Source organism: Mya arenaria, chromosome 13 (genome assembly GCF_026914265.1).
Source record: "Mya arenaria isolate MELC-2E11 chromosome 13, ASM2691426v1".
Classification (NCBI taxonomy): domain Eukaryota; kingdom Metazoa; phylum Mollusca; class Bivalvia; order Myida; family Myidae; genus Mya; species Mya arenaria.
Genome location: NC_069134.1, coordinates 47,776,990 through 47,921,168, shown reverse-complemented (window position 1 = coordinate 47,921,168; position 144,179 = coordinate 47,776,990). Strand labels below are relative to the sequence as shown.

The 144,179-nt window shown below is 36.7% G+C and overlaps 9 protein-coding genes across 20 annotated transcripts in view; 4 read left to right on the top strand and 5 right to left on the bottom strand.

Moving 5' to 3' along the window:
* LOC128213883 (putative Polycomb group protein ASXL2) overlaps nucleotides 1-12,604 on the bottom strand; it is a 27,152-nt gene extending 14,548 nt beyond the window's left edge. Inside the window, exons 1-6 of the mRNA XM_052919964.1 lie at nucleotides 12,438-12,604; nucleotides 8,346-8,428; nucleotides 7,960-8,065; nucleotides 7,636-7,750; nucleotides 2,763-3,026; nucleotides 2,217-2,416 (exon numbers count right to left, since the gene is read on the bottom strand). Of these exons, the coding sequence (XP_052775924.1) occupies nucleotides 2,217-2,416; nucleotides 2,763-3,026; nucleotides 7,636-7,750; nucleotides 7,960-8,065; nucleotides 8,346-8,428; nucleotides 12,438-12,509 (840 nt within the window). The 5' untranslated portion in view covers nucleotides 12,510-12,604. The remainder of the gene's footprint in view (nucleotides 1-2,216; nucleotides 2,417-2,762; nucleotides 3,027-7,635; nucleotides 7,751-7,959; nucleotides 8,066-8,345; nucleotides 8,429-12,437) is intronic.
* Nucleotides 12,605-12,749: 145 nt separating this feature from the next.
* Nucleotides 12,750-31,835, top strand: LOC128214785 (coiled-coil domain-containing protein 178-like). The gene is made up of 21 exons (XM_052921426.1): nucleotides 12,750-12,870; nucleotides 15,700-15,865; nucleotides 15,994-16,041; nucleotides 16,280-16,474; nucleotides 16,722-16,835; nucleotides 17,149-17,355; nucleotides 17,610-17,760; nucleotides 18,061-18,130; nucleotides 18,614-18,756; nucleotides 19,039-19,192; nucleotides 19,377-19,472; nucleotides 19,659-19,795; nucleotides 22,284-22,467; nucleotides 22,751-22,882; nucleotides 27,059-27,151; nucleotides 27,519-27,632; nucleotides 28,439-28,584; nucleotides 28,867-28,952; nucleotides 29,202-29,275; nucleotides 29,656-29,805; nucleotides 30,316-31,835. The coding sequence occupies exons 2-21, from the start codon at nucleotides 15,706-15,708 to the stop codon at nucleotides 30,637-30,639; spliced, it is 2,778 nt and encodes a 925-aa protein (XP_052777386.1). The 5' UTR covers nucleotides 12,750-12,870; nucleotides 15,700-15,705; the 3' UTR covers nucleotides 30,640-31,835.
* Nucleotides 31,836-38,698: 6,863 nt separating this feature from the next.
* Nucleotides 38,699-40,036, bottom strand: LOC128215322 (homeobox-like protein HDP1). The gene has a single exon (XM_052922021.1). It carries the CDS (start codon nucleotides 40,034-40,036, stop codon nucleotides 38,699-38,701), a length of 1,338 nt encoding a protein of 445 aa, XP_052777981.1.
* A 28-nt stretch (nucleotides 40,037-40,064) lies between these two features.
* Nucleotides 40,065-41,153, bottom strand: LOC128215321 (homeobox-like protein HDP1). The gene has a single exon (XM_052922020.1). It carries the CDS (start codon nucleotides 41,151-41,153, stop codon nucleotides 40,065-40,067), a length of 1,089 nt encoding a protein of 362 aa, XP_052777980.1.
* Nucleotides 41,154-50,367: 9,214 nt separating this feature from the next.
* Nucleotides 50,368-71,996, top strand: LOC128213594 (uncharacterized). Of its 6 annotated transcripts, XM_052919486.1 has the most exons (9): nucleotides 50,368-51,623; nucleotides 55,937-56,001; nucleotides 60,900-60,947; nucleotides 62,021-62,053; nucleotides 63,169-64,709; nucleotides 67,733-67,798; nucleotides 69,943-70,053; nucleotides 70,725-70,774; nucleotides 71,268-71,996. In XM_052919486.1, exons 1-9 carry the CDS (start codon nucleotides 51,427-51,429, stop codon nucleotides 71,401-71,403), a joined length of 2,247 nt encoding a protein of 748 aa, XP_052775446.1. In that variant the 5' UTR covers nucleotides 50,368-51,426; the 3' UTR covers nucleotides 71,404-71,996. The 6 variants fall into 6 exon arrangements, with proteins under 6 accessions (XP_052775446.1, XP_052775447.1, XP_052775442.1 ...); XM_052919487.1 differs by lacking the exon at nucleotides 62,021-62,053; XM_052919482.1 differs by lacking the exon at nucleotides 50,368-51,623 and having other exon boundaries at nucleotides 55,317-56,001.
* Nucleotides 71,997-72,937: 941 nt separating this feature from the next.
* LOC128213596 (probable proline--tRNA ligase, mitochondrial) lies at nucleotides 72,938-91,212 on the bottom strand. Its single transcript, XM_052919489.1, has 13 exons — nucleotides 91,002-91,212; nucleotides 87,122-87,299; nucleotides 86,497-86,564; nucleotides 85,901-85,981; nucleotides 85,537-85,609; nucleotides 84,818-84,925; nucleotides 83,900-83,993; nucleotides 83,049-83,080; nucleotides 82,272-82,345; nucleotides 76,676-76,755; nucleotides 75,038-75,170; nucleotides 74,448-74,627; nucleotides 72,938-73,945 (listed from the first exon to the last, which is right to left on the bottom strand). Exons 1-13 carry the CDS (start codon nucleotides 91,170-91,172, stop codon nucleotides 73,835-73,837), a joined length of 1,383 nt encoding a protein of 460 aa, XP_052775449.1. The 5' UTR covers nucleotides 91,173-91,212; the 3' UTR covers nucleotides 72,938-73,834.
* On the top strand, nucleotides 91,188-111,434 carry LOC128213597 (NADH-cytochrome b5 reductase-like). Of its 7 annotated transcripts, none has more exons than XM_052919493.1 (7): nucleotides 91,188-91,254; nucleotides 93,762-94,011; nucleotides 95,192-95,340; nucleotides 99,506-99,593; nucleotides 101,290-101,394; nucleotides 106,187-106,390; nucleotides 111,160-111,434. In XM_052919493.1, exons 2-7 carry the CDS (start codon nucleotides 93,829-93,831, stop codon nucleotides 111,352-111,354), a joined length of 924 nt encoding a protein of 307 aa, XP_052775453.1. In that variant the 5' UTR covers nucleotides 91,188-91,254; nucleotides 93,762-93,828; the 3' UTR covers nucleotides 111,355-111,434. The 7 variants fall into 7 exon arrangements, with proteins under 7 accessions (XP_052775453.1, XP_052775451.1, XP_052775455.1 ...); XM_052919491.1 differs by having other exon boundaries at nucleotides 91,201-91,320; XM_052919495.1 differs by lacking the exon at nucleotides 91,188-91,254 and adding an exon at nucleotides 91,474-91,530.
* Nucleotides 111,435-112,156: 722 nt separating this feature from the next.
* LOC128212916 (ribosome biogenesis protein BRX1 homolog) lies at nucleotides 112,157-127,938 on the bottom strand. Its single transcript, XM_052918309.1, has 10 exons — nucleotides 127,775-127,938; nucleotides 119,285-119,396; nucleotides 119,077-119,120; nucleotides 117,562-117,632; nucleotides 117,131-117,180; nucleotides 116,739-116,812; nucleotides 113,940-113,990; nucleotides 113,430-113,565; nucleotides 112,888-112,982; nucleotides 112,157-112,420 (listed from the first exon to the last, which is right to left on the bottom strand). Exons 1-10 carry the CDS (start codon nucleotides 127,907-127,909, stop codon nucleotides 112,259-112,261), a joined length of 930 nt encoding a protein of 309 aa, XP_052774269.1. The 5' UTR covers nucleotides 127,910-127,938; the 3' UTR covers nucleotides 112,157-112,258.
* A 2,138-nt stretch (nucleotides 127,939-130,076) lies between these two features.
* LOC128215531 (polyadenylate-binding protein-interacting protein 1-like) lies at nucleotides 130,077-143,680 on the top strand. Its single transcript, XM_052922215.1, has 10 exons — nucleotides 130,077-130,253; nucleotides 136,970-137,070; nucleotides 137,223-137,276; nucleotides 137,711-137,929; nucleotides 138,536-138,648; nucleotides 139,244-139,352; nucleotides 139,973-140,095; nucleotides 140,416-140,516; nucleotides 141,909-142,017; nucleotides 142,409-143,680. Exons 1-9 carry the CDS (start codon nucleotides 130,199-130,201, stop codon nucleotides 141,973-141,975), a joined length of 942 nt encoding a protein of 313 aa, XP_052778175.1. The 5' UTR covers nucleotides 130,077-130,198; the 3' UTR covers nucleotides 141,976-142,017; nucleotides 142,409-143,680.
* The last annotated feature ends 499 nt before the right edge of the window (nucleotides 143,681-144,179 follow it).

The following is a 144,179-nucleotide window of genomic DNA, read 5'->3' as shown; positions in this document are numbered from 1 at the left end:
ACTGATTGTGGTGTGAGGTGGTGGTTAAGATACATACTCCATCTCTGAATATAGCTTAAGTGGCGGAAATGTCAAACCTGGATTAAGTGGCCACCTGTCTTAAGCAGCCACTTTGATCATTTCCCATGGGTGGCCACTTAATACAGGTTTGATTGTATCAAGTTTGATGATCATAGGTCTAGGCATTGTTGAGTCATCACTCGGACAAGGTTTAAAATTCTTTTACCATTAAAGGTCACTTTGACCTTGACCTTTGACCCGATGGTCCCTTAAATCAATAGGGGACATCAACTGATCAGGCCAAACCTTCATGTCAAGTTTGATGACCATACGTCAAGGAATTGTTGAGTTATCACTCAGACAAGCTTTGGTCTACTGACGGACTGACCGAACGACCTACCGACAGACATGTGCAAAGCAATATACCCCTATTCTTCCAAGGGGGGCATAATAATCAAATACTATAACTTGCATTCAATGTTTTTGTATGAAACTGCAGGAACATTAACATGAGCTGATTATAACCTTGTGTGTTTAAGTGTCAGCACAGATTTTGTTTTTTCAATAAAACATTTAATAATTATTTCTGAGCTGTAACAGCACCTTTTCACAAAAACATTAACATTCAATGGCTTCACTATTTTATATCCTTGATCAGGGTAAATGATCTGTGCTAATTTTTATATATATATTGTCCCACTGCAGCTTTTGATTTTTTTTATTCAAAATAGGAAAATCGACTATTAAATTCAAGCGCCCATGAAATTGTCCTTTTTTTTGAAAATCAATGAAATTTCATGCCAAGGAATATAAATCATTTACAGTATGTAAGAAATTTTGCATAAAAAGCTTATACCAATCTGCAAAGAATGTTTAGTAAAGCACTGTGAAAAATTCCTACTTATAGGCTTTTCTATAGGATCAAAAGAGATTTTACAAGTGAAGCAAGTAGTTTTCAGGCATGGCATTTTGCAAACACCATTAAAAAATATTTATACTTCTGTTTTAGCTCGACTGTGGGAAAAGCAGAGGCTGACAGCTACAAGAATCACTTCTAATTTTGTGTTTCAATTGAAACGCAGTACTGATGCAAATTGAGATAGGCTTGAAAAAGCGCACCAGCCAGAGATCAAACTCTGTACCTCTTCTATGGAATGCAAATGCAACAACTAGAACACCTTACATACATATTAGGAATTTAGAAAATAGGCTTGATATGAATTCACATTTTATATAAATTCCCCAGAATTGAATGTTGCCAGTTTGCAGCACACATCAAAGTCAAACTAATTATAATACAAATTTCAATATAAGAGAAGCATATCTTTGTAGCAAATGAGTGACTGAGGTGGTTTATCACAGAATCACTTAACCAGGATATTATGCCTACTTACACTGTCAATCAGTTTCATCATGATTGGGAAAGACAAACAGAATTTATCGTCTGCAAAAACATAAACAAAAGACATAAACTTACCATTTTTTTAATGATGAAGGGTAATAACTCTGGGAGTTACTGAGTCCATTCACCTTGTGATCAAACATGATCAAGACATACATGTAATGCCCACAAATTTTGTCATCAACTTTCCTCATTTTCTTTTAAAGTAAAGGGGCATAACTCTAAAGTTACTAACTGATGCGTTTTACCCATGATCAAACATGACAGAGACATCATGCCCACAAACACTCAGTGACTGTCAAGTTTCATCAATACTGGATAATAAATACTCAAGTTGCTGTTTGCACAAGACAATAAAACAACTATTTTTTTAACATAAAAGGTGCATTTATCTGGCATTACCACTGCGATTTTTCCCAGGATGGAACTTGACCAAGACATTATGTCGAAAAACACTGTCACCAAGTTTCATCATAATCAGATAATAAATACTCAAATAATTAGTAAAAAGTAATAACCACAATATCTCTCTATATATATAGATATGTATAATTATTTTCCAACATAAGAGGAGCATAACTCTAAGACTTTCTAGACTTACTAGTGCAATTCACCCAACGATCCAACTTGACCATAAAGCCCACAAACACCGTCACAAAGTCTCATTATGATTGAATAATAAATACTTGTTATTGATTGCTCATGGTTTTGCTGGGGCAACTGACTCTAGAAGTTAAACCCATATATAAATAGCCTTTCCATGCGACACAAAATCAAACATTTACTTGTATTTCATGCTGCTTGTTATATATACCTTCATACTGAAGCCGGGAATGCCGGCCAACATTTCTCTTAGCGTCTTTTTCCTCGGCACATCCCCATTGGTGAACTTCGATCTATTGATCCCCTCTCGACTCACTGTCGTCACATTGGGGTCAGTGGTGGTGTGGTGATTGTTGACCTTGTCATCCGGCTTACAGGTGGTGGCCACATACTTAACTGTGCCACCTGGGCCTATTATTTCAGAAAATAAACTTGATAAAAAAAGCAGATATTATATTCAATAGAGTGTAGATGTGCATAGGTTCTACAATAGTTTAAGTTTCTCAGACATTGTGAGAGAATCAAACCTATCCTATTCAGTCTTTGCCATACGAATATTCATGCATCTTCAAAAAGGTGTAATAATAATAATTCATAATTGTTCATAAAAAATACATAAGCATTCTTCTCTCAGATATTCACATTAAGATTCATCAAACCCATGTAAACAACTATTTTTTTAAATGCTTACAATCTACAGAACACCTGTGCGCTAAGGTATTTTTTAAATCAGACAACAAGGGTGATCAATACCTACCCTCTGATTTAGGGGGAACAATAGGCTTGATCGTGATCTTTGGTATGAAGCCATGTTTCCTTTTCTTCCTCTGGGCCTGTCGCAAGCTTCGCCGGGTTGGAAAATCTGTATGTCTCTGTGCCAACCGGATCTGTTCTGAACTGACCGGCTTGATCACACTGGTCAACTGTTTGTTGAGGATATCAATGACATCAATGTTTTGTCCTGGGTCACCATTACTTTGTGCAAGCACTTTGACACTCTCAGGCAGCTTTGCATATATCACTGAAAATAGTTTTGATAAAACTAAATTTCTTCCCATCTTTTTGAAATTGGTGAGTCATACTGCTGGATTGCGTTACTAATGTCAAGATGTAAATTTGTGTAAACAAAGTAGGTTTATACTACATCCTGGGACAAAACCATAAACAAGAGGGCCCTGTATCGCTCACCTGATCCAATTCAATAATCATGAGGTATGGAATCAAAACATTTATACATGCTGGAATTAAAAAATATATTACTTAGATCCTTCTTAGTGACCTAGTTTTTTTTAATATGACGGATGATTTTTTTAATATCACGGATGACCCAGTTGCAAACCTTACCTTGCTGTAATAAGTACATTCTGACCAGGTTTCATATAGATAAAGTAGAAAATATGGCCTCAACAGTGTTTTAACAATGTTTTCTATGATTTGACTTCGTGACCTAGTTTTTGAACTCAGGTTAGCCAGTTTCAAACTTGACTTAGACTTCATAAACACAAACATTCTGACATAGTTTCATGGTGATCAAAGAGAGAATGTAACCTCTAAAGTGTTTCCAATGTTTTTCTATGATTTGACCTAGTGTCCTAGTTTTTGACCTCTGATTACCCAGTTTCAAACTCGACCTAAAGATCATCAAGAATAACATTCTGATCAAGTTCCATGGTCATAAATGTGGCCTCTAAGAGTGTTAACATGCTTTTCCTATTATTTGACCTGGTGACCTAGTTTTTGATCGCACATGACCCAGATTTGAACTTGGCCTAGAGCTAATCTAAATCAATATAAACATTCTGACTAAGTTTCATGAACATACAGTCATAAATGTGACCTCTAGAGTGCTTACAAGCTTCTCCTATGATTTGACCTAATGACCTAGTTTTTGACCACACATGACCCGTATTCAAACTTGAATTAGAGATTATTAATTTAAACATTCTGACCAAATTCCATGAAGATACAGTTATAAATGTGACCTCTAGAGTGTTAACAAGCTTTTCCTTAAATTTGACCTGGTAACCTAGTTTTTGACCACACATATCCCAGATTCGAACTTGGCCTAGAGTTTATCAATATAAACATTCTGACTAGGTTTCATGAACATACAGTCATAAATGTGACCTCTGGAGTGCTAACAAGCTTTTCCTTTAATTTGACCTGGTGACCTAGTTTTTAATCCCAGACGACCCAATATAGAACTCGTCCAAGATGTTATTGAGGGTAACATTCTGACCAAGTTTCATTAAGATTGTGCCCAAATTGTGACCTCTAGATGCCGGACGACGACGGACACAGGGCGATCACAATAGCTCACTTTGAGCACTTCGTGCTCAGGTGAGCTAAAAACAAGAGATTGCTTTTTTGAAAAAGGGCTTGTCTCACCTATTGTGTGGTCATAACTGAGAAAAAAATAAATGATGGACATGAAATTTGTAATGTTGGACTGGAGATGAACCAACAGTGAAGTTTGGTTTATTCACCCGTATTAAATAGTGAAGAGAAAAAAGTTGTTAATTAATCTTGGAAAATGTAAACGAAGTTTGCAATGTATGAAGTTCCTGGGTGCAAGCGTTATTCAATTTTTGATCGGAAACCATGTGTCAGCTCAAGGTCATCGTGACCTTGACCTAGAAGACACAAATATGGCAAATGAAAACAATTTATTTGAGGTATACCAGCAATAGATTATATGAAAAATACAGAACACACAACAATGTTATAAACAGTTTCAAATATTTCATAAGACAGACAATCTAGTCGCCAATGAAACAAGAGCTGTCACAGAGACAGTGCGCTCGACTATTCCGCCACTTTTCAGTGTAAGGATTGAAAAGTTTTGGCGAAACATACATGGATCACTGTTAGATTAGATTTCAATGCAATACATGATGTGCGGAGATATTAACATAAATGTGGTAACATGCAAAATTTTAACCAGAATTTTTAAGTGTAATAATAAAGGGCCATTATTTGCAAAACACACTTGATTATTCAATTAGGTTGGGTGGTTGAATACCATTGTATAAAGTCTCAATGCAATTCATCCAGTAGTTGCTGAGATATTAATCTATGTGTGCTAACATGCAAAACCTTAACCAGAATTTCTGAGTCAAAAAATAAAGGCAAGTATTTGCATTAAATGCAAACTAGAATTATCTAACTTGGAAAATTAAGTAGGTTGGATGGTTGAGTACCATTGTATCAAGTCTCAATGCAATACCTCAAGTAGTTGCTGAGATATTAACCTATGTGTGCTTGCATGAAAAACCTTAACCAGAATTTCTAAGTCAAATAAGAAAGGCCTATTATTTGCATTAAATACAAACTAGAGTTATCTTACTTGGTTAAATAAGTAGATTGGATGGTTGAGTACCATTGTATCAAGTCTCAATGCAATACCTCAAGTAGTTGCTGAGATATTAACCTATGTTTGCTTGCACGCAAAACCTTAACCAAGGGGTGACGCCGACGCAGACGCTTGGGCGAGTAGTGTAGCTCTCCTTATTCTATGAATAGTCGAGCTAAAAAGTATTGCCAGATGAAAGAAATATTGAGCATATTTGGTCAAAGGCTTGCATTTGATAATAAACAAGAGATGTTTGTCAAACATTATGCCCCCCCTGAGCGCCATGTTGTCAGGATTATATGGACAATTGAATGAAATATGCATGGACCGAAATGACAGCTGATTTGTCGCTGACATTGGATGCCGTTAAAGCAGTTTTAAGATTATGACCATTCAAAGTTTGAGGATAGAGTGTGTTATGACCATGACCTTTGACTCTATGACCTCAAAATCCATAGGAGTCATCAGCTGGTCACCAAAAATCTAAATGTTAAGTTTGAGGGCCATGGGTGCAGGCATTGACAAGTTATCACACAGACAAGCTTTTTTGTTCAAGGTCACTGTAACCTTTACCTTTGACCCAATGACCCTTAAATCATAAGGGGTCATCTACAGGTCAGACACAACTACAAGTCAAGTTTGAGGGCCATGGGTGCAGGCATTGTCCAATTATCACTTGAAACATTTTCGCATTCAAGGTCACGGTGAACCTGACCTTTGACCCAATGACTCCTAAAATCAATAAGGGTCATCTCCTGGTCAGGCCCAACTTACATGTCAAGTTTGATGATCATAGATTCAGGCATTGTTGAGATATCACTGGGAGAAGATTTGTTAACTTTTTTGCATTAAAGGTTACTGTGACCTTGACCTTTGGCCTGATGACCCCCAAAGTCAAGAGGGGTCATCTACTGGTTAGGCCCAACCGTCATGTCAAGTTTGATGACCATAGGTCCAGGAATTGCCGAGTTTGCTTTCAAGGTCACTGTGACCTTGACCTTTGACCCCTTAAATCAATAGGGGTCATCTACTGGTCAGGCCCAACCTCCAAGTCAAGTTTGAGGGCCATGGGCGCAGGCATTGTTGAGTTATCACTCGGGCAACCTTTTATCATTCAAAGTCACTGTTACCTTGACCTTTGGCACTATGACCCCTAAAACCAATAGGGGCCATCTACTGGTCAGGCCCAACCTCCAAGTCAAGTTTGATGGCCATGGGTGCAGGCATTGTTGAGTTATCACTCGGACAACCTTTTACCATTCAAGGTCACTGTGACATTGACCTTTGGCCCGATGACTCCCCAAAACAATAGGGGTCATCTACTGGTCAGGCCCAACCTCCATGTCAATTATGAGGGCCATGGGTGCAGGCATTGTTGAGTTATCACTCGGACAACCTTTTACCATTCAAGGTCACTGTGACCTTGATCTTTGACCCGATGAGCCCCAAAAACAATAGGGGTCAGCTACTGGTCAGCCCAAACCTCCAAGTCAAGAATGAGGGCCATGGGTGCAGGCATTGTTGAGTTATCACTCGGACAACCTTTTACCATTCAAGGTCACTCTGACCTTGAGCTTTGGCCTGATGACCCCAAAACAATAGGGGTCATCTACTGGTCAGGCCCAACTTCCATATCAAGTTTGATGACCATAGGTCTAAGCATTGTTGAGTTATCACTCAGACAAGCTTTAAAATTATTTTACCATTAAAGGTCACTGTGACCTTGACCTTTGACCTGATGAGCCCTAAAATCAAGGGTTCATCTACTGGTCAAGCCCAACCTTCATGTCAAGTTTGATGACCATACGTCCAGGAATTGTTGAGTTATCACTCGGACAAGCTTTGGTCTACCGACGGACCGACCGACCGACATACAGACATGCCTGTGCAAAGCAATATACCCCTCTTTTTCGAAGGGGGGCATAAAAATCACAGTTGTATACTGCTGCATTAACTTAAAGTTATGTAAAGGGTGCTGCACCCTGTTGTTTTTTGTTAGCACCCTCGTGTCCTCATGGTGACCAGCATTGGCACCCTTTTGCCTTCCCTTCATAGAATTAAATACTTAAGACAGTCAAAAATGTCTTTTGTTTTGATAATTATGATAACTCAGTGGTATAAATAAATACTTTTCATATTTGACATTTGAAACCTAACATTTCTTCAATTAAACACAATCCCTTTTCCACTTATAAACCCTGTCTTTTTTCTGCTGCACCCTTTCCTTTAGGAAACGTGGCTAAAACTCTATGTTCACCAACATAACTTCTGTACCAACCTTTCTGTTTGTAGACAGGCTGGTCCCCTACTATCACCCGAGCCACACCCCCGATGGAGGGAACAGTCGTCTCCTCCTCGATTTCGATAATTTGACTTCCAACCGGCAACTCACTCTATATATAATAACAGGGTATTACAAGATTTCTATTAGTTCTTTTTATTCTCCTTTACTCACCGCCACCAGAGACTTATATTAAAGTACAAAATGTGTTAAGCATGATGTAAGTCTAACAAAATATCTTTAATATATCTTAATTGTTATGTGGCAAAAAAAAACACCACTGTAGAGTCACAGTCACTTCAAAAAAGATAAATATCTTACCATGAGTCCATAGACACCAATCTGGCCAGCAACTTTGTAGAACGCATTGTTTGGGGCTTTTGCATTTGCATGTAGACAGGAATTCAGACTAGCACCATGTGTGGAACTAAACAGGAAAATGACAATATTTTTTAACAAATGAATGAATGAATTTTAACAATGAATAAAATAAACAAATGTCCAAAATCCCAAGCTTGTAGAGCTCATTCAAAATATTTGTGTCACATTTTTCATGACTTCCTACATTTTCTTTTTAAATACTTTGATGTATACGACATAGATATTAAATTGAACTAGTGAGGATTCTGACTTATTGATTTAATTTCTAATTTTAATTTTATTCATTGTCTATTGATTTTCTTTGAATATAAACAAAACTAACATACTTTACTTCCTTGATTTTGTCACACTGTATTTCCTTCAGAATGTCTTTGTAGCTCATTGGTGTGTTTGAATGCTTTGCCAGCACCTGTGTTAAAACAAAAGTAGGTCATAAGTACAAATATATTTTACAAACAAGACATCAAAAGGTGACATGTCTAGTCAATTGAAAGAGCCTTTGACACAGACATAATGCTCTTCCATACACAACCTCAATTGTGACAACTTAACTTTAAACAAGAGCCGTCGTAAGACTATGGCGCTTTGACTTAGAATACAAAAACGATGTAATAATACCAAGTTTGGTCTATTTATGTCAAACCTAACTAAATTTATTCGATACATAAGGTGACTTTGATGGTGCCCTCCCACCAGCCTGCCCCAACAATGACGCAAGTCATTCAAATAACTTGATTTCCCATTATGAAAATGTGGTTAAGAATATACAAATATGACTTTCAAAAGGAAATTTAAAAAAAATAAAATAAATAAAGGGCCATAATTTGTATTTAGGCTTAAAACGGAGTTATGTATCTTGTTGTAAGATGGTCGTAAATAATTTTGAATTTTATTAAGTGCATTTAATGTACGGTATAGAAGTTCTTTTTTTATTAAAATCCCAACTTGCCCTTAACTTTTACTTGCCTAAAACTTTAACCTAAGTCAATCAGGGGCCATAACTTGCATTAAGGATATGGAGTTATGTAACCTCATTGGGTGATGGTCCTGAACAATTGTGTGAAGTATTAAGTCAATTGAATGAAGGGTATAGAAGTTATTAAACAATATCGCAACCTACCCTAAAACTTTAACCTAAGTTCCATAGTCAATCAGGGGCCATAATTTGTATAAAAGATAATATGGAGTTATCTAACCTCATTATGCGATGGCTCTGAACATCTGTGTGAAGTATTAAGTCAATTGAATGAATGGTATTGGAGTTTTAAGTGAAAATCCCAACTTGCCCTTAAACTTTAACCTGCCCTAAAACTTTAACCTTAGTCAATCAGGGGCCATAACTTGTATTTATGATAATATGGAGTTATGTAACCTCATTGTGTGATGGTCCTGAACAACTGTGTGAAGTATTAAGTCAATTGAACAAAGGATATAGAAGTTATTAATAAATTTTCCAACTTGCCCTAAAACTTTAACCCAAGTTCCATAGTCAATCAGGGGCCATAATCTGTGTAAAGAATAATATGGAGTTATCTAACCTCATCATGTGATGGCCCTGAACAACTGTGTGAAGTATTAAGTCAATTGAATGTAGGGTATTGGACTTATAAGTGAAAATCCCAACTTGCCCTAAAACTTTTACCAGACGCCGACGCCGGGGCGAGTAGTATAGCCCACCTATTCTTCGAATAGTCGAGCTAAAACCATGGCCATTTTATTACCATTGATGATAATTGTGTCATTTGGTGAAAAGGCCCACACATGGACGGACTCATTTCTTTGTAAATGCAGGCAAGGTCCTAGCTATAGAGTTATGGAAGGTCACTTCACGCTGTCAATTTTGGGAAGCACCTTTCTTTTCTCATTGAACACAGAATGTGCACACTTCGCCTTCATAGAAGTCTGAATAACATGCTTAAGGTAATCAAATTTTTCTTCTCCAGTGTTTCCACCATGCCTCTATGACTTGTCAGGCCCGATGTTCCTTCCCGCAGCGTGGCTTATTACCAACATGTGTTAATTGCACGGTCATCGTAAAGGTTGGTTGATTGCAAGAGAAGTGTCGGGAATAATCCACTTGACGTATCCTCCAATTGCGTTTGTGGATCTCCCAACTTCTCCCATAATAAATTGGCATTAGGTGTGAAATTCAATAGACCTTCATCTTTCCAATCAATAATATTATTGGCCTTTGATTTCAAATAAAACAATGATGCGTTAATTGATGGGGGTTCTCAATTTGTAATGCGAAAATTTCTTACCGCACTCAGCATTACAAAACTCATTCAAGTTTAAATTTTGGCAAGGATTGCATCTTTTAATTAATTTGCTTGCAGGAAATACAGGCAAATCTAAATATTTCACACTGCTTTATTAGAAGCAAAGTCAATTATAGACTGGGAAATATTTTGATATCCTTTCTGTCAAAAAAATCATTCAGAAATTAATGTCATTTTCTTGTTTTTTCATTGGTTTTGAGTCAAGAATGGCAAGTTAAGTTGAAGTTTTGATTGTAGGTTTACATGAACAAATAATTCTATCTAAGAATTTCAAAATGTGCAATGGTGATCTCCTTGTGCCATCTATGAGTCCAGCGATCTCGTCGTTCCTTAAGCAAATACATGCACCCACATGCAGGTGAAGTCAGCTGTTGTGATGTCGAAGCTCGCACTATCGCCGCCCTAATATAATTGAATATAGAAGTCTTTTTTTCCTAATTGATAGTTTCCTATCTGAATGAATGAGTGTTCGAAATATAACTTCACTGCACTTAATAAGGTTTTACGATCGCATGATTCATGTGATCCCTGCTTTTTATGAACAAGGACAGAAGATTACAGGGAGGCCATATTTACACATGTCATTGGGTACGTCACCAGTGTCAAAATAAACATTACTACTCACTTTCATGTGAAATTGTTTTTAATCCTTCAAGGAATACAAAAAAGATGAAAAACAACAATTTTATAGTTGGACTATATAGCAGATTTGTTAAGCTAAGAATGCAGGAAATCGCACAATTTGCACTACAATTAAAAAAAAAAACATGACAAAGGGAGGGGACACCCCTCCAATACCCACAACATAAGTCCGTCCTGACAAATCTTCGGAAAATCCTGGCAGAAATCTGCCCCTCTTATGATTAAAGTTTAAATATAAATATAATTTCATGCAAATTTGACAGATTTGGCAGTTTAAACCTTAAATAACTTCAATTAAGCACAACTTCTAAAATTTTCAGTGACATCCTTAAATGAACAAACTCTTTACAAACCGACACAATGTAGCCTTTTGTCCATTTAAGCACCCTGTCGCTTTTCTGCAGTAAACCCTTTTTAAAACCTGGCTCAAACTTATATATAAGACAACAATATTTTTCATATAAAACTTTACTAAATATCTAAAGATAATAAATAACAAAGAGTTGAATGAGTGAGCGACTTCTTAATGCAGTATATTTTTGGTCCCTGTATAGAACTGTACTATACATTTTCCACAGAAATTATTGCAAGAACGCTACTACCATGCCCTGCAAACTTTGAACCCATGTTTGAGTCACTTTCAATCGTGATTTTCTGAAATTATTCAATTCCATCATTGCTTTTTTCTGGTGTAATGTTTTTATCAATGTTTATACTCATATCAGAATAAAATGCCAATTGGCAATTCACTGTAATACAAACAAAAATATTTTTTTACATCGATTCTTATTGAGTTGCTTAAGTTCCACTCTCCTTTAAGAATGCCATGATCATAATTCTTTGGTAGACTTTTCAGCTGCTGAGGGCTGTAAATCCAAAACCCTGCAGTAAGCAGAGTTTTAATTACTTTGGTCACTAAAGCGAAAATCAGTGGGGGTAATACACCAGTCAATTGTACCCCCCCCCCCCTCCGGGTCAGGGGATTACCATGGACTTCGACTAACATTCCAGCCAATCTCAGGTAAAAAACTTGGCCCATTTCCCCTGCTATTCCCAGTATCCTCCTGGACCTTGGGTGCTGTGGTTACAATTGGCTGGTGCATAAACGGAAAGTTGGTTTTACTTGACCAATGTAAACAAACTATTAAAATACTAGTGAAAACCAATTTTAAGTCTGCAGGTGTCAAGTTTCAAAGAGCATATGAGTCGTACTTAGACTCAACTTGAGCCTTATGAGCAAAGAAGTGCCTAAGAAGCTTGGAATACTTCCAAAGCAGTAAATACTTGAAATAAGTTGATACTGACTGAGCTAACCAGGCTGCTTATTAACCACACACATTACACTAGAAATTAAAGATCCAAAAAATCATCTATCAGCCGAATATTTGGTTGAGTATCTGCTTAAAATTCAGGACATAACGTCATAAAAGACGAAGACTTAAAACTTGACAAAGTAAAACAAAATGGAAGTTTTCGGATTTCCAATGAAACACTCACTAATTTCGCAGCATCTACCCATGATCGTGTGACAGCTGGCTCTCCTCGATAATTTGGATCATTATTCAACATCTCTGTTTTCAGATATAAGAAAATATATGAAGAAAAGTCTAGAAATCGAAATATAATAGAAGCTTTTGTGAAAACAACTCGCCAACATGCGCCATTTTGAAAATATTGTCACGTGATAACCTGTCGGCACCTCCGGATTTATTTTTATCCAATCAGATGAAAGGAATTCGAAATCGTAAACATTCGCAAACCTTATTGACGGAAAAATACGGAATTAACCGATTGATTTTCGTTAATCTCCGCGCATGGTGACGAAATGGCATCAACATGGCGGACAAGGTGCTTTTCCCTATAAAATGGAAGTTGAAGTAATTTTACCATAAAAAGTGCAAGCAATAACTTTGATTTTTTTTATTTCACAGTAAGTATTGTTATTATGTTTCGACTATCATTTCAAATAGCTGAATGATAGATACATCTGCGAATAACTTCGTTGACTAAAGTATAAAACCTAGGAGGAAAAGATCGCTTGGTATGTAGTCCACCTAAATGGCCGTCAACGAGTCTTTTGACGATTTTCTTAATATGGCAGACTCGTGACGTCCACCATCCCAGCAAAAAGTAGCAAGCGGTCCTTGCGCAGAGAATCCTCGCGGCCACAATTTTGAAATTATCTCCGTTATAAATTCAAATTTCTACGAAAATATTATTGCCTACTATTAAACACGTATTAAGTTATGTCAGTATGCCCAAAAAACATGTTAAGTTATCATAAAACACTTACAAGTGTCGATTGTTTATCGAGTATCCCGATATCGGTAAATCTGGGACAAATCTGACTGGTTGTGTACATGTATGACTGTATTCGTGACCCATAATATATTAATGTGAAAATAACAACTCTAATGACAGATTAAATCCAGTTCAGATCACTGTTGGATAAAAATTGAACAACTTTGTCATTATTATTCAACATCAATGCATATTATTACAGTATATCATTTCGCCCGTTGTTAAATGGTAGAGAGTTGTAGCGTTACAGGGATACATAAGAAATGTCAAAATAAAAATAAAAAAGTATCCCTGATCGCTCATTATTGTAGCTAGCTTGGTATGGGGCTCAAATCCATGTACACTAGCACATTGCCATAACCAACTTAGCTTATCGGCTGGTTCATACACTACAATACTCTAGTAAATTCAGGAACGTGTGTGTGTTGGGGGTGGGGGTGGGGAGTGGAGTATGACTTCCAGTGTAACCACAGTGGCTTGATGACAAAGGCTCATTAAAGTCACAATAAATAATTTCAACTAGCCAAAATTATATTTTATACATACTTGAACAATTATATCACCAAAATGATACATTGCCATAAACATAAAACGAGATTCGACAAAATTCAAAAATACCCTATACTGTAATATGAAACAAGTGAAGAATGTTCGCCCGGCGAAAATGTAAACAAAGACCAATTCTCGTCAAAAATTATAACTTCTTCGTAAGCTACAAACAAAATACCTGGCTCATATATGCAGTGGCCCGTTATATACACGTTAAAACCGGTATTCTTGTCGAGAGAAACGGTATACAACGAAAATGCTTCAAAATGCGAATTATCACAAGCGCTAGCCAGACATTGTTCTGTCAAAATGACGTAGTACCCGGTTCGCCTTAATCGATTAGCGAAAGCGGTCGAAGGACGGGAACCATCGGAAAAGCGTTGAGTGTTCCGGTGGTTCCGCCCTTCGGCCGCTTTCGCTAATCGATGAAGTAGTTGTAGCGTTACAGGGATACATAAGAAATGTCAAAATAATAAAAAAAGTATCCATGATTGCTCATTATTGTAGCTAGGTTGAAGGCCTTCTTGTCTTGTGTTCTGTGGAAAATATCCCAAAATGTCATACGTAACTATAGCTTTTAAACCACTAATAAAATTATCATAATTATATGCTACATTGTATTGATCAGGCACATGATGTCAGAGGTTCAGAATGGTGTTAAATGTTGGCTGTTTTACCATGAAATACAGAGAGAGTATATTATTAACAAGACAAGACAATATTTATTTGGCGTTTATACACACATAAACAAATAAATTGCTGGTTAGAATTTTCTGTGACAAGGTACAAAGGATAAAATGAATAACTTCTGAACAAGAAATAATTATTTTTTGCTTATCTAATCAGATGTGGAGTATAAATGTATATTCTATAAAAAAATGGGTGCAGGACTACGGTATGTGAACCACTGCCTAAGTGTACCATTTTAGGACCAAGTGAACCACATACATGTAGCACTTTGAACTTGAAGAATCATGAAAACATAAGACTTTTAAAAATTCATGCCAAACAAGAAAGTAGTGATACAATGTATTCATATTACCTTAAATCATTTATAATCAAGAGAATAAACTCTGAAAAATTATATAACATTCAGACAATATTCCCTATATAACCATATAGTTGGCTCACTAAGTCTGACCAAGTAGTTCACTGAGTCCTGGTTCACTTGGGAAGTGGTTCACTTAGTCTTACTTCAAAGAAATTATATGCAGTAGCTGGAGATGAACACAGTGGTACGCATACCACTGCAGAATATATAACCGCGATTAAACGTGATGATGCAATCTCTCATGAGGGGGCAACACCTCTTTTGCCAAAAATATGTTTGGTAGTGTAGGTAAACAGTGCTTTTTCTTTCGACATTCCAAACCTTACTTTTTATTGGGAATATCATATTACTGGAGAAATACAATTAGAGTTACATGTTACTGGATATAGACTTGAACCGGGTAAATAGTGGTATTAGGCATAACAGGTAGAATTCAATTTTTAAAAGGATTTTGTTAAAAGCGAACCAGTAAACCCAATTATAATTTATCAAAATTAACTTTATAATTCCTAAGAGGAACAGTATGTGATGTGTCTAGATTTGAACCTTAGGTCCTCTTACACCTCAAACCTCTCTTTGCTGAAAGAGCTAGTCATTATCATAATTCATCTATGAGATATACTGCATTAGACATGTATGTTTATTAACATGTTCTGGACACAATAAATTCTCAAATGTCCTTGTGTGTTGTCTGACATAGGATGGATAATAATATATCATATTTTAGAATTCATCATATTTTTTGAAACACTTGAAAATATATGTGGGTAAACAGAAACACATCTTTATTGGTTATATTGTAACATGCAGGTTATTAAAGGTTAATTATATTTTACTATTCTACACTTGTTATTTTAGATAAAGATGGCATCATCTAAAGTTGTGAAGGTTGACGATGTGCATGGTCCACCACAAAATGCAGCTTTCATGGGATTTGAGCGCTCTCGTACAAACCAGTCACTCTCAACAGACTTTCTTGCTTTTGGAACCGACTCATCATATCTGCCAACAACCAGCAGAATAGGTTTGTTTTTGCAACCTACTGTACATTTGAATTATGATCATAACTATTGTTTAAATAGTTTGTTTCTATTTTAATATATTGAAATGTTAACTTTTATCATTTTGATTATTATTCCCATTATTCTCTAGATGATGGTTCTGGACTGTATGATGAAGAAACTACAGAGGAAGCTCATGGTAATATTAACATCTTACTTCCTCTTGTTTTGATCATAACGAAATGTAAAATGTTCTATAATGGTTAATGGTTATAGTAGTAATATTTAAACTATATGTACATAGAACTTTCAGTAACTTAGTCATATAAGAGTGGGATAGTCATAAGGACAGCCTATCTTACAAAACAGTGTACAGATAAATGTTGAAGTGTTAATTTGAAATGTTATTAAATGTTAATCTTTTTTATCTGTAATAGATAAGGTGTTCCCTCTCCCTGAGAACTGGCCAAAGATTCCCCAGATATTTCGCCGTCGTAGTTGTGAGCTGACAATGGCCACCTCTCCATGTGTAAATAAGGCAGTCTCCCACCTTGAGCTTCTTCAGAATGTCATTGAAGACTGGAGCAAGGAGAAAGTGTATGAAATCCAGAGCCGGCAAGCATCAGCAAGAGGTGAGACTCAGATCACGTGTAAATACTTTTTTGGAACTTAGTGCTTTCCTTGTTGGCATACATCCTCAATGGCTTATACTAAAATCTGATAAACTATATCATCTAAAATCTTCCTCTGAATTTTTTTTCTCTTGCATTAAGTTATACAACTTCATTAAATCATGAATATTTGTTAATTGAACTGAATTATGAAGACTAATTCCATCAAATTATGAAAGTCAATGTCTTGCTGTCTTTCATATTTCAGCATCTGCCAAAGATGTGCGGTTTGAGGGCAAGGGTTTGAGAAGTGCCAGTACGAGAGCCTCCTCAGCATCAGCCCTGTCAGTCACAGGCCAGGGGCTCACAGCCCCACAGAAAGGTATAATAGAGTTTGATGATCTTAATGATATTAATTTGTATCTATCAGTTAAATGATAATAATTTGTATCAGTCATTCAATTTTAAACTGTATGTATCTAAATTCCACATAGACTGTTATGCTTTGTTTCTTTTCATATGTTATGTGTAAAGAGGTTGCTACATTCAGCTTTATTAAATAATATTGAATGTTTGCTGTCCTTGTAAATATTTTTGTTAACATCTTTTATGCATTGTTTTATTTACTTAAAGCTTTACAAAACTATCTTAGAGTGTTAACTGATTCATGTTTTACCAGATTTTAATCTTCCCAGTTGAGATAGTAGAGCCAGCTATGCCGTACCTTGGAGCAGAGGACGCTGTAGATGAGGTGATGACTTTGCTGGCAAGGCTCGAGAACGACCGACAGGAGACAGAGAATGCCCTGGAACGTGAGAAGGACCGGGTCATACGTCTCAGTAACAAGATTGACCATCATCGGCAGAGGAGGATGAAGGAACTGCCTGAAGTTGTGCAGAGGGGTACAACTGTTACATTTATATACAAGATGTTATTATTAGCTTGTCTGTTTTTCAAATAAAAATTCTAGTCATGTCCTTAGCATTACAATTGTCATGCTCATTGTCAGCACCACTTGGTTATTCCTGTAATAGTTTTTGAAACATTTCCTTGGTTCACTGAGAAAAACAGACAACTTAATTCTTATAAGGAATGGGATTTGTCCACTTCAGTTTCAAGATAAAACCTTGTTCTTTCAATATTTTTATCCTTGCAGAGCATGAGGAGAGTATAGTTGACCTAAACGAGATGCAGTGGCACGTTGCATATAGCAGTCGGAATGAGTCACGTATAAAGGAGAGGGTGGAAATAGCCGAGGTGCTCAATAACAGACTCAAAGAAGATATTGACTTTGTCAAGAAACACATGTGAGTTTCTTTGCTGAAGTGTGTGCATGCTATCGGTCACTTTTTAAACATTCCAGATGAAGAGAGTTTTTCACACTTGTTTATAGGGAAGAGTCTGTATCTGGTGGTGATAAAGAAGCTAGTTGCCACAAGAGTTTTCTTGCCTACTTTGGTTCCTTATACACACAAACTGAGTACACCACACTAACTGAACTAAAGAGAAGATAAGCATGCATCATGTTTCCGTTATATCCCTTTGTGAACGTTTCACCATTCTGTCTTCATGGATTATATAACCTTATTTGACTTGTCTTTTTCCAGCCCTCTAGTTGAAGAGAAGTTAGAACTGGAATTGGAAGCAATGTCAAAGATCAGAAATGCTCAGAACGAGGTAAGTTACAATGCTTATAAAGGAATTAGTATTGTGAGTTTGAAGCTTAAATACATTTTCATCATGAACTTACAATGTTAGGTGACCACAAATATAGCCAAAGCAGTGTTTTGGTGTCTTCTACCCTCGCTATTAGTCAATTGAGCGACTTATATACGTAATCAGTAATGTCAAGGATCATGGAAGTTTAAACAAACCCCCTTACAATTCTACTTCAATGTAAATCAAATGCAATGGTGATCAATCTAAGCATAAAAAAGTATATTTAAAGTTTTTATGTCGAGTCATACATGATAACCTTGTTTACTTTGTTCTTTCTCACCTAAGTGATGATAGGTGTGATACACTAATTTTCATAGCTTCTAAAAGATTGACAGCAGTATTTTTTCTACAAGGAAATGGACTCAACAGTGATTCCATGAGGTTTTGTCAGATTTGAACTTAAGTCAGTAGTATAAATGTATCCTTCTCTCATCCAAACAGACGAACCAGGAGCTTGACAACACACGTAATCGGCAGGAGAAAACGGAGGCGAAGAGTGGCGAGGCCTACCAGAAGGCAGAAAAGGAGCGTGGTCATATTAAGAAAGAGCTTGACACTGTCAGGGAGGCGCTTGCTTCCATTAAGTTAGTGGATATACATCCCAAGATAATAATCATTCTCATAATGTAAATGCATGCATTTTACCATAGAATTTAATCCCCGCATACTAGATTATTAGTACACCCATAAGAATACCTTGCACATAAATGGGATATATTTCCTAAGTCACCCTACAAAGACAAACATGCAACATCATATCATTTGTATGGCAAAGCCCTCGGGCAATAATTTCTTCACTTTAGTTGTGAGTTTAAACAATTGTGTTATCTTAATTTTGAAACAATCATTACAATCCTCTACCCTAGTGAAGACTTGTCTGAATCCAAGATGACGTACAACGCATACATCCACCAGATCAACGACATTACACAGCAGCTCAAGGACAATGAACAGGAACTCAAGGTCCTTGAGGTCAAGGTTGAGAATGCCAAGGTCGCCGAAGAAATGCAGGCTGCAAAGGTAGGAATATTTGACTCTTGTACACAAACTGGGTATAATAAATAAATGGGTCAGTGTTTATTTATTTTTTATGAAATTCTTGCATAAGGTGTGTCAGATATATTTTGATAGAAAAACTATTTTGCTAAAAGCAAAATCAATATTGTATGTTCTGATTTTAGAATTGTTAATGTGTACATTTCAGGTTGCAGAAATTAACACGAAGATTGTGGATGCAGAGTTTGAGAATGCCAGACTGGACTCAGAGAATACCCAGCTTCAGGCACAGCTTAATACGAAGGTAAGGGTTAAAATCATCATAGCTGATTGAAGGGGAATTAGAAATTTGCCCACACAGTTATTCAATCTTCAAAAAAATGAAAGAAATTGAGATATGGAACACTGGAATTATTTCAGTGTAAAGCAGTTTCAGCAGAACATTTAAGCCTTAAAAAACTAAATATTATATTTAGAATATGTTTTTCAGAAACGTCAGTACAGCAACACCATTAACGAGCTAGAGCAGATTATGCGTGCCCGTGACAGCAAGCTGCGACAGGTGGAACTCAAGAACAAAGAAGTTGAGATGGAGGTCCAGGATTTCGAAGACAAGAAAAAAGAGTGGTACGGGTTTTATTAAGGATTGTATTTCACTACCATGGTGAGACAAGTTTTTTATAAAAACAAAATTTCTAATGATGTCTGTGATGTCTGAAAAGGAGTGCAAGTGTCAGCTTTTTAACTGGCACTTATTATGAAAAATATGATATTTTTGGATTTGTTGAATCATATTAACATTTAGATGTAGTTTCCAGTTTTAAATGAAACTTGCAGTTGATATTACAGCTTCATTGTTATTTTCATTGTATAAACCTGTCTCCTACAGATATATCATTTATTCCAAAGCCAAATACATAGAGGATGATATTTATTTTCAGTGTGGTTCAAGAGGTTAAATTTATTGCTATCTTACACTAAATCAAGCAATTTTTAATGATGAACGTCGTTGTTCGGGCGGGCGGGCGGGCAGCATCAAACTCACCTATGAAACTGAATAACTTTAGTAAGGGTTGACATATCCTGACCAAACTTAGTCTATAGAAAGAGTTTATGGGTACCTTTCATGGGATTGCATTTGGGGTCCCTAGGATCAAGGTCAAGGTCACTGTTACTAAAAATAGAAAAACGGTTGAAACTGAATAACTTTAGTTAGGGATGACATATCTTGACTAAATTTGGTCTATAGGAAGAGTTTATGGAGACCTTTCATGGGATTGCGTTTGGGGTCCCTAGGGTCAAGGTCAAGGTCACTGTTACTAAAAAAAGAAAAACGGTTGAAACTGATTAACTTCAGTTAGGGATAACATATCTTGACTAAACTTGGTCTATAGAAAGAGTTTATGGATACCTTTCATGGGATCTTGTATGGGGTCCCTAGGGTCAAGGTCAAGGTCACTGTTACTAAAAAAAACGGTTCAAACTGAATAACTTTAGTTAGGGATGACATATCGTGACCAAACTTGGTCTATAGGAAGAGTTTATAGATACCTTTCATGGGATTGCGTTTGGGGTCCCTAGGGTTAAGGTCAAGGTCACTGTTACTAAAAATAGAAAAATGGTTGAAACTGAATAACTTTAGTTACGGTTGACATATCTTGACCAAACTTGGTCTATAGGAAGAGTTTATAGATACCTTTCATGGGATTGCGTTTGATGTCCCTAGGGTTAAGGTCAAGGTCACTGTTACTAAAAATAGAAAAATGGTTGAAACTGAATAACTTTAGTTACGGTTGACATATCTTGACCAAACTTGGTCTATAGGAAGAGTTTATGGATACCATTCATGGGATTGCACTTGAGGTCCCTAGGTTCAAGGTCAAGGTCACTGTTACTAAAAATAGAAAAACGGTTGAAACTGAATAACTTTAGTTAGGGATGACAGATCTTGACTAAATTTGGTCTATAGGAAGGGTTTTTGGAGACCTTTCATGGGATTGCGTTTGGGGTCCCTAGGGTCAAGGTCAAGGTCACTGTTACTAAAAATAGAAAAACGGTTGAAACTGGATAACTATAGTTAGGGATGACATATCTTGACTAAACTTGGTCTAAAGGAAGAGTTTATGGAGACCTTTCATGGGATTGTGTTTGGGGTCCCTAGGGTCAAGGTCAAGGTCACTGTTTCTAAAAAAAGAAAAACGGTTGAAACTAAATAACTTCAGTTAGGGATAACATATCTTGACTAAATTTGGTCTATAGGAAGGGTTTTTGAATACCTTTCATGGGATCGTGTTTGGGGTCCCTAGTTTCAAGGTCAAGGTCACTGTTACTAAAAAAACAAACGGTTCAAACTGAATAACTTTAGTTAGGGATGACATATCTTGACCAAACTTGGTCTATAGGAAGGGTTTTTGGATACCTTTCATGGGATTGCGTTTGGGGTCCCTAGGGTCAAGGTCAAGGTCACTATTACTAAAAAAAACCTGGTTCAAACTGAATAACTTTAGTTAGGGATGACATATCTTGACCAAACTTGGTCTATAGGATGAGTTTATAGATACCTTTCATGGGATTGCGTTTGATGTCCCTAGGGTCATGGTCAAGGTCGCTGTTACTAGAAATAGAAAAATGGTTGAAACTGAATAACTTAAGTTAGGGTTGACATATCTTGACCCACCTTAGTATAAAGGAAGAGTTTATGGATACTTTTCAATGGATTGCATTTGGGGTCCCTAGGTTCAAGGTCACTGTTACTTAAAATAGAAAAATAGACACAGGCTGAAGTTCTTCTATCAATCATTAAAAACCTGGTTTCGCTGCATTGCGGAGTTTCTTGTTCTTTTTATCATATGCCTTAAATAGGAATTAAAGGAATTGAATAACATTTTATTAGAAAAACATGCCAATTGGTATGGGCACGTAACATCATTTCAGATATACATCGGTGATATTGTGTTCTATTTGAATAAGGGAACGCGCTAAAATTTCAAAACAGTGAAATATAATTTATATTTAACTGATAAATCTCTATAAACTATGGGAAAGCAATTAATAGATTTTCATCCGGAACAGTTTTGGCATCAATATTACAATATCATAGATGAATTATTTGCAGCAAACGTCAAAAAGACATGGACGAAAAGAATGTCAAGCGAATCTACAAGGAGATGCAGAAAATTCAGATGCAGTTATCTGTCACAATTGATGAGTTTAACCGTGTCGCTGCCATCAACTCTACCATTCGCGACCAGCTCATCTCTGAGCAGGAAAAGACACACAAGATGGAGGAAAGCCTCAAGGTTGGAGGCAAATTACATATTTCATTGAACAAAGATAAAATAATGTTTTTTATTTGATTAATTAATAAATGTTGAATATTCAGATACTGAATATACAAAGCATCTGAAAGAAACAGTTTTAAATAATGTAGATTTCTTCCTATAGAATTTTAAATGCACACAAATTGTTCACCACAATAAGTTTTGTGTTCTTGTACACGCTTTAATTGATGGCACACTTGATTTTAAAGGCTAAAGTTATTATTAAAGTACTCTGTCCAAGCAAATGTTATCTTATTTCCAGATGACTGCTGACAGCCTGAAGCGCCAGGTGAAGGATGAAGTCCACACCAAATCTGTCATGACGGCCCGTATATCATCTGATAAACAGGAAATACAGAAATCACGTGGTGATATCAGGCAGAAGAAAAATAAGGTATGTCAAGTGCTTAATATTTTCAATCTTAAATATTCCTATGTTATTTTTTTGTCTGAATTAATTTTATTTTTTGCCCTGTTTGGTTGGCTCCTTATTATGCTTCAGTGATGCTATGACTGATATTTTTAAATACTTTTTTATTGTAGAATGCTTTCATTTATTATGTGTGGCATTAACATGATAGTGATTTCCTTTCTGCCCAACAGTGAACGAAGTAATCACTATACAATACTTGATCTAATAAATGAAACGCTTAGATTGAACACATTAAAAACACACAATTCTTCCTGGAATATGGTTGATGGGTCATGGGGATTAGATTAGACATTGCCAATGTTCTGGTTAGTATCATTTGTGGACTATTCCGGTCTAAAAGAAACAAGGTTGTCAGGCATTGGAGAAATGTTTTATAGGATTGTGAGTATAAAGTAGAATTTTCACAATAAAATTAAAACTGGACATGTTTCTGCCAGAGACTCTTTGTTTCCTTCTGGAATAGTCCATTCTAGATGTACATGTTGATGTTTCCATTGAGTTTATAGCGTTAGATGTATTCATAATTACAATTTGTCTTTCAAGGGTTTTAAATACACAGACAATGGCTATGGCTAGCTATTCTTTATTCAATTGAATGCTTAGTTTTTAGCTCGACTATTCGAAGAATAAGGAGAGCTATACTACTCACCCAAGCGTTGGCGTCTGCGTCGGCATCACCCCTTGGTTAAGGTTTTGAGTGCAAGCACACATAGGTTGATATCTCAGCAACTGCTTGAGGTATTGCTTTGAGACTTTGGTACTCAACCATCCAACCTACTTAATTAACCAAGTTAGATAACTCTAGTTTGCTTTTAATGCCAATAATAGGCCTTTATTATTTGACTTAGAAATTCTGGTTAAGGTTTTGCGTGCAAGCACACATAGGTTAATATCTCATCAACTACTTGAGCTATTGCATTGAGACTTGATGCAATGGTACTCAACCATCCAACCTACTTAATTAACCAAGTTAAATAACTATAGTTTGCATTTAATGCAAATAATAGGCCTTTATTATTTGACTTAGAAATTCTTGTTACGGTTTTGCGTGCAAGCACACATTGGTTAATATCTCATTAACTACTTGAGGTATTGCATTGAGACTTGATACAATGGTGTTCAACCATCCAACCTATTTTAATAACCAAGTTAGATAACTATAGTATGCATTTAATGCAAATAATTGCCCTTTATTATTCGACTTAGAAATTCTGGTTAAGGTTTTGTGTGTAAGCACACATAGGTTAATATCTCAGCAACTACTGGATGTATTGCATTGAGACTTTATAAAATGGTACTCAACCATCCAATCTACTTAAATAACCAAGTAAGATAACTCTAGTTTGCATTAAATTCAAATAATGGCCCCTTTTTTATTTGACATAGAAATTCTGGTTAAGGTTTTGCATGTAACCACTTTTAAGTAAATACCTCAGCGAATACATCATGTATTGCATTGAAACTTAACACACAGGCTCCCAACCATTTGACCTTCTTATTTAATCAAGTAAGATAACTCTATCTTTGATATTATATAATTTTTTGCCCCTTTATTATGCGACTTAGAAATTCTGGTTAAGGTCTTGCATGTTAGCACACATAGGATAATATCTCAGCAACTACTTGATTTATTGTATTGAGACTTTATTTAATGGTATTCAACCACCCAACCTAATTGAATAACCAAGTAAGATAACTGTATTTTGCAAATAATGGCCCTTTATTATTACACTTAAAAATTCTGGTTAAATTTTTGCATGTAACCACATTTATGTTAATATTTCAGCACATCATGTATTGCATTGAAATCTAATCTCACAGTGATCCATGCATGTTTCGCCAAAACTTTTCAATCCTTACACTGAAAAGTGGCGGAATAGTCGAGCGCGCTGTCTCTGTGACAGCTCTTGTTTTAAAGTTATATTGGAGCTATACTTTTATTTACAAAATGGACCGTTCCGAAAAATAAACTTAAACTATTTTTGGACATCACATGATATAAGGTTGATTTGCTTTATATCAGTCATTGAAGTTAGACTTTTGGATGAGCAAGCCCAAATTCATATACTATAGCTTGGCAGCAAATTTTTTAACAAGCCCTGCTATATTAAATTCAGAATTTGAGCAAGCCTGGAAGATATTTTACCAGTGCAGGGCTTGGGGGCTTGTGTTAATTTCGACCACTGTTATACACAAGAGAACAATGTCATGGATTTGTTTGTGTGAGCTGTCTACAGGGAAGGAAGATAATCCATAAGTCCGGGCATGGTTTGACAGTGGCAAATGAGACTGAAACTGTCCTCAATAAACAATGCTATCTTTCTGTTTGTCTGACCGGTGTATCTGTTTTATTTGGTGCCAGTACTTAGACTATCACTACGGTAGAGACTTTGCCGGTGATCATGATCACCCTTCGGTAACCACAACTAAGATTTGCTCATTCATTTCTGCAATATTTTGGCCCAATATAGGAAATGCATCAATATTTATATAATTCAATGTTAGAAAATCCTTAAGAAATTGTATGTACACAACAAGAAGTCTAAAATGTTGTCACAACAATTTTGATTGAATACTATACTACCGGTAATACTAATGTCATTTTGTACTGCTCGATCAAATGTTTTTGCTATTTTGTCCAGTATTTTGTCAAATTGGTCATTATTTTGAAATGATATGCTGCAAATCTTTGTTGTATTGATGTTGTCTTTGGTGACCCTGGAATGAGATTGGTAGATGAATGATATTGTGTAATCAGAAAAATCCAGTGTGTTTAAGATATCTGATACACAAATATGTGAAATCTTGATGCCTGGTGACCTCATGGTATCGTTTGAAAGGGCTCTATGTGTAGAGAAAGTATTTTTTAAAATGAAAGAAAATAGTGCTGACAAATTGCAAGATTATTTTCATTTCATGTTCAATTTCAATTTAAAAAAATAGCAAAAATAAAAACTACAAAAATAATGTACTCTGTAGTTTTGGTCATTTGTAGTATTCAGCAAGAAATTAGCTTTCAAGAAATGTGAGGTGAGCAGGTATCATGGTTAACTGAGCTATCAGAGAGCCACTAGCTTATTTGTGGCTGGGATTTCTTAAATGTTGTTTATGTCTCTTGGTCTATGTTGTTAATTTTTATTTGTCATACCAAGGATATACATTGTAATAACATTTTGGTTTAAAACATCATGTAGAGGATAAATGTTTGTTTCAGTGCAAGATCTCAATATATTTCAATGAGTAGGTGCACGGTTGGCAGAAGCTATATTTCATGAGTGGTGAAGCCATGAGTGAAACATTAACTGTAAATGGTGTATACAGAAGTTAAAATATGTTGCCATCTTACACTTAAACCACATTTTGTTTTCTTATATGCTTAAAAAGGATATAATATGACATTTAATTGTAATTTTTCAGAAAGACGTTATCAGAATTGTATGCCAACGTAACATTATTTTGTTGAAATTGTGTCCCAGCCCTGTGCTCCCTGATGTTTGATTTTGAATTTAGATTGGGCTAAAATTTTGAAACTGTGAAAAGTATCAAAATGTTATTTCCCTGTTTGAAACATTGAAATATCATTTTTATTTCACTGAAAAATCTATATCAATCACGAAAAAGCATATAATGAAAAACCTGATATATCTTATATTGATATTTTATGTATATTTGGTATATTTCAAATGTGTGTTCACTAACAGACTTTGATAGTAGACACAAATGAGCATGTTGAATGTCACAACATCTGTGTAGACTCATGTAGGAACAGTTTTAACACCACTATTGAATGTATAGTTGGAAATGGTTATGGGAAAAAGTGCAATATCAATGTTGCATGGAGTGGTTTACATGTTTGTAGTTTTCAAGTTGTAAAATTTTTAAATTATAAATCAAAATCTTGTTTAAGTCTATCCGTTTTCTCATTATAATTCATATTTAACTTTATACTGTATCAAATAAACAAAAGCAGAGTCTTAAAAGTACATTTCAATTAATTCATAGTGTATTCTAAACTTTTGGCATTGTTTTCCTTAAGAATGAGAAGCCAATTTGATATACCGGTAGTTACACATCATTGACTGAAATATATGAATTCTTCTTATAACCATTTATAACTCTGTGTTAATTGTGTACCAGGCAGCAAAGGTGGCTGACGAGGTGGTGACAGCTGTCAACACTGTCCGCGAGAAGGTGGAGAAACTTCGCTCTGCCAAGGAGAACAAGAACAGGGTTCGTTTTCATACTGCCTCAAACTTTTTACTTGATTATTTAAATCTTGTCAAACCTTTGTAGTTGCATTTTGTTTTAATGTCATGCATGCAAATTTAACTTTGAATGAGCCTAAAAATGACTGCTATTATATGATATAATACATGTATACCCCGGTACATTGTTTTTGTTAAACTGTGTCCGTGTACAAATTTTAATGTAAATTCTGATTATTTTTGTCATCAATCAGTATTGATCATCCTTACACACATAGAGTTATTGGCAAATAATGAAATAAATATAATTTTGTTACATTAATCCAAATATTTCAAAATAAGCATCTAATTTGATTGAATGCTAAAAATTTACTTTAAACTCTGTTTTTCAGAAAAAGAGCAACTTGTCTGCCCAGAGAGAAGAGACAGTGAAGCAGATGGAGGAGTCAGAGAGGAAGTTTGATGAGCGCAAGAACCAGCTTGAGCCCCACCATAAACATCTCAGTGTGAGTTCGGACAACACATGATGTTATACACAATGTAGTTTTAACCAGCGTTTCAGTTTGTGTTGTCTGAAATGCTATTTATACAAAGTGTAGACTGCAAACATTATTGCCGCCATATAATACCAATCAATATAATCACTACATATAACATCAATCTATAAAGTTTAAACTCACGACGCCTTGATTACTCTGATGATTTTGCTGTTCAAGGTATAAGTCATACAGTTTTAAATTCATATGCGAAGATTCAGTAATACACCGCAGTCTTAACCAAGATTTTAGGTTAAGCTTTTGTTGATCATCTTAAATATTGTTTGAGTTCTCTGGGTTGTAAAAAGTTGTCGCCACTTAAGGGTCCAGGGCAGCGCCCTTGTGGGGGTCAGAGCGGGCGAAGCCCCCTAAAGCTCATGGGTTTAAGTATTTTAAGAACCTTAAATTGCATTTAATTAGCACATTGTAGTGCAAAAACATGATATTTTGTTCTACATGAAGCACAAGATATTAGCAAATTGTTATTCTAATGACAAAATATATGGTATATAAACTATATGAATAAAAAAAAATAATGAGAATATTGAAAAAATGTGACATTTACATCAATATGTTGATTTCAGTCTAATGCCTGCATTTAGAACTTCTAAAGCATGAAGTTGTGGTGTTTGCTCAGTTGTTATAATGGTAACTTTCATGAAGTTCAAAGACTCCCTTAATCACTTTAAGATGCTTTGCTCTCGTACAATAGTCATGTCACCCATGTTATTGTTGGTCTTTCTTATTGTTCCTAAATTTCTGCATCCAATTTTCAGGATGACCTGTTGAATGTGAGTCGTCGCATGGACCACATCGAGTGGAAGTCAGAAATGATGAACAACAAGATGGGGGACATGGACAAGTCTCAGGGTATGATAGACCGTCTCCTGGTGAACACGAAGATTGCGCTAGAGACCATAGGGTAGGAAACAGCCCATGTCTTCTTTATTCTCAGTAGGATGCTTATTTAGTAAGAATCATCATTATGTCAAGGTTAAAATTTTCTCTTTTTCAGGACAGCTTGTTTATTGCTCAAGGCCATGTCTCAAAATAAGATTAAACTGTGTATATTTTATGATTATTTTGACATGTGATTTTTATGACTCTAATTTGTAATGCCTAAAACCGCAGGCCTATATTCAAAGGTCAAGGTCTCACATAAAGGTCATGGTACATTTTACTGACCTGTTCCTGTATATTCCAGAGGCCAGTTAGTTGAGTTGGACCTGCAGATACAAGCTGCCCAGAAGATTGAAGATGACCTGAAGATGCAGCTCAATGGTGTACAGTGTAAGTTCCAAATTTAAGCTAAATTTAGGAACACAAGATAATAAATATTTTTGCTATACATTTTGGACAGAAACTCTTTTTTGCAGTTTAGCAAATTTCCAAAGAAGCACTAGTAGGCTTCATGAATTTGCAAGGTCGTGCCCAGATTTCTTTTGGCATGAAAAATAGAATTCAAACCTTAAATTACTGCATATTAAAATGAACTTAATATATTGTGTGATGGAATCACAAATGTACTGTGTATTGCAGCGCGTATTCGAGACAGTCAGCAGGGCCACAGAAAACTGATGGACGAGAGGAAGATCAAACTGAGGGAACTCGAGGTAGTACCTGGAGGGGTATTAGTCTACCAGTCATTAGGGCACTTGGTTTAGTCTTCATTAGAAATCATAACCAATTTGTATAGTTAGTTAAGTGGTACAGGAGAGTTTAATTAAAATAATTTCATAATGTATGCGAGGATGACAAAGTTTATCTAGAAAAACATGTCAGTTATTATGTAATACAGGTCAACATATATATGATTTCACTGTTGATGTTCATCGCTCTTAATAATTATGTTAAAGCTACAAAAGCTGTCATACTATTGTTCTGTACCAACGCCATTTTTATTTTCAGTTTCTTAATATCCCTGCAGCATTATACATGCAAAATGGTATGTATGGTAATGTTTTCCTTTCAATATAAACTTGTGTGGTTATAGGAGCAGAAAGTTAGCAGTATGAAGATGAACAAGGAGCTGGCATCAATGTACCGCACCCTGCAGAACAACCAGATGGTCGTCAAGGACAAATACATCAACAACTTTGGGGATCGTGTAAAGATGGAAAATTCCATTAAAGATGTCAGAGAGGTAAGAAAAAATGAGCATTTGTTTTAAGAACAAAATGGGACATACTGAGAATATTAAATGAACACTTATCTTGCACTTTAGGAAGGATTTGGTCTTGGTACATATGTCAAGACTAGCTGCTGCTGTTTGTTAGTTAAAAGTTAAAAACTATAAATTGATATGGACAACCTTAAACACACTTTTCATTTTAAAATATGGCCTGGAATTAATTGTAAGGATCATTGACTTTATATACATAGATTACATTATTATTAAACAATGTACACTAATTTAGATGTAGACAAAAGAAAAAGACATTGCCATTTTAAAGCAGGTACATTTGTAATTTATTTTAACAATCAATTAATCATTAATATAGTATTAATTACTAATATAAGATTTAACAGCATTGACTCGTGCATGTTATACTTACTTTATCAGGGGTCGAATTCAGCAAAAGTCTGCACTGGTAAAATGGTAAAGTTGAACATAGATGACTGCTTCATCATGTAAATGTTGTTATATTTTCAGTTGCAAGCCCTACAACTCCGCATGCAAGGTGCTATGACTGAGTATTACAAATTGAGAGGACTTTATAACACTTCCGAGCTTTCACGCATGGAAGATATGTCAATTAAAAACAGTGAAAAAGTCAGCGAGCTACAGGGCAACATGGACACAGCCTTGAAAAACATAACAGAGTTCTTACAAACTCAGATGACTGGAGAAGCAATAAAGAAAACGGCGTGGGATAATTTACAGAAAAACGAACAGCGAAGGGCCGCACGTGAGATGAGACGAGAAGCACGAGCAATGAAACTGAAATCCACCAGCACGGTGACTGTGGCATCGTAAATATTTGGATAGTATTCATATATGTAAGCATTAGTTAAGAATTTAACTGTGATATTTATATTTCATTGTTTTCAATATGGATGTTTTTTTTGTTTAATGGTGTTTGTTAATGATACATGCATTTGTCAACGAAACGTCGGTGTTATGTGCATTTTTTGTTTCTATATGCATCAAACTATCAGTAATATGTACATGCATAGTATTAAGCTTTTTTGATACAAAGTGTTCTTGTTGATTGTATAGATGATTTTTGGAATTTAAACAATTTTAAAGTTCTGTTCAAAGAAAACAAGTTAAGATATACATGTAGTGACAGCTTGATAAAGTGAGGTAAAGAGGTGAGCAGTGACACCTGTTTGCGGTGCTCTTATTTTATAGTATAAATAGTATGTTACTTTGAAAACTTGAATTTTACATACTTAGTTTTTACATTTTATCAAATATTTGCCAAAATTTGTTATAGTGCTTTAAAAACGTTTTAATTATGACCAATTGTGTTGTGTGTTCGGAGCCAGAGTTATATGGCAGTAAATTTCTGTGACCAATTTAAATAATGAAACGTATTTGTAAGTTGAAATGATCTTAGTGTCTCTTTTGCTTTCATTGATTTTCTACATATTTGTGTAAAGTGAACGTTAGTAAGTATCAAGTTGCTGTCATGTGAAAAAATCATCTTGATGTCATCCTTAACTTTCCAACAGATTTAAGACGTCTAAATCAACAACTGAAATCCTTTAAAGAACCAGGCGCTAGGTGCCTTAACAAAAAGGACTGACTCACAAATGAGCTGTTATTGTCAAGAAGAAGAAAGTTTCATATATTTAATACTTACTACACAAATAGATTTAAAAAGCAAACATGCTGTTTTTGTTATTTTGAGCCTTTCTTAAAGTCTCTTTAAACAAGTACCAGAAGATAATTGTGGACCACATCATTTCAAAGAAACAATTAAATTAACACGATTGTCATGCAGACGACAAACTGAATATATTTATTTACCTGTATTGTTATGAAATTTAGATTCTCTGTTATAAATGGTTATCAGTTAAATTTTGATACATTAAACTGTATGAAAGTGATGAAATTTCCTTTAAAGAGTTCATTATTTTATGGAAGCATTCTTAATTGCATCCCAGTTGGATGTTGATTCATATGTTGCATCTTACTGTATACAAATCATTAAACAAAAAGTATCAGATGGCTTTTGTTTTCTTTTATACTTGTAAAATAACTGCATACATGTAACGGGCAGGGTTTGTTCTATATTTAGTACAATTATCGTGTTCAAGCAGATGTTTTGGTTTTACATGTAGATGTTAAAACAAACGTTTGCGCAGGAAGCCCTGGGACAAATATCATAACGTATCTCAGATCATTTCAATTTCCATCGTCATAGGAATCAGACATAACGTCACCGGCTATGACGTCTAAGGCGCCATTTACAGACGTCGACACTAAGCACTTAAGGGTCGATTGTTCAGAACTTGGTTAAAGTAAACAACGTGATAATATACATCTTTGTTAACTTTTGAACAGGAATTATTTGATGAAATGATCACATATTGAAATATAAGCATGTACAGCCTAATAAGCAGAACAAAGTTTTGTTAGAAAATACAGCACAAAAAAATCCATTAACGTTCTACATCAGTGAAGATTTGAAATTTAACAACGATGATGTTTTACAACATTGTTAACTTAAAAAAATCTACAATCGCTGTTAATCACCTATATTTTTACTGGTAAATAATTCTTTGCCGTTTAAAAGGGCGTGCATATTTATAGATAACGATTCCAATTTCCACTAAGCAAACAAAATATAGAAAAGGAGAAGTCTGCCAGGTTCTGTTTTTTGCTCACCTGTAATGCTCACGGTGGGTTTTTCCACCATCCGTCCATTTGATGTCCGTCCGTCCGTCATCTCCTAAACCGCCAAGCCAATTATATTGAACTTCACTGGGATGTTCTTCGGATAATGCCCTTTCGAAAGTGTTCAAAGCAATAAATTCCACGCAGAACTTCGGGTTGCCATGCCAACCGAAAGGAAAAAAGTTGTTCACAAAAATCAAAGTATCGATCGAGGTAAGGTTCCAATATTTAATATTAGAGGTAACTATATATTTTTGTTGCGCATAGACAATGAGGATAGACGGGCCACCAGCTGCCCCTCCCCGCTCTCCCGAATCCGATAGTGATTTTGAAACCTAATTAATTTCATCGTTCGTATGTTATTACTATCACACGCGATATGCATGTTCCTAAACGTTATAAGCTTATAAGGTACGATCTACAAGAATACAACTATATTATTTTTGTTAATTCCCATTAAAATATCAATGATAGTGAACGGTCATGTTGTCTCACACGCGCAACTACATGGTGGACAAACGGTCTATAAAATATGCTTAATTGTTTATGTTTGTAACAGTTTAAAAACAAGTAGTAAAGCTATTTTGATGATGAAGATACAACAACCATAGGTGGCAGTATCAGCCCGAGTAGTAAACGGTGTGGAATAAAGGTATTTCACTTTGGGGGTGAATGATAATCATTGGGAATTATAATACAGATTATAAAAAAGATGGTTGTTCTCGAAGGTGTATGTCGGCTCTTTAAGGCAAATGCAGATATATGGCCATTTATTTTGTTTGATTTCATGAAATTAATTTGCTTATAAAGCCATTCATGCATTTTAATTCTATTTGTTTCACACTGAAGTTATTATCAATACGGAGATAATGTATCATAATTGCTATAATATGTTATCTTTTTTTTAAAGCGCGTGCATTTTTACATCGAAGAACTTGTCAGGTGCGATAGTAGGCCGTATTCCACTTTTGCAGACTTATGATGGCCGTCATTTATATTTTATATATTTTAAAATAATAATAATTTAGATATATTTGGAAATAAACAACTTACCGTTTACTAGAAAAGGGATACTCCAGTTTTTCAAACGTTTTTGAACTTTGAAGCTGAATGTTCGAACATTTTCTTTCATACAAAACAAAATACAGACAGAAACAACTGCTCGAACATAAATACGATGTTATATCATCGTTCAAATATCTTTTTGAACTGTTTGTCGTTGTAATACGTAATACGAACTTCCCGGAAACTTCACACAACAATTAACGGATTTACCCCAACCACGCCTCAAAGGACGACACGTCTTCAAGCGAATCAGACTTGTCTCTGACAGTGGTCGGTGACTGAATACCCATGTATCATGAAACAAAGAAACTTTGAAAATGTTTTTATCCAATGATGTTTTGCTAGTTAAAACGTTCGACCTTTCGCCACTCAAATATCTTTTTCTATGACACTCCACTTTCTCGTGAAATAAAATACGACCTTACAATGAAATAAACAAATATCCTCTATGTCTTTTATATATTCACTGCCTCTTTTTCAATTCAACCCACATTTTTTTCTTTCTAAACGGCACGAGTCGACACACTTTATAAATAAATGACGTCATGTGTCATTTCACTCCAATGACGTGAACTATGCTGTATCTTGGAAGCAACGTTATTTGAACAGATTTCCTAAAATCATTGCTTAACACAACTGTTTATAAACACCACTATTAAGACCTCAGACAAACGCGCCTAGTGTTTTCTCCGTCGTTCCTGCATCAGCGGGCAATGGACGTCACAGGCGCCAAAAAGACACAGTTTAAGCCAGTCGTCCTTTGTATGCCGGGTGATGAGCGACCGCACGAGAGAAGGAGCAATGAAATCACAAAACTGTACAAGGAGGTAGGCGTTGTTCAGATATTGTGTAATATCAGATGTATACTTGTCGGTTTGCATTTGTAAGCGTATATACCAGCTTTCTAGTAAATCTGTGGACTGGTCTTAACGGCCGAAGCTTAAACTTAAATATATATACTAGTATGTTGTTTTGACTTTGAGGTGCATTCCTGTCAGGAGTTAAAAATACATTTTCAACATGTTTTAATAATAAAAGCTTTATTTACCTAAGCTTACACATTTAGACACGTATATGAGAACATATATTCTAATTTTCATTATGGCCAACAAAGTAAAGAAACCAAAGAAAAAGCATTATTCTTGAAAATAAGTCACCTGTCAATGTTAAAACTAGAAAGTAAATACAGCTTATAATTTTCTTTGAACGTTTTACGTGTTTTCAAGGTACGTATATATGTTAAGGAATGTCATTCCATATATTTTTGCTATAATTTGTAAATGATGTTTCCATGTATTTAGTACGAGGTGTTATCTGTAAGACAAGATCCTTGTATGCTACTGATCTTAACTGGTATGGGTTTTTTTGTCAGAGAACGTTACAGTATCTGCCAAATATAATGGGGCCTTGTTATTCTCATTATTTTTTTATTTCATTTTTTTATTTTAGGTGTTGAGCAATCTTGACGATGGAACAAATGCTCAGAAAATTGTTGAAAATCATTGTGTTATGTGCATGTGTTATAAGAAAGTTGAATTTACCCCGTTGGTATTTGTGTTTATATGCACAATTTAACCCCTGATAGACTGAACCTTAAAAAGGCAAAACACTTGATTTGTTAAATATTTCGTGTTTTTGTCCTTCAACCCCGATTCCTTAACTTTATTTTTCTTAGTCGGATATATTGTGATTTTATTAGACGCCAAAGAGCGGATTTGTTGTGGTAAGGACATTGTCCTATATCCAAAGCCCCAAGTCCAAACACAGAGGTCACCGTCAACTCTACAACGCAACAGCGGACATACGTGCTCCGTTCAACACATTCAGAAACATTATTTTCGCGTCTTTCATGTAAACTTAGAATACGATAATATGCTGGTATATTTACCTGCCATTGATATAAGCGGTCATGTTCTTCAGGAACCGGGACTGTGGAACGTATTTAAGCGCGTTTCCGACTTACAGCCAGGCGATCTTCGGCCTAGATCCATGTGCGGCCTCGGTAATATTCAACGATTACATTACTATTGAATTTTACGTGGGAGGACAAGTGCGGGACTCGAACCAACGACTGCTGACACACTAGCACGGCACTGAATTAACAAAGCTATATGGGCGGCTTAATTTTTGCTCACGAACACATTATAATTTACCGTTCTCAATTTTGAAATCACTGTCATTATTTGGAAAAAAATGAATATCTTTTGTTATAATTCTTGTAACGACTTGTGGTTTAGATCTGGTAGAGTATACTTTTTACAAAAAACAACATCGACTGGTATCGTTTCGGCAAAAGCTAGCTAGCTCATTCAGTACACATTTTGAATTGATTTACAGTCGGACCATCCCGAGTGAATTTTCCAGAAGCAGGCGGGTTCCGTTGCATGTGTTACGAAAACCTGATGCGAATGATCCGTCAGCAGGCATACATCCGGCCGCCCCAGGTGTTTCACAGCCCGAAAGACAAAGCCCGCGTCCAGGTTGATGAGTGAGTTTGGTGCTTAGTTAATTCTCGATTGCGAAGACTATGTGTGTCATACAAGTACAACTTATAATACCATCGTTGGCAACCATGGTACTTTATTCTATTACACTTCATGACAAACAACGCAGCATAATGCGGTAGTGTATCGGGGATATCCGACGACGAATGTATACGAATATGATTTAATTCTATTCTGGTCTCTATTTTTGTCGGAAGCCTGCAGTTCTCATGTTTCATGATTATGAGATACTTTGAAAGGCACGTTGTTGGAGATCGAAACCCCAACATCCCTAAAAGTGTAGGTAGGAGGTGGACACCCATACCACTGGAAGTTTCTTTGATCTTGTATCAGTTTGACTACTACATTCATTTTATATGGTATGCTTGTCACATTAAACAATGGGTTATTTAATACTCCTACTCCTTATCTAAGTTAAGATGCATACGTCTACTGCATGGTAGTATTTAATCCATTGCAGGATTAAACCCAGCTGGACAAAGCGCGCGATGATGGGTTTCCATGGTAACGAGGCTGTGCAGTTTCCAATGTCAACCATTGTCGTCAGGTGGCAGATGAAGAGGAAGTTGAGGAACTATGACCTTATAAGCCTCAAGGCGATGATGGAAAAGTTTGGAAAAGTCACAGAAATGAAACCTCTAGCTCCAAATATTTGTATTGTGACGTTTGAAAATTTGAATTCTGCTTGTGACGTCATCGAGTCTCAACATATTGGGGAGCCTAACCATAAGCTGCACTGCACGTGGTGGCACAAATCCATGACGAACAAGAACATTTTGCACCGAAAGAAAGGGATTGAGGTGAAAACAGATCATTTCGTGGTGTAGGTGTGAGCAAACAAAGCAGGTGCATGTAGTAGAAAACGGAAGAACGATTTTGACGAGAATGGTGCTTGTACAAATATCATTTAAAAAGTTTAAAAAGAAAAAAATCGTCCTGACTGCTACAATATTACTGAAATTAGAAACTACATTATGTATTTCCATTTTTCTTGAACTTCTGTATTATTTCGTTCGAAAGCGATCTACTTCTTACAGTATTAATGAGTACTGCAAACATACATTTTACATATGATTTTTAATGTAATAGAAGTAAACTATTCATTTCACAAGACCTAACTTACCTTGGTATTCGTTTTTGTGAGGGTTTTCTCTTCAATAGCTTTACGAAGATGGTTTCTGTCGAGTGCAACAAAAATAGTTTCATAGTCTAGTGCATATTTCAGTCAGTGTGTTTCTCCACGAAAGCTTTCATGTGAAGCTAATGTCTGCACATCACCAATATCACGGATTTATAGGTCCATGCTAATATTGGTAACAGCAATGTCTTCTTACCAAGGGTTCTGTCAACAGCTGTTGTAGCTCTTGCAAAATTAGAGAATGAGTCGGTAAATTATTATTTGTGTCCGTATTATTCCATAATGATTTGCATTGTTAAATAATTTACAATAACCAATAAAAGTGTGCATGTGTTCGGTCGTCCGTGCGTGTTTCTGCGTGAGTTCGTCCGTGCGTGTGTGCGTCCGTGTGCGTGCGAGCGTATGCGTGTGTGAGCGTGCGTGCGTGTGCGTGCGTGCGTGCGTGTGTGTGTGTGTTCTTTTTGCCACAATACATACCTGTGTAGCAAGGCTCTGTTGTCTTTATAATGCAATCTTATCAATCATGAAAACTAGTTTTGCGGTCTGAAACTTATAAGATTTAAGATGTAATTTTGCTTACGTTTGCGACTTGTTAGCTTGCTCGCTGTGTATGCGCTGCGATGTATGATACGAAACAAAGCGGTTTGTTAATGTTATCTTATGTGAGCGAATATAAGCCTTAAACTCATGGCTGCTGTCGACGAATTTGTTTTCTTTCTTTTCTTTCTTTCTTTCTTTCTTTCTTTCTTTCTTTCTTTCTTTCTTTCTTTCTTTCTTTCTTTCTTTCTTTCTTTCTTTCTTTCTTTCTTTCTTTCTTTCTTTCTTTCTTTCTTTCTTTCTTTCTTTCTTTCTTTCTTTTTTTCTTTCTTTCTTTTTTTCTTTTTTTTCTTTCTTAATATTCATGAACTCATGGACATTAACAACATTCGCATTATTCACGACATTCACTCACGACATTCACAACAGTCACGAAATTTACTACATTGACGCCATTCCAATTCACACCAGTCACAACATTAGCGACACTCGCAGCATCCACGACATTCACAACATTCATGAACTTAACGATATTCAGAACATTTGCAACATTGACGGCATTCACAACATTCGCGACAATTATGTCATTGATACCGTTAATTCACCATAAACGATGAAAACGACTTTCACGGTAGTCACAAAATTCACGATTTCACGACATTTCAAGTATTAAAATCATTCACAAAATTAATGACATTTGCGACATTCAGATTTTAGATAATTCTCTAAAATCACGACTTTCCCAACAGTCAAACTATTCGCGTTCTTAACAACATTGGCGACATTTACGAACTTCAGTAAATTCGAAATTTCGGCGACAATCGCCGCAGCAATCACGACATTGACAACACAGCGAAATTCACGGCATTCACTACATTTGAGACATTCACGAAATCCACGATATTCACTACATTCAATACATTTGCGACAGTCAAAACACTCACAATCACAACATTTGTGACAATTCTCGAGAAGCACAACCTTTGCTACAAACACAACATTTACGACAACCAAAACATTCACGACAATTTGCTACACTCACAACATTTGCGCCAATCACATCATTCTCGACATTTGCGACAATCACAACAAACACAACATTTGCTACACTCACAACATTTGCGCCAATCACATCATTCAAGACATTTCCGACAATCACATCATTCACGACATTTGCGACAATCACAATATTCACATCATTTGCGACAATCACATCATTCAAGACATTTGCGACAATCACATCATTCACGATATTTGCGACAATCACATTATTTGCTACAAACACAACTTTTGCGACAATCACATCCTTCACAACATTTGCGAAAATCACATCATTCACGACATTTGCGACAATCACATCATTCACGACATTTGCGACAATCACATCATTCACGACATTTGCAACAATCACATCAATCACGACATTTGCGACAATCACATCATTCACGACATTTGCGACAATCACATAATACACGACATTTGCAACAATCACATTATTCACGACATTTGCGACAATCACATCCTTCACAACATTTGCGACAATCACATCATTCACAACCTTTGCGAAAATCACATCATTCACGACATTTGCGACAATCGCATCATTCACGAAATTTGCTACAATCACATTATTTGCTACAAACACAACATTTGCGACAATCACATCCTCCACAACATTTGCGAAAATCACATCATTCACAACATTTGCGACAATCACATCATTCACGACATTTGCAACAATCACATTATTTGCTACAAACACGACATTTGCGACAATCATATCATCCACGACATTTGCGACAATCACATCATTCCCGACATTTGCGACAATCACATCCTTCACAACATTTGCGACAATCACATCATTCCCGACATTTGCGACAATCACATCATTCCCGACATTTGCGACAATCACATCATTCACGACATTTGCGACAATCACATCATTTACGACATTTGCGACAATCACATCATTCCCGACATTTGCGATAATCACATCATTCACGACATTTGCGACAATCACATCATTTACAACATTTGCGACAATCACATCCTTCACAACATTTGCGAAAATCACATCATTCACGACATTTGCGACAATCGCATCATTCACGACATTTGCAACAATCACATTATTTGCTACAAACACAACATTTGCGACAATCACATCCTCCACAACATTTGCGAAAATTACATCATTCACAACATTTGCGACAATCACATAATTCACGACATTTGCAACAATCACATTATTTGCTACAAACACAACATTTGCGACAATCATATCATCCACGGCATTTGCGACAATCACATCATTCCCGACATTTGCGACAATCACATCCTTCACAACATTTTTCGACAATCACATCATTCACGACATTTGCGACAATCACACCATTCAAGACATTTGCGACAATCACATCATTCCCGACATTTGCGACAATCACAACCTTCACAACATTTGCGAAAATCACATCATTAACGACATTTGCGACAATCACATCATTCACGACATTTGCAACAATCACATTATTTGCTACAAACACAACATTTGCGACAATCACATCAATCCCGACATTTGCGACAATCACATCAATCCCGATATTTGCGACAATCACATCAATCACGACATTTGCAACAATCACATTATTCACAACATTTGCGACAATCACATCATTTACGACATTTGCAACAATCACATCATTCCCGACATTTGCGACAATCACATCATTCTCGACATTTGCGACAATCACAACATTCACAACATTTGCGACAATCACATCATTTGCAACAATCACATCTTTCACGACATTTGCGACAATCACAACATTCACAACATTTGCGATAATCACATCCTTCACAACATTTGCGAAAATCACATCATTCACGACATTTGCGACAATCGCATCATTCACGACATTTGCAACAATCACATTATTTGCTACAAACACAACATTTGAAACAATCACATCATTCACGACATTTGCGACAATCACATCATTCACAACATTTGCGAGAATCACATCATTTACAACATTTGCGACAATCACATCATTCACAACATTTGCGACAATTATAACATTCACATCATTTGCAACAATCACATTATTCACGACATTTGCGACAATCCCAACATTCACAACATTTGCGACAGTCACATCATTTACGACATTTGCAACAATCACATCATTCACGACATTTGCGACAATCACATCATTCACAACATTTGCGACAATCACATCATTCACAACATTTGCGACAATCATAACAATCACGACATTTGCGTCAATCACATTATTCACATCATTTGCGTCAATCACAACATTCACAACATTTGCAAACATCACATCATTTGCGATAATCACATCATTCACATCATTTGCAAACATCACATCATACATGACATTTGCGACAATCACATCATTCACGACATTTGCAAAAATCACATGATTTACGACAGTTGCGACATTCACATCATTCACGACATTTGCGACAATCACATCATTCACGACATTTGCAACAGTCAGAATATCTGCGACAATCACAACATGTTTCACACTCACGACAAATGCGCAAATCACGACATTTGCGACACTTTAAATGTTTACGACATTTACGACATTTCCTTAATCGCAACGTTTGCAACAGTTACTTCGCAATTTTCGTGCCTTTCGTAATTTTGCAAATCACTTCATTTAAGACATTCACAACCTTGCCGACTTTCACAACACTTAAGACAATATACAACATTTAAAGTATTCACTATATTCGCGACATTCAATACATTCACACTTATTCCGAATTATTCGCAACATTCTAGACATTTACGATATTAACGCGGTTGCAGTTTTGTGACATTATCATTATTCAAAACATGTACAGGCAATTTCGAATAACCAAGTGGCAATTGCAAAAATACTGAAATAAACCAGTGTTTGTCACGAACATACATGTGTGTACATGCTTAAAATACTTCAGGTTGGATGATATTCGCGAATAACCAACTGAAAATGGTCGAATAACCAACTGGCTAATGTACAAAAGATAGTGAAATAAAGCAGTGTTTGTCACAAAGATACATATGTACATGCATAAATATACAATTAGCGTGTTATTTATTCACATGTGTACCTTTATAAGAAAATATATATACATGTAGACAATATATGAACTATCAACCGGTTGCGGATAATATGCAGGGGGTGTCTTGAATCCGATATGATTCAGGGAATGACTTGAATACGATATGATTCAGGGGATGACATCAATCCGATATGATTCATGGGTGACTTGAATCCGATATGATTCATGGGTGACTTGAATCCGATATGATTCAGGGGATGACTTGAATCCGATACTATTCAGGGGGGTTGACTTGAATCCGATATGATTCAGGGGATGACTTGAATCTGATATGATTCATGGGGTGACTTGAATCCGATATGATTCAGGGGGTGACTTGAATCCGATATGATTCAGGGGATGACTTGAATACGATATGATTCATGGGTGACTTGAATCCGATATGATTCATGGGTGACTTGAATCCGATATGATTCAGGGGATGACTTGAATCCGATACTATTCAGGGGGGTTGACTTGAATCCGATATGATTCAGGGGATGACTTGAATCTGATATGATTCATGGGGTGACTTGAATCCGATATGATTCAGGGGGTGACTTGAATCCGATATGATTCAGGGGATGACTTGAATCCGATATGATTCAGGGGGTGACTTGAATCCGATCATTAGGACACCATATAAAAATCTGAGGGTGATTTCAATTCTCGCGAATCGGTGTTTATTCATTATTATCCAACAAAAATGTGATGATGCGCGAACTCATGAACGAACATCGATATGGACGGCAAGCGGGAAAAATGCATGCATGAACAGGCGGGTAGAAACGCCTGTAGAAATCATACATGAACAGGCGGGTAGAAATCATACATGAACAGGCGGAGAAATCATACATGAACAGGCGGGTAGAAATCATACATGAATAGGCGGGTAGAAATCATACATGAACAGGCGGGTAGAAATCATACATCGACGGTCGGTAGAAACCATACATCAAAACCGGACGGTATGGATTGCAAGTGGGATAAAATCATGCATCAACATCGGTCAGGACAACAAGCGGGAAGAATTCACGCATTAACAGGTGGTTATAAGTCGACACAAACAACGGTATGGACAACAAGCGGGAAGAATTCACGCATTAACAGGTGGTTATAAGTCGACACAAACAACGGTATGGACAACAAGCGGGAAGAATTCACGCATTAACAGGTGGTTATAATAATAATTATAATAATAACAACTTTATTTAACGAAGGTTACATACTAAGTGTACAATCATTACAGACATACTACTTATTTCCAGCATGGCCTTCACACAAAAAGTATTACAAAAACACATGTACTAAGTTACATATTAAGCAACATACAAAACATACTATCACACTATCACTATCATACATTTCTTCGACAAACACAACTCAGTTTAATATGATTATTATAAATAACAATAATTTCATACTGTAAATAATATAGATATATTCAGTAAAACCACATTCAATCAATATATTTTCAACATTTACATATTGGGTAGTATCCATTACAAGTTGTTGCAAGAATGTCATATACGTATATTAACACAATTCATGTTAACAATGAACTATTTATCATAATGTGAATTAAATAAAGTGTCAATATTTTTTGTTCATGTGATAAATTATTCTGCCAATAAGTAGCCTTTTAAGTTTTAATGCATGTTTAAAGGCTGGTAGCTTATCTTGACATTTAATTATGTAGGAAGAGAATTCGAAATTTTCATTGCTTTCTAGGCAAATGTATTTTTGATATAGTGTTCTAGGTTTTACAACAAAAAGATCCTTGTTTTCTGAAGAACGCAAGTTATAGTGCTCATTTTTGGCAAATGTAAACAATTCTGTGAAGTACGAAGGAGTCAAACATTTCATGCTTTTGAAAACAAGTAATGAAAGATGATAATAGCACCTGTCTTCAAAAGATAGCAACCCTGACTGTTTGAATATGTTTCCACAGTGGCTAGTTCCCGACTTCATTATTAGCTTAATCGCTCTTTTCTGAATATTAGTGATTTTTGTGGTATCTGAGGAAAGTGTAAGTCCCCAGACACTACAGCAGTACTCCATGTTTGACATGATATATGCATTATAATACAATTATTTCATCTCGTCTGTTAAATAATATGCTATTCTTCTTAGAAGTGCCAATTTTGAATTAAGCTTATTCACTACAGTCTTAACATGTGTATGTCATGACAATGTCTGATCAACATGCACCCCGAGGACCTTTTGACATTTCACGTTTTCTACTGACAATCCATCTATTGATAGTTCAAGTTGCAATCCATGTTTTGCCTTATAATTAGTACATAGAATCATACATTTGGTTTTTGATGGATGGATTGACATATTATTTGTCTTACACCAACAGTTCACACTATTAAGACTTTTTTGTAGATCTGATTGAATGCTCAATATACTTGGACCTATTTTGTATAAAGTGGAAGGTTATAAGTCATACACAAACATCGGTAAGGACAACAAGCGGGAAGAATTCACGCATTAACAGGTGGTTATAAGTCATACACAAACATCGGTAAATACAACAAGCGGGAAGAATTCACGCATTAACAGGTGGTTATAAGTCATACACAAACATCGGTAAATACAACAAGCGGGAAGAATTCACGCATTAACTGGTGGTTATAAGTCATACACAAACAGCGGTAAGGACAACAAGTGGGAAAAATTCACGCATTAACAGGTGGTTATAAGTCATACACAAACAGCGGTAAGGCCAACAAGCGGGAAGAATTCACGCATTAACAGGTGGTTATAAGTCATACACAAACAGCGGTAAGGCCAACAAGCGGGAAAAATTCACGCATTAACAGGTGGTTATAAGTCATACACAAACAGCGGTAAGGCCAACAAGCGGGAAGAATTCACGCATTAACAGGTGGTTATAAGTCATACACAAACAGCGGTAAGGACAACACGCGGGAAGAATTCACGCATTAACAGGTGGTTATAAGTCAAACACAAACATCGGTATGGACAACAAGCGGGAAGAACTCACGCATTAACAGGTGGTTATAAGTCATACACAAACATCGGTATTGACAACAAGCGGGAAGAATTCACGCATTAACAGGTGGTTATAAGTCATACACAAACATCGGTAAATACAACAAGCGGGAAGAATTCACGCATTAACAGGTGGATATAAGTCATACACAAACAGCGGTAAGGACAACAAGCGGGAAGAATTCACGTGTTAACAGTGGTTATAAGTCATACACAAACATCGGTAAATACAACAAGCGGGAAGAATTCACGCATTAACAGGTGGTTATAAGTCATACACAAACAGCGGTAAGGACAACAAGCGGGAAGAATTCACGCATTAACAGGTGGTTATAAGTCATACACAAACAACGGTAAGGACAACACGCGGGAAGAATTCACGCATTAACAGGTGGTTATAAGTCATACACAAACAGCGGTGAGGACAACACGCGGGAAGAATTCACGCATTGACAGGTGGTTATAAGTCATACACAAACAGCGGTAAGAAAAACACGCGGGAAGAATTCACGCATTTACAGGTGGTTATAAGTCATACACAAACAGCGGTAAGGACAACAAGCGCGAAGAATTCACGCATTAACAGGTGGTTATAAGTCATACACAAACATCGGTGAGGACAACACGCGGGAAGAATTCACGCATTAACAGGTGGTTATAAGTCATACACAAACATCGGTAAATACAACACGCGGGAAGAATTCACGCATTAACAGGTGGTTATAAGTCATACACAAACAACGGTGAGGACAACACGCGGGAAGAATTCACGCATTAACAGGTGGTTATAAGTCATACACAAACATCGGTATTGACAACAAGCGGGAAGAATTCACGCATTAACAGGTGGTTATAAGTCATACACAAACAGCGGTAAGGACAACAAGCGGGAAGAATTCACGCATTAACAGGTGGTTATAAGTCATACACAAACATCGGTGAGGACAACACGCGGGAAGAATTCACGCATTAACAGGTGGTTATAAGTCATACACAAACATCGGTATGGACAACAAGCGGGAAGAATTCACGCATTAACAGGTGGTTATAAGTCATACACAAACAGCGGTAAGGACAACAAGCGGGAAGAATTCACGCATTAACAGGTGGTTATAAGTCATACACAAACATCGGTAAATACAACAAGCGGGAAGAATTCACGCATTAACAGGTGGTTATAAGCCATACACAAACATCGGTAAGAACAACAAGCGGGAAGAATTCACGCATTAACAGGTGGTTATAAGTCATACACAAACATCGGTAAATACAACAAGCGGGAAGAATTCACGCATTAACAGGTGGTTATAAGTCATACACAAACAGCGGTAAGGACAACAAGCGGGAAGAATTCACGCATTAACAGGTGGTTATAAGTCATACACAAACATCGGTAAATACAACAAGCGGGAAGAATGCACGCATTAACAGGTGGTTATAAGTCATACACAAACATCGGTGAGGACAACACGCGGGAATAATTCACGCATTAACAGGTGGTTATAAGTCATACACAAACAGCGGTAAGGACAACAAGCGGGAAGAATTCACGCATTAACAGGTGGTTATAAGTCATACACAAACAGCGGTAAGGACAACACGCGGGAAGAATTCACGCATTAACAGGTGGTTATAAGTCATACACAAACAGCGGTAAGGACAACACGCGGGAAGAATTCACGCATTGACAGGTGGTTATAAGTCATACACAAACAGCGGTAAGAAAAACACGCGGGAAGAATTCACGCATTAACAGGTGGTTATAAGTCATACACCAACATCGGTAAGAAAAACACGCGGGAAGAATTCACGCATTAACAGGTGGTTATAAGTCATACACAAACAGCGGTAAGAACAACAAGCGGGGATAATTCACGCATTAACAGGTGGTTATAAGTCATACACAAACATCGGTGAGGACAACACGCGGGAATAATTCACGCATTAACAGGTGGTTATAAGTCATACACAAACAGCGGTAAGGACAACAAGCGGGAAGAATTCACGCATTAACAGGTGGTTATAAGTCATACACAAACAGCGGTAAGGACAACACGCGGGAAGAATTCACGCATTAACAGGTGGTTATAAGTCATACACAAACATCGGTATGGACAACAAGCGGGAAGAATTCACGCATTAACAGGTGGTTATAAGTCATACACAAACATCGGTATGGACAACAAGCGGGAAGAATTCACGCATTAACAGGTGGTTATAAGTCATACACAAACATCGGTAAATACAACAAGCGGGAAGAATTCACGCATTAACAGGTGGTTATAAGTCATACACAAACAGCGGTAAGGACAACAAGCGGGAAGAATTCACGCATTAACAGTGGTTATAAGTCATACACAAACATCAGTAAATACAACAAGCGGGAAGAATTCACGCATTAACAGGTGGTTATAAGTCATACACAAACATCGGTGAGGACAACACGCGGGAATAATTCACGCATTAACAGGTGGTTATAAGTCATACACAAACAGCGGTTAGGACAACAAGCGGGAAGAATTCACGCATTAACAGGTGGTTATAAGTCATACACAAACAGCGGTAAGGACAACAAGCGGGAAGAATTCACGCATTAACAGGTGGTTATAAGTCATACACAAACAGCGGTGAGGACAACACGCGGGAAGAATTCACGCATTAACAGGTGGTTATAAGTCATACACAAACAGCGGTAAGGACAACACGCGGGAAGAATTCACGCATTAACAGGTGGTTATAAGTCATACACAAACATCGGTGAGGACAACACGCGGGAAGAATTTACGCATTAACAGGTGGTTATAAGTCATACACAAACAGCGGTAAGGACAACAAGCGGGAATAATTCACGCATTAACAGGTGGTTATAAGTCATACACAAACATCGGTAAATACAACAAGCGGGAAGAATTCACGCGTTAACAGGTGGTTATAAGTCATACACAAACAGCGGTAAGGACAACAAGCGGGAAGAATTCACGTGTTAACAGGTGGTTATAAGTCATACACAAACATCGGTGAGGACAACACGCGGGAATAATTCACGCATTAACAGGTGGTTATAAGTCATACACAAACAGCGGTAAGGACAACAAGCGGGAAGAATTCACGCATTAACAGGTGGTTATAAGCCATACACAAACAGCGGTATGGACAACAAGCTGTAAGAATTCACGCATTAACAGGTGGTTATAAGTCATACACAAACAGCGGTAAGGACAACAAGCGGGAAGAATTCACGCATTAACAGGTGGTTATAAGTCATACACAAACATCGGTAAATACAACAAGCGGGAAGAATTCACGCATTAACAGGTGGTTATAAGTCATACACAAACAGCGGTAAGGACAACAAGCGGGAAGAATTCACGCATTAACAGGTGGTTATAAGCCATACACAAACAGCGGTATGGACAACAAGCGGGAAGAATTCACGCATTAACAGGTGGTTATAAGTCATACACAAACAGCGGTAAGGACAACAAGCGGGAAGAATTCACGCATTAACAGGTGGTTATAAGTCATACACAAACATCGGTAAATACAACAAGCGGGAAGAATTCACGCATTAACAGGTGGTTATAAGTCATACACAAACATCGGTAAGGACAACAAGCGGGAAGAATTCACGCATTAACAGGTGGTTATAAGTCATACACAAACAGCGGTAAATACAACAAGCGGGAAGAATTCACGCATTAACAGGTGGTTATAAGTCATACACAAACAGCGGTGAGGACAACAAGCGGGAAGAATTCACGCATTAACAGGTGGTTATAAGTCATACACAAACAGCGGTAAATACAACAAGCGGGAAGAATTCACGCATTAACAGGTGGTTATAAGTCATACACAAACAGCGGTAAATACAACAAGCGGGAAGAATTCACGCATTAACAGGTGGTTATAAGTCATACACAAACAGCGGTAAATACAACAAGCGGGAAGAATTCACGCATTAACAGGTGGTTATAAGTCATACACAAACAGCGGTGAGGACAACAAGCGGGAAGAATTCACGCATTAACAGGTGGTTATAAGTCATACACAAACAGCGGTGAGGACAACACGCGGGAAGAATTCACGCATTAACAGGTGGTTATAAGTCATACACAAACAGCGGTGAGGACAACACGCGGGAAGAATTCACGCATTAACAGGTGGTTATAAGTCATACACAAACAGCGGTAAGGACAACACGCGGGAAGAATTCACGCATTAACAGGTGGTTATAAGTCATACACCAACAGCGGTGAGGACAACAAGCGGGAAGAATTCACGCATTAACAGGTGGTTATAAGTCATACACAAACAGCGGTGAGGTCAACAAGCGGGAAGAATTCACGCATTAACAGGTGGTTATAAGTCATACACAAGCATCGGTAAGGACAACACGCGGGAAGAATTCACGCATTAACAGGTGGTTATAAGTCATACACAAACAGCGGTAAGGACAACAAGCGGGAAGAAATCACGCATTAACAGGTGGTTATAAGTCATACACAAACAGCGGTAAGGACAACACGCGGGAAGAATTCACGCATTAACAGGTGGTTATAAGTCATACACAAACAGCGGTAAGGACAACACGCGGGAAGAATTCACGCATTAACAGGTGGTTATAAGTCATACACAAACAGCGGTAAGGACAACACGCGGGAAGAATTCACGCATTAACAGGTGGTTATAAGTCATACACAAACAGCGGTGAGGACAACAAGCGGGAAGAAATCATGCATTGACAGGCGAGTAGAAATGATCCATTAATAAACGGCAAGCGGCTAGAAATGAGCCTTAAGTACGTGGACGCAATCTCAAAATTAGACCTTAGTCGAAAGTTTTTGTAATTTGATGTATTAAGGTATAGGATTGGCCTATTAAACGAATTTCCTCACAAAAGGCAATATTAAAAAGATGTCACTGTTCAGAAAGGAATACTATTTTTGAAGATGAGTAAATGCTCACCCGTTTATAATAGATATGTGTTAAGACAAAGCACTTAAACTATCGACGATTTTAGAAGAGGAAAAAATCATTATCTATCTGCAAACACTTGGCTTGAACAAGGTATAGGGAGTAATTCTTTCATCGTTCGTTCTTTACATACATTGTTATATCGTCCTAAAGTTGTCAGGCCAGTTTTGCTATAACATGTGTCGCTGACAAACAGTTGAAAGATAATATTGGGCTGACGATAGTATTTTAGTCCTTTGCCAAATCCCTGAATTGTCCTGTTTAAGATAATTTTAAAAATCTTCTATCATAATAAGACCTGAATTGATAAACGCCGGTGTTGGCTCTTATAAACAGTTGCTAAATACATGTTAAATTAACGTTGTCTGAAGACTGCCATAATACATACTGTTTAACAGGTCAAGAACAGAATTTTTTATCAGCATTCCGTTTGGGTTTATCATTTTAGCAAAATGACTTATGAATTTTGAAGATCATGCAATAGTTGTGTAAGAAAAAACAAGAAGAAAAGGGTTAACGGAAGTATTTGTTCCTTTTTTTCTAGCAACGTTTTGGATTGTTCCAAGTACATATATATGGTGTACATGTATATGGTGTACATGTATACGGTGTACATGTATATGGTGTACACAAATTGAAAACAGATATTGAAATATATTTTTTTTTGTTAGTTGTTACTAAAGAAGGGAAATTATTGAATCGCTATTAAACAGGAATAAATTACAAATACTGTGATCAAACATTCTACAAATTACGATCATCGCAGAAACATGGCATACCTCAAGTGCTGTCAAAAGGGAATATATTCATCGTAAACATAATATGTTGTATTTATTTCTTAATTAGGCCTATTACTTGGTCATTGAAACGCACACTCTTTCAACCAGTGTGATTTCGAAGTGTTCAATTGAATTCTCTATACGTCAAATAAAAGAGTTATTGGTTTAGTGGATGAGCCTAAATTGCTTTGGAAAATGGCTACTACTGCTCGGGAGTATTTCGGTGGAAAGGCAAACATTTGGTTGTGAAAAAAGGAATAGTAATGAAAACATATAAATATTGGTAGAGGACTTGAATTCATTTCTGACTGAATAGGATATCAAACGAAAGCGAATGTTAAACGTAATCCTATCTCATGGTTTTTCCCAGAGCACACCGTGGTATTGATGCATATAATAGTTCATACAATTTAAAATAAATACCCTTGAATGTTTCTGAATTTACAGAAGTGTTGACTTTTGATCAGACAACTCTTGTTATTCTTGAAGTTGGATATGGTCAAGAAAATTCCAGGACTTACCATAGAATGAGTGGTTAATTACGCACATGTAGGAAGAGAAGGTCTTTGTGACGGACATTATAAACTGAATTCAGAATTCTATGTAAAGATACTTTGAAAATGACAATAACGTGTCGCTATATAACGTTTAAACGTACATGCCGTGAAGCTAAAAGACGATGTGTTAAAGACGCGAATTGAAGTAAATACCGGAAGCCAGAGAGCGAGGTTGGAAATAAAAAGTTTAGAATCTGCCCCGAAAGTGATTGCAGCCGGATATGACGCGGTTTGGGTATCCCTCGACGGTAACGCAGAGTCCGAGGGACGCGGCCAGCTCTAGGTGCAGCCTCTGGTCCGGCCGACCGGAAATGGCGCGGTTCGGATATTCGCCGACCATAGTGCAGAGAGACACAGCAAGCTCCAGGTGCCCGACCGGAAGTAGCAGGAACAGTATCAAGACGGCCGTCACTCCGAGGTGAATACACTCAGATTCAAATAGTTATACGTAAATGCATAATGGAACTTTTAGCTTAAAACTTCTGAACATGATCTAGCTGATGCTCATTATAGTATTCAGGGGTTCCGGGCCCTAACTGTATTGATTTACAGATGGTACAGACACATCTTGGTCGGGGTGTTGTTTTTTTAAAACGCTCATTACTATGGAAAACAAAATACCGAAAAAATAAAATTGATTGTGGGCATACATGTATTAGGCAAGGCATGCAAAAGCAATGTCGAAAATCGATCGTAGACCGAATTCCGTAGATTCAAAGATACCCTTTAACCGAAAAACACCGACAAGGTAAACGCAATGGACGATTCTATTTGCAATCTTTATTTCTTTTATATCAATGTTGATGTTGGATGGTAATCAATTCTCAATGCTGTAGTTAAGCTCAAGGGCCTAACGGTTTCTTTATTTTATACATTTTGATGAGTACGGGAGGCTGTTTAATCATTTATTTAGGCGAATGGTAAGGACAAGATCGAGATGCTCACCCTAGGGAAATATGAAGACACTGTGACTATAATGAGTTAATGGTCAATGTATTATAAAGAAATATGGATAAGAAAATCATATATATATTTCATAAAGCCAATCAAAGATAGTATTATAGAAAGTTGATAACCAGCGACTCACAGCAAGATGCTAACAGAAGATCAATAGAATATTTCTTCTTGATTAAATCCGGGTGCTCGTTTGGTATAAAAATCATCTGTTCATAGCATTTTGGCAGACCTTTGTATTTTATTTATCAATATTGAACGATACCATATCCTTTTTTCAGCTGTCATAACACGATTGCTTGTTTGTAGTGGTATTAATCGACGTATTGGGGGGGGGGGGGGGGGGGGTCCACCGAGCACACTTGAAGAGCATTTATATAATTATCATCCTTCAGCCTTCAGTTTAAACTTTAATTTTAAGACATTCGCTATGATATTGCCTCAAACGCACACCAAATTAAGTTTCGCCATATCTCCTGATTCATAAAGTTATCAAACATGTTCTTTTTTCTTATTTGTAAATATTGCATAAAAGTCTTTCGGTTCATGTAATATTATTCCTTCATGCACACTTGGTTATCTCTTATAAAAGTCACACTCTGGTTGAGGAACACACTTCTGCACGCATACATATTTGGTCATCTCGTAATAAAGTCACACTCACGTTCAGGAACAAACTTCTGCACGCATACATATTTGGTCATCTCGTAATAAAGTCACACTCACGTTCAGGAACAAACTTCTGCACGCATACATATTTGGTCATCTCGTAATAAAGTCACACTCACGTTCAGGAACACACTTCTGCACGCATACATATTTGGTCATCTCGTAATAAAGTCACACTCACGTTCAGGAACATACTCCTGCACGCGTATTTGGTATCTAGTAATAAAGTAACTCGTTCATATAAGGACACACTCCTGCATGCATTTATAATTATTATCTCGTATCAAATACTTGTTTTTATCCACGAATAAATAATGCATTCACTTTCTGCCTGAAAGCGATAGGTATCGAAAAGTTGTACAGTACGTTCAGTTTACATGAACACCGAGGTCCCGGGATCGAATCCTGTACGTTTACTTTACATGAACACCGAGGTCCCGGGATCGAATCCTGTACGTTCACTTTACATGAACACCGAAGTCCCGGGATCGAATCCTGTACGTTCACTTTACATGAACACCGAGGTCCCGGGATCGAATAATGTACGTTTACTTTACATGAACACCGAAGTCCCGGGATCGAATAATGTACGTTCACTTTACACGAACACCGAAGTCCCGGGATCGAATAATGTACGTTCACTTTACACGAACACCGAAGTCCCGGGATCGAATCCTGTACGTTTACTTTACACGAACACCGAAGTCACGGGATCGAATCCTGTACGTTTACTTTACACGAACACCGAAGTCACGGGATCGAATTCTGCTGCCCATTTAAAAATCTTTTTTTTTCCTATTTACTTTTTTTTGTTCCCAGCTAACCCCTATGCTTGTTAAATGGTTTACATGTTATTTTTTATTTTTTTTTAAATACAATTGATTTCTCCAATACCTTTGTTGACGGGCCTTTTCATATGATTTAAAAATATCATATATATTTAATTGTATAATGTAAGTATATTGATGCGTCGTTCAACCGGGTTTTAAAACCTTTGAATGACTCTTTCAACGCCCCCATTCATAGCTTACACACATCCACTCATATTAAATGTTAACCTTTCGCCATCGACTTGAATGATTATGGCTTACCAAACATCTATTAGAACAAAATGAAGCATGTCATTTCAAACACTCGTAAGTATTTTAGTAAGATCAACAAATCAATTGAAAACCTACAAAATACCAAAAGAAGATTTCTACATACGATATTGAAAAAAAATCTATATTCATATTTATCTCAATGAAAATGAATGACATGTTTACGAGTACATGAGCAATTTTAAGGATTTATTAATTAAACTGTCATAAAATGTGTGAGAATTTCATATTGAAATAAATTAAAATTTAGAAAACTTCTTCCAACTGGCCGTGCAATAGTTGTGACTTTCTGTGATGAGTTGAAGGAAGGGAATAGTGATCATTTTTGTTAAAATTGTGATTTGGGTAGAGGATTTGAAAATTCACATTTTTTAAAAACTGAAACGATGGGAGGGAAAAACATGTTACGAGAAGTTCCATTGAGAGAAATAAAGTCTGTGTATGGAATAAAACTGTCGAAAATCAAAAAGTACGTACCAGTATTCTTATCACTACTGTCATGAATAAATCTGTTTCGAATGACTACATCTTTCTAAAAACAATTTTTATGCAATAATGCGTTAAAATAAAAAAAAAAAACATAATAAAAAATGGCATTAGGCTTTACTGTGTGCCTTAAAAATGGATTTACATTCATTGTAAACTTATCTGTCTTTACCGCACGATTTATAAAATATGAGCATTTATTCGGTATCACATTATTTCACGTACATCTGAGTTTCCTTTCTGCATTAACTTTAAGAATTTTGTTTAAAGGACTATACAAGAAAAAATAATGTTTGAAACGAACTAGCAGACCGGGAAACAGGTTTTCGACAATGTTTCGTGACCGTCAAACTGCCAAGTTGAGTTTAATTACAAGACAAAGAGTGCCAATTTGTGAAGTAATGCATTATCTGATGCCAGTGATATTTCATGATAATTTAAATCTTACATAATTTACCCTAGTTAATGCCAACAAATGACATTCAATTCAAAGGTGTTTGATGACTTAAAAGTCAATAGATTGTCAAATGTTTCGAAAACACGAGTTTATAAGGTGATTGCATAATGTATTTATCCAAATAACTAATTTTAAATTATAACTTTGAGTAATGCAATACAGATCAGTAGATCAGGGCAAATTGCTATAGAATTAAATGGATTAATGATTATAAGGTTTTGGTCAGGATTGAAAGTGATTTGTTCTCGTCATGACGCGCTCACAGAATATTTAAGCTACCATACGCGTTCTAAAACGTTTGTTTGAAACAGATCTCCTAAACATGACAGCACTCTAGAAATTCTAAGCGTTGATATTTGCTTGATTATTGAACATTTGTTTAAACTCCTGAAATTTGTATCAATAAAATACTTATTTCTGAAGGATTACGTTTCAAACGAGAAAATAAATTACAAAAATGTCCAATTATCGCATAGCTACGGTAATCATGAAAGCGAGGACATACAGGTTCAGATTTATAGATTAAGAAGGATTAAAAGCATTTGATCGTTAAACTAATAGCTAGATATGCAATCGTTGAACAGTCGATTTGTGAATCATGTATACGAATATTCCCTGCTTGTTGACTATGGAGTTTACATAATATGAATTTGTGTTTTAACTATCAGGATTGAAAATGCAGTTTCCGTCTTTACCATTTAAGGACGAACCGGCGTTTACGCGCGAAAATACGTTCTGTATTCGACGTCAAAAGACACGTTTGTGGCAGGAAGATTTCAAACTTCCACATGTTAAAAAGAAAAATGAAGAAGCTAAAAAAAATGTCGAAAAAAGACTAATAAAGTCCGATAAGCCTAGCGGACATCCGTTCCGAATTCGTCGCGAGAGGCCGCGCTCTTGTGAACTGACGTCACGAACGCTAGAGTTGGCGAATTTTCGTCTGCCGGAGATAGTCGTGCATTGTAAGATCGCGAACCTCAAACAGCGCGTGCTACCACAGGAGCGGACGATCATACGTCAGTCGACGAACGTAGCGAGCGTAACGAATGTTGTTTCTACTCACAGGCGTCCGGAGAGGGAGCGGCGTGGACAGATCAAGGGCTGGGACAACGAGCTTCGACCCGACGATGGTGAGTTAGTTTGATTTTTAATATGCCTGAATAATAATTTTATGTAAACATTTTCTACCATGACTAAATCAAATATTAGGAAATTCGTAGGATTTTTAGCTCGTTTGTTCATCAAATAATTATATTTCTGTCTTTCGAAGTCTGACAAAATTCGAGATATTCTTTATTTTGTCTCAAGCTTGGCATTGTCGTTTAAACATTATGTATCAACTCAGGTAATTTGGTTACCGCTGACAAACAACGCCATCAGTTTGTTTTATTGTACGTGTATTTTGTTTCCGTTAGGATAAGGAAAACATAAGTTAAAGCGATATCTTTCCTTCAATGATAAATCATTTGATTCATGTATGATTCATTACCACTTGAATAAGCAATATCTTTAAATTGTTTGTAAAAGAAATAAACTACCCCTGAAAAAGTCCCATCTATTCAATGAAGAAGGCTTTTTAAAAACATTGCATAGAAGATGGTGTATCTTCTTTCATTGCTAGTTCATCAGTCAGTAATTCAACGCCTCAATATAGGTCTTTCTTAAACATAATCCTGATTGGTATCAACCCATGTGTCAAGTTGTGAGGTCATTTGAATAATCGTATTGAAAAGATTCAATAAATTATCTTTGATCATGGATCATACAATATTATGCAGATCGAGTTTGATAACTACAATAGGTAACAAATGTATATATGGGTTTTCCTGCATTTCATTATATAATGCTTCGTTGAGCTTTATTTTTCAGACAAACATTTTTTTTTCAGACGAACAAATTCGTCTCATGTTTTAAGGAATTCGTGCGAATTCCTCACATTTTTGTATGATATATACGTTATGTAACTCTACGCTCTAGTGGTAAAAAATATATTACGTCAATCTCGCGGTGACTTTAAGTTTAAATGTATCGGACAACACATTGGCCTACAGAACAAATTGAATACAAATGACCTAAACATATCGACATGCCCTCAAATATACGAGCGTCCTGTCATTCCCAAACTATAACCTGAACATATCAACATGCCTTAAAATATACGAGCGTCCAGTCATTCCCAATATAACGTACGTCCAGTCATTCCCAATCTTACAAGCGTCCAGTCATTCCCAACCTTACGAGCGTCCAGTCATTCCCAATCTTACAAGCGTCCAGTCATTCCCAATCTTACAAGCGTTCAGTCATTCCCAATCTTACAAGCGTCCAGTCATTCCCAATCTTACGATCGTCCAGTCATTCCCAACCTTACAAGCGTCCAGTCATTTCCAATCTTACGAGCGTCCAGTCATTCCCAATCTTACGAGCGTCCAGTCATTCCCAATCTTACGAGCGTCCAGTCATTCCCAACCTTACGAGCGTCCAGTCATTCCCAATCTTACAAGCGTCCAGTCATTCCCAATCTTACGAGCGTCTAGTCATTCCCAATCTTACGAGCGTCCAGTCATTCCCAGTCTTACAAGCGTCCAGTCATTCCCAATCTTACGAGCGTCTAGTCATTCCCAATCTTACGATCGTCCAGTCATTCCCAATCAATATAACGAGCGTCCAGTCATTCCCAATCTTACGAGCGTCCAGTCATGTCCAATCAATATAACGAGCGTCCAGTCATTCCCAGTCTAACGAGCGCTGCTATTCCTTCTTTATAAAGGCATTCAAAAATATACAACGAATATATCGCATTCGCGAGTTGTAACATATTCGCACGAATTCTTCACACACATGTGAGGAAATGCGCATGAATTCTAAACTATGAATGACGAATTCGTCTGGGTGAAAAGATAAGGCTCAATGATGCTTTTGATACAGAGCGATCCATCCAGATTGTGTACGTTCGAGATGAGGGAGTTTGCCCTTACCATTGAACATGTATAATATTTGGCAATTTACCCTATATTGCCCTTACCCCTGATTATATATATGGCGAATTAACCTATTTTGCTTTAACATCTATAAATATGTATAACAAATAACCCTATTTTCCCCATACCCCTGAATATACCCCTTTCTCTGAATATGGCTAATATCCCTATTCCCCCTTGCCCCTCAACAAGGCCAACTATTCCCATTTTGCCTTTACACAGGAAGATAGCCAGTGTTGCTATATTGCCCTTATCATTATACACGGCCAATATCCCTTTCAAACAAGACCGAAACCACATGCTGCTGCCGTTACCCATGAACTTGGCCAATATCCCTGGCTTTGCTCTTACACTTAAACAATAGACATACAACTTTATCCCTTCCCCATGAACTTTGCTAATATGCTTCGCGTTGACTTTATGCAAGAACGTGACCTATATACATGGGTATATACATATAGCTTTGTCGTTACCTTTATACATTTATTTATATATATCAAGTTTTGCCCTTACCAATGAACATTGCCAATATCCCTAGCTTTGCCCTTCCCATGAACACTGCCAATATCCCTAGCTTTGCCCTTCCCATGAACACTGCCAATATCCCTAGCTTTGCCCTTCCCATGAACACTGCCAATATCCCTAGCTTTGCCCTTCTTAAGAACATTGCCAATATGCCTAGCTTTGCCCTTCCCATGAACACTGCCAATATCCCTAGCTTTGCCCTTCTTAAGAACATTGCAAATATACCTAGCTTTGCCCTTCCCATGAACACTGCCAATATCCCTAGCTTTGCCCTTCTTAAGAACATTGCAAATATACCTAGCTTTGCCCTTTCCATGAACACTGCCAATATCCCTAGCTTTGCCCTTCCCATGAACACTGCCAATATACCTAGCTTTGCCCTTCCCATGAACTCTGCCAATATCCCTAGCTTTGCCCTTCCCATGAACACTGCCAATATCCCTAGCTTTGCCCTTCCCATGAACACTGCCAATATCCCTAGCTTTGCCCTTCCCATGAACACTGCCAATATACCAAGCTTTGCCCTTCCCATGAACACTGCCAATATCCCTAGCTTTGCCCTTCCCATGAACACTGCCAATATACCTAGCTTTGCCCTTCCCATGAACACTGCCAATATCTCTAGCTTTGCCCTTCCCATGAACACTGCCAATATCCCTAGCTTTGCCCTTCCCATGAACACTGCCAATATCCCTAGCTTTGCCCTTCCCATGAACACTGCCAATATCCCTAGCTTTGCCCTTCCCATGAACACTGCCAATATCCCTAGCTTTGCCCTTCCCATGAACACTGCCAATATCCCTAGCTTTGCCCTTCCCATGAACACTGCCAATATCCCTAGCTTTGCCCTTCCCATGAACACTGCCAATACACCAAGCTTTGCCCTTCCCATGAACTCTGCCATTATACCAAGCTTTGCCCTTCCCATGAACTCTGCTAATATCCCTAGCTTTGCCCTTCCCATGAACACTGCCAAAATACCTAGCTTTGCCCTTCCCATGAACTCTGCCATTATACCAAGCTTTGCCCTTCCCATGAACACTTCCAATATACCTAGCTTTTCCCTTCCCATGCACACTGCCAATAAACCTAGCTTTGCCCTTCGCATGAACACTGCCAGTATATAGAGCTTTGACTCTACCAATGAACATGACCGATACATCTAGCTTTGTCACATTGACATGGCCAATATCCTTAACGTTTTCCCTTACATGTCCAGTATCCCTAGCTTAACTTTCCCTATAAACATGATTTTACCAATGAACACTACATAAAGCTTGGTAGGCCAGAAGTCATTGGCTTTGCCAGTTTCATTCAAGTAGGCCGGAAAACATAGACGCTGCCAGTTCCATACAAGTAGGCCAGTAGTCATAGACGCTGCCAGTTCCATACAAGTAGGCCAGAAGTCATAGGCTTTGCCAGTTTAATTCAAGTAGGCCGGAAAACATAGGGTTTGCCAGTTCCATACAAGTAGGCCGTTAGTCATAGGCGCTGCCAGTTCCATATAAGCAGGCCGGTAGTCGTAGGCGCTGTCAGTTCCATACAAGTAGGCCGGCAGTTGTAGGCGCTGTCAGTTCCATACAAGCAGGCTTGTAGTCGTAGGCGCTGTCAGTTCCATACAAGCAGGCCGGCAGTTGTAGGCGCTGTCAGTTCCATACAAGCAGGCCGGTAGTCGTAGGCGCTGTCAGTTCCATACAAGAAGGCCGGCAGTCGTAGGCGCTGTCAGTTCCATACAGGTAGGCAGGCAGTCGAAGGCGATGTCAGTTCCATACAAGTAGGCCGGCAGTCGTAGGCGATGTCAGTTCAATACAAGTAGGCCGGCAGTCGTAGGCGATGTCAGTTCCATACAAGTAGGCCGGCAGTCGTAGGCGATGTCAGTTTCATACAAGTAGGCCGGCAGTCGTAGGCGATGTCAGTTCCATACAAGTAGGCCGGCAGTCGTAGGCGATGTCAGTTTCATACAAGCAGGCCGGCAGTCGTAGGCGATGTCAGTTTCATACAAATTTGCCTTTGACAACAAATAAGATAGTTTGCTTATGAAAATCGTTATTCTGTCCGACTTAAGTTAATTCTAAGAGATCAAAAATAATATGCGTCAATTATATACATTAGCTCTTCCAATTATAAAATCAATTTTGTTTTCAACTAAACAGTGCCCTTTGACTCTTCGGCAATGTCTTACACGTTAGAAGACTGAAAAGAATCTTATATACTGACGGATCAAATATTCTAATCAAAATCCATATTACTGATATTATGTTAGTTTTATACTTAAAGCGAAATTGCTGGATTACATTAAGACCTGTAATTGGCTTAGTTTGGTTAAATCTGACTGTTTAAAAATCCATACTCCTTGCATAATACACGTTTAGCATAGCGTTTTGCACTATAATCTTTAGACGGAATGTTTCTGTTTTCAGCTTATAATGCGTCAGTTTGGGTATTTTAATCCTCACCCAAAATCAAGCAATCATCATATACTATTTTTTTTATTATTTCATGTAATTTCTTTTTTTCTTTTTTAGGCATTACGATATGGATGAAAAGACAAAAGTTGATGGAATCCAAAAGAGGTACGTACACGGTCGGTGCGCGATATTCAGTTTCTGTTGCTTGTTGTTTGTTCTCTCTTATATTCGGCAAACATAATTTGGGCACACGATTTAGTATGATAATGCATATCAGTTTCCAATTGATAGTTATCGATTTGAATACATCGAAACATAAGCAGAGGCTTTATTTAATTATTATTCAACCCAGTGTCACACGCCTCTTTGCATTCATTGCCTTATTGTTAATATAAACGAAAAGTAACACAGCTGCTATGACTAAAAGTAGCGTACCTTATTTGCAGGTGAAAGAAAATATATACAACCTTCAACGCTAAATACTTAAATATGCTATATTCAACTTGAAATAGGATCTGTTTTATTTTTAATTTGAAAAGTAGCATTATACTACGTTTACAACTTGAAATGCAACATTCTTTTTTTAGAAATACAGCAAAGCATATTTCATTTTCAGCATAGAGGGACACATTATATTTTTTATGTTGGCAACATTTTTTTTTTTCCAACTTGTCGAAATAAAATAATTTGACCTACTTTAATAAACAAACACCAAATAGCAATAGGTAGAGGCTTTTTCGAGCAGGAGTGTGTAAGCTGAGCCTAAATTGATAAAAAAAAAATCAAAGGGTTACTAACGCCTTTCGGCAAAATAGAGAATTTTAAAGAAAGTGTACATAATTTATCACTTATTTGATCATTTAGTGATATTTTGTCATTGAAAAACGCATTTGGTTTACATTTCGTATGAATTTATTAGTGTTTATATCTGACCGCATAAAAAGTACACAAGTTCTTGTTAAAACTTGCGTGCCTAATTCATCGATTTCCAATTGAAACATACTTTGTTTCCAGCATTGGGTGTTGCCCGCTAAATTTTGATTTCAACATAGAATGTAGCATATTTTCACAGTGTCATATAACAAACTTTGTCAAAATGTAGCATATTTACAACAATGAAATGTAGCATATATTTTGCAGTAAAGTGCACCTGTCCATATTATTTCACAGTGGAATAGGTTGTTTTCTGCTAACAATCATATCCATGACTTCACCATGCCCATGTTTGACCATTCTAGAGCAAGGTTGCGGGCTGGGACAAGCCAGTGTGGGTATGGCCTCGTGTTTAGAACAGTTTACTCTAATACTCAGCACTACAACCCTGTTTAAACATTTCAGAGCAGATTTTATATTCAAAATATGCAATGTTTCTAAATAGAAAGAATTCATTAATGTGTTTTTATCGAGTGTCAAGTAACACGTTACAACAACATCTGAAATGTTTAAAATTACAATTTCTTTCAAGCCCCTTAGTTGAGAAATAGCTTGAAACCTTTGCTTCTTTTACAACGACAAATTCGATATTTCTCTAACATTAAAAAAGACACGTTGTTTGGAAATGTTGAAAAGTAGCGTTACGACTGCTGACATTAAAACTATTATCAATACCAGTTAGAATACTTGCCCATGTCTAATGCCTTTATTTTCGTCAGCCGTTCCAATACAAGTATGAATGTTAAAATATGACATAAATTAATGACCATATACAAGATGCAATATACAGCTTACTCACAATAGCTCTTGTTTGACTTGTAATTGTATTTTTGCTGCCAAATTTTCAATCACATTCTCAACGTTATTTTTTCATTGTATCTGTTGAGTTCCTAATTGCTTCTTTTATACTACTTGCCAAAATGATCATCCAAACAGGGTCTGAAAATGTAAGCTTTATAAGTAGAAAAACTGTGTTTACAAACGACATTCATCTTCTTTAGAGTCAGAAACATATAACTTCCTATCATTTTGAAGTATTGGTGAATATGCGTCACAAAGTGTTCTTTACAATAAATACTTATAGAACTATTAATTTTCAAATAAGATTAATAAAAGACTTTAATGAATGAGTTTGCTGTTATTTTCACGTTATGGTTGCTGTTTTCAACAATGTCACAAAAATGAATTATTTCTTGCTTTAGTTATACTGCATGTATTGTCTTCAGTTGGTATTCATTAAAATGGATAGGTTTTGTAGTTTCTCATAAAATAGATTGGTGCACTTCACAACGATTTATGAAAGCATTGCCTCTATTTTGAAGGAGGCACATTTTCCCCGAGTAAATCCTTTTTCAAATATTTCAGTACTAAAATGTTTAACCTTGATAAGTGATATTGCCAATCTCAGCCGGTATACTGACTAGATGATTTGCTACATGGTTTCACATTTTAGGTACGAAGAAGCACCCCGCCTTGCTGGACACAGAACATCATATTCCCATCACCCACAGATGTCCTAATATAGATGACCTTGACATTTTCATGAAGGACAGTCTCCATAATGTTTTTAGTCATACGTCCAAGAAAACTACAGAACCCGCAAACTCTGAATCTAATGGTAACAATGTGGCATTGAAGTACACAAAAAACTCAAAGTTTGGCATTGTAACACCTGCAGGTTTCGTTGAGAAGACAGAAAATAAGCATGAAGAGATCGGTCCAGACATTGACTCGTACAGACATAGTAAACTGGTGCACGGAGGAGCGATAAGCGAGAGTAAAAGTCTTCAAGATTTACAAACTAAAGAACAGCTCGAGAGAAGTAATAGTTATTTAAAATTCAAACGGTTCTTAAAGTTTTCCAAGAAGGAGAGGATATCAGGTAAAAATGGTGATGAAGAAGACGAAGGTTATTGCTCAAAAACGTCAAGTGCTGAACATAAAACGGGTTCTGAAAGTGATGGTGAAGATAGTGGAGCAAATGTAGGTAATCTTGACAAAAGTAGAATGTTTTCTAGTATGGTAGATTTAACCGATCTTCCATCCAATGCGAAAGACGGAGATCTGACAGCTAGAAGCCAAGGAAGTAAAAGTTTCCGGTTTAATGATTTGTTGTCTGCTAGCAAAGCCAAATTTTCATATACGCACCAAGCTCCCTCCGTCTGCCAATTACCCGGACCCGGCGTGTCATATAACCTTAGAGTAGAAAATAGAAAACATGAACAAGATGACAACAGTTGGTCATATGCTAAACTTAAAAGAAACAAAGAACTCAATAGGTGCTATAACGCGGAGTCAATGCCACATCAACAGGAACAGAGTACGGTGTACAATATTGACAACATGAAGCCGATGGCATTAGTGCTCAGAAAAATCAGCATCCAGAATGCTGAAGAGAACTACCCTTCAATTTATCACACAGAAATGCAACCTACTTGTATTAAAGCTCAACCCGCTGATGTACGCCATCCTTCCAGAAACAGTAGCCATAATAACTCCAGTCGAACTGGATCTCGTGCTGAATCTTCCATGTCGCAGGAACGCTCAAGTCCGACACGAGCAGAATCTGCGTTGTCACGCGTGTCATCACCGCGTGCACAGTCACGAGTGTCTAGTCCTACGAAGCGAAATTATGGCTCAACTATTACTGAAAGTCACCAGCATGCCTCTGGTAATTATCAAAAAAGAAGTCCAGTGAGAGACGTCCGTGTGGTCAATGAAAACAATCAAAAAGAAGGTATGTGGTCACCGGAGGTCTCCTATATTGACAAAAACTCGGCTAGCTACTCGTTCGGTGATCTTTTACCCGCAATGGAGAAGAACATTTATACAAAGCTCGCTGCCGAGCCGAAGTTTGTTCGTTCCGAGGAAGAGCGCACCCAGAATGAGTATACGACCACGGAGCTGATAGACATGAACTGTAAGCCAGCAGATGATGGCTACATCTTGCTGAAGAAGGGGCTGGATTTACTGACCAACGTTGGACATGAAAAGGTAAATATACATGTACGTGTACCAGTGTCGTCCTTCTTGTGAGTATACAATCTAGAGCATGTTGAAGTGTATACATTATTGTTACTTGCCTTTTTTGCATAACAATATGGAATATATTGTATATGCATGTAGAAAGAAACATTTGAATTTATAATTGTTAAATGTATTCATTGGAAAAATGCAAGGAGCGTTGCAAACGCTAAAATTGCAGAACACATAAATAGTGCAATATATCTTTTCGTTTAAGAAGAATCCTCGAAATATACAATTTACTCACTGTAGTTAACTTGTTTTACAAGAAAATAAGAATTATATGGAACGGCGAAACATCGGCACAGCACAACTGTAATCTTGGTTTACGGGAGTATTTGTGTTTATGCTGTACAACTGTACTCTTGGTTTACGAGAGTAAAAACAACTGTACTCTTGGTTTACGAGAGTATATACAACTGTTATCTTGGTTTACGAGAACATGTATGTGTGTGTGTGCTGTACAACTGTACTCTTGGTTTACGAGAGTATTAACAACTGAACTCTTGGTTTACGAGAGTATAAACAACTGTACTTTTGCTTTACGAGAGTATAAACAACTGTAATCTTGGTTTACGAGAGTATTTATGTGTGTTCTGTTCAACTGTAATCTTGGTTTACGAGAGTATATGTGTTTATGCTGTTCAACTGTAATCTTGGTTTACGGGAGTATATGTGTTTATGCTGTTCAACTGTGACCTTGGTTTACGAGAGTATAAACAACTGTACTCTTGGTTTACGAGAGTATAAACAACTGTAATCTTGGTTTACGAGAGTATTTATGTGTGTTCTGTTCAACTGTAATCTTGGTTTACGAGAGTATATGTGTTTATGCTGTTCAACTGTAATCTTGGTTTACGGGAGTATATGTGTTTATGCTGTTCAACTGTAACCTTGGTTTACGAGAGTATTTATGTGTGTGCTGATCAACTGTAATCTTGGTTTACGAGAGTATATATGAGTCTGCTGTTCATCTGTAATCTTGGTTTACGAGAGTATTTATGTCTGTGTTGATCAACTGTTATCTTGGTTTACGAGAGTATTTATGTGTGTGCTGTTCAACTGTAATCTTGGTTTACGAGAGTATGTGTATTTGTGCTGTTCAACTGAAATCTTGGTTTACGAATGTATCTTTGTGAGTGCTGTTCAACTGTAATCTTGGTATACGAGAGTATATGTGTTTTTGCTGTACAACTGTAATCCTGGTTTACGAGAGTATATATGAGTCTGCTGATCATCTGTACTGTTGGTTTACGAGAGCATATACAACTATAATCTTGGTTTAAGGGAGTATATACAACTGTAATCTTGGTTTACGAGAGTATATACAAATGTGATCTTGGTTAACGAGAATGTATATGTGTATGCTGTTCAACTGTAATCTTGGTTTTCGAGAGTATTTGTGTTCGTGGTGTTCAACTGTAATCTTGGTGTACGAGAGTATATGTGTGTGTGCAGTACAATTGTAATCTTGGTTTACGAGAGTATAAATGGCTGTGCAGAACAATTGTAATCTTTGTTTACAAGAGTATATGTGTTTGTGCTGTACAACTATAATCTTTGTTTACAAGAGTATATGTGTGTGTGCAGTACAATTGTAATCTTTGTTTACAAGAGTATATGTGTTTGTGCAGTACAATTGTAATCTTTGTTTACGAGAGTTTATGTGTTTGTGCTGTACAACAGTAATCTTGGTTTACGAGAGTACATGCGTTTGTGCTGTACAACTGTAATCTTTGTTTACGAGAGCATATACAACTGTAATTTTGGTTAACGAGAGCATATACAACTGTAATTTTGGTTTACGAGAGTATATACAACTGAAATCTTGGTTTACGAGAGTATATATGTTTGTGCTGTACAACTGTAATTTTGGTTAACGAGAGCATATGCAACTGTAATCTTGGTTAACGAGAGTATATACAATTGCAATTTTGGTCTACCAGAGCATATACAACTGGAACTTGTTTACGAGAGTAAATACAACTGTAATCTTGGTTTACGAAAGTATATGTGTATGTGCTGTACAACTGTAATCTTGGTTTACGAGAGCATATGCAACTGTAATCTTGGTTAACGAGAGTATATACAACTGTAATCTTTGTTTACGAGAGCATAAACAAATGCAATCTTGGTTTACGAGAGCATATACAACTGTAATCTTGGTTTACGAGAGTATATACATTTTTAATCTTGGTTTACGAGAGTATTTGTATTTGTGGTGTACAAATGTATTCTTGGTTATCGAGAGTATATGTGTTTGTGCTCTACAACAGTAATCTTGCTTTACGAGAGTATGTACAACAGCTACTGTTATCTTTGTTTACGAGAAAATAAATATTTGTGCTGTACAGCTGTAATCTTGGTTTTCGAGAGTATTTGTGTTTGTTGTACGGTTTTCGAGAGTATTTGTGTTTGTGCTGTACAACAGTAATCTTGCTTTACGAGACTACACATGTATGTACAACAGTTACTGTTATCTTTGTTTACGAGAGTATATATGTTTATGCTGTACAGCTGTAATCTTGGTTTACGAGAGTATTTGTGTTTGTGCTATACAACTGTTATCTTGGTTTACGAGAGTATATGTGTTTGTGCTGTACAACTGTTATCCTGGCTTACGAGAGTATATATGTTTGTGCTGTACAGCTGTAATCTTGGTTTACGAGAGTATTTGTGTTTGTGCTGTACAACTGTTATCTTGGTTTACGAGAGTATATATGGTGGTGCTGTACAACTGTTAACTCGGCTTATGAGAGTATATACAACTGTTATCTTGGTTTACGAGAGCATATACAGCTGTAATCTTGGTTTGCGAGAGTTTTTGTGTTTGTGCTGTACAACTGTTATCCTGGCTTACGAGAGTATGTATGGTGGTGCTGTACAACTGTAATCTTGGTTTAAGATAGTATATGTGGTGGTACTGTACAACTGTAATCTTGGTTTATGAGAGTATACATGGTGGTGCTATACAACTGCAATCTTGGTTTTAGATAGAACGTACGCATGAGGATTACTGGATATATCGAAGAAATGAAGATTTTGGTCTAAGGACACAGGTTTTATGATTATGTGTATATATGTTCATACAACATTGTCAGATGGATATGCGTCAGAGATTCAGCGTGATAATTAAATTTAAAAGTGATGAGCTACGGTCAGCTCCAAAACTAAAGTCGAAATCCGTTTGTACGAGTCATGAAGATTTCTTTACGAATTTTCATATAATTGCTTGTTACTTGAACAACTTTATAAGTTGTAGCGTTTGGACATAATTTAATTAAAGAAAAATTGCTACCTGTATCCATCAAGACGTTAAAGTGGAATTCTTATATTTGCGTTGTACATGTATATAGGAATTGACTTGCATCTTTTAGAAGGAAATAACTTCAAATGATTGGTTAAATGTCAAGGGAAGATTTACTAAAAGGTACGTAATTATGAGAATCATAGTTCTTTTGTAAATTACCTCAATAAACAATTATAGGCGCCAATAAAGAATTCTACTTTAACTCAATGTTGTAAAAGAGTGGAAGGATCATGTATCTCTAAACAGAAAATACTTTGTGACATCGAAGACATTGCTCTTGCATGTCTAAAGGTGACTAAACCATAACGTTCTGTTGAGTGAAATTTACAAATGGTAATAACTTAATAAGGGTAACAATTAACATATTTTTTCATTTGTATTTACGTATTCAGGAGTGTTTCCCTTCATTCAATATGATGTGGATATAATGACTGCGTATTGCAAATATGATCACGGATATGTTCAACCTCTTCATTTGTATAGAAGTTTTTGGTTAACTTTTCAGAGCAAACCCAAAACAAAATTATCACGCTCAAAGACAACTGTAAATGTAAATACCGGTACAAAGGTTAGAAAACACACAATGACACTGTTTCACTGTAACCTCAAGTTGACCGGTTTTCACCGCAGTGCATTGAACTGTGAACATTTGAGAACACAATTTACACCAACGTTTAGAACACTTAACTAATATTTCAAGCAAGTTGGACACTTGTCTATCGATTTTCATTTCACCGTGTTTTTTTTCTTTTGTATGTGTGTGTTGTTTTTGTCACAGAGAGTGCACATCATAATTTCCTCGGGCTGATGTCATCAAATACGCTGGTGCCTTCTTGCATTCACCCACAGAAATGTTGATGTTATGGACTGTTTTCGAGTCTCGAATCCCAAATATCTTCACTTATCTGTTCTAGGGTTTTTCCATTTGGAAATCCTCAGCCATTTTTATCAAAAACAACCGCGGATGTATTTGGACGGTTTACAAACTCAAAAGTGGCACGTTTAAGTCCGCTGCAAGTAGATCGCGTAGTAATTTTATTTTACCAGTTAGACTTTACTCGTGGGAATCTTAATGACGTTTGCAATAATTCACTTTACTGGCAATCAGTTTAAACTTAGATCAATAAATACAACTCTAAAACAATACATTTAATTTATGATATAATTAAAAAAAAATACGAACTACTTCAACTAATTTACCGGCATACATCCGAGGTTGTTTTCGATAAAAATGGCCGAGGAGCTCCGAATGTTTTTTTTCGAGTTTCAGGAATACAGTATACATCAAGTTTATATTCAAAAGTATTAGTGAAAATCAATTATTATTTGCATGTATGTCAAAAGAACGGAGACTTTATTAGGATAGAGATGACATTTTGACAGGATTTGACTTATAAAATTCTCTATATGATAAACGTTTAACGAAATAACATACTCACTCTAAATTCCGTTAACACATTCATTTTATATGCCTCTTCGTTAATACTTCTTAGAGATGGTAATATTGGAAGAAATATGATTTTAATACAAATTCAATTTATCATCTTACAATCTTCTGTAATATTTTTAATAAAATACTATTTATATAATAGTTTGTATTAACATTTTATTTGGTAAAATGTGTTGAAAGAGAAAGTTTGCATTGTGTTTTTCGTTTATTAGAAAAATATGAGTGAATTCCACTGCACTTTTAAAATATTCTTCTTCTTTAAATATATATATTTTGATTGCAAAATTACTTTTCAATTTATTTGATGAGTTTAATTAAAAAAATGAGCGAAACAGAATGTGAAATTTTCTTTTGCAACGCAACTTTACATTTAATAAACACAGTAATGTATCTCTAACACTGCTGTGCTGTTGACACACCCTGTGTTTCTCACGTTTTGTCAGCCAACCCTCGGTCCCCCAGCCTTCCGCCCTAACCAGTCTCGCCACCCACTCATGCGCAGTCTCACTGTTGTTGTGGGCAACAGCAGACAGGAGTCCACACCAAGAGACCGCGTATGTATGACTGAATGACTAACAACTGAGTTAAGACTCTTGAAATCAATTTCTTGCTTCTTTCACTTCACACAACTTTTGAAAAAATCCTAGATTAATGTAGTACTTTTTCAGTCTGTAATTAGCCCAATTTATCTCGAATAATTATTGCTATTAAAGTATTCCTAAAATAACTTGTTTTGTTTTTCTTTTCAAGGAATAGTTGCATGCATCGTCAGTAACAAGTTGGCAGTAATCGAGCTGTATTAGAAAAACGAACATTGATTAATGACGTCGACTAGACTTGTGCCAACAACTAAATATCTTAATGAAAATGGTTGTAAACGAACAACTCGAGCAAATACGATGCATTCAACATCCTTCCTTTTCCTGGCCCTGTTTCAATACAGATTTGAGTCGTTAACTGTAACTGTGTTAGTGTCCTATAATGGAGCTTATGCTATGTATATGTGCGAATTGAACATGACAGTATTAACATTGAAAACAATGAGTCCCATATCGCCAAATGTTATTTTCCTATAGATGTGTGTTGTGATGACTACAATCAGTATTGAAACGGGGCCCTGGAGATGGCTTCACTTTTTAACAAACTCTATAATCGTAATAAGTTAATTGCCAATCGCATACAACCAACAATGTTGCCAACGGTGGTATGTTGAACGTTCTTTCAGTCGCCGACGTCTAGCAGGGCAAGACCGGCGCGGACATCATCAATCAAGGGGTAACAAGTCTTGCTTGCTCTATTGTTTCATACATAAAACAGAGGGAAAATGTTCGTGTTTCTGTACAAATTTAATATTAACAAACTATTTTAACTCATATAATTACCTTTCTGGAATATTATATATTTATTTTTAAATAAATTTACTACAAGTGCTTGTCGAGTGAAACGATGTAAAGCCGAGTTTCTTAGAGTTTTGTCGTCAAGTGTACCGAGCGGCTTTTTCATCCGTATCTTTATGAACATATTAAGTTTTGTAGAATGATCATTGAACATACTATTTTCAAACAAAAAGTTAAAGTATCAAGATTAAACCTTATACATGTATATCTGAATTTTATCGGTGAATCAACGCATCGGGGTCAATACACGACAAAAGCCTTTTTAAGTTTCTGACTTTGCGAGTCCTGCACTGCTGACGCAATGTTAAGTACTCTGATCAATGAAGTAATACACTTTTAATCCCGTATTAATCCAATGCTCCCCTATCTAGGTCTCATCAAGGCGACGGGGGCGGTGAACGGGAGACCCAGCGGAAACTGAAGGAAGCGTTCAGCGAGTTCTACAAGAACAGGCCCAAGGAAATAGGCAAGGAGTTCCGTCGCATGCAGACCATGTGGAAGGCTTGATTACAATGGAAACATACTCTGGACATCATGGCAACCAACATATGCAGATACTCCGACACCGACTTTTGCATCATAAGGAACCGGCATCTGCATCAATTGTACCATTGGCAATTAACATAAACTCTTTGCAACAGATATATATTCCTGTGGTGACCGACATTTGCACCCTCGGCAACAAACACTTGTTCCATCAGAAATATATGCACACTTAGCAATCATAAGTTTGCTTCCAAGGGACCGATTTTTGCACCATAGAAATCGAAATATGCACCAATGGGAGATGTGCATAATGAGGCCAAGCAATTTTATTTCTCGGAATAGACATAGCTAACCGGTGGCTGGTGAAGATGGACATACAAAATCGTTGAACTTTTGTAGATGGTATTATTAAAGCTGTTATAAAACCATGTTCATTTCAATCACATTATTATTTTTGTTATTTCAATTTCATTGTGTGTTTATGCTTTCATTTGGCAAGGAACATCAATAAATAAATTAATAAAGTAATCCCATTCATACACATACAGATGTCAATAATCAAGCATTAATGAATGGTGTGTGCTATTATTGTGTGTACCACTCTGTATTTTATTTTTCTTATATATGATTTTAAACAAAATTGCTTTTATTAATCTGTTATTGTTATAATTTCATTTTGTTAAAATAAACGAAGATTAATATTGAAAATGGCCTTGACATATGTTCTGACATGACAAGTGTTACACGAAGTTAAATCTCTGCTGGTTGATGTTTTTGGACAAGCATGAACTAGACATAGTAAAATACAGAATCCATTGTATTGACCTTTACATTGAAGATCCTAAATAATGTCTTAGACATATAGAGGATAATGGTTTCAGTGTAACATAGCAGTAAGTATGTATACCACCGAGTGAGCACCACAAGCTATAATTCACAAGTGGTTTTGCACCCAGTGAATATTTACTTTTGAAGTTCACAAATAAAAATATACTGCAACTGTACACTGAAACAAACAATTTTCTTGTCATTTCATGCTTTTAGTTACAAAACAATAACTAATTGAAGTTTGAATTGGAAAATCCCGCCAAACAACGCCATACTGGAAATAGCGTCATTGTTCTTCCCAGCAATGGGTGAGTTTACATTCGTTTTTACTCTGAAATTGGCTAAATGAGAGAAACAAATTATGTAAATATAATTTGTTAAACCCCATGATTTAAATGGTGAGTTTATAAAAATATAATCCACAGTTATTTTTCAATAAAACACTAAAAAAATAAGACATTTTTCGAAACTGTATCAACTGCATCTACATGTACATTTGCATGATAAAAAAATCACACGATAAAACAAGAGGGCCAAAAGAGCCTATGCTCTACTGGCTGGGTTTGTGTGGTCAACATCACTGTTTTCGAAAAGAACCAACCTCTTGTGGATAACTGAATACTGTACAAGTTTCATCGAGATACAATCAAAACTGAAGATTGCATCATGTTGGCAAGCATTTTTTACACAATAGCATTTTTTTTATACTATCAAGGCCTAAAATCAGCGGGTCTGGCTGGTTTTCAAAAGGAACCAAGCTCTAATGGATATGTAGATACTGTACAAGTATCATCGAGATACACTCAAAACTGAAGGCTGTATCGTGTTAACAAGCAATTGTTTACACAATAGCATTTTTTATACTATCAAGGCCTAAAATCTAGGCATGCATGGGCGGGTCTGGCTGGTTTTCAAAAGGAACCAAGCTCTAATGGATATCTAGATACTGTACAAGTATCATCGAGATACACTCAAAACTGAAGGCTGTATCGTGTTAACAAGCAATTGTTTACACAATAGCATTTTTTTTATACTATCAAGGCCTAAAATCTAGGCATGCATGGGCGGGTCTGGCTGGTTTTCAAAAGGAACCAAGCTCTTATGGATATCTAGATACTGTACAAGTATCATCGAGATACACTCAAAACTGAAGGCTGTATCGTGTTAACAAGCAATTGTTTACACAATAGCATTTTTTATACTATCAAGGCCTAAAATCTAGGCATGCATGGGCGGGTCTGGCTGGTTTTCAAAAGGAACCAAGCTCTAATGGATATGTAGATACTGTACAAGTATCATCGAGATACACTCAAAACTGAAGGCTGTATCGTGTTAACAAGCAATTGTTTACACAATAACATTTTTTATACTATCAAGGCCTAAAATCTAGGCATGCATGGGCGGGTCTGGCTGGTTTTCAAAAGGAACCAAGCTCTAATGGATATGTAGATACTGTACAAGTATCATCGAGATACAATCAAAACTGAAGGCTGTATCATGTTAACAAGCAATTGTTTACAGACGCCCCGATGCACATACTACGTACACATTACCATCGCATAAGCTCTTCTGGCCTTTGGCCAGTACAGCTAAAAACACATCAATTGAGCTTAGACTGGTATAATCACAAAGTGTGAAGCATGGAGAGTGTGTCAATAAGCTGGTCTAGAGAGAGAAAGTCTGTGGTACCACTATAGGTGTCTATCAACTCATACTGGGCTGGATCTTCCTGGCACTGAAATATGTAAAACATCTTTATTAACACTAGTTTAAACACACTATAATTTATGTCATGAAAAAGTGCAGATGAAAATATTTATGTATACAATTTTACATAATTTTATCCATAAAATAATAACCAATATGTTTTTAGGTCATTAAAAAACTCTTAAAAGTGTCTTAAAACATTGTAAATGGAGTTGCATTAGCCTGTATCAGACAAATACCCCTTTTGGCAATTTTATTAAAAATCTAGATAATTGGGATTAAATACAATGACTTGTTAAGGAAACTAGTAAAATTATTAATTTGTTATTGCCATAAAAGCAGAAAATTACAATGTACAAAAAAGTTCTACAAATTCAAACCATGCAATAATAAATGCTTTTGCAGAGTAGCACCATACATAAGATGAACTTTTAAACAGTTAAATAATAAAAAGTCAGTGTTTTATTACTGGAATGTCTCTTTTACAATTCATAACATAGAACCTTTTGATAAACCTCTGTGATACCCACCTTCTTCCCAACCACTATAATGTATGGGAACCCCTGTCTGTTGAGCTGGTTCTTTCTCCAGCCTATGGTCCTGTCCACGCGGTCATCAATCACCACATCATGTCGCAGAGAGGGCAGTGAACACAGGCGGTCATACAGTTCGTCTGACAGTTTCAGAAATGGGCCACTGTCCTGACTTTTCTGCAAATATGGTAGATATTTGTGCATTATATACTGAACAATTCTGACTACTGACACATTTTACAGAATCTTTTATTTATAATACCTAAAAAAACAAAAATATACAAATGCAATGGGAACTGATTGTTAGGCTCTAATTCAAAAGTTTTCACTACCTGTAGACTCAAAACTTGGAAATACTACTACCATTTCAAGTTTCAATTAATGTATTTTGGAAGTTTTTGTAAAATGTTGCTAAAAATGATGACAACAACAAAAACCCACAGAACAACATGGCATTGACAATACCTTGATTTTATTTATTGCCAAAGGGTTCATCAGATTTATTTTTCATTTCAGAAGTGAATATGCTTTTGCGCCAATAAATAGAACATTGTGGTATGACCCTTAAATATTAAAATTCTTCCTACCTGTGGTAAAATGGCAACCTGGTATGGAGCTATAAGCCTGGGCCAGCGTATACTTTCACCATCATGTAACACCTCCACGCCAGCCTGCAGTATACGACTGACTCCCAGACCATAACATCCCATCTCTGTAGTGCTGAAGATGTATGATGTATGAGTTTCACATATATTACCATTTTAAGATTGATTTTTTTTAAAAATTTCTCATGGCCACAACTTTATCTGAAATAATTGGATCAATACAGGCAGAAATAGGTCTATTTGTAACAACAGCTAACACAGAGACAGCGGGCCGGACTATTCTGCCACTTTAAGTTTAAGAATTGCAAAGTTATGGTGAAGCATGCATTGATCACTGCAAAATTTAATAACAAGCAAAACCTTAACCAGAATTTCCAAATAATAGAGGGCCATAATTTACATAATATGCAAAGAAGAGTTATACACCTTGACTACTTAAGTATGTTTGAAAGATGAGTATTGTAAGGAGCCACAAGTAGTTGCTGAGATAATAACCTATGTGTGCTTACATGCAATCCCTTTACCAGAGATTTTAAAGTCAAATAATAAAGGGCAATTTAGCATTTATGCAAGATAGAGTTATCTTGCTTTACTATTTAAGTTTAATAATGTAAGGCCATAATTTTCATAATATGCAAAAAAGTGTTATCTAACTTGCTAATTCAAGTAGGTTGGATGGTTTTGTACCATTGTAAAAAGTCTCAATGCAATATATCCAGTAAATGCTGAGATATTAATCTATGTGTGCTTACATGCAACACCTTAACAATAATTTTTAAGTCAAATTATAAAGGGAAATAATTTGCAGTATATGCAAGGTTGAGTTATCCAACTTGTTTAATGAAGTAGGTTGGTTGGTGTGCTTACATGCAAAATCTTAAACAGAATTTCTAAATCAAATAATAAAGGCCCATAATTTGCATTATATACAAAACAGTGTTATCAATAGTATACAATTCATTAATAAAGTAAGTTGGGTAGTTGGGTACACATATATATCTAAAGTTTCAATACAAAACATGATCTATTTCTGAGATAATGACTTAAAGGTGCCTACATGCAAAACCTTAACCAAGGTGTGACACAGACGCCAACGCCAGGGTGAGTACTATAGCTCTCCTTATTCTTCAAGAAGTTTAAAATGACCCAAAGGGATATACATGATGCAAAAGTGTCACTTTTCTCAAAAAAAATGTTTGGCATCATAATTTATTTTAATTCCAAAATCCAGGGGTTCTAGCAGCTGATAAATGTCAATCCTGAAAAATAGCCAGGGGTGTGTATGAGTATGAGGGATTCATACCCAAAGTGGGGCAAAGGAGCTTAGATCCTTTTTCAAACTGTTTCCAGTCATTCCAGTTAATTTTTCATTCCAGTACTTCCTTTTGTTTTTGCTGCAAATATCTGACCAAAAACAATCTTTACAACTTTATGATAGTTTGAGAATTAGTTTAAAGCGCTTATTCATGATTAAATCTGAACTAAACCCCCTGGTTTTCATTATATTTACTTCTCTTGATTTTGATTTTTGTGTAGTACATTGTATTTTTGTGCAATCACAACATGGCTCATCCATGTGTAAAGAGTTATTTCCATAAGTTAACAACACTGAATACTCACATTCTTTTGCCCTCTTTGTTGGTCACTTTTGCATTAAGAACTTCGGAATATTTTGTCCCCAGCAAAAAAGCATGACCCACCTGTAAGAAGACCAAAAGATCTGGCTAGGCCTTTCCTCATGTAGATAATACCTGACATCAATAAAAAGCATGTGGATACCATACATGGCCCACATATCACAATATATACTTAAGTCAATTCTAAATCTCAATCCTAATTTTACCACATAACAGCAAAGTAGGAATTTGTTTGTGTGTATGTTTTCTCTTTTTAAAAATACATTCTCTCATAGATTATATTGATACAATAATTTGGCCTATATTATATAGAACTAGAAATGTATCCATAGGACACGGATGCTCCCATATGTTGCGTTTGTCACAAACGCAATGGCCATTATTTTGTCCATTCCCCATAAATGTGCATCGAAATACGAGTTCCACAAACCAAGCGTAGTGAGAAATGAAAGCCGAGGTGTACATCATCGCCTAAACAGCATTCCATTACTCTTGGTTAAATAGTTTTGGAGTTTCGAGTGACAGAAGTCCTGAAATGACAATTTTTTGCTAATTCAAGGGCCATAATACTTAATTTACATAGTGCAGCTGGAAACAAACACTCCAGGTTCACAACTTCACCACTCCATGAACATTCACCTATGGTCTCATGGCTCTATATAATATAGTTTTGCAGCTTGTATGTATGTATGTGTATGTATTTCTTTAGACCTTTCGATCAAGGATAACCCGTGAAAGTGCAAGCACTTATTTCCAACGGGGTCCTTTGTTTTTGCTGAAGGGACAGCACGCTGAAGAGACAGTGGTGGGATACAAGGAAGTCCGGGTGCGAGACCCTAGCTCTTTTTCGAAGAGACCCCTTGGTTCTTTTACGTGCTCGGTGTAAAGCACCGATACACGGGGTACAACTTTCCTGGGTTAAACCAGTACTGAGTACACCACTTTTCCAAGCACTACCCTTTAAATGCCAAGCGCCAGGCAAGGGAGCTACTTGTACCATCTTTTAACGTCTTTTGGTATGACGCGGCCAGGGATCGAACCCACGACCTCCCGCTCCGTAGGCGGACGCTTATCCACTAGGCCACGGAGACGGTTAAGCTTTGAGCAACAGAAGTCCAGAAATGCTAATTCAAGGGCCATACGTCTGGTGTGTTTTTTAAGTGCAGCAGGAAACGAAACCCCAGGTGCAGGTTTCTTGACTGTAAGTGAAATACGAGTTTTGGAGTTTAAAGCGACAAAGGTTTGCATAATACTTACAGTCACATGATCTGACAAGGGCAAACCTATTTCCCCCCGCCCCACCCCATTTTATAACAAGAGGCCCATGAGGGCCTATGCTCTACTCGCATGGCTCTTGTGGTCATTTTCAATCCAGAGCATGTATGTATGGGTAATAGGTAACAAACATATAGTTCACGTTATGTGTTTGTGTTTTCAGGGATGATAACAGAGCCAAGTTGCCAACCCTGAAAATGTCTGCGTGGGGTTCAGGGGGCCGCTTAAGGCCCCCGATGGGTTCAGGGCAAAGCCCTGGTGGGGGGACAAGGGGGGCAAAGCCCCCCGAAGCTTTCCGGATTATAGGGATTCTAATACCCCTTTTTTGCCTTAGAATAGTGTTCAAATAGTACACCTTTTGGTTTGGTAGATATAATTATGTTCAACACGAGACATCCACAATCAGAACAATTATCAGGAATATTAGCAGTGAAGTTTAACACCTTTGTCTTTAAACAAAGTTAAATTTACTTTTTATTACCTGAAGTCACAGGCATTAGACATGTACCTGACATTTTGGTTCAGTTGTCCACTTCCCATAAAACTCAACTGGCTATGATGAAATGCCTATGTATGAACAGTCTACACTGTGGGATGTTTGATTTATAATAATGAACAACATATCGATTATCATGCTTGCAAATGTTTACTGTAAAAGTGTTAATTATTCAATTTTTATGTATCATATAAAGAGTATTTCCATTTTCTGCACATTTAATGAGAATGTAATGTTATTAATTATTATATATATTATTCAAAGTAATATCCAAACGGGACTTAAATGCTTTGGCAGCGTAGCCGTTGTGGACATGGTGGACTTTGACATATTCTGGTCCCTAAGCCAGATTCTTTCCCCAAATGGTGTTAAATGAGTCCAGTAGCACACAAACTAGATTGTCCCACGACAGTTCAAGTCTCTCGAACAGGCTTTCAAATTCTATGAAAATTGATTCAGGATCAGCCCTTGTGATTTTTAAGAAGGCCAAATGTCTCAACACTATTTCTTTCTCTATAGCAGAAAAATAATTGTCAGTCATTGACAGTAACAACTGGATGCACTGGCTGAGGTGTCTGTTTATCCCTGACTTTTGTAACCATCAACATACCTGGAAATACAAATTACAACTATAGAATTTATATCTCACTCAAACTGGGTCCTCAAGAAGTTTTGTTGAACTGTCTCAAATAGAAAATAAAATGACTGCCTCTACGTAATATGTATTACTACTACAAAATATTTATTCTTTTTTTTTTTAATTTGAACCAAACCAATTTTCATTTGAACCTCCCATTGTGGTCAACAGCCACTTCTTATTGAGAACAATGCTTCAAAGATTATGAGAATAATAAAGAAACGGTTTACAGCGTAAACTTCAATCGGCCAAATAAAATTTGTAAAATAAACATCGATTATTATGACACAATCCGAATCGGGATAATGCTACATGCGCAAAATTCATTATACAGATATTCTGGCTTTCACGGATGGCTCCACACTAGGTAACCCAGGACCAACAGGAGCAGGGGCTGCTATATTCCTCGAGGGGTACAATAGTTACCCAATTCTTCTAAACAAGAGTGTCTCAACTCACAGCAACAACTACACAGGAGAACTTGTCGGTATAGAAATAGCGCTGCATTTCTTAGTCTCACTCGGGATAAAAAACAGGTCAATACAAATATTCACCGACTGCCAGAGCGCAATTCACACACTTCTACTGAGCTACCCACAAATAACATTGAAACTGTACTTGACATTAAATCACATCTATCCAATATTGATGAAAAAGAGAACATTTTGCAAGTGCATTGGATACCTGGACACCAAAACATCAGGGGCAACAAACTTGCAGACCAACAAGCAAAAGTAGGGGCAATGGATGCTACAAAGCTAGCCCAAGAATTTGATAAAAACATAGATGGAAAAACAGTGAGACAAATGATGAAATGCAAAATTAGGGAGGAAAAATGGCCGTGACAATACCACCACAAAGAAAAATCTGTTGCCATACATGATGTTTCCATTGAGCCAGGTGGGCCAAAATCACTCCGTAACATACAGACAACTGCTGTGACTCATGTAAACTGCCAGAAACAGCAGATCACTACATTTTCCATTGCTTAAAGTACTCAGATGCCAGAAAAAAGCTACAGCAGCGGACGGAAGAAATTCTCCATAGGTACGATGTTTCGTGCTCAGTCATCACAACAGGAGTACTGGCAGGGGAAGTACATAACATTTCTATTGGAGCAAAGCAAGATTTGGTGACTTCTTTGTGTGACTTCCTGCGAGATACAAACAGACTGTAATTAACGCCTGAAAGAACAAAATAAGAATACCAACAATTAAACTTATTTTTCTACAAAAGTAAAGAGTTTAAGTACACAGAGATTCATAGCACCAAGACGATAACGACGAATGAAGTCGATAGCACATCGAGATCATAGGCGACAACAAAGCCATAATTCGATATACCACCACCACCATTCATTATTAGTTTGATCACTTTCTACTAACTTAAAAAGAAACGATGTGGGAATTTCTCTTAACTAGAAATGTGTCCATAGGACACGGATGCCCCCACTTCGATTTTTTGTCACAGAAAATAAGCCATAATGATTATTCAGGATAATCTGCACAAGGGCAAATCCTTTTCAAAAATTAGATCGGATAAGATATTTTTTAAGTATTGTTGGGAAATAAAGGGCCCTAACTCCTAAATGATTAAAGCAATTTCCATGGCTATCGAACTTGATCAAGGTATTATGGTCACAAACATGTGTTAAAAGTTTGGTGAGAATTGGACAAACAGTTTTCAAGAATTAGATCGGAAACAATCTTCGGGACGTATTTTTCAAGTCTTTTTTTGCAAATAAAGGGCCGTAACTCCTAAATGACACAAGCGATTTCCATGGCTATCGAACTTGATCAAGATATTATGGTCACAATCATGTATGTAAAGTTTGGTGAGGATTGGACACATACTTTTCAAGAATTAGATTGGAAACATATATTTTTGAAGTATTTTTGGCAAAAAAGGGCCGTAACTCCTAAATGACTAAAGCGATTTCCATGACTATCGAACTTGATCAAGATATTATGGTCACAAACATGTGTTTAAAGTTTGGTGAGGATTGGACAAACGGTTTTCAAGAATTAGATCGGAAACAATCTTCGGGACGTACGTACGTACAGACAGACAGACGTACGTACGGACAAGGGCAACCCTATATGCCGCCACTTTGTGGGGGCATAAAAATAAATGGCAAATATACCCTTTAAATCGACGAATCGATGTTTCGAAGTTGGTGGTAGTCGTTTTTTTTCCAATTGCCAATACCTGTTTATTCGTCTTCGTCGTCTGTCATATCCGGATACGACCCGGATACTAACTTCTACTCCTATCGGTAATTTCCGTAATCACCGGATGCTATCTTAACCAATCATATAGCTCGATTGCCAAGACGTAAATAGGTTCGTTAATTTCCGGCTTTATACTTCCGGAAAACTCACATTTCGTACCCATATATTGTTCGAACTGAGCTCGATTCCCTCCCTGTACCCCTCCCCCCTAGAAAAAAACTCAACGGATTAACATTAATCTCAAAATCGATCCGCGAGGCCTTAAATCCGGATTAATCCGGAATTTTATAATTTCTGCTGTTTTGTGTTCCCAATTTTAGTATACCATACCTATGAACCCTGGGGGATGGCCAGTAATGACCCCAGGGGCATAATTTAAACATTCACAAGCAATTGTGTTTAGATGGATGCGGGGACACACAAAATGATTTTCAAACATTTCCCAATTTAAGTACCGTATACCAAACCTGTGAACCCATGGGCATGGCCAAATGTATTATTTTTTAGCAATAACTCAAATACATTTTGTGCCATAGAAGTAATTTGCCTTGGAATATTGAGCAATGATGATTATCAACACAATGCATAAGAGAATGCACTTTTCAAAATAATGAAGCATTACTTGTTTATTATGAATAATGTCATGCTGTAATGTGGAAACAAAAGTTGAGATTGAGAAATGACTTGAGCATTTTTGTGATGTTGGGGCTGGGGAGTTTGAAAAATACTAACTCTTAGGCTCACAGCACAATACAAGTTATACAATACTCGCTGAAATCAACCTACATTTGTATATGATGTAAACTACATGTGGATATGATAGGAATTATTCAAATCAATGTCATGTACATGGTAATATTTTGGTGTCTTATTTCAGAAATATATAACTATGTCAGACTTGTGGAATGCACCAATTCAAGGTTTTATGATCATTCAGTACCTCAATGCCAGTTTGTATTTTCATGGCTGACTGACACTGCGGACAAGCCACATCTTCACTCTGATTCTGTTCATCTGCTCCAACACAAATAACAAGGTATTAGATCATACTGATTTCAATATGGACACTCATCAAAATGAAATATGTTATATAGTTAAACACTATTTGCTATAACTCACTTGGCTTGATTTCCTCATTGGCTAAAACTGGATCAAAGGACAGATTTCTTTTTACTATTATGTTCATACATGTATGTACCGGATGGCTCCAGGGTCGAATTGTCGCCAGACTCGATATATACATGTATGTAAAGACTACTGTGTTAGAAGCTTTGAATTCAAACTAAGGTCAATGAAAAACTATTTGAGAGTCTCATAATGTTAACAAGGAAAGTCCCTGCAGTTTGGTACTTCATATTCAAATTCCTTTTGTGTTATAATTATTGGTGATGATTGCTGATTGGTTAGTGAGCCAGAGTCTTAATCAGAAGATCCTTGGTTCGGTCCCCACTGGGTGCTTTGAGGCTGATCATAGAATCCTGTGTTCAATCTCCACCTGGAGCTTTATGGATGATCAGACGATCCTGGGTTCGATCTCCACCCGGAGCTTTATAGATGATCAGAACTGATTATCATGTGTGACAGATTAAACCAAAACGTACAAATATTGTCGCTAAAAAGCTCTACACAGCTTATGCTCCGTCTTGATCATTGATATGTAAAATAGATCTTCCCTTCACCTTTATACATAACACAATAAGCCATGGCTCATACTTACCAATTAATTCAATGTTTGATCCAAAGCCACACCTGAAATATATTTAAATACTCATCTATAAATATGAAACTGAAACAATACTTTTATTTATAAAAAATTAAACAGAATACGATCGTAACTGGTTTTGATTAACTGGTTTTGATCGATAAAGATATCCTATAATAAGCAAATGTGCAGTGATAACAAACACTTTAAAGGCATACAATTCCAGTACTGGTGAACTAGTTGTTTGACATACTGTTTTTTAAGCTGTATGCCACAGTATGGGGTACTACAAGTCCAAATGAGGTATTGTCAGATCTTCTTTTTTACATGGCCTGTTAAAAGAATTAATGCACCTGGGTTACAGAATGGGACGTATGGTGTTATGCGGTTTAAAATAGTGTAAATTAAAAGACCACTTTATTTAAATACATTCATAAGATTGCAACATTAGCAAGCTGAAAATGGATCGGTGTTGGCTTAAAGACCCTTCTGCAGATGGTGATAACATCCTCAGCCAATATCAGGTTTTATTTAATGAACTTTACACTAGCAAGATAGAAGTGTTCCTTATTTCTATTTTTGGATTGTTATTGCATATGAGTAGAATTGTCAAAGAAGTGAAATGACGCATGTCGCGCCTACAGCCTTTCAACAATTTCAGCGCTTTTATTTGTACTGGTAATACAAACCCATATGGATGAAGGCACTGATCACTGATAAGTGGCAAAACATGTTTAACAGGTTTCGCATAATGTATTCAGCCTAATTTAACAAGCAACTGGCATGAGCCAAGTTGTTCTACAGTCCTATACTGACATTGTACCAATAAAGTTTTTCCAAATGCAGTATAATATAGAAACACATACTTATCACAAATAAACAGTGAGTCCTCCCCGATACTTGCTGGAAGATGATACTCATGGGACATCTTACCCCCTATGTTCCCTGTTGCCCCCTCAACTGAAGATCAAATGAAGTATGTATAAAGAATAAAATAATTTCATCTACAATACATGTACTTTGAGAGTTGTCTTTGAAATGACTCTTGCAATCACTTGATAAACCTCCTAGGCATTTCTTAATAACATTTTCAAATGCATGTAAAATTTAGATATGATAACAATTTTATCCCTATCATTGTTATTTGCCAGGTATTTACAATGTTATGCCTCTTAGGGTTGCTCTTCAGTATGTATAAAGCTAAAGTGTAGAACCACAGAGAATGCTACAACATCATTTAAGGATTGATAACAACGGCTAGCTCATGCATGGCCAATGTTTTATCACTGAACTGTGCATGTGCACTCCAGCACCCTACTGAGCAATGCAAAAAAATAGTCACTGTGTATGATATTAAAACATTAAGATATTTTTAAATTATGAATTTTGAGTTCAATTTATAAAAAACAACAACATTGCTTTTGCACACCCAACTGAAGAATTCCTATGAATAACTAATAGATGCCAGGGTAAGCTGGTAGTAGATATCATGTCAGGGTAAGCTGGTAGTAGATATCATGTCAGGGTAAGCTGGTAGTAGATATCATGTCAGGGTAAGCTGGTAGTAGATATCATGTCAGGGTAAGCTGGTAGTAGATATCATGTCAGATGTTCTTGAGGTCCCTTTCAGCAGCAGCAGCAGCAAGTGTTAACAGTGACATGTTACAGCTGTTGCCTTTCCCAAAATATTACCATGCCCTCTGTCAGTCAGTTCTATGAGAAACACAATATATACATACACATGCCACAGCTACATTACATGCAATGGACATATCCAGTGGTACCTTTCATATAGTTCAGTTGGAGCCGGTGAAATATTGTGTGGTAAGTGTCACAAACCAAACTGTACGTTTCTCTGGCAGTTTCCTCATCGAGATCAAATGTATACAGGTCTGAAATGCACAGGGAGCAGGGTTCTCAATAAGTTTCGGTTGAACCGTCTCAAATAGTAAAGTTAACGACCAGCTTCTATTTATTCTACTGAAAATTCATTTAGTTTTCCAAATTTGAACCGGCCCTATTGCCATTTGAACCGTCCATTTTGGCCGGCAGCCGGTTCTTATTGAGAACACTGAGGGAGCACTCTCTGACACAAGATCATGCCAGTTTAGCATTTCAATTACAAATTAGAGACAGTATTTATTTTAACTTTTATTTTTTGTATTCATAATTATTAACTGGATTAATCCCACAAGCTTGCCTGGATAGTAAATAATCAAACAGCTAATGACATTAATATGTGCCATGATGGAAATAAACAAGAAAATGCAAGCAGGACTGGTGTCAATGTTGTTTTCTAATGATCAAGGTGTATAACTGAATAAATAGTTGAACCAGAGTTATAGTACATGTACTTGCTATAATATATGCCCATATTGTATGTTAAACAATGCACCAGTTTTATCAGTGTTCACCTTAACTTTCAATCAATAAGAGACTGTCATTATACATGTACATGTAGTGTTTAAATGTAGTAACGAAATGCTCAATAACTTAAACAAACCCTTCATTTCAAATTCTCTGCCCCTTAAGAGTCCAAACTTGGGCTGCATTTCATCTCTAAACTTTCTTGTTATCTGTAACATAAGTGAGAGATGTATGTGCAATTTCAACCTAATCAAACATTAAATTGCTTAACTAATGAAATCAATGTTCTGGCCACCAGACGGTTGAAATGCCCAATATCCAAACTTTGTGTTGAGAACTAACAGTAATAACAAAACAAAGTAAGTAAAGCATGTCTTCTCTTGACAACAGCAACTTGAACTCGTAAATTTTACTTTTAATACGCTCATGATTCTTAGAATTGAAAAAAAGAAGTAACTAGATGGTACATATGGAAACCTTGTAACATGAAACAATCATACCTGATAAAGCATAAGTGGAAACCTTTTATATGAAAGTCTTTCAAACTGGGCCACCAGACTTGTAACTAGTTCTTCATGGGTCTGCAACAATACAAACATTATCTTAAGTTACATGGGATAATACACATGTAAGGAAGAATGCAAAATATGTTAATAAAGTATTTCTACAACTGACAAATATAGTGCAATCAAGTAATAGTTACTACACCCACAACCCATGTTATTGAAATTGTCAACAAGCGCTTCAGCATAAGTGTATAATTTCAATCATAATGGTAGTGAGAGAAGTAACTATCTTGTACCATGTCGTCGGAAACTGCACAATAGCTTGGTTTGTAATGAATAGCAGCATGGTTCAGCTCTGCCTTCTTGTTACCATCCCAGTATGGGAGATAATGTATAGACTTGAACAAAACAAAACACTCTCAAACAAGGTACAAGTCTGATTTGGACAACTTACAACACAAGTTTGAAGACATTGACCTATAGGAAGTACTAAAGGAAGTGCATGGATTATGTTTCACTAAAGGTTAGTTGACTTCAATAGACATGAATATGAAGACATTGACACTTAAGGAGGTGCATGAAATACTTACTGGACCGAGACAGTATTCTGTTAAATGTCTGTCTTTCAGCTTAAAGAGTTCATCTGTGCCCCATCTTCCTACAAAAGAACAGAATCAAACTACATGTATATCACCCTGAACAATATGTTACATTGTAGTTTACAAACTTTTACAAATTAAAATTGTGTTATTAAAATGAACTTTGTTTACTGTACATTTAAGGTCGATGGAAATCTGACTACATGTATACATCTAAATTCTAAGAGTAAGCCATTAAAGAACCACAGGAGAAAATGTTAATTTACTCTAGTTTTGAGACCGATTACAAACATTGATTTTTTTTATTTAAATTGTTTCAAGTTATATAGATCTAATATTTTTTTCATTGATTTCTTTTTTCTTTTCTATAGCAATAAATGTGCATCATTAAGCAAAGTAAACAAGAAAGAGTAAGAAAGGGCAATGACTCTGTAATATGCTGAAATACAGTTATGGTTCTTGTACACTGCACAAGTAGTACTACTATCCAGTAGTTTTCAAGTTATGCTCCGTACAAGGATAATTGCAAAAGACCGACCGACCGACCGACCGACCAATATACCCCCTTTAAATTAGTTTGTCATGGGTACAATGAGAAGTATAAGTATTTTGTAACCTGTCTTCTTCCAAAGAGCAGCTGTCACCATGGTGGGCATGGAGATTTTCTGGGCACCGATGCTTTGCAATTCTTCATCGATCAGTCTTGTTAACTTCTCCAAGGCACGCAATCCAAGGGGAAGGTAATAGAATGCTCCGTTGTGGCAGGGAAATAATATCTCATTATGCAGGAACAACTTGAAATAAAAATAAAACAGCTATTATTTATACCCATACATGCAATATCATACCAATACAAATTTTAAAGCAATTCCCCACATACCGACATAAACATATATGGAGGCATAGCTCCAATGTGTTTTGGCTTTATACAGTATAAACACAGGTGTAGAAAAAAAAAGTGGTCCATTGCTGTTCTCAAGGAGTTAATTATCAATAAAAAAATTGCACAAGAATTCTTTTGAAAGTGTCATTCGGGTGAAAATACATATCTCGTGTAAACTATTATCTTTAAAGTCATTTTATGTACTTTTATTTTGGCATAATAAGTTTCTGCAAATTAGTGAAATGAAATAAAAGAACAGTTGTATGGAACAGACCAGTTGCAGAGTCAAGGACCCAACACACTTTGTGGATTATTTAAGTATTTGGGAACTTTAGTCTAGAACAGAGGCATAAGATAGTGTAAAACATGAACATGATAATTTTGGATACAGTGAATTTCTTTAACGATTGATTAATAGAACATGTAGGATCAAGCTGATCAAAGACTGATCGTATAAGGCATGAAAACATGTACTGAGATGGTGAGAGAGAAAAAGAGAGTTGAGTGTGAGTGATTGGATAATATATATATAAAAAAATGTCATAACCATTTCTCTTAATGTGAATAATTTCATTTAAGTACCTTGATTGTTCTTGAAACAGTTATTTTTAAAATCATGTGAGGTAGAGCAAGATGGCACAACCGAATTACATCAAGTGACATTGTTTTCTTAAGTACAAAAATATTACTTTTCAGTTTTAAAATTAAAATAGTTATTTGTTTTAAATAAGATTTCGACTCCCAAGTGATAGATGTCTTAGCAACATAGCCCTTGCAAAATAACACCAAAAGAACAGTTTCTAATGTTTTTTAAGCATGCTTGCATGTCAAGCACAGCAAGCTCAGATACCATAATTATCTCATGTTTTTCAATTTTCTTCAGGGTGTAGTTTTGCTTATGTAAAAATATGCAGAATTGTGTATGGAAGGTTCAAACTTTAACATAGAAATGAATATATACAATGTTATTTCTGCATATGTTTGTTAATTTTAAACAGCACTTTTGGTCAGAATACGGAAAAACGCAGAAATGTGATATTTTTTTATGAAATACGAAACATTCTAGCCAAAAACGTATGTGAATGGAAACAGTCCAAACAGACTCATGGAAAAGCACCTATAAACTTTTGAATGGCCAATGGGGCAACTTTCACATCATGCTCATAGAAGTGCACTACAGAATAATGGGACAAACATTAAAAAATCATGATCATGCATGCATTTTAATGACTTAAATAACAATCTGTACCTCAAATGTATAGAGCACTAATATTTTAAATAGAAAAGTAAATTGTAGATCATAAGCACTAATATTTTAAATAGAAAAGTAAATTGTAGATCATAAAATGATCACTTCTTGTTGAACCATAAACAAAGAGTGATCTCAATCTGGTTGTAAATCTGTCAAGAGCAGACTAAGCTGAGTGAGCGAGTGAGGCTGAGTTTCCATCAAGGGTCCATTATGCTTCTGAAGCTTTTTTGTAGTCTTTATCAATGATCTTCCTGAGCACCAAAAAACAACAACAGAAATATATGCATACAATGCCAACACTCAAGTATTCAGGGGAATCACAGTACATATGAAAAAAATCAACATTACTACAGGAAGACATTTATTGTATGAGTGAAACGTCCAGAAATTTCACCTGGATAAACGCAAGACAATGCCAATAGGAATTTATACAACAAGACTATGCATACATGTATAAATTAACACAAGACTTGCCATATAATGCAACACCAACAGCAGAAATAGGTGTTGATATGACTTGAGACAATAAATTATTTTGATTATGGGAAAGAAATCATTTCACTCTTCTTGAGTGCAATAATAGACTGGGATGATTTGCCAGCTGGTATAAAAATATCTCAATCTTTTATCATTTCAAAACATCGAACAAAAACCATATGTTTGATAAAGCAAAACATTCCTAGAATGCATGCTGTCATCATTATACTAACTTTCAAAGAAATTTAAAGTCAGTTTAGAAACAATATTTTGTTAACCTTCAATTTCTAAGTACTTATTAATCCTATTATTGGATCTTCATTTTATAAATTATGTGTTATTGTATGCATTTCAATAGTAAGTATAAATACAAAGGCCCTAAAGGGAAATACGCTCCAGACTTTTTATGGGCCATCTTAGGTTATAACACACTAATCTTCAATAACATTTCTTGAGTAGAGTTACTTATTATAGTTCTGAGTACTGCTTAATGTTAGCATTGGATATTATGTATTACAAATTGTATACTTTGTGTGTTATAACCTAAATTAACATCAATCAATTATGGAGCTCTCACAAAAAAAATATGATCATTTTAGACAATGTTCTGAGAAGAGCAACTAAATGGATTCCAGACTTTTTTAACCTGCCATACGGGGTCAAAATAGATTCACACAATCGAAGCGACTTTAAAAAAAAGCATATACTGGTTAGGGACCCCTTTTAGTTGTTTTTCTTGAATATCTTAAAAACCTACTAAAATGACAGTGCACTGTAAAAATAATTCGCCAATCTTAATTAATTTAAAAACATCTGTAAATTTATGTTCCTGATTACCAGTAAAATATGTTATTTCTTTCTATTTACTATAAAATTAAACATGTTGCTGTTTAATTGAGTATGTTGGGTTGAAATATTTTCAAATTTGCATACATGCCATATTTCTGAGAGGCATCCCAGGGGATTTTGGTCTGAATTCCAGGGGATTTTGATATTACACCAGGGGATTTTTATGCATTTATAATTTAATAATAAATACAGAAATACACTATTATTACAATAATTTTTGGACTTAGTCATCATGGTCGTTCATGGAATTTCACACTCATAATATAATGGATGCTTTCCACTGTCAACCTGAAGCAAGTTTAAAAAAAAAAATATATATATATTTTTTTTTAAATTCCAGGGGATATTGATCCCCCGACAGGGGATCAGGGGATGGGTCGGAATTCAGGGAGATTTCTCCCCCCGCCGGGGGATATGGCATGTATGATTTTGTTTAGTGTTTAATACCGCTGGAAGAAATATGGTGCAATGTCAATATTGTTAATAAATTCCCTGTTTTCAAAGAAAAATAGTAATTTTCCTATAATCATTCATTGGCGGTGTGTAAACTTACTTTATACTCCCACTCGGATATAGCACTGTCACACGGGACCCCCATTTTATGTCCCTCCCAGTAGACAATTTGTATTTTTAGAGAAGCGACCGGGAATCAAACCTGCGACTCCTGGATTGATAGTCAAGTGTGTTTCCACTAGACCACTGATCGGCCACATTGAAGCTTCATTTGAACACAAAAAAGTATTTGTATGAACAAACGAAGTGGTACAGGCAAAAAGTGCTCCTTACCTAGTAAGTGAAAAAGTGCTATTATTTTAGAAAACCGGTAAAATTTAGCAAAAACTGTTCTAAATGCCAAGATTAGAATACAGGAAATGTTCCTGTCATAGCAGTCTAGCAGACAGGTGTGTGCTTTGAATTGACTACTGCAACTGGACAGGACAGAAGAAGTAAAGAGGCTGAGGATATCTTTCTACCAACGATAGTCTACGATAATATTACTAATTAATTACATATAGTGTGTCGATATGTACAAACATTTTGACTTTTAGACGTCAGTCCAGTGTCTCTCAGTTTGGAGGGAGGAAGTAAATACATGCGACTAAGGTAATTTCTCTTAGAAACATTTCGCCTTGAAAACGAATGCAACAGCTTTTCGGTCGATTTAAGAAGTACTGTTGAAACAAGCAACGGTTGCTTTCGGAACATATTGTGACAGGAGCTGAATTTTACAACGTTGAAATATTGTAGCGCTAGTGCTGAGCTTCGAATTATAATTATTAATTAAAAGGTCAGGTAATTCGCAAGCACACAGTCAGTATTTGTAAAGCTGGCAAAGTTGCATATTTTTCCACTGGTAATTATTTCTGATTATTAGTTAAGCCATACTGGATAAAGTCACAAATCCGAACACTTTTTGAGGTTTTTTACAATTATCTTGGAGAGTTTTTGTTGTAGCAAGTTAAAATTTCGTATGAAACATCTTGGGTTAATGTGACAACATCTGTCAAAGTACAGATTCACGATCTCATCAATTTTATGTCGAAAATTGTTCATTTTATAGACAGTAAATCACCTTTAAATTTATGCTATGGAGGGCACAAATACACTTGAAAAGCGAAAATACATGTTCATACAATTATAATTAATAAGTTTGCTATATTAAATAAACACTTAGCTACAAAGTTATTTATTGTTTCCGATGTTTTTCAAAACATGAAATTCAAATGTAAAAAGTGATTTCTATTTATAAATATCATAAATGTAGGTCAACATAACTGCAAAACTTAAAGATGGCGTGCGCCCTCTGACGTCATTACCCCGTGTGCTACATTTTGATCTTTAAGGTATAAACATTTAATGGCATTTTTTTAGAAAAATACTCAACAAAACAAGATGAAACTTCGCAAATGTGACCAAGGCACACTTTGTATTGATCTAGATCATCAAATAATCGATCACGGTAAACAAACACGTGTTTTAGCTGGTGTTCGGGATTTGTGCCCTGTTCGGAAATGTACCGTCAACCAGTATAGTCAAAGTGTATTCATTACAATCAATATCCAGCCTTATCTTATGTTTTTGTTGTTGTTGTTTTTTGCTTTAGTAAACTATCTTGTCGGCGCAGTCTGGCTGAAATTTTCTCTGACAAAATTCGACAAGGCGTGACATAAAACGTTTGTTTCCAATTTCCTGCACGGCCATATTTTTTGTACCCATGCCTATTTTTCTTAATGCAATCATACCAATTTCTGACTGTTATCTTGGAAGAATTTCCTCCAATCTGGTATTTGTTCTGCTTTTGTGTTTAATTTTTTGGTAGCTTCTTCCTTCTTGAAGTGATTACTCAAAATTTACTGGACGTATGGTCATCAAACTTGACATGAAGGCCTGACCAGTAGATGACCCCTATTGATTTAGGGGGTCATCAGGTCAAAGGTCAATGTCTCCATGAACTTTAATAGTAAAAGGTTGCCAAAGCTTTTCCAAGTGAAAACTCAACAATGCCTAGACCTATGGTAATCAAACTTGACATGGCGGATGGGCCTGCCCAGTAGATGGCCTCTATTGATTTAAGGAGTCATCCGATCCAAGGTCAAGGTCACAGTGACCTTGAATGATGAAAAATTGTTTGAATGATAACTCAACAATGCCTGCACCTTTGGCCCTCAAACTTGACTGGGGGGGGGGGGGAGTTGGGCCTGACCAGTAGATGACCTCATTTGATTTTAGGATCATCAGTTTCAAAGGTCAAGGTCACTGTGACCTTGAACGCGAAAAGCTTTTCTGTGTGATATTGGACAATGTCTGTTGACATTTAGGTTTTGGGTGACCTGTTGTTGACCCCTATGGATTTTGAGGTCATCGAGTCAAAGGTCAAGGTCATAACTCATATTCACACAAGATTTAAATTTATGTCATATTTACTTATTCCCTGCCTCTCAGAGGATACATCTTTTTCTGAAAATATCAGTCATCATCTAAACATGATTAAAAACCTTCTGTCCTCACACTTTGAATGGTCATAATCTTAAAACTGCATGACAATGACAAATCAGCTGTCATTTCGGTCCATGCAAATTTCCTTCAATTTTCAAAATAATCCTGACACAACATGGCCCTCGTTGGGGGGGGGGATGTTTGACAAAAATCTGATGTTGAATCTACCTCTCTGGAGAAATAAATCTTCCTCGCTGGCACAGCAAGAGGTTCACAAGTGAAACATACCATATATCTTTCTGTGGGTCTGTTTTCCAATTTTAGGACAAAATATATTGAAGCCATGTGTTTAGTGGACTATTTTATTGATTTACGCACGAGGGGGTGTATAAAGCATTGATGAAGCAGATACTGATCAGTGAATAATTATTCCTGGCCTTTTAAATCTGGCAACTGTCTAATATGTTAGACATTGTTGTCGGTATTTCATATTTATGACTATTCATCATTTTCATGACTCGTCATCGAATTCAGCATATTTAGAAATGATTGTTGAATGGAAAAATGGTTCCTTTTTAAAGAGAAGGGTTCTCAAAAAAACAACACCGTCACATTTAATAGGACATTTACAGTATTGGCTTAATTTTTGTAACAATAGCCTTTCCACCATCTAAATAAGTCACACAACTATTCCCAGTCTCCTTATGTTTGGGTCATTTTGTCCAGCAATGGTAAGTGTTGCATACATGTACATGCATCTTAATACTAAGAGAAATGGCATGGAGTTATGGAAATGTACATACATATCATACTTTTTGTACTTAAATATGCAACCTTGAAGTTGATGTCTTTTTTCAGTTCTTCTTGAAAATGAAAAAAACAAGGCTTGCAGACGTTTGTGTCCTCTGCTACTGCACATCTAGTTATGGATATTTGTGACAAGCTCCCACAAAAGCCAGAGCGACCTCTTGACAGTGACTGCTGTGGTCAAGGATGTGATCCCTGTGTACTGGACATCTATGAACAGGAACTGGACATCTGGCACCAGGAATGTCACAGACTGACAACTGGTCAAACTTGTGAACCACGAGAATCATCACTTGAATTGGTAAATGCTGAACTTAAACAAAGGCAGAGCACAGTATCCATACTAATACTGTCTAGCTATAAAGCTGTATATTGCATTGTGTTCTTTTCTGGGCTTGCAATTTTGGTTATTTCAATGCTCATTCAATATGTTTAAACTCAAATAAATGTAAATGTAAGGGGAAGGTATTGTTATTAAACTAACAGAAAACTGCTTCATCCAGGTTAATGAAAGGAAATAATAAAACTATTCTCAGTGCTAAAAGTAATTATGTTTCAAATTACTCTTATGACCATTGCTCAAATTTCATAAACCTTTTTTATTGGATTAAAAGGGAATCTGTCCATTGTTACAAATGTATTTGTACTGTAACCTACTGTAATTTATTCATGATCCAATCATAGATTGGATAAGAAACAATTGTAAAATTAACAGCACCTAGCCATTTGTTTTCAAAATAGTTTTCAGTAAGGTTAAGGTAGTTCACGTAGAGTTTTGTTTCCGCAAGTAGTATGCATAACCAGCATAATGCTCAATGAATGATTAACATAGCAGCTGTTGTATTCATTCCAAAAGCGTTTACTTTTATATTACCTCAAGCGCAAAACATACTTGATAGCGCCACCACTAGGGCAACAGCACCACCACTTTTATAAATTTGTGCATTTTTCCTTTTAAAGGAGTGCTTATCAGTTTTGTTGTGTTCGGAATAGGTACTATACATAACAGTTATGTTTGCATGCGTGAGAATGTTCTTACGGGGTGTGTAAGTACCAAAATGTACTTGCTATGCAATCAGATCTCAAAATATGCACAAGTCCGATTCGGGAGAAAAGCTCCTGACACCACAGTTTGCACAATTTGAAACGAAATAGTAACCAGCCTACAGTAGAAGTGTTCTTATACGGTACCACATTCTCCGATTTTCGAAATATGTCCGATAAATGAAATAACCAAATAAAATATAAATCATACTCACGTTTGTTCATGGGCACAGCTCCACCATGGAAGTGTCGACAGCTCTTTTTCTTTGCACCACCGTAAAGTGGTGGAGCTGGCGTTTAGAGGCCATGAAACAGTTGAGCAACTGCCATAAATCATATATACATGTAGGCGTTTTCTTTGAGTAAATGTTCTTTTTTACAGGTACATGTAGATCTACAGAATCAGTGAATGAATTATCTTGTTTCTTTTAATCAAGCCAGCTGGTCCAGTACTTCATCCAGCAGAATACCGACCATTCACTGTTGTGAAGATTGAGAAAGAGACTGAATGTTGTAAGAGGTACACATTTAGTCTGCCTCATGGTGAAACACTGGGGCTCAGGCCAGGTCAGCATGTCATTATGAGGTAAGAGTTTTATTGTAGTTTAGGAATTGTTAACCACTTTTTACCACAAAAATAAATGCCAGAGGTGGTATTCAGTAATGATCTTAATTGGATCCAAGAACATGGCAGCTAATCTGATTGTGGGTATAAATAATGGACCAATACATTGGATGAAGTTGATGATGTATGACAAAAAATTGACTTTTAAGTTGCATATTGAATACCACCCAAGATCAAATATTTAAAGGCTCAATGAGATTGGTCCGAGATTTTACTGTAGACTCTCTAAATAAGGCTAATATCATCGGGCTATAAAATAGACTTGTAAAATAGGTAAGGATCAAGATCATTGCGGGTATACCATATCTTATCTCTACAGGGCAACTATAAATGGTGAAACGGTGACCCGCCAGTATACCATATCTTATCTCTACAGGGCAACTATAAATGGTGAAACGGTGACCCGCCAGTATACCATATCTTATCTCTACAGGGCAACTATTAATGGTGAAACGGTGACCCGCCAGTATACTATATCTTATCTCTACAGGGCAACTATAAATGGTGAAACGGTGACCCGCCAGTATACCATATCTTATCTCTACAGGGCAACTATAAATGGTGAAACGGTGACCCGCCAGTATACCATATCTTATCTCTACAGGGCAACTATTAATGGTGAAACGGTGACCCGCCAGTATACTATATCTTATCTCTACAGGGCAACTATAAATGGTGAAACGGTGACCCGCCAGTATACTATATCTTATCTCTACAGGGCAACTATTAATGGTGAAACGGTGACCCGCCAGTATACTATATCTTATCTCTACAGGGCAACTATTAATGGTGAAACGGTGACCCGCCAGTATACCATATCTTATCTCTCCAGGGCAACTATTAATGGTGAAACGGTGACCCGCCAGTATACCATATCTTATCTCTACAGGGCAACTATTAATGGTGAAACGGTGACCCGCCAGTATACCATATCTTATCTCTACAGGGCAACTATAAATGGTGAAATGGTGACCCGCCAGTATACCATATCTTATCTCTACAGGGCAACTATTAATGGTGAAACGGTGACCCGCCAGTATACCATATCTTATCTCTACAGGGCAACTATAAATGGTGAAACGGTGACCCGCCAGTATACCATATCTTATCTCTACAGGGCAACTATTAATGGTGAAACGGTGACCCGCCAGTATACCATATCTTATCTCTACAGGGCAACTATAAATGGTGAAACGGTGACCCGCCAGTATACCATATCTTATCTCTACAGGGCAACTATAAATGGTGAAACGGTGACCCGCCAGTATACCATATCTTATCTCTACAGGGCAACTATAAATGGTGAAACGGTGACCCGCCAGTATACTATATCTTATCTCTACAGGGCAACTATAAATGGTGAAACGGTGACCCGCCAGTATACCATATCTTATCTCTACAGGGCAACTATAAATGGTGAAACGGTGACCCGCCAGTATACCATATCTTATCTCTACAGGGCAACTATAAATGGTGAAACGGTGACCCGCCAGTATACCATATCTTATCTCTACAGGGCAACTATAAATGGTGAAACGGTGACCCGCCAGTATACTATATCATATCTCTACAGGGCAACTATTAATGGTGAAACGGTGACCCGCCAGTATACTATATCTTATCTCTACAGGGCAACTATTAATGGTGAAACGGTGACCCGCCAGTATACCATATCTTATCTCTCCAGGGCAACTATTAATGGTGAAACGGTGACCCGCCAGTATACTATATCTTATCTCTACAGGGCAACTATTAATGGTGAAACGGTGACCCGCCAGTATACCATATCTTATCTCTACAGGGCAACTATTAATGGTGAAACGGTGACCCGCCAGTATACTATATCTTATCTCTACAGGGCAACTATTAATGGTGAAACGGTGACCCGCCAGTATACTATATCTTATCTCTACAGGGCAACTATTAATGGTGAAACGGTGACCCGCCAGTATACTATATCTTATCTCTACAGGGCAACTATTAATGGTGAAACGGTGACCCGCCAGTATACCATATCTTATCTCTACAGGGCAACTATTAATGGTGAAACGGTGACCCGCCAGTATACCATATCTTATCTCTACAGGGCAACTATTAATGGTGAAACGGTGACCCGCCAGTATACCATATCTTATCTCTACAGGGCAACTATTAATGGTGAAACGGTGACCCGCCAGTATACCATATCTTATCTCTACAGGGCAACTATAAATGGTGAAACGGTGACCCGCCAGTATACCATATCTTATCTCTACAGGGCAACTATTAATGGTGAAACGGTGACCCGCCAGTATACTATATCTTATCTCTACAGGGCAACTATAAATGGTGAAACGGTGACCCGCCAGTATACTATATCTTATCTCTACAGGGCAACTATTAATGGTGAAACGGTGACCCGCCAGTATACCATATCTTATCTCTACAGGGCAACTATTAATGGTGAAACGGTGACCCGCCAGTATACCATATCTTATCTCTACAGGGCAACTATTAATGGTGAAACGGTGACCCGCCAGTATACCATATCTTATCTCTACAGGGCAACTATAAATGGTGAAACGGTGACCCGCCAGTATACCATATCTTATCTCTACAGGGCAACTATTAATGGTGAAACGGTGACCCGCCAGTATACTATAGCTTATCTCTACAGGGCAAATATTAATGGTGAAACGGTGACCCGCCAGTATACTATATCTTATCTCTACAGGGCAACTATAAATGGTGAAACGGTGACCCGCCAGTATACTATATCTTATCTCTACAGGGCAACTATTAATGGTGAAACGGTGACCCGCCAGTATACTATATCTTATCTCTACAGGGCAACTATTAATGGTGAAACGGTGACCCGCCAGTATACCATATCTTATCTCTACAGGGCAACTATAAATGGTGAAACGGTGACCCGCCAGTATACTATATCTTATCTCTACAGGGCAACTATTAATGGTGAAACGGTGACCCGCCAGTATACCATATCTTATCTCTCCAGGGCAACTATTAATGGTGAAACGGTGACCCGCCAGTATACCATATCTTATCTCTACAGGGCAACTATTAATGGTGAAACGGTGACCCGCCAGTATACTATATCTTATCTCTACAGGGCAACTATTAATGGTGAAACGGTGACCCGCCAGTATACTATATCTTATCTCTACAGGGCAAATATTAATGGTGAAACGGTGACCCGCCAGTATACTATATCTTATCTCTACAGGGCAACTATAAATGGTGAAACGGTGACCCGCCAGTATACCATATCTTATCTCTACAGGGCAACTATAAATGGTGAAACGGTGACCCGCCAGTATACCATATCTTATCTCTACAGGGCAACTATTAATGGTGAAACGGTGACCCGCCAGTATACTATATCTTATCTCTACAGGGCAACTATTAATGGTGAAACGGTGACCCGCCAGTATACCATATCTTATCTCTACAGGGCAACTATTAATGGTGAAACGGTGACCCGCCAGTATACTATATCTTATCTCTACAGGGCAACTATTAATGGTGAAACGGTGACCCGCCAGTATACCATATCTTATCTCTACAGGGCAACTATTAATGGTGAAACGGTGACCCGCCAGTAAACCATATCTTATCTCTACAGGGCAACTATTAATGGTGAAACGGTGACCCGCCAGTATACCATATCTTATCTCTACAGGGCAACTATAAATGGTGAAACGGTGACCCGCCAGTATACACTACAGGGCAACTATAAATGGTGAAACGGTGACCCGCCAGTATACTATATCTTATCTCTACAGGGCAACTATTAATGGTGAAACGGTGACCCGCCAGTATACTATATCTTATCTCTACAGGGCAACTATTAATGGTGAAACGGTGACCCGCCAGTATACTATATCTTATCTCTACAGGGCAACTATTAATGGTGAAACGGTGACCCGCCAGTATACTATATCTTATCTCTACAGGGCAACTATTAATGGTGAAACGGTGACCGCCAGTATACTATATCTTATCTCTACAGGGCAACTATTAATGGTGAAACGGTGACCCGCCAGTATACTATATCTTATCTCTACAGGGCAACTATAAATGGTGAAACGGTGACCCGCCAGTATACTATATCTTATCTCTACAGCGCAACTATTAATGGTGAAACGGTGACCCGCCAGTATACTCCTGTCTCAGACATAGAGCAGAAATCCTCATTTGAACTTCTCATTAAGGTGAGTCAATGTAATGAGACACTGACATTTAAATAAATATTGATCAATTAACATGATGCGGCCTGTCAGTCAAACTAGCCGGTACACGACTGACCAATCACCATCCAGATTAGGCGGGGCTTATCAGTTGTCCCTTGCTATTTGCCATGGCCTCAGACAATCTGCACTTATCAACAGTAGTGTAATAATGCTGTTTTCTATATATTTAACACAAAATATGTTTTTTTATAACTGAGAGATAGTAAAGACAATGAAGGAAATCCAAATTACTGACATTTTCCCTTAATGCTGCACAAAATAATGCATTTCTTTGCATTTGTTTGTTAACAAAGTAACCTTTCAGTAGACTATTTCAACCCTCCAAATGTCTAATGTACATAATGTACATATATTTTCCGTAAGTCTTTACACGATTAATATCATAATGAGTATTAGTGTATAAAATTGACGATATCTTGCAATTAATTTTATTTTGAAGTTTGTCTCCTTCTGGTCAAGATGTGCATAAAGTTTTAAATCTGAAGCATATACATTTGCATCTAAGTTGGTTGGACACACCGTTAGTGAAAAAGACAACTCAGTTCATTTGAGTTGCATTTTTTTTTATTGAATTTAGATGAAAGATCTAATATCATATAACTTAAGGTCACAGAAAGTATATACCAGTACGTATAGATAAATCATGTATGACCCAAATAAATGTATTTATACTGACTATGATCATTTCTAACTCCTTTGTTGCTTTTAAAAACAGCATTTCATTTAATACGGATATTCATTCTTTGAGAGAAACATAATCATAGTTATAAAAATAATAATAATAATTCATTATCTTGTATAAAAAGGTGATTCTTAATGGAGAAAGGAAGAGAAACAGCAAAATCCATTTGATCTAAACAAATACATTTTTTTGTTGACTTTCGTGAAGGAAATTTTTTGTTTCCCTAAATTTAAGTTTTACAATAGACTGTCTTTCTATTGTAACAAAATTATTTAGAAATAGATTATTTCAAAGTTTAGAATTAATTTTTCTACCTGCATCAAACATTGCATTCAATTAATAATGATCTAATTTAGTGCGATGCTTTTATTTCATGTTTTACCATGTTTCGTGCATTTTTTATCTGACTGTCAAGTATTACTTCTGCTTTATTATCGCCTGCTTCTGTGTACTTGTCGGAGGGCGCTTACTAAGGGGTTCACGTGACACAGGGCGTGGCCTTATAGCTATTGGCATGGTGTCAATTGAAAGGAGAGAACTTATTAATGTGTGTATTTCTGCATCCTGTACAAATATACTTGTACCATATTAATGATGTAGGGGTATCATGGTTTCTTTGTCATCAGAACGGTTGCAAGTAGGTGGAGCTTAACAATGCAGATACATTACAATGCTATTCTTTTATATACAGACCAGTTATTTAATGCTGTCCTTGACAATATAGTACAAAACAGTTACTACACTATCTTTTCTCATGATTGAGAATGTATCTGTAAAACTCGAGCTTCATGCTCATGTACAATTTAAATAACTTGGGCCATGGTGCTGTAACAATTACTTCTTAAGTGCTTCATAACTTTATCATTAATAGTTATACTGAATATATACTAAATTATTGTAACTAAACAAATATACATGTAGTTACACGTTTATTTGTGTACATTCATAGAAGTATAACCTCTTATTATTCTTAAGGTGTATGATAAAGGCAAGATGTCACAATATGTTAGAACATGGTCTGTTGGGACAGAAATCCAGCTACGTGGGCCATGTGGAAACTTCATATACAAATCTAACCAGGTACCTGTACAAGATATTAAAAGTATGCAACTAATGAAAGTTGTTTTCAATGGACATTTGTTTAGAAAGCGTGTCACACTAGCAAGTGCATAAACTTTCAGGTGAATCTGCATGTACATTGACCCAATGCATTCATATTTGAATTGCTATAAAAAAATTATTGCTTAAAATTGTGGAGGTTCTTATTCTAAACTGATGATGAAAGCGATAATTCTAATATGTTTTGTTTTACTTGATGCGTTTACTCGCTATCATTTTCATGATTTTTAGCTTTACTGGCCAAAGGCCAGAAGAGCTTATGCGATGGTAATGTGTACGTAGTATGTGCGTCTGTGCGTCTGTAAACAATTGCTTGTAAACACGGTACAGTCTTCAGTTTTGATTGTATCTTGATAAAACTTGTACAGTATTTAGATATCCATAGCTTGGTTCCTTTCAAAAACCAGATTATGGGCCTTGAAAGCCTTATTCTTGTTGAAAGACAAAAGGCCATTTTTAGCTCCACTGGCCGAAGGCCATGGAGCTTATGTCGTCACAGATTGTCCGACGTGCGTGCGTGCGTGCGTGCGTGCGTGCGTGCGTAAACTTTTACTTTAAACGACATCTCCTCTGAAACTGATAAGCGGATTTTGACAAAACTTCACAGGAATGTTCCTTTGGTGGTCCTTTACCAAAATTGCTCAAATGGTTCCGGTCCATTGCACAATATGGCCGCCAGAGCTAAAAATAGCAAAATCTTTAAACGACATCTCCTCTGAAACGGTTCGGCAGATTTTGATGAAACTTGACAGTAATGTTCCTTGGGTGGTCCTTTATTAAAATTGCTCAAATGGTTCTGGTCCATTGCACAATATGGCCGCCACAGCTAAAAATAGCAAAATCTTTAAACGACATCTCCTCTGAAACGGATAGGCAGATTTTGATGAAACTTGACAGAATTGTTCCTTGGGTGGTCCTTAACCAAAATTGCTCAAATGGTTCCGGTCCGCTGCACAACATGGCTGCCAGGGCAAAAAAATAGAAAAACCTTTAAAGAACATCTTCTCAGAAACCGATGATCAGATTTTGATGAAACTTAACAGAAATGTTCCTTGGATGGTCCTTTACCAAAATTGCTCAAATGGTTCCGGTCCATTGCACAATATGGCCGCCAGAGCTAAAAATAGCAAAATCTTTAAACGACATCTCCTCTGAAACGGATAGGCAGATTTTGATGAAACTTGACAGAATTGTTCCTTGGGTGGTCCTTAACCAAAATTGCTCAAATGGTTCCGGTCCGCTGCACAACATGGCCGCCAGAGCTAAAAATAGCAAAATCTTTAAACGACATCTCCTCTGAAACGGTTCGGCAGATTTTGATGAAACTTGACAGTAATGTTCCTTGGGTGGTCCTTTATTTAAATTGCTCAAATGGTTCTGGTCCATTGCACAATATGGCCGCCACAGCTAAAAATAGCAAAATCTTTAAACGACATCTCCTCTGAAACGGATAGGCAGATTTTGATGAAACTTGACAGAATTGTTCCTTGGGTGATCCTTAACCAAAATTGCTCAAATGGTTCCGGTCCGCTGCACAACATGGCTGCCAGGGCAAAAAAATAGAAAAACCTTTAAAGAACATCTTCTCAGAAACCGATGATCAGATTTTGATGAAACTTAACAGAAATGTTCCTTGGATGGTCATTAACCAAAATTTGTTAAATGGTTCCAGTCCACTGCACACCATGGCTGCCAGAGCTAAAAAATAAAAAAAACTTTATACAACTTGTCGTCGAAACCGATGACCTTTTTTCGATAAAACTTGACAGAAATGTTTGTTTGGTGCTCCTTTACTCAAATTGCCCAAATCATTTCGGTCCACTGCACAACATGGCAGCCAGAGCTATTAAAGTAAAAAAATTTTTTAAATAACTTCTCCTCAAAAATTGATGATTGTATTTCTATGAAACTTGACGAAAATGTTGGTTAGGGGGTCTTTGCTTGAACCTTTTGGCCAGTGGAGCACAGGCACTGATGTGCCTCTTGTTTTAACTCTATTGGCCAAAGTGTCTGTAGTTCTCGCATTCATCTAAACAAAATTGGTTGTGAATGTTTGTTCAAATTATGCCCCCATGGTCATTACTGGCCACGCCCCAGGGTTCACAGGTTTGGTATACTTCAAATTTTGGGAAATGTTTGAAAATCTTTTTGTGTGTTCGCGCATCCATCTAAGAACAATAATTATTGCTTGTGAATGTTTGTTCAAATTATGCCCCTGGGGTCATTTCTGGCCATTCCCCGGGGTTCACAGGTTTGGTATACTTAAATTGGGAATGTTTGAAAATCTTTTTGTCTGAACCAGCTATACAGACACTTGCTATTTTGAATAAGGCATAATTTAGTGGTCTGCTACCATGGTTGTTCAGATTATTCCCCTGGTTTCAAAACTGGTTTTAAGAAAGTTTTCTAGAGACTTATTTAAGAAATATTTTCAAAATCTTGTTTCAAACCACAAGGCTGATACCTTTGATATTTGTTGTGGAGCATCATATGATGACTGTCTAGCAAAACAGTTGAAATTATGCCCCTGGGGCCTAAGCTGGCCCCACCCCTTTTGACCTTCTTTTTTATTTTTAAAGCTACAGCAATGATTTTTGGACCATGTGTACAGTTCGGCAAACAAGCATCAATGTTGTCCGAGGATGACCTTGACTTTGACTTTTTGACCAACTTTTTTTATGTTTAAAGCTACAGAAATGAAATTTTGTCCATGAGTACAGTTTGAAAGCATTTTTTTTTGTCAGATGACCTTTACTTGGCACAAATTAAAATAGTTCATGCAACTAATCTGCTTACAACACTTTCTGTCCTCAGATGTTGAACGTGCAACATTTTCAGGTAACCCAAACACAAAATGTGAACTATATGTTTGTTGCCTTTTACCCATACATACATGCTCTGGATTGAAAATGACCACAAGAGCCATGCCAGTAGAGCATATGGGCCTCTAGTTTTGAATATATGTTGTTTTTTATGGCGTTTGCTAAATATACATTATGTTTCCAGTAAAAAGAATCAGAATGAAAGTGGCAAAGAAATTTGCCACGTAAATAGATGAAAAAGAGTACATTGTATTTGTTGATAAATGTGGCTAAAATTGCATTCCTTGTAAGATCATTTAAATATACAGTAAAAAAATTAAAGATACCAGTACTATTTAATGGAATTGAACAATGTTCCTTTGTTAGTTTGTTTCACAAGATATCCACATAATTCCAAACGGAAGTTTTAAATTTTTATAAACTGTCAGAGGCGTAACCACTCTTATAAATCCCCCGCCACAGAGTGGGGAGGGAATTATAGGAATGCACTTCGTCAGTCTGTCTGTCCCTCCGTCTGTCTGTCTGGCTGCAATGTCGTGTACGGGCTATAACTTACTTATGCATTGATGGATTACCATATTACTTGGTACAAATGTTGTCCTCATTGAGACGAATTGCAGTGACCTTGACCTGGGTCCATACCTCAAAGGGCAAGGTCACACGAGACATTTAAAGGTCAGAGTACACATGCTCGTGTCCGCGCTATAACTTGCATGTATGGATTACCATATTACTTGGTACAAATGTTTTCCTCATTGAGACGTTGTGCAGTGACCTTGACCCAGGTCCATACCTAAAAGGGCAAGGTCACAAGACATTTAAAGGTCAGAGTACACATGCTTGTGTCCGCGCTATAACTTAATTATGCATTAATGGAATACCATATTAATTGGTACAAATGTTGTCCTCATTGAGGCGATGTGCAGTGACCTTGACCCGGGTCCATACCTCAAAGGTCAAGGTCACATGAGACATTTAAAGGTCGTAGTACACATGCTCATGTCCGCGCTATAACTTACTTTTGCATTGATGGATTGCCATATTACTTGGTACAAATGTTGTCCTTATTGAGACGATGTGCACTGACTTTGACACGGGTCCATACCTCAATGGTCAAGGTCACATCTGACATTTAAAGGTCATAGTACACATGCTTGTGTCCAGGCTTTTTACATTTAACAGTGTTGACATGTTAATTCTTACTGGATTTATTGACCTTATACATTTCATGTACTTTTAGCAACAATAACTGAATTTGATCTAAGAACTCGAACCAATTGCAATTTGTGCCAGTAATCCATCATGAAGTTTCGGGTCAATATTATGACAATGCTAAATAGAGGATAAGACATAAATGTTACTTGAAAGTGTTAAACACGTTGCACAGATTGATACTTAGCGCACTCTACCAAGCATTATCATTATGTGCAACAAGTTTAATATTTACAAAAACAATGGACACAAATGTGATAATATATTTATAACATGTGTTTTCTCTTCAAAAGCAGTAAAACAATGTTATGACGTCACCACAATATATATGTATCACTTTATCGTTAATACTTAAGGCTTGCTATTTTATCGATGTTATAATCAAGGACTCATTTTGCTTCCTTTTTTTAGCCAAAATAACCTTGACATTGATCTTACCTACACTACACACAATATGAATATCCTTTTATATGTTCAAATATCCAAGAATATTTAGGTTACCAATCAAACAACTTGTATTTCCTATATTCCCACTCTTGACCAGTGGTTGTGTACAATTTTGTTCAGATTCAACGTACCAGTCAGGTTGCAAGAAAAACAAAATATACTAAAAATCAACGGGGGGGGGGGGGGGGGGGGGGGGGGGAAATAGCCGTCCTTTGGACTGCCTTGTCATTATAGGTTGAGGAAAGAATTTGTATTTCTATTTTATATTTCAGTACAAGATGATGTTGATGGTTGCAGTTGGCACAGGGATCACTCCCATGGCTCAGCTTATACAGGCTATTCTTAACAACAAAGATGACGAGACCTTAATACAGCTCCATTACGGGTGTCGTACCTACAGGGACATACTTTTAAAGGCACGGCTAGATGAGTGGTCCCAATACTGGAACTTAAGCTGCACTTACTACCTCAGTCAGGTATGGTGTGCCACTCACTATCTCAGTCAGGTATCATGTGCCACTCACTATCTCAGTCAGTTATCATGTACCACTCACTATCTCAGTCAGGTATCATGTACCACTCACTATCTCACCACTCACTATCTCAGTCAGGTAACATTTACCACTCACTATCTCAGTGAGGTATCATGTGCCACTCACTTTCTCAGTGAAGTATCATGTGCCACTCACTATCTCAATCAGGTATCATGTGCCACTCACTATCTCAGTGAGGTATCATGTGCCACTCACTTTCTCAGGCAGGCATCATGTGCCAATCATTATCTCATTCTGGTATCATGTGCCATTCACTATCTCAGTCAGGTATCATGTGCCACTCACTATCTCAGTGAGGTATCATGTGCCACTCACTATCTCAACACTCACTTTATCAGTCAGGTATCATGTGCCACGCACTATCTCAGTCAGGTATCATGTACCACTCACTATCTCAGTCAGGTATCATGTGCCACTCACTATCTCAGTGAGGTATCATGTGCCACTCACTTTCTCAGGCAGGCATCATGTGCCAATCATTATCTCATTCTGGTATCATGTGCCATTCACTATCTCAGGCAGGTAAAATGTGCCACTCACTATCTCAGTCAGGTATCATGTGCCACTCACTATCTCAGTCCAGTATCATGTGCCACTCACTATCTCAGTCAGGTATCATCTGCCACTCACTATATCAGACAGGTATAATGTGCCACTCACTATCTCACCACTCACTTGATCAGTCCGGGATCATGTGCCACTCACTTTCTCAGTCAGGTATCATGTGCCACTCCCTATCTCACCACTCACTACCTCAGGCAGGTATCATGTGCCACTCACTATCTCAGTCAGGTATCATCTCACCACTCACTTGATCAGTCCGGGATCATGTGCCACTCCCTATCTCACCACTCACTACCTCAGTCAGGTATCATGTGCCACTCACAATCTCAGTCAGGTATCATGTGCCACTCACTATCTCAGTCAGGCATCATGTGCCACTCACTATCTCAGTCAGGTATCATGTGCCACTCACTATTTAAGTCAGGCATCATGTACTACTCACTATTTCAGTCCAGTATCGTGTGCTACTTGCTATCTCAGTCCGGTATCATGTGCCACTCACTATCTCAGTCCAGTATCATGTGCCACTCACTATCTCAGTCCAGTATCATGTGCCACTCACTATCTCAGTCCAGTATCATGTGCCACTCACTATCTCAGTCAGGTATCATGTGCCACTCACTATCTCAGTCCAGTATCATGTGCCACTCACTATCTCAGTCCAGTATCATGTGCCACTCACTATCTCAGTCCAGTATCATGTGCCACTCACTATCTCAGTCCAGTATCATGTGCTACTTGCTATCTCAGTCCAGTATCATGTGCCACTCACTATCTCAGTCCGGTATCATGTGCCACTCACTATCTCAGTCCGGTATCATGTGCCACTCACTATCTCAGTCAGGTATCATGTGCCACTCACTATCTCAGTCCAGTATCATGTGCCACTCACTATCTCAGTCCAGTATCATGTGCTACTTGCTATCTCAGTCAGGAATGCCTCTCACTATCTCAGTCCAGTATCATGTGCCACTCACTATCTCAGTCAGGTATCATGTGCCACTCACTATCTCAGTCCGGTATCATGTACTACTCACTATCTCAGTCCAGTATCATGTGCCACTCACTATCTCAGTCAGGTATCATGTGCCACTCACTATCTCAGTCCAGTATCATGTGCTACTTGCTATCTCAGTCCAGTATCATGTGCCACTCACTATCTCAGTCCGGTATCATGTGCCACTCACTATCTCAGTCCGGTATCATGTGCCACTCACTATCTCAGTCAGGTATCATGTGCCACTCACTATCTCAGTCCAGTATCATGTGCCACTCACTATCTCAGTCCAGTATCATGTGCTACTCACTATCTCAGTCAGGTATCATGTGCCACTCACTATCTCAGTCCAGTATCATGTGCCACTCACTATCTCAGTCCAGTATCATGTGCTACTCACTATCTCAGTCCGGTATCATGTGCCACTCACTATCTCAGTCCGGTATCATGTGCCACTCACTATCTCAGTCCAGTATCATGTGCTACTCACTATCTCAGTCCAGTATCATGTGCCACTCACTATCTCAGTCCAGTATCATGTGCTACTTGCTATCTCAGTCCGGTATCATGTGCCACTCACTATCTCAGTCCAGTATCATGTGCCACTCACTATCTTAGTCAGGTTTCATGTGCCACTCACTATCTTACCACTCACTATCTCAGTCAGGTATCATGTGCCACTCACTATCTCAGTCCAGTATCATGTGCTACTTGCTATCTCAGTCCGGTATCATGTGCCACTCACTATCTCAGTCCAGTATCATGTGCCACTCACTATCTCAGTCAGGTTTCATGTGCCACTCACTATCTCACCACTCACTATCTCAGTCAGGTATCATGTACCACTCACTATCTCAGTCAGGTATCATGTACCACTCACTATCTCAGTCAGGTATCATGTACCACTCACTATCTCAGTCAGGTATCATGTACCACTCACTATCTCAGTCAGGTATCATGTACCACTCACTATCTCAGTCAGGTATCATGTGCCACTCACTATCTCAGTCAGGTATCATGTGCCACTCACTATCTCAGTCAGGTATCATGTGCCACTCACTATCTCAGTCAGGTATCATGTGCCACTCACTATCTCAGTCCGGTATCATGTGCTACTTGCTATCTTAGTCCGGTATCATGTGCCACTCAGTATCTCAGTCTGGTATCATGTGCCACTCACTATCTCAGTCCGGTAACATGTGCCACTCATTATCTCACCACTCACTACCTCAGTCCAGTATCATGTGCCACTCACTACCTCAGTCCGGTATCATGTGCCACTCACTATCTCAACACTCACTTTATCAGTCAGGTATCATGTGCCACGCACTATCTCAGTCCAGTATCATGTGCCATACACTATGTCACCACTCACTATCTCAGTCCGGTATCATGTGCCACTCACTATCTCAACACTCACTTTATCAGTCAGGTATCATGTGCCACGCACTATCTCAGTCAGGTATCATGTACCACTCACTATCTCAGTCAGGTATCATGTGCCACTCACTATCTCAGTCAGGTATCATGTACCACTCACTATCTCAGTCAGGTATCATGTGCCACTCACTATCTCAGTCCGGTATCATGTGCCACTCACTATCTCAGTCCGGTATCATGTGCCACTCACTATCTCAGTCCGGTATCATGTGCCACTCACTATCTCAGTCCGGTATCATGTGTCACTCACTATCTCAGTCAGGTATCATGTACCACTCACTATCTCAGTCAGGTATCATGTGCCACTCACTATCTCAGTCAGGTATCATGTGCCACTCACTATCTCAGTCAGGTATCATGTGCCACTCACTATCTCAGTCCAGTATCATGTGCTACTTGCTATCTCAGTCCGGTATCATGTGCCACTCACTATCTCAGTCCAGTATCATGTGCCACTCACTATCTCAGTCCGGTATCATGTGCCACTCACTATCTCAGTCCGGTATCATGTGCCACTCACTATCTCAGTCCGGTATCATGTGCCACTCACTATCTCAGTCCGGTATCATGTGCCACTCACTATCTCAGTCCAGTATCATGTGCTACTTGCTATCTCAGTCCGGTATCATGTGCCACTCACTATCTCAGTCCAGTATCATGTGCCACTCACTATCTCAGTCCGGTATCATGTGCCACTCACTATCTCAGTCCGGTATCATGTGCCACTCACTATCTCAGTCCGGTATCATGTGCCACTCACTATCTCAGTCCGGTATCATGTGCCACTCACTATCTCAGTCCGGTATCATGTGCCACTCACTATCTCAGTCCAGTATCATGTGCCACTCACTATCTCAGTCAGGTATCATGTACCACTCACTATCTCAGTCAGGTATCATGTGCCACTCACTATCTCAGTCAGGTATCAGGTGCCACTCACTTTCTCAGTCAGGTATCATGTGCCACTCACTATCTCAGTCCAGTATCATGTGCCACTCACTATCTCAGTCCGGTATCATGTGCCACTCACTATCTCATTCCGGTATCATGTGCCACTCACTATCTCAGTCAGGTATCATGTGCCACTCACTTTCTCAGTCAGGTATCATGTGCCACTCACTATCTCAGTCCGGTATCATGTGCCACTCACTATCTCAGTCCAGTATCATGTACCACTCACTATCTCAGTCAGGTATCATGTGCCTCTCACTATATCAGACAGGTATAATGTGCCACTCACTATCTCACCACTCACTTGATCAGTCCGGGATCATGTGCCACTCACTTTCTCAGTCAGGTATCATGTGCCACTCACTATCTCACCACTCACTTGATCAGTCCGGGATCATGTGCCACTCACTTTCTCAGTCAGGTATAATGTGCCACTCACTATCTCACCACTCACTTGATCAGTCCGGGATCATGTGCCACTTGCTACTTCATTCAGCTTATTATCTCAGCTAGGTTTCACTGTGATAATCACCGTTAATTTGTAATGGAAGCTGTTTTGTTAACAGGAGGGTTTTAAATCCCTCTGGATACATGGATTTCTTTAATTTAATTTCCTTGCATAAATCTTTAGGTAAAAAGCAAATTTCCTGTTTCACAAGAGTTCTCCTTTGAATGTAATATATAATACAAAATTTGTGTAGAATTTACTATTGTACAAAATATATATTTTTCTTTTCAGGAAGCAGTCTGTGATAACAAAACCTATCGATACCGAGACAGTGTTGTACAGGGACGAATGAATTCGACTCGCATTACATCTGTGATGAATCCACAATCCTCTGACTATCTTGTACTTGTGTGTGGAACAAAAAACTTTGAAACTGATATGCTAAAGCACTTAAAGGTTACCAGGGATAAAGTGCATAAATTTTAGCCATGTAATTGTATTTATTATTTAAAGGTATATACTCCTTCTGTGATAATAAAACTATTGATAATAAGTTCTTTACAAAAGCATTGTTTTGTTTTGATATAAAACAGTATGAATGCTACATATATGCACATTGAGAATAGAGAATGTTGTGTCTGGGCTGTAGCTTGGTCATGCACAGGGAGAATTTTAAAATGAACAGGCAGGTGCTTGGCACATAAAGACGATGTGTCACCTCTTAGGTCAAGGCCATCCTTGGAGGTAAATCATTTAGGAAAGCTGCATACATGCACATATGGTCATCCGGGCTGTATCAGGCTGTCAAGCAGGGGAATTAACTTGTCACAAGATGTTCCACCCACAGTATAGGTGGTAGTGTTCTGGCTGCGACTTGCATGTGGGAATTTTAAAATTAATTGGTACATATTTTAAGCTCATACAGGTGATGTGCTGTGTGCAAGACCCACTTGACTACTTTGTAGGTCAAGGCCACAATTATCAGATGTTTGTCACAAAGGTGACATGTCACGAGCAACACACAGGTCCTTATCTCCGGATGTGTCGCATGGGAGTCCCATGACCCTACCTCTTAGTTTATCAACCCCCTCAATTTGTTCGCTCTTCCTAAATGTAGATATATTCAGTTGATCTGTCCAGCCCTTAGGGGTACATTCAGCGCTTACAGTAACGGCTCTTGTTTGTACTTGTTTTATTACAAATCCTTAAGATTGCAAAGAAGTGTGAGCTTGTACGTGCGTCTTAATTGTTCTTAATTATTTGAAAGGGAAAGACTGTAAAAGCAATGCTCAAACAACATTTATTGTATTATTCCTCAACAAGTGTTGAAGAATACATTTAAATGCAAAATATGAATTAATAAATCGCAATATACAAAAACAATTTCATTTTATCCATTCTGATTGTTCTGTTCTGGTCTGATAGTCACAAACACATCATCTGTGATGTCTTTAGCGTAGGTCTCTTCAGGTTTGCGTTCATCCAGGGACTTCTTTGCATGTACGCGATGTATGTACTTCTGGGCAACCTGTCGTCTCAACATCCGGCGATGCTGCAAAGAAACAGTAAGAGTATGTGATAAAACTTAAGAAAGCCAATCTCTTAATACAATACTGGTTTGATCAAACAAATTAAAGGTGTAGCTGAAGCTGCTTTCTGAATCTGGGCATACGATCAGTGCTGAATCTATATCACTCTGCCAAAATCTTCGGAGGGGGGTAATAATTTAGATTAAAACATAATAATTTGACTGACATAAGAGCCATGGTCTTAGATAACTAATACATATCAGACAGCATGTCAAAGGCTGAATGTGTAAACATATTGAAGGACCTCAGACACTTGAATTTTCATAATGGTGAAGTCAACTTGCATAACCATTTCCTTTTATTGCATGTGTTAAGTATAAAGTATTCTAATAACTTAAATTTTCTAAATCAACATTGCACCCCCCCCCCCCCCGAACCATATTCAGTTTACTAAGTGAACACTACAGTAGCCTAATTAAACATTACTTACAATGTTGGGCGAGACGTAGTGTGGGTTAGTGTAGAGTGTGGGTCCACCAAAACTGCCCTCAAACATGCGGATCGGGTTTAAGACAAACCTCGGACCTATAAAACAAACAAATAGGCACAAAGTCAAACAAGCTGCACCATAATAGAACTCACTTGTGTTCAATTAAATGCAAACGTGTATCATACCTGTATATTTTAATCATTGCCAGTCACTATATAATAGATATATATATATATATATATATATATATGAGCTTAATCATTTAAAAAAACCCTCGGGTTGTGCAAGTTTTATCCATGCCATGTAGATAACATAATGCCCATTGTTAGCTGAAGGCAATGGCACAGTCCTCGCCTTTATACATATAAACAAAACCCATATTTTGAGCCAGCAGTACAAGCATTTAACCAGTGCATGGGTTGCGTGCTTCTGTCCTTGTAACTTGAATGTAGATGTGGTACCACTCTATAAAAGGTACTTCAAACAGGGACTGAAACAGTTAATAACGGATCCAGTTTCCCTTCTACCACACATTCACCAACCTATTTCTGCAAGAGATCCATCTTCTTCTAGGATCTGGTAGTTCCTGAACCAGATTCTGTTGTCTGACACCGAAAATGTGAACACATGGTCAAAGAATGGCTGACTTTTTGGGTGATGATTTGGTGTTCCAAATGTCTAAAATAGTATAAGAGAATTATACAGTGTAGGTATTACCAATGATATAAACACACGTTGCATACTAAACTCCTTTAAAATTTATCTCTGGTATGTTTGTACCAGTTTTCATTTAAATTTAAATAAATACTGGTACAAACATACCAGAGATAGCATTATAAATGTGTTGACAACATTCATCTTCTTAGTCAAACTTTTTATTGATGTTCTGGCAAAATACTAACAAAGAAACTCTTTACATTTTGAGAGTTACACATTCATACTATTAAAATTACAATAACATTAGAAGCAAAATTTACTAGTCAACTACTACTAGTAACATTACCAAACATTTAACTCTACAATTTTATTAACAAATGGAATTATTCACTGACTTGTGTAAAGAGCTCCTTCATCAACTTCAAGTGTGGTTCCTCGTCAAACGCCTGCAAGTACAGGGAGCAGAGTAAGTTACGGTAAGCAAGTTTTAAATACGAGAACTTTTTATACTCACACTTCACACACATTCTTCACACTTCATACGAAATCATACCAACGCAAAGTCGTACCATATCTGGAGAACTCGTCCCATATATATTCTTTTGTTTAGATGTCAAGTTTGAACCACACTACAGGTAATTGTATTTATTGAGAGCAAAGGCAGTATGTAATGTTTTCAAACTTTATTATTGAAGGTAATTTTTTAAAACATGGGAGAAAGATATTATTTTTACTTTTGGTAAAATTTTACTTGATGTGTTAAACATATAAATGGAACAAGTTTTCCATAGTGGTACAACTTTGTATTGGTTGAACTTCACTTGTAATCCTCAGTAGCAGTATAATGGATGATTTTTTTCAATATTATGGATAATGTGACTGGTGGAACAAAAAAATTCACTTTACAAGTCAGTGCGTGAGTGTATACAGAGGCGATATGGATATATCACAAACCTGGTCGAAAGTCAGTGCGTGAGTGTATACAGAGGCGATATGGATATATCACAAACCTGGTCGAAAGTCAGTGCGTGAGTGTATACAGCGGCAATATGGATATATCACAAACCTGGTCGAAAGTCAGTGCGTGAGTGTATACACAGGCGATATGAATATATCACAAACCTCATCAAAAGTCAGTGCGTGAGTGTATGCAGAGGCAATATGGATATATCACAAACCTGGTCGAAAGTCAGTGCGTGAGTGTATACACAGGCGATATGGATATATCACAAACCTGGTCGAAAGTAAGTGCGTGAGTGTATACAGAGGCGATATGGATATATCGCAAACCTGGTCGAAAGTCAGTGCGTGAGTGTATACAGCAGCGATTTGGATATATCACAAACCTCGTCGAAAGTCAGTGCGTGAGTGTATACAGCGGCGATATGGATATATCACAAACCTCGTCGAAAGTCAGTGCGTGAGTGTATGCAGAGGCAATATGGATATATCACAAACCTGGTCGAAAGTCAGTGCGTGAGTGTATACAGCAGCGATTTGGATATATCACAAACCTCGTCGAAAGTCAGTGCGTGAGTGTATACAGCGGCGATATGGATATATCACAAACCTGGTCGAAAGTCAGTGCGTGAGTGTATGCAGCGGCGATATGGATATATCACAAACCTGGTCGAAAGTCAGTGCGTGAGTGTATGCAGAGGCGATATGGATATATCACAAACCTGGTCGAAAGTCAGTGCGTGAGTGTATACAGCGGCGATATGGATATATCACAAACCTGGTCGAAAGTCAGTGCGTGAGTGTATACAGCGGCGATATGGATATATCACAAACCTGGTCGAAAGTCAGTGCGTGAGTGTATACAGAGGCGATATGGATATATCACAAACCTGGTCGAAAGTCAGTGCGTGAGTGTATGCAGAGGCGATATGGATATATCACAAACCTGGTCGAAAGTCAGTGCGTGAGTGTATGCAGCGGCGATATGGATATATCACAAACCTGGTCGAAAGTCAGTGCGTGAGTGTATGCAGGGGCGATATGGATATATCACAAACCTGGTCGAAAGTCAGTGCGTGAGTGTATACAGGGGCGATATGAATATATCACAAACCTGGTCGAAAGTCAGTGCGTGAGTGTATACAGAGGCGATATGGATATATCACAAACCTGGTCGAAAGTCAGTGCGTGAGTGTATACAGAGGCGATATGGATATATCACAAACCTGGTCGAAAGTCAGTGCGTGAGTGTATACAGCGGCGATATGGATATATCACAAACCTGGTCGAAAGTCAGTGCGTGAGTGTATACAGCGGCGATATGAATATATCACAAACCTGGTCGAAAGTCAGTGCGTGAGTGTATACAGCGGCGATATGGATATATCACAAACCTGGTCGAAAGTCAGTGCGTGAGTGTATACAGCGGCGATATGGATATATCACAAACCTGGTTTAAAGTCAGTGCGTGAGTGTATACACAGGCGATATGGATATATCACAAACCTGGTCGAAAGTCAGTGCGTGAGTGTATACAGCGGCGATATGGATATATCACAAACCTGGTCGAAAGTCAGTGCGTGAGTGTATACAGCGGCGATATGGATATATCACAAACCTGGTCGAAAGTCAGTGCGTGAGTGTATACACAGGCGATATGAATATATCACAAACCTGGTCGAAAGTCAGTGCGTGAGTGTATGCAGAGGCAATATGGATATATCACAAACCTGGTCGAAAGTCAGTGCGTGAGTGTATACACAGGCGATATGGATATATCACAAACCTGGTCGAAAGTCAGTGCGTGAGTGTATACAGCGGCGATATGGATATATCACAAACCTGGTCAAAAGTCAGTGCGTGAGTGTATACAGCGGCGATATGGATATATCACAAACCTGGTTGAAAGTCAGTGCGTGAGTGTATACAGCGGCGATATGGATATATCACAAACCTGGTCAAAAGTCAGTGCGTGAGTGTATGCAGAGGCAATATGGATATATCACAAACCTGGTCGAAAGTCAGTGCGTGAGTGTATACACAGGCGATATGGATATATCACAAACCTGGTCGAAAGTAAGTGCGTGAGTGTATACAGAGGCAATATGGATATATCACAAACCTGGTCGAAAGTCAGTGCGTGAGTGTATACAGCGGCGATATGAATATATCACAAACCTGGTCGAAAGTCAGTGCGTGAGTGTATGCAGAGGCGATATGGATATATCACAAACCTGGTCGAAAGACAGCAGTGGCCTTGAACCTTTCAAGCAATTCCCCGTCATCTTCAGTTCAGACATTGTGTGGACTGAAAACAACATCAATAAACCAGTCTTGACAATATCTGGTACTTATGGTATGTAAATTTACAATGTATATGCAAGAACTGACAGGAAGTCAAGTTTTGACATACTTATTTACATAAAGATGTATTCTAGAGATGAGGGATTAATGCAGATTAACACAATAAACATACTTGTGTTATTAACATACTTGTGTTATTTTGACTCGATTGAGAATAAGTAGAAGAGATAGTAAGTGTTCAGTGTTTCAGCTACTAAAGGCCACGATCAAGACCATGTAGCCTACATAGCATGTTTTGCATAAGAAATCATGTAAAGCTCACCATTTTCAATGAGGAATTTAGCAGATGGGCCTCGAGGACAGTTTGACACCCTAAAACAGTAGTAAGAAAACTGAATCAAAAGTACACAATTATCAAGTCACTTCCAATGCAAAATATAAAGTACATTGAGCTAAAAATTCTCATTGCTAATTACTAATAACAAGAGTTTAAATAAGTAATTGAAACACATGTATGAACCATACTAAGCTTATAACTTTTAATTTGCTTTTATTCATAAATCGTAATATATTGTATATGTATTGATATTTTCTGTTGACTGATATTTTAACCACAAGTCCTGTGTAATTATGCATGCTGGTTTGTTTGAAGGTCTGGTCTATTTTCCCAACTTCTTACATGTGTATCACCAGTCGGAATAAAGTGGGAATATTTAACTACTGAAACTGATCCAGCATTAAAGTACCACCTACCACATGTATAGATCCATCTTTTTCTTGGCCTCGAAATAAATACATTTGTTGCAGTTTTTCATTTCACAAATCTGGAAAATAAAAAATCATATTTTCAATACAAGTGGAAAAATAACAGCATGCCATCCATGCATATGTACATAAATCCATTCAATTCACTTAAAAACGATGCAGAATGGATATCCAATTATATCATGTCTCCAACATAAATGACGCAACGCCATTGGTCCAGGACTACCGTAGTCATGCGGTGACCCCATATTTTTCCATATTTGGTCATCAAATTTATATTGTACCAAAATGACGTCTATTCTCAGATTCAAATGAATAAATGAAACATTTTAGCAGGTGAACAGGTTGTTGACTTGATATATATGATTTATTTGAAATGTTCAACTTGTTGATTGAAATGATTTTTGTCTATGTTCAACATTCTTCACATTAATTTATAATCAACACATTCAATACCCAAATTATAAGCCACACTGAATAAGGGTCATGCTGGTAATTTTACTTGACAGCCCATTTACAGTAAAAAATTAAAATTACCTTTACAGAATGAATATCTTATGAAGTATGTCATCTAAACATATAGTGAAAAAAAACATTATAGTCATTGTTTTATGGTCCAACTTCACTGGTTTAAATTAAAGATGTGACATTCATAAGAATGTTTATCAAGACCGGACATACTGATATTTGCAAACATCCATGCCCTTTTTGCAAAAGAGGTCATGAACAGGTAAGAATATTCTAAATGCAAAATACAGGTGGTGTATTACCAGAAAGTTCCAACACACTGCATTTCAATCAGGCAAATGTTTCTTCTCTACTGTGTGAAGGATTTAATGATATGGCAGGGCTTCCGTTAAAGGAAGTTTGGAAGTATATTACTCCCTAGAAATGGGTTAAACTTCCAAAATTGATTTCTTGGAAGTACAAAAACTTCCATAATTTTGAAAAACTTCCAAAGTTGAAAGCTTGGAAGTAAAATATCAGAACCATTTGTCAATATTACTTTTACAATTCCAATCAGTTTAACTGTTTTTAAATAAAATGAATTATTATAATTAAATCTGTGAATTTGGCAAGTTGAAGTTGCAAATTATTTGATTTTTAATATACTTCTTGAAAAAGATATTGTATTCAGGAGACTTAAACTTCCACATTTCAGTGAAAAACTTCCAAAATTGATTGACAGGAAGTTCATACTGCCAGTTTCAAATTCTTAATGGCAGCCCTGATATGGGAGTTTCCCATGACTATAACAAGCCTCCAATCAGTATACAAAAAAACATTTTCTAGAAGGTTAATGATCCTAACTAGAACACTTCTCCTTAATATCAGGTAGAAGGGTACTGAGAAGTTTTCAAGAAACGTAATTCAACCTGTTCTTTACTTCTTTATTTATTATAATATTATACAAATACTTTGGTCAAATCACTTCAAAATATCAAAAGCACTAAACTCTCAATTGTAGACCCTACATGGTACAACTATTGAGCATGAACTTACCTCATTTATGACAAATAGTTTGTCTTTTCGATCCATCTTTGACTCTGAAATAAACAATTACAAAAACTTAGAACCCCATACTAAACTTTTTCATTATGTATTTATAAAATTCAATTTCACTACTTCAGGTAATTGTAAGTAAAACTTATAGCATAAGGCAATTGTCACAAAGACACTGTACATATTATGTAAATGTTCATGTAGATACCTGCTTTTGAGTGTGGCATCATTGTTCGAAGGTCTATCATCAGGTGTCTTGCCCGATGTGATATTCCACGTGAAGAAAATACCAATACCCTCTGTTTGTTTGTCCATTTTGTCTGCAAGAATGAATAAAATAAACATGTTATGCAATTTTTTTTTATTACTATCTGCAATTTTATGTCGAATGACTTACTCCTAAATAAGATAAATGCAAATAAATCTGAAAATAACCAAAACTAATGATTCCATTTCCTCATAAAAAAAATAAATTCTAACTTTTTTCATTATGATTGGATAATAAAAACTCAAGCCTTGGTTTTTAAGCATTGAATTAATGCAGCTTTAACTCCCCCAAATACCCATGTGCAGGTCTTTTACCAAGTGTATATATATATATATATATATATATATATATATATATATATATATATAATATATATACCCTCTTGACGATCAAACATTTCAAAAGCATAAACCACTGTGAGCCATAAGTGATCACCTGAATCCATCAAACATCTCAAAGGCATTTACAACCATCATAAGTGATCACCTGAATCCATCAAACATCTCAAAGACATTAACCACGCCATAAGTGATCACCTGAATCCATCAAACATCTCAAAGACATTAACCACGCCATAAGTGATCACCTGAATCCATCAAACATCTCAAAGACATTAACCACGCCATAAGTGATCACCTAAATCCATCAAACATCTCAAAGGCATTAACAACCGTCATAAGTGATCACCTGAATCCATCAAACATCTCAAAGGCATTAACCACGCCATAAGTGATCACCTGAATCCATCAAACATCTCAAAGGCATTAACAACCGCCATAAGTGATCACCTGAATCCATCAATCATCTCAAAGGCATTAACAACCGTCATAAGTGATCACCTGAATCCATCAAACATCTCAAAAAGTGATCACCTGAATCCATCAAACATCTCAAAGACATTAACCACGCCATAAGTGATCACCTGAATCCATCAAACATCTCAAAGGCATTAACAACCGTCATAAGTGATCACCTGAATCCATCAAACATTTCAAAGGCATTAACAACCGTCATAAGTGATCACCTGAATCCATCAAACATCTCAAAGGCATTAACAACCGTCATAAGTGATCACCTGAATCCATCAAACATCTCAAAGGCATTAACAACGGCCATAAGTGATCACCTGAATCCATCAAACATCTCAAAGGCATTAACAAATGCCATTAGTGACCTCCTGAATCCATCAAACATCTCAAAGGCATTAACCACGCCATAAGTGATCACCTGAATCCATCAAACATCTCAAAGGCATTAACCACGCCATAAATGATCACCTGAATCCATCAAACATCCAAAAGGCATTAACAAATGCCATTAGTGACCTCCTGAATCCATCAAACATCTCAAAGGCATTGACAACGCCATGAGCGATCACCTGAACCCATCAAACATCTGGAAGGCATTACAGGGTGTCCAACGTGAAATGTGTTCGCCGAATTTTAAGTGAGGGAAATTGTGTGAAGCCGAATAAAATGGCGGCGTGGAAAGGAATTTCGGTGTTTCAAGGATGTATTTTCACCTGGTAAGTAAGTTATATCACCTTTCTCGCAATATAAATACGCCTACCCGGAGACCACACGTGTAAGCGTCTCTCGGTTTTTTAACCTATGTTTCTAGAGGCCTTTACAAAAAAGTTATTGAATGTATAAGCTGAACGATTGATTGTTTACAAAGTGAAAATAGAAAATTGCGTGACTTGAAACTATGTTTTTTCGGCCCAAGTTTAGCATTCTTGTACCTGTTTTAGCTATTTGTTATTGAATATTTGCATTATTTATCTTTTCGACCGCTACTGCACTTACATGGGTATTATACGGCCGAGTTTTTCATGTTTAAACACCTTTTATGTTGGGCGCCAAAGTTTTTATGCAGTTTTTGTGTGAAGCAGAATCAGAATATACACAAAGATATTAACAACCGCCATAAGCGATCACCTGAATCCATCAAACATCTCAAAGGCCAGGGCTCTCGCAAGGGGGCGACTTGGGCGAAGTGGTCGCCTAAAATTCCCAGACTTCGCCCATTTGTATCATCAAAGCGACTTCGCCGAAAATTTTAGCACATTGTAAATCTGTCAATCAGTGAGTATTTGGGCAATGTCCCATTAGTCAAAACATCACAATAAGCCATTCATACAAATTGGTAATCTCCTAATCCGATAATTGGGCCGTGTCATCCAATTAACCAAAACATCGCCAGTAGGCGGAGCTATTGAAAGTTAACCAATCAGAATGTACATTCAGAAGACCCTGATCAAATGATACAAGTTCGTTAAAATGAGATAGAATTGGAGACATAATTATGAAAAATCGTGTCAAGCATTAATTTAAGTTAAAAAGTAATTAATATATGTATTGAACAAACAATGCAAGACATTTAAACATTGTTGCTTTTGAAGCAGACGGTCATAGCCATCTCTAGGTCGAATGTAGGACGAAGTGAACCACTTCCTAAGTGAACCAGGACTAAGTGAACCACTTGGTGAGACGAAGTGAACCATCTATATGTTATATAGGGAATATTCTCTTAATGAAATATTATGTTTCAGAGTTTATTTTCCTGAGTATAAATGATTTAATAGATGATATGGATAAATTGTTAATCATATCAAAGTGTTTATTTATTAGAATTATGTATTTTGATATAACAATGTTTTGAAAAAAGGAAAAGAAAAATGAAAAACAAAATACCTTTTTATTTAATCCTTATAATGAATATATTATCAATACATCCTACTTTGTTGAATTTTATTCCATATATGTTCAAAAATTCTCTATGTTTGTTATTAACACCTCAGTCACATACCAAAAACAAATAAGTGTGGGTGTTTCATGACATTTCGGCTGGATCCATCTGCATTTCGCTAGCATTCTAAAGATAATCTGAGCCTATGATATAATAATAACAAAATACTGAATTTTTAAACACCTTAGTAATAGCCAATAATGTTGAATGCATCAAGTAATAAATATCATAATGTTTATGCATCTCTTGTATTTATGTTACTATCATAAAATAGCTACTATACTAATTGTCATGAAGCTTAAAAGTCAATTTCTAACAGCTAAATAAACATCTTTAACAGTGTAGCAAATGTGTAAAGTCTTGCATTCAAATGGCGATAATTACTAGTTATTATCACCTTTCAGGCAGTGTGCCATCACACAATAGCCACTATATAATACATCATAGCCATCTCTAGGCGCTAAGAAAATCAATAACATGACGTATCACCAAATATTTGATTGGTTTTAGTGAAATGTTCACGATGAAAAATGATTTGTTAACACACAAAAATATTATTTTTTTGCTTTATGTAGAGTTTACTTACAGTAATTTTCTCCTGTCACAGTTACGATGTCAAAATAAATCGGCGAGATCGCCATTTTGTCAGAACAATTTTCCGAGTTAATTTTTCAACTTCCCATTATGTATTGGTAAATTTTTCATCAAGGACACTGATTAAAATGTCATTTGGTTCTTAAATATCAGCATATTTGAAATTATTTAGCCAGAGACAAGTAAATAACAGCACAGCTGAATGTGACATTCGTACCCTATCCCGAACGTACCAAAACAAGATTCGTCCCCCCCTACTTTATTGACAGTTCATTTATGAGGTCATTAAGATTATTTCAAATCCTTAGATGTATTTTTTTGGTTCATTTTAGATGCTATTTGGAGATAAACTATGTGACATTGACAAATACACTTTTGCTGAGCCAAAAAATGATACATTATTTTATGAACATTTTATATAGTTATAGCAATCAATTTGAATGTGAATGTAAACTGAGGTGTGTGGTATGGCATAGTTTTTGTATCAGGTGTTATGAAAAGTATCACTTCTCCCTAAAGTCTCCCCACTTCTCCCTAAATTGACTGAAGGGAGAAGTCACTTCTCCCAAAATTTTCAGCCTAGTGAGAGCCCTGAAGGCATTAACAACAGCCATAAGAATCATCTGAATCCATCAGATATCTCAAAGGCATTAACAACGGCCATAATTGATCACCTGAATCCATGTATTGACTACTGCCATAAGTGATCACCTGAATCCATCAAACATCTCAAAAAGTGATCACCTGAATCTATCAAACATCTAAAAGGCATTAACAACCGTCATAAGTGATCACCTGAATCCATCAAACATCTCAAAGGCATTAACAACCGTCATAAGTGATCACCTGAATCCATCAAACATCTCAAAGGCATTTACGACCGTCATAAGTGATCACCTTAATCCAAGATGTTTGATGGATTTTTCCTTACCTTTTTCTTATCTTATTTATATTTATCGCCAAATACTTATCAAGTTTATGTGCTCATGGGGAAGACGTTACTAATGTTGTTAGAACTTGTGTCCAACCCATTTGCTTTTTGAATACTCTATATTATTGTTGTAAATACTGATTATGTTGAAAGAAAAAAAGGCAATAAAATATGTTCAAATCAAAATTCAAATCACCTGAATCCATCAAACATCTCAAAGGCATTAACAACCGCCATAAGTGATCACCTGAATCCATCAAACATCTCAAAGACATTAACAACCGCCATAAGCAATCACCTGAATCCATCAAACATCTCAAAGGCATTAACAACGGCCATAATTGATCACCTGAATCCATGTATTGACTACTGCCATAAGTGATCACCTGAATCTAATTATTTGAGGAGCCAGGAAGTAAGCAAGCGATTATTTTCTTCCCTTTCCTTTTTCCCATCCTGAAAAAAATATATTTTGTTCCTCTACCCAGGTATAAAAAACAGAGTTGGTAAGTTGGGGTAAGTTCAGTCAAGTTATATTCTAATATCATTTTTACACTTAAAACCATTCAATCTGGGTGAACATGCACAAGATTGCTCAATAAAAACAGGTTCAATAAACTAATGAACATAACCCAAAAGAGAATGAAATATCAGTCATAAAAAATGTATTCAATTTCAATGAAAAAAATATATAAGTGTCTGTGCAAAAATAAGAGTCCGTACAATAATTAAGGGCCGTTTGGAAACAAGAAACTTTTTTATTAAGTCAAAGAATATTTGCTTTAAGTCAAGCAATGATCTTTTCCACCTGCTTTATCATTGGCCAAACCAGAGCTGTTCCACAGGGTCACGGACACTACGGACCATGGACAATACGGACCAGACACTACGGACCAGATTTAGGGACATTACGGACCAGATTTAGGGACATTACGGACCAGATTTAGAAATTTACGGACCATGATTTATATTGTTTTTAAACATTTGTTTTTTTTTAAGTATTCACTCACTGGTCTGAAATTTGTTAATAAATACTTGAATATTAGTGCTCAGTATGACAATTATCTTTAATGTAACTGAAAAATCCCATGAAATTCCAATGTTAAACATCAATGTACCGTATTATATCATGCATAGGACGCACTTTTTTACCCCCAATTCTCGTCTTAAAAATTGCCTGCGTCCTTTCTATGCTATTAGAATTTCATCTGTTTTTTTCCAAGTCCATTTCAGGTCGAAAATATCGGACCGGGGAAGAACGCGGTAATAGTAAGTATCTGTACTGCGTCACCGAAAAGAACAACTGACGTAGGTAAAATCACGCAAGTGAACACACGCAGAAATATATTTAATGTTTACTTTAAAATGATTTATTGAGAAATAAATTGAAAAAAAAACACGAGTGTTTACTTTTTTATAAAAGGGACGCTACTCACAAAATCTCGATGTGAGTCAGCACTTTAACTGGATTGAGTTATAACGGTAACGGAAATCGGGAAAGGAGGTAAATATCAATTAATCGTTGTTTATGATTTTAATGTTTCGATATTTTACAAAACATTTTGTATGTAACTGTTTTAAAAAATTGATAAAGGAATGTGCATAACGTTAAGTAGCATTATTGTCACTATCAAATCTTTTCAAATGTGCGAAGGTGTGAAAAACACCCGCTGTCTGTCATTAGAAAAACATCAATAGAACAAACTATTGTGATGGTAATACCTTATGGTTGTTTGTTCGCACTTTACCCGATGTGCCTTCCGCTGGCAAGGCTAATTAACGACACTTAATTATGCCGACATGCTTTAATCCGCACAGCGACAAGCCTTATCAAAACAATCATCAGTTTTGTTGCGATTGCAACGGTTGCAACTGTTGACTGTCATTCAGAAGGCATGTCGAGACTATTGCAACGGTTGCAACGGTTGACTGTCAGTCGGGACTATTACGGCATTTGTATAAGTCTTATAATATGCGTAAATGTTCTCAAAATGTCAAGACATATATCATTGTTGTGTACGCTAAATTACCAAAATACGACGATAATTATCGAAATACACAAGACAGTTATCAAAATATGCCTCATATACAATTTTTTGTTTGTTTTTTACTTCAATATATATGTTATAAATACTTGACCAACCTCAATTTTTCGGCTCCGATTTTGACATTTTTCCGCTGCGTCCTATCTTATATATTAAGGGTTTTTACCCGTTTTCTCAACTATTTTTTTGCCTGCGTCCTATCTATGCTAGCGTCCTATACATGATATAATACGGTATTTTTAATAAAGTATAATGATAATTCGAATAATAATGAATAATAATGAACGTAATATGTGTTTATCTTATAATTGTAAATGTGAATATTAATGTTTTCATATGTGATCGATTGCTTTCTGAAATAAACTTTGAATAGTCATATTTGTTTGTTTTCCGTTTCATCTGATTTAATTGAAAGTGCGCCGTTACAATGGGTTTTCACACTTTTATGATTGCCAATTAAAGGTTGTCAGTGTAATGTTTGTTTCTTTTGTAATATACCGCCGATAATTACGTGTACAATTATAACTAATTAAGGCAACAGAAATTGCCAGTTTTAAAAATCAGTTTGCAAGAATTGCAACAAACACACATCGTTTATTGTTTATATGTAAACACTGATATGTTCTTATATGTGCTCGATTTATTTTGGTAAATAAACTGTTTTGGGTTCATGTAAACACTGACATGTTCTTATATGTGCTCGATTTTTTTTGGTAAATAAACTGTTTTGGAACATATATCTTCTGTTGCTTTTAACTGATTTAACTGCCGATCTATTCGAATTTCACGCGATTTTTCACAGTTTTATGGAAGATATAACGTCATACTGAGCACTAATATTCAAGTATTTATTAACAAATTAAAAACTAATGAGAGAATAATTAAAAAAAAATGTGTTAAAATCATGGTCCGTAAGTTTCTAAATCTGGTCCGTAATTTCTAAATCTGGTCCGTAATGTCCCTAAATCTGGTCCGTAATGTCCCTAAATCTGGTCCGTAATGTCCATCATCCGTAGTGTCCATGGTCCGTAGTGTCCGTAATTCGTTCCACATAAGCATGAAAGTATATTCTCCCCTATTTTCTGACTTTTCTATTCCTTAAATAAACTTCAAACTCCACTCAGAATGATTGTGTTTATATTTTACCATAACTCATGAGGTATCTAACCTGAACACTGATATATAAAATCAATGTGTCTTTTCATTCTATTAAATGCAATCTTAATCTCAATGTTTTAAATAGTAACAATTTGAATCAAAATCTGCAATATTGTTTGACCTGTGACTGTATTGCCTGCCAATATCAAAGCAACAAAAAGATATAACAGAGTCAGTCATCCAAACTGGGACTAGGAAAGTACATGCTGATATCGCTGAAAGCTAGTGTCTGATATTGATCACATCAACATTGCAACATCAACAAGAGGAAACCCACTTGCATGCCTTTGAAACAAGAGTAAATTCTATTCAATAAAGATTCTGTGCAGACACAATGGGATAACCACTCGAAATATTATTGGCTTCTTTTTTCATAACAATTATTATAATCTAAAATTCCATTTTGAACATGGAAAATACAAAAAATAAAGCAATCAATATGAAGCTGTTTATTTTCATGAACATGTTTAGCCTGCCAAATATCAAAGCATCAAAAGACTATAACACTGCCCTTCGAAAATCGACAAGAGAAAGCCATGTTTACAAGGAACTTTGACCCCAAGACAGTGAAATTGTTGGTGGATGTTCGCACAAATATTTCAATATATGTGTCAAAATTGTTTGCTAATGTAAATATATGTAATAATTATTTGAACCAAATTTTATTATAACATTACTAAACTGTTACAAAAAAGTTCAGTTCTGAAAAACCTGTCTAGCCTGGCAAGGCAAACTCATTACCTCATGTCCTACAATGTGGTAATGGCTGTAAAATGGTAAATAACATTGGATAATGGTTGTTTTGCTAAAAAATATTTGATATTATAATATTTACAAACTGCCTCAAGTTTTACAAAAAATCATTCTAAGCAAGTTGTTTACATATCTATGTAACATATTTTCGCGACAAACGGCAAAATACCAAAAACCAATTTCAAGTTCACAGAATCAGACCTGTTTCAACGGTGGTTCGTCAGAACTGATAACCGGCTCTAATATAACTTCGTTATCATCATCTTTCTTTCCTGAAGACGGCTGTTTTTGTTCAAAAACTTTTCTCGATCTTTTCCCCATGTTTTCGTCTACCATTTACTGCGGCGCATCTTTTAATAAAAAATAATATTAAAATGAAACTCAATAGCTTGGTGCATATTTTCAGTTCTATGATGTGTCTGAAAATATTTAAAAGTGTAATCTTTGTATGACATATTATTCATTTAGACATAATTTAATAAATATTTTATAAAATAATTCGGAATTCTTCGGCCATTTTGCATCGAAGACAACGTGGAAAATGGCCGAGGAGTTCCGAATGTAATAAAATTATAACAACTTTACATCGTTTTGAGATATTTTTTGTAGTTCACACCACGGTTACTCCCCTTTTCAGATGTAGCATTGCTTATGGTGGTTCACAGGGGGAGATTAGACACAGTCTGGATGATCTAATCCCCAAATTAACACCTCACTCCCCCAGTGCCTTCCGTCTTTGAAAAAAATGGTAAAAACAAACAAAAAACGTGGACACATATATAAGTGCGACACCAAAGTACATTCGAGTGAGAAGTGATTACCCATATTTCTGTAAAATCCTTCGTTTAAGAAAAAAATAGTAAAGTTCGTGGACTCGTAATAGGTGTTATACACACGCTCTCATTGAATAGCATGATGTTTATGGGTGAGGCAGTACCAATGTCCCATCGAGTGACACTTCAGCACAGTTGCAGTCACCCACTAAGCAGAGTTACTGGAAGCAAATGTTTTGCCGTGTCTGGGAGTAGGTCACAGGCATTGTGTTTTATTTTCAAAGGGCATTTTAAGCCATGACTCTGTACATATCTTTAAAGCAGAGGCAGGTGGATATCTTAGTTTCATAAATGGGTACACCAAATCTATGATTGTAATCAAGATTGTCGTAAATGCATGGGCGTATAACATTAAACAGATATAATATGGTTTTTGTCTTAGAGCTATGTTTTCGAAAATGTTCTTAATATTGACATTCAGTGAATAATTTAAATATAGAATACATATTATTCAATTACAAGATTGGTATGATACATCAGATATTTTTTAAACGAAGTATTGGATGTTTATAGAAATTTCAAGACCATTCTAAAATATGACGAATATAAGACGAATTTCACGTTATTTGTATTTGTCCTTGTGTTAACGATATAAGTAAAAATACAAAAATAAGTAAAATTTCGTCAGATCATCTGGGTTTAAGTATTTACAACTGTTACAATAAAGAAATAATAAGGAACTGATAAAACTGTGTTTATTTGCCAAGAAGTCGCTGAAAGAAGCGGCTCGAATATTAATAATATTTGGATATAATTTAACAGAACCATTCCACCTTCCCGCATTAATATTGACTGTTAAACATATGATGAATCGTAATATACTGTGATGTTTGTTTTTGTTTGATTTAGTTTATTGCTTTTTGTACAAATGAATGTATATTTTAAGTGTACTTAGTGTGCACATAGAACAGCCTGAATATGTTTATATATAAATACGTTGACATATTTCATGGTATGCATTGAATGCGTGGTGGATGAAGTACAACGTAGTCGGAAATAAAATATTTGTCTGTCTTTTAGTTATTTTTATAGTATGTTTTTTCCATTTTGTAAAAAAATGATTAGCTGTATTAACAAATACATATATGACTCGTATATATAAAGTTCTATTGTTGAAATGTCGAAGGCACTTTTGTTGAATTAAGTTCTAGCCAATAGCTTTTTTTTTTAAATACTTCATAAGTAAGGGACACTTAGGTTAACTTATTAAGTAATGAAGGAAATTTTGTTTCAGTATCACTTGTAATACTTAGTTCCAATGCTCCAATATTGTCTTTTACTTTAGATTGAATTATAGTATTATACTGCATCATTGTTAAATAAGCTTCTTTAAGAATCCTACTTTACAATGTGGTGTTTCATTTAAGCTATATGCATATCACACGTGCTCAGTTATTGGCCTTGAGATTAATAAAACTTGAAACTTGGTACTGCCGTCTATCCCAGTATAGGAATGGCGGCCAATCCAGTGAATGTCAGGAAGGTGGCCACTGTACATCAAATGTCGCGATTGATGAAAATCGATGGTAAAGATGATGATGATAATGATAATGATGATGATGATGATGATGATGATGATGATGATGATGATGATGATGATGATGATGATGATGACGACGGCGATGATGGCGACGACGATCATTGTATTCGATATGTATTGTCACCGATTCATAACCCCGAGGTGAATGAACAGTGTTATTTTTTTTATTGTGAAACAAATTTTAGTCACATTTTTCTACATAAGACTTGCGAACCACCAACACTTGTACAGCATTTAAATTACCAGTTCATTATGACTTCTAATTATGACGGAAGCGGAGAGCCAGACTATCAAAATGGATTAAATGGTGAGATTGGTGATCGCAGTAACAAAACATCTGGCGTGTTTCACCTGATCATGCTGATGTGTGATAAGCTGGATTTGTTTTCATATTTCGACCATGTCTATATGAACATATTAGTTTTCAATTTCATTTTTTTGCTATTTCGAATTTGAAATGTAAATTATTTTTGAATTTGGATGATTTTTAAAGAAATATTTTACGTCATGATAATATGCTACATTGAAAGTATGGCTTGAACATTAATTCCTTTCTTTATAGTTTGGCTTGAATATTAAGTCCTTTCTTTACATTTTGGCTATGAATATTATAACTCAGTTATGTATAGTGTTAATAAAAAAGATCTGCAGGCATCCTAGGAGCTAGTCTAAAATAAAAGACGTGTTATACTGTATTCTTCCAATCCCTTACATCTAAACTGGTTTGTGCAAAAACCGGGGGTGTTTGAAAAATATTGAAATTGTATCAAGTGAAGTATTTTACGGTTGAAATTGATCATAAAGGTTTTGTAAGAAAAGTGGGTAGTTATTCCGATTGGGATTCCGGGTTAAAGCATATTACGTCTATAAAATACAGTACACTCAACGCGGAACTACCACTTTCCTTTTTCCTCGGCGGATTTTGGTCATCGCGGACTCGACATCCAATTGATCATAATCCTCTTTCCTCGGCGTTTTTACTCGTTCACCCACCGAGGCTGATCAGTGGACCGTATAATTACAATCGCCGTGTTACTCTGAGGTAAAAACACCGCGAAACTCGGAGGAAAACCGATAAGAATCTCCCACTGTATCTAATTTTGTTTAATTTATTTGATAATTTTTGCTACACCCGTAATTGTTTATAAAAATAATTTATTTCGTGTACCTAATTTTCGGACACCCAAAGGACATCAATCGTAACTTTCACACTTACCAAGTTTCACGAAGAAGATTATTGATTTTCATCTTTTATTCTGGCTAGATTACCTAACCGTATAGTACACCACTGTGACAAGTTAATTGGTAAATACCCATCTTAAACGATGTATTGCATGTAGAAAGAGAAAGTGTGAAATATTTATTGGAGGATTAAATAAACAACAAGGGCAATCAAGGGATTAAGAAAACAAAGACATGACATTTTTGTAAAACAATCTGCCAATAAACTTAAAAACTTATACCACACTTATAGACTGAATGAAGCAATTATGTACAGTTATACTTATTGAATCATCAATAAAAGTCAACACATTCAATGATATAGGTAACTAATTAATGTGATGAATTAAAGTTGGAAATGCAATACTCCAGTTACATTCGAAAACACCACTCAGACGCATTAATCCTGCATAACAATATACATGCTCTCCATGAGATCCTCGTGGGTAAAACTGTGAGTTATGTGACGTCACACAGAGTGACTGTTTGATCTTAAGCCGATAGAATGTGTTATTCATTTCAATGCATGTATAAAATGGTGTTTAATGGGATTTTAATTAACTTGATGAAGGATTTACACTTATATGCGTTATAAATAAGTTTAAAACCATTGATAAGTACGGATAAATTAATAAGTCAGGTAAAATGCAATTTGGAAAAAAAGACCGAAAAATATTCACACAAAGTTCTCAACACCTTCATTACTCCAATCTAATTTAAGTTTTCAACACCTTAATATAGTAAGAGAAAGATGACAATAACAAACACAAACGCACGCTATGGTATATCTTTCAATTACATAATGTGAAAAACAACAGTTGTTAGACGATGCTGATGAAAATTGATATGGAAATTTTCGATAATTGTTTTTAAAAAGAAACTTACTGTACTTTGAAAAATTAATTATCTTATTATTCAATACTGTTTTAACAGAAGCAATGTTCTGTAGTAGCTATGCACAACACGCGGAGTTCCGCGATAAGGTCAATATATCGATTCGATCACCGGCGCTACCGGCAATAAAACCCTCCATAGAAAACGATTAACTCGGTGCAACCCGGCGAAATTTAGCGAGGAAAAAGGTTGCGTACTCGGCGGAAATCCGCGATAAATTAAAAACACCTCCGAGTCACCGAGGAAAGTGGTAGTTCCGCGTGGAGTGTACTGTATCATAAAAACAAGAAATATTACCTGATAATGTTATTTTATATTAGTTCCGTACACACAAAATAAATATCCAACGAATAATTATGAGTTTGACGGGTTTTTCTTCATTTCGTTCTGTCAAAACAACGATATATACATGAAGGGCACCTGCAAGGGTTCAGTTAACAATTCTAAATCAATCATAACATTTCGGCCATCGCCGAGTTGTTACGATTGTATTTATGAGGTCTATCTCGAAGCTTGTCGGAGGTGGCCGAATTATTAGGATTGGGTCGAGTTGTTCCGCTTGGCATAATTATTGTCTGTGTCAGTCAACTTTCGTTGTATTAGAAAGGTAAATAATGTGTTTTAATGCATTAAATGCTTGTTTTGTGCAAAATAACTTTTCACTTACATAGTAAAATATGAATATAAACCTTTTTTATTCATTTCAACCATACAATACTTCACTGAATACAATATCAATATTTTTCAAACACCCCCAGTTTTTACACAAACCCATTAAGACATGAGGGATTGGAAGAATCCCGTATAACAAGTCTATTATTTTAGACTAATGGTACAGACAGACTACCTATTTGGGCTGTAACTAATCTGCCAAAATTGGGCCGTATGGGATCAGCCAAAGTAGCCCATAAGACCTGCCAGTCTGAGCTTTATGGTCTTTCAATAAGGGTTGTATGGTCCATCAACAATGGACTTTAAGTTGCAGTCTTAAATTAAATTTTTAAGTCTAACTTTAGACTTAGACTTTTGATGTGCATTGAATGGAGCACTTCAAGGGTCGATGTTCAATCCATAATGTGTGCGTGTAGTTAATACCACAGGGCTCTCGCGAGGGGGCAACTTAGCCGAAGTGGACGCCTAAAATTCCCAGACTTCGCCCATTTGTATCATCAAAGCGACATTGACTTCGCCGAAAAAATTAGCACATTGTAAATCTGCCAATCAGCGAGTATTTGACCACTGTCACATTAGTCAAAACACCGCAATTAGCCATTCATAAAATTAGGTAATCTCCTAATCCCATAAGTGGGCCGTGCCGTCCAATTACCAAAACATCGCCAGTAGGCGGAGCTATTGATGGTTAACCAATCAGAATGTACATTGAGAAGTCCCTGATCAAATGATATAAGTTCGTCTTAATCAGATTGAAAAGGCGACACAATTATGAAAAATCTTGTCAAGCATTAAAGAAGTTCAAAAGTTATTGATATACAGTACACTCAACGAGTTAGACCCACTTTCCGTTTCCCTCCGCGGATTTTTGCTATTGCGGCCAACACAATGATTTTATCGACTGTCCGCGTTCCTCGGAGTTTGAATTTAAGGCCCTCGGAGGGTGATAAGTTGACCGAAGAATAACGAACTCGGCGTTCCTCGGAGGGGTTAACTCCGCGAAACTCTGCGGACGCTAGATAAAAATCTACGCTAAAGTTATATTTATTTCATTAAATTTTTCAACAGATTACGACGGCTCCAGTAAATTGCTATTATTCTTTTTCCTCTGCCTGTGTTGCATGAAGCATGAAGTTAGCTTACCACAAGAATGCAGTCGTATTTCACTAGTTGCACATGCATCTTATAAACATGTTTTACTAATGACTGATAAACACATGCAATTCTAGGTTACACATTTTCGGAAAATCAGGAGGTCAAACACGCGTTCAAAGTTCACAGCGCATGGTTTTGAAGGCCTTCTTGCCTCGTTTTCTGTGGAAAATTCCATGAAACGTCATAGCTATTTTTAACCACCAATAATAAATAGTATATTCTACATTGTATTGATCACGCGCTTGACGTCAGAGGTCATGGTTCAGAATCTCGTAAATAGTCGGCTGCTTTATGATGCAATAACTTAGTGGATATACTTTAATGATTCAATGTTTATAATTCAAGACAATATTCAATTGGCGTTTACGGACATAAATACAAATTAAACGTTGGTACATGTAAGAATCTTTTACGCTTAACAATGTGCATAAGCATAAAAATAAGTAACTTTTAAACAAGAATGATTTCTTGCTTATCTGATTAGACTCGGAGTTCCGCCGCGGGATCATAAAATCGGACGATTCTCAACGCTATCGTTCATATTAAACTCGGCGGTAAGCCAGCCACTCGGAGGAACTCTGGGGGATTTTAGCGAGGGCAACAGTTTTACCCTCGGAGGAAACCCGCGATCATCGACTTTATCCCTCGGAGTGAGCGAGGAAAGTGGGTCTAACTCGTTGAGTGTACTGTATGTATTGAACAAACAATGCAAGACATTTTAAACATTGTTGTTTTTGAAGCAGACAGTCATAGCCATCTCGGGCCATCGGCAAGTAGGCGCTAAGAAAATCAATAACATGACATAACAACAAATATCTGATTGGTTTTAGTGAAATGTTCATGATAAAATGAAATGATAAAAAATTATTTGTATACACAAAAATATCTTCTTTTTTTGCTTTATGTAGTGTTTACTTACAGTATTTTTCTCCTGTTTAATGACATTAAAAAATCGGTAAGATCGCCATTTTGTCAAAAACAATTCAATTTCTCAACCTCCCATTATGTATTGGTAAAATTTTCAGCAAGAACAGTGATTTAAATGTCATTTGGTTCTTAAATGTCAGCATATTGAAAATTATTTAGCCAGAGACAAGTATATAACAGCATAGCTGAATGTGACATTCGTACCCATCCCGAACGTACCAAAATAAGATTTATCCCCCTACTATATTGACAGTTCATTTATAAGGTCATTTTGATTGTTTCAAATCCTTAGCTGTCTTGGTTTTTGATTCATTTTAGATGCTATTTGGAGATAAACTATGTGACATTGACAAATACACTTTTCCTGAGCCAAAAATGATACATTATTTGTGAACATTTTATATAGTTATAGCAATTAATTTGAATGTGAATATAAACTTAGGTGTGTGGTATGGCATTGTTTTTGTATCAGGTGTTACGAAAAGTATCACTTCTCCCTAAAGTCTCCCCACTTCTCCCTAAATTGACTGAAGGGAGAAGTCACTTCTCCCAAAAATTTCAGCCTAGTGAGAGCCCTGTACCATAGCAGTTATTCTTGAAAAATAAGGCAACAGTGAGCCCCAAGCCTGCTACTAAGGTCTAGCTGGAGCACTGACTCGTATGAGATACATATAACTTAATCACAATTACAATATGTAGTTCATTTCCTGGTGGCTGTCTTTAAATATTATGTATGATTGTTGACGTGCTAAGGCCCCTGTCACTGTACTTTGAGCACCCATGGTCTTTGTTACTGCTTCTTTGGCCGAAAACTGTGTGCACATCATTTTACAAACACCTGTCCCTTGAATTTGTGCCATTACGGTGTTCAAGGTAGAGGGCTATGTATAAAAGAGAACTTTTGATGCACATTGAATGACCTTAATTGAGCACTTTCAAGGGTCAATGCTTAATCGATATTATGTGTTGTAATACTAATAGTTAATACCGTCAGTTAGGTGATATTCTTTCTTGAGTGTGAAAGTCATGAATATGTTTTATTTTTATTCTTATTTCTGAAAAATAACTTGACAAAATGTCTAATAAATATCAAATATAGTTAAAACTGTAAGAGAAACCAGGTTGTAGTACAATTGCATTCAGCACCTGTTGGGTAAATTTAATAATCAAAGGTGGCTTTGTCCAAGAAAAGGGCACAATGGGGCATAGTAAAAAGGCAGCAGGGTGATGGAAAAGGGCAGCAGGACCCCCCCCCCCTGCTATTTAAGCCTAGCTGGAGCACTGGTGCTATCAAAACACATGAAAATGTGATTTATTTCATGAATTTTGTTTGTTATTTTCAAATATCCATTTTCAAAAACTCTTACTGAATAACAGTACGTAATAATATGTATTTGTACCTGTCTAAGTAGCTACCGCTCATATTGGCGAAAAGTGTTTGCCGGTACGTTTTGAAACTGTCCCGATAGCTGAAGTGGACTTATCAGCATTGTTCTTTTCCCATGGCTGTAAAATGTCAAAATCTGGGCTATCAGAGTTGATAGGCTTCTGTCGACTAAGTTTGTGCATTATATAAAAACTAGGTCTTGTCTGATCAATACTTTTAGATGTGAATGGACAAAATGTGTTGGGGCAAGTTTGATAACCAACCAAATGGCTTGAATCACCCGAGCGTTATCGCCCTGTAATTATAGATATTACTTGGAATTCGTCTTGTAGCAAGTTGGACAGCTGGACATTGCCGGTAGATTTTCAAACTGTCTTAAATATTTTCAAAGAACGGAGGGCAGAATATTCAGACAAAATGTCTAGTGTGTCCAAAAAGCTTTCATGAGAACTGGTCTGATAAATAAATCTTTAACCAATCATCACCTGTTTTGGTCAGAATGTATATGGACAGAAAATATCAGTTAGGTCAACCCTTTGATAATGTCACCTCAGTCACTCCAGAGTTATGACCCATGAATTGGCAAAAACTGTTTTTATAGTGCCGCTCTCTAAATTTGGCTAATGTACAGTTATCACCAAACTTAGTGTCCTTAAAATAGCATGGACGTTTTTTTTGTGATACTTGGAGCTCTTGTATAATGCTTATTTTAATTACAAGTTTCATACATTTGAGCAATTCAAATTTATCAACCTTTTTACTTTCAGGTGAGAATTCTGGCTCTGCGAGCCCAAAGAAAGCATACACACTGTCTGCAGATGCGCCGGTCTTTGTGCCCAAGTTTGGCATGCCTCAGTCGGAGTTTGAGGTAAGAACTGCACAATGTTAAATATGTTCATTATGCAGAAAGTGTAAATCTGAACAGTTTCTTTTATAAGATCAATGTTACGGTAAATAACTTACTTGGAATAATCCTTCATGATAAGCCTGAAAATTAACTAGGGAATGTTATCTTTACAGCCTGTTCCCCCTGAGGCGCCAACCCTGTACATGAGTGGTCCTGAACCCACACAGGTAAGAAAAAGCAACAGCCTTCATTTAATTCAATATGACCAGATGATGAGCATATTGCACACCAGATAATGGGTTCCACTTCCAGCAGGGGAACTTTTCCATGCCAAACAATATTGGTTTTTACTCTAAAAGTGGGTGATTGAGAGTCATGAGAGTTGACTCATATATATACATGCGGCTGTCCTATCAAATGAGGTTTAACAAAATTGCTAATTGAAATTGAGGTCCAAGTCGCTAAAAATCCACTCTTGCACATCCACAGCAGGCAAAATGGCAGAGGAATTTATCTAATTAATAGATTCAAGACTACATGAAGTAATGAAATTATTTATTATTTTCAGGATTCTGGACTTTCTGGTAATCAATAAGTTACCAATTAATTAAACATATTTTTAAGGTTGTTTAATCATATGGAACTTTTTTTTCTCTGACAGAGTGAGATTGAAGAGTTTGAGAAGCTAGCTTCCCAGGCACAGACAAACCTGTGCATGCCACAGACTGACGACCCTGTAGAGTTGTTTCGCATCGCTGTCATTACACTGACCACAAAAGGAAACGTGGAAGAATACATTAAACCCATCGTTGCCAAACTCAACAAGGGCATCAATGACATGGCGGTCCTTCAGAAGATGATTGACATTCTTTTCAATCATGTAGGTTTTAAAAATGAGTATTGTGGATATACCAATAATTATGTCTACCTTTAACCTAAAATATAATAGTTAAAAAAGACTCCATGTTTCTGTTAAGTGTATTGTTAAATTATCTAACAGTCTCAAAACTATTCTTCATACGAAATTGGATGGAGTCATTAAATGTATAGAGAATGATAGGTTAGTACTGTATATGGGGAAAGTTTATCTGGCATCTATTGGTTGAGCAGAAAGAAGCCTGCAGAACTGGTAACTCGATCCTTTGTCCCACATTTCACATTATCAGATCATCTACTGTTAAACCCTGTAACTTATGTTATATATGCTATTGCACATGAAACTAATGGCAATATGCATATACGCCATTTACATATAGGTTTTGAGGCACATCTGAATAAAAAAGTAGTAAAGTTAGGCCATAATTAATAACATGTTTGGTGTTACCCGACCCACAGTTTATATAAAAAAGTCAAGAGAAAAAAACAAATGACATTTAGAAGCTAAAAAACTTAACGCCCCTTTGATGATGTTGAAGTAAACAGACAAAAGTCGGCAAATGCTTGTGTTGCTCTTGTTGAACTCATTTGCATGATACTCTTATTTCAGAGTTTATCAGAACCGAACTTCAGCTATACTGGTGCTCAGATCTGCAAATACCTTGCAAGTGACCTGAAGAGTCATCCTACCTTCAGCAACTTCAGACAACTCTTCCTCAACAAGTAATTTGTTCTCGTCATCACTGACATGTTTTGTGGCTGCTTATATTCTCTGACAAAAATAGGAATGAAATTGTTCCACTTGATTTTTATCTACTTTTGAGCTACTTGGTGTTGTCAGCAATTGAGGCAGCATAGCTTTTCATAACCTTTGGCATTAACACCAGAACAGGTTGATATGTGTGTACCCAGCTTTACAGAATATATCAGGTAGTCTGTAAACCAGTTATTCAGATTGAAAAACAGTCTTGGTTGGTTTCTTGGCTTGTATTGCTATTGGTACACACTCTTGTACCTGCATAATGTTGCGTTTCTCAGATCGAAATTAGACTTTGGATAAACAAGCCCGAATTCTTATACTTTTGCTTGGCATGAATTTTTTTTACAAGCTCGTCTATATAGAATTCAGAATTTAAGCAAGCCCGGAAGACATTTTACCAGTGCAGGGCTTGCGGGCTTGTGTTAATTTCGACCACTGGTTTCTACCTGCATTTTTATACAAATCTACTCATGGACCGTACATGTAGGTGGTGTGAAGGTGTGTGACCCAGCCAGGTAAAACCATCACCACGATGATATATTCCAACCTACATTTCAGGTGTAAAAGTGCCTATGATGACAGGGAGGCATGGGTGTGTGACCCGGCCAGATTTAACCAGCTCTCCAATCTCGCAATGTTGATAGGCCAGCTCTTTCTCACGCTTGAGGTATATGCTAATCATACTCAAATAGTTTAAAGCTAAACTGGTTTAAAACTCTTATTTCATTTAGCCCGGATACTTAAACTTCATATTATGAAACTGAAACAAGTTTTTCTTCATTTTGTTGGTTTAATTTACTTGTTTGAAATTTGAAAGTTTAACTATCAGTTAGGCAAATCATTTGAAGATTTTATGTTTGGTCTGATCCCATTGCCACAAATGTTGTGTTTAATTGCCTGACATTTCCTGTAATATATAATAGAACTTGTTTTATGCATGTTGATAATGTGAATGGTAAGGTCACTGCTGTGGCAAACCTTTGTCACTGTGAAATTGTGAAGCTCGGATTTTCAACTTAATTAATATCCCGGAGAACCCCAAATGGAATTGTTATTGAATGTAAACAATTCATTGGGACACCATATTATTACAACATAGGCTGCTGATTCCTTCAGGATTGATAAAGAGCATGGTGATTTTTCTGTAAAAGGGCATAAAAGAATTTGAATGTGGCAATGTTTCTCTTTTCACATCAAGCCCACTTTGGCACTAATTAGTGTCTAATAACCCCCAGCTGCTGAATCTAAGTGAAATCTTTGTCACTGTATTCTGTATTTCCCCTACAGGATGAGGTGAATGGTGAGGTACACAGACTGGGTTTCCTGCGTGAGGCCATCAGTCTCCTGCTGCTTACACTGCTGGCTGAACCCAACGACGATCGAATCAAAACTGCCGCACAGCTACTCAAGGTAAAATCATTTAACTTTACGAACTCCACTGATATACTGGTAAGACTTAGAATCGCATTTATATGATTTGCTGTTACAGTAGAGAAGTAGCATTATCCTTCTACCATCTGCATTCAATAATTGATCTGCCTTTACTTGATATTGATTTTTTGTATAATCTTTAATCTGAAGCCATTTCTTCTATTGTTTAAAGGGGCAATGCAATGCCACAATTATTTTTTTGAAATTATATTGCATAATTAGGGGTTATCATTATTGAATAAATCTTTTTGTTGCATTGAACTTGCATGTTTAATTATTTCATATTTCTTATTTTTCAGTTGACTGGGTTTGAGATAACTAAAAATTCACATCTACCAGGGGACTTTACAGAAATATACAACATCATTAGAAGTTTAGAAAAGCACCCATCCCTTAACAGGTACGGTTCGTATACATGTTTTTTAATCAAGGCTAAATTTTGCAAACATAATAAAAGACATAATAGTCAATGCATTATGTATGACAGGCCAACAACTAGGATAGTCATTGCAATTGTTGATATTGGATACTGTTTGGCTGGCTCGAAACCATATTTAATGTAAAAACTGCATACAAATGATCAATATAACATTTTTGTTATGCTCCCCGCCGGGAGAGCATATAGTTGCTGCTTTGTCCGTCTGTCCATCTGTCCGTCCATCTGCACATTCTTGTGAAAATAAGTTAGAACTACTGATGGGAATAAAATAAAACTTGGTATATAGAGAGATGGCAATGAGATGAAGTGCAGTGCACAACACCATAAAACTACCATGCATAATCATTAAGTTATCTCCGCTAAAAAAAAATTGTGATCAGTGCTTGTCTTGGCCATAACTTAGGAAAAACAACTGATGGGCTTGAAATAAAAGTTGGACTATATATATATTGCTTTAAGGGGATATGCAGTGCACAAGAAACATTTTTCTTGTCTTTTTGGTGATGTTGTTTTTATAAAAAAAATCTGAAATGGGAGAAGGGTAATTCAAGTTTGAATAAAAAATTTATTTCATGCAAAAGTTCATTCAAATTTTGTTTTTGAACTCAGAAAATTATACACATTAAAAAGTTATCAAGCTGATCATAGTTTGAAATGATGCCCATTAGGGTCGTATTACCATAATTTAGTAATCTCCCCTTATCCATTTTTATTTTTATTGGTGCTTCTTCGGGCCATATCTTGTAAAATATTAAAGGGATAGAAATGAACTTCAAATATAGATATATGGCATTGAGTGAAAGTGCAGCGCATAAAAACCATAATCCTACCCTGCATCTTTTTAAGTTATCTCCCCTTTACATGATAATTAAAAAAAAAAAATGGTTACTTGTCCATGCCATATCTTGGAAAATACTGAATGGATTGGAATGAAACTTTAAATATATATAGATGGCAATAAGGGGAAGTGCATTACTAATGAACCATAAACTTGCCCTACATTTTTTTAGTTTTCTCCCCTGAAATTCCCCTTATCTGATGGATGCAATACTGATACATGTATTGAATATTCTGTAATTCTTTCAATCGAAATTGAAGTAAACTATCTTTATTCGCTTTAGTATGAACATGTCAAGTTAGAATGTACCTGTTCACAATTATGTTTTCTGTAACCCACTCTATATGACTGTGAAGCCATTAACAAATTTTAACTTCAACATTCATCACAAATCAAGATTTTATATAACAAGACCTAATAGAAAACATTTGACAAATCTCATGTTTGATTTGGGATCGCAGCCTTGTGTTAATTTCAATCAGTGATTAAAAGATGATGTTTCTGAATGATTGCAGGACTAGTCACTGCCTGGTGAACTCTGTGTTGAGTCGCCTGGAGTACAACTGGGGGGTTGCCTCTTGACCTCCATAGCCATGCCCACAACACAACACCTGCACAAAACTGGTGAGAAGAGCCACATTGTTTCATTCAAGATTGTGTTAAACTCGAGCATGCTTGCCAAATGGGTTAAAAAAGGTGTGGGTTTATAAGCTCAAAGCCCCCGCCCTAGTTGCATGAAAAATCTCGGAAGCAATATGTTGTCCCAATCTGATTTACAGATTGTATGCCAAACACCTGGTTCTGGTGTAGTTCATTTGCAGTTTTTGTAAAAAACTTATATGAAGGAAAAACACAACTTATTCTACGTGGTCTAATTTGCAACAAAAACAGTCTTATATAATGTTTTGGGCAAGAACCATGTCAGTTTGCAGTATAAAAGAGTAAACGTCAAGAAATTCCATCATGCTGTCATTATGCAAGACAAAAGTGTGCATTTCTTGTATTTATTTTTCAGACTAAGTATCTTACCAAGAAAAAGCAACTCAGCGTGGTTCATCAAATTGAGGAACATCACTTCAGTCACTTCCATCCAGCTTTTATAATGAAAACATAGAATTCTCAACAAACTATATAAATCCTGAAGTCATGCAGCATATTCAGACAGAAGATTTGTGTTTTGTGCAGTTGTGTGTCTAAAATACAAAGGTCAAACAGTAGACTAAGATTTTCTCTCTTGTATAAAATGATCTGTCATTGAATCAATGATGGGCATTATTTTTCTATTCAAATATCTGATCATTAGTATTTTGCTCAAATCATTGCACATATTCGCTGTATGGAATGTTTTTAAGTTGTATTACGTTAGTTATTTTTGATGGTTCACGACTATTTTTTTTTGCTAATTTCTTTGTGTTCATTTAAAAAAACGCCTAAACTTGAGAGAGAAAATCTTGTCGAGTGATGAAGATAAAGGGTTGGAAATAGATAACTCCAACCACGGATCTCCAAAATAAACGTGTATATAACAATGTTCATTGATTATAATATTCCTTGTGACAATATCACACTCAGTTATGCTTGTGAAAGACAAATAGGAAGGTGATTTTGTTGTTCGAATGATACTTATAGTTCATTTTGAGAGCACACCTTGAACAGCTGATGGTTACGTTTGTTGTAAATAGTGCTATATTGATATTTGATGCCCCTGACATGGATATTGTTTTCTGTAGTGTCAGTGATATCGGTGATATCTTTTATAAGTAATCAGTTCACTTCCAAATACAGATAATGAATTTATTTTAATGAATTTCAACGACATGAATAGAAGGTAAGATTTTGAGTTGGGCAACAGTTAGATATTGCAATGTCCAAAGCCATGTTTATGAAAGGTCGGAAGTCTCTGTGTTTAAGACTTGGACTCAAAACTACAAATATTTCATATTACGCCATTTAGTATTATTTTCTTACTAGCAGAACCTTTGTGATGGTAACTGCTGCATGTTTCGGAGCTTACAACGTTCACTCTTATATACACACATTTTAAATAAAGTTTGCAATATAAATGCTTATTTTAACATTTTAAAAGTTGCTTTAACGAGTCCTTTGTCTTAAATTAATCCTTGAAACCTTTTGTAAACATGGACCCAGTTTGTGACAGATTCTTTTAAACGTTTTTTATACAAGGTTAAAATTGGAAATATGACCGAAATTTGTGTTTTTGTAATGGTGATTCCAAAATGTTAACATATACTGATCTATTTTGTCTGAAATAAAGTTTCCAGGGGAATATTTTAGTTTTGTTTAGCGATATTGTATGCACATATGTTTCACCTTGTTCTGACCTTTATTACTCTACATGTTGTTACGTGAGCGATACGTGCAGCTACGTTCACTTTGCTGCAACTCCGGAGTGGTGAATAGACTGGCTTTTATCATCATCCCGGTTATTAGGAATTAACTTAAATAAACTTAGCTGTTTAATTATGGTCATAGAAAGGAGGATGAGGTCAATTTTTAAACATGTCTTCACATTGCTTTCTGACTACGAAGTTGTTGAACGAATCGGTGTTTTCAACCTTGTGGCCAAGTAATCAAGTTCTTCCATCAATTAGGTCTCTGACTCCCCATTTAATTATCCTCTCTAAAGACTAGTTCGTACAGGTGGGTTTCCCGTCTTTGATCAACTGTTGCTACTGTGGAAACTACTTACGAGTGAGGTTTCTGTCTGAGACTATTACTGTAAACACACACGTTTCTCTATCAGTAAATGGTACTGACAAAAACAA

Bases quoted from the DNA above. Each gene is read 5' to 3' on its own strand.
- LOC128214785 (XM_052921426.1), top strand. From the start codon at position 15,706: ATGGCATCATCTAAAGTTGTGAAGGTTGACGATGTGCATGGTCCACCA. The intron at 28,585-28,866 runs GTAGGAAACAGC...TGTATATTCCAG, and splicing joins ATTGCGCTAGAGACCATAGG to AGGCCAGTTAGTTGAGTTGG. The intron at 29,276-29,655 runs GTAGTACCTGGA...GTGTGGTTATAG, and splicing joins TCAAACTGAGGGAACTCGAG to GAGCAGAAAGTTAGCAGTAT.
- LOC128212916 (XM_052918309.1), bottom strand. From the start codon at position 127,909: ATGGTAGACGAAAACATGGGGAAAAGATCGAGAAAAGTTTTTGAACAA. The intron at 116,813-117,130 runs GTGAGCTTTACA...TGTTGTTTTCAG, and splicing joins TAAATTCCTCATTGAAAATG to TCCACACAATGTCTGAACTG. The intron at 112,421-112,887 runs GTAAGTAATGTT...GTTTCTTTGCAG, and splicing joins ACTACGTCTCGCCCAACATT to CATCGCCGGATGTTGAGACG.
- LOC128215531 (XM_052922215.1), top strand. From the start codon at position 130,199: ATGACTTCTAATTATGACGGAAGCGGAGAGCCAGACTATCAAAATGGA. The intron at 140,096-140,415 runs GTAAAATCATTT...CTTATTTTTCAG, and splicing joins CTGCCGCACAGCTACTCAAG to TTGACTGGGTTTGAGATAAC. The intron at 140,517-141,908 runs GTACGGTTCGTA...GAATGATTGCAG, and splicing joins AAGCACCCATCCCTTAACAG to GACTAGTCACTGCCTGGTGA.
- LOC128215321 (XM_052922020.1), bottom strand. From the start codon at position 41,153: ATGTATGATGTGATGTTTGCAAATGATGTGAATGATGTGATTATCGCA.
- LOC128213597 (XM_052919493.1), top strand. From the start codon at position 93,829: ATGGATATTTGTGACAAGCTCCCACAAAAGCCAGAGCGACCTCTTGAC. The intron at 94,012-95,191 runs GTAAATGCTGAA...CTTTTAATCAAG, and splicing joins GAGAATCATCACTTGAATTG to CCAGCTGGTCCAGTACTTCA. The intron at 95,341-99,505 runs GTAAGAGTTTTA...TTATCTCTACAG, and splicing joins GGTCAGCATGTCATTATGAG to CGCAACTATTAATGGTGAAA.
- LOC128213596 (XM_052919489.1), bottom strand. From the start codon at position 91,172: ATGTTCCGAAAGCAACCGTTGCTTGTTTCAACAGTACTTCTTAAATCG. The intron at 85,610-85,900 runs GTATGATTGTTT...CTTATGTTACAG, and splicing joins TTCCACTTATGCTTTATCAG to ATAACAAGAAAGTTTAGAGA. The intron at 83,081-83,899 runs GTATGTGTTTCT...AATATATTTCAG, and splicing joins TCACTGTTTATTTGTGATAA to GTGTGGCTTTGGATCAAACA.
- LOC128213594 (XM_052919482.1), top strand. From the start codon at position 55,548: ATGCAGTTTCCGTCTTTACCATTTAAGGACGAACCGGCGTTTACGCGC. The intron at 60,948-62,020 runs GTACGTACACGG...TGACCATTCTAG, and splicing joins GTTGATGGAATCCAAAAGAG to AGCAAGGTTGCGGGCTGGGA. The intron at 70,054-70,724 runs GTATGTATGACT...ACGTTCTTTCAG, and splicing joins AGTCCACACCAAGAGACCGC to TCGCCGACGTCTAGCAGGGC.
- LOC128215322 (XM_052922021.1), bottom strand. From the start codon at position 40,036: ATGATTGTCGCAAATGTTGTGTTTGTAGCAAATAATGTGATTGTTGCA.